Genomic DNA, 142,633 nt, shown 5'->3' with positions numbered 1-142,633 from the left:
CCACACTGAGGGTGTGGACAGAGCCCCTGCCGTGATCTGGTGGAGCTGAACCTGCTGACCCCAACTAAAGGCAGAACAGGAGAAATCCCTGATTATTGCCACTGAAAAGGAAGCACAATTAAAATACTGAGAGCTACATTCTAGAACTGTGTCATTTTTTGTCAAGGAAAGAAGGTTGAGTAAATCTTCTGTCATTAGCATTTGATCCTATAAATATTTAAATGTCAGCCCTCCTGGGAGGAGAGCAGCGCTGCTTTCTGAAATGGGGTTATGCTAGGAAGATGATATTTAAATTTTTGCTAATGCTGTACTCTAATTTGATCTTTTTCTGCCTCGCTGATTAAATTGCCTTTCTGTAAGAAAAATAGAAATTCAGCCCACATCTCCCAAAGGTTTTTCTAACAGCATTTAAAGATAATACAAAAATAATCCAAACTAAATACCAGCAATTGAAGGCTGTGGAGTTTCTCAGTGGTGTCACACTGTTTTTCAGCTACAGATTTTTCTTTGAGTGTGTGGAAATGTGGGTTTTTTATAATCTCAACTCCTCATTTTGATGCTGAGTTTTTTTAATGAGCACAGAACCTTTCTCTTATTATCTGTTCAGATGGGGAGAACCAACACTGTTCGGGGAACGTCTGTCTTAGGAATGAGTTGTTACTTTCCAAACAATGTTTTAAGACTTCATTTTATAATAGAACTCTATTATAAAATAGAGTATAAAGCACTCAAGTATAAAGCCACACATTCTGAAAGAAAAATCTTATGAGGCACTGACGAAACCAAGTTTTTGAGGTTAAATGAATTATTGTAGCTAAATATATTCTTTACCTTTGGACGACAGGACTCAAAAGTCCAGAATGTGTTAACTGAAGAATTTTTCTACTTTTTCTCGTTCTAAAAGTTCAGAGGATCAAATAAAAAGTTCACTGAAATCCATTTCTGGGAATGTGGATTGGTATTTTGTTTGTTTAACTTCAGTTGTTCAGCAACTATTTGGCTTTTCAATTTTTTTTTCCTCTAGAAATGCTGGGATAGAGTTGTGCTGAAATAGCATCACAATGAAATAAAAGTTGCCTTTGACAACTCTCTCTTCACATGGTCCAAAGGCCTTTTCCTCCTTTCCTTTTGACCATATTTGTCCTGGAAGAACACAATCCCTTTTTGTTTTGCTGACTTGGGGGTTTTCTTGGATGTCGTGCCTGACCTTGTTTACTCAGAGAGAGGAAGAAACCCTCAGTAATTCCCTTTTGCTCATTTCTGATGGACAATGACTCTTGTGTGTCAGGAATTCCAGCTGAGGAGGACTGGCTGCATTACTGACCTTCATACCCTGCTGTAATTTTGTGAATTGCTGCCTTTACATTGCTGAGGCAACAGGACTTTCCTTATTCCATTGTTTGGGCTGGGGAATGGAGGACTCAAAGGCTTTTATGCCTCCTGCAGAAAAGTTTCTGAGCAGTTCCATTTTCTCAGGCACTTGGGATTTAATACAAGAAGCAAAAGTGAGTCTGAGCTGGTTTTAAAAGAAGAAATAGATATTTGAAGTGAAGTGGGGAATGAACTCGTGGTTGTGGAGGTCAGACATGAGTATGGGAGAGGGCAGGAATTTATTTACAGTCAATGTTAAAGATGTCAGGAATATTTTTCATTAAAAAAAGAAAAAAAGGGAGTCAAAGGGATAAATATATAAATGGAACTCGTAAAATAAAGAATCCAGATTCAGAGTGGTAGTGATTGAGCCACCTTCAGTGGCAGAACCCGAGAGCTGGAGAAAAGCTGCTGCAGACACCAAGAAGTAAAAGGAAAAACGTAAAAAGTAAAAGGAAAAATGTAAAAAGTAAAAGGATAAATGTAAAAAGTAAGGCTTGAACTAAGATTGAAAAGATGGAGGACAAAAACCCCAAAATACGAGAATAGGAAGTGTGACAACTACACAATGAAGACTGAAAAATGTGACTTGAAGATGTGAACTTAATTTACTTTACTTGTAGAATTAGACCCAAACTCTTGCTACCATAGGTACAATGAATATTTATTACTAAGGAGGTAATCCCAAGTGCTTGGGAGTTGTAGAGGAAGAGTCCCAAAAACCATCCATAGAACATTTTTGGAAATGTTTATTCCCATTCAAGTTGGGGAAATCCTAGTTCTGGTTTGTGACGTGCTGATGCAGCTGCTGATTTGCAAGGGCACTGATCATGGAGCTTTAGAGAGCAAATTTAGTCTGAATTAATCAGAATTCCAAGGCACCATCCTGCTGCTGCTTCTGCCATCAGCTGTCCCACCATTTCATGAAGGTGCTGGTTTCTGTGCTCTTAATTTATGGGTTGGGATGCAGAAGCAAAGGGTGGATGAAACATTTCCAAAATGTTTGCTGAGTTTTCCATGCCTCAAGTTTCGATCCTTATTTCAAGGTGAGTTTTCCAGTTTGGTTGTTTCTCCTGTGAATGCTGAGCCAAGAAAAGAGCCTGAAATGACTCCAGGCAGCGGGAGCTGAAGGGCTCCATTCAGACCTCCCACTTGCTGTGCCCCACTCCAGAGTGAGGGCTCCATGGTGCTTTTATACCCTTAAAATTAAAATGCTCCTCAAGAAACACCCATCTGTCTCCAGCACTGCCCTCCCTGGGGGCAGTGTCATATTTAGCAAGGAGCCTAGTGTTTATTTCTGATGGGATTCAGCTCCTTTCACTCCTTCACTTGTTTTCTTGACTGCTTTTCGAGCACTCCACTTAATTAGGAGGATTAATACTTCTCAGTGACAGAGCCTTCCTTCCCTGTGAATGGAGTGCAATTAAAACTACCCTGTCAGGAGGAAGGGTGGTCTTTATTGCTCAGCCCGCGAGAGGAGGTGTTTGAAACACGAGGTATTGTGTGACAAGTAACTTAGTCCCTTTGTTCCCCATCTACGAATTCTGGATAATTATTCCCCTTTCCACCCCTTCCTTTGTGTGCCTTGTCTGCTCAGACTTTGAGTTGCTGGGAATGGAGTCACTTCCAACGTGTTTAAAAGTTCCTGAGAGGAATCTGTCACTTCCAACGTGTTTAAAAGCTCTTGAGAAGGATCTGTCACTTCAGCTTGCTGCTGATCAGCGGGAAATATTGAAAGCCACTCGCTCCATGTTTTCTGTCCTTTTTATTTTTCCTTTTGTTCCTCTTCCCTTCTCCATATTTCAGGGAACACGTCGTTCTTCCCACAGACACCTGTTGTGCCTGGCAGATATCAGACACTTGCAGCGTGCCATAAGCCACTTCTTCCTTAGCTTCCCTTCACTCATCAATTTGTCACCTCTTCTTTTTTTAAAGTGTTTTCATCCCAGGACAACTGCCTTTTCCACCATGATTGATATCCTCCCATTTCAGGACAACTTTTCCCTTCATGATACTTTTTGCACATTTTAATTACAGCAGGGATTTTTGAGGTGAAACTGGCTTTTGTCTGACTTGGTTTGTTTGTTTGCTTTTTGGGGTTTTTTGATTTTGTTTTGGGGTGGTTCTTTTCCTTTTCTTTTCTTTTCTTTTCTTTTCTTTTCTTTTCTTTTCTTTTCTTTTCCTTTCCTTTCCTTTCCTTTCCTTTCCTTTCCTTTCCTTTCCTTTCCTTTCCTTTCCTTTCCTTTCCTTTCCTTTCCTTTCCTTTCCTTTCCTTTCCTTTCCTTTCCTTTCCTTTCCTTTCCTTTCCTTTCCTTTCCTTTCCTTTTCTTTTCTTTTCTTTTCTTTTCTTCACTTTCATTTGCAGCTTTATTTTGGATGTTTACTGAAAAAGATCCAGTCTGGGATGCTGAAACAGGTTTATTTGTTTGGGTTAGGGTTTTGTTGTGTCGCTACCTTTACCAAAATACTCATGATCAGATTAGGAATATTTGATTTTATATCACAAGAGCGGGCAGGAGTCCTTAGTGTCTTGCACTCCAGGTTTGGCCTGACTATTCAGCTTTCTGCTGGTAAAAGACATTAAATTGAGCAAGAAGGACTTGAAATACCAAAAAATCTGTGAAGCCATTGTACAGCAAACGTTCTCCAGTGCTGCAGTTATTTCACACAATGTTCACTCTCGGGGACTACACTGGAATTCCATGTGGTTAAAGCAAAGGGAGTCTCCAGCAGGATGTGAAATTCCGTGGAAAAGCTGCAGAGGTCCTTTTTCCATTACGGTGACCTGAGGGGAATGGATTATCCAGGACCTCTAATTACCTTTCCTGCAGCTTCAGAAAGACGTGTAACCCTGCTCTGTGGCAAAAGGCTTTCTCCTTTTCCCTCCTCAATGGGTCATTGTGTTGCTCCCCTCCAGCTCCTTGTCATTCCAGGGAGGTGCTGTCAGAAGGTGACAAGTGACACTGTGAGGGTGCCAGTGCTCTGTCCCTTGGGAAAGGTGATGTTTGGGAGCAAACACGGGCCAGGCTCTGTCTGTCACTGCAAGATGAGCTAATCCCTCCCCGTGCCACCGTGTGAAGCCCTGGCTGTGCCACCACAGCCCCTGTCCTCCTCCTGCCACTCAAAGTCAGGGGACAGGAGCTCAAGGGTTGCTGTGGCACCTGTCCTCCCCTCCTCTGGGCTGATCTGCTCTGGTTCTTTCAACGCTCTGGGACATTCCTGGAGCCACCTCTGTTCCTCTCTGTGCTCCCACATCTAATGAGATTCAGCCCCAGGACAAGCTGGGGCAAGGGAATGTTCCTCGTTAAACCCGTGGCGGCTGGGAGGGAGCTGAAATCAGAGCTGCTCTTCACGTCCTCCTGCTCTGCTCTCCAGAGATCTGAAGCCACAGTTGCTTGGAGATTTTTAAAATCAAAACAGACACCCAAACTTGACTTGTCCTGATTATTTATGGGTTTTTTCCCCATTTCTTCAGAGCAAAGTTCCTGCCTTCTGATCTCAAACCTGTTGCTCAGCCAGTGCTGCAGGGTGTATATTCATTTATTGTGATACAGGACAACAGGCTTGGGTGTTCTCAGCTTTATTTTACCTGACTTCACATGAAACCAAGTAAAGATATAAATGGTGCAATTAAAATTAGGAATTATCTTAAATCCCCAATGAGGTGGCTGGGAGAATTTCCCTTGACTTCCTGTGGTTTTATTTTTACCTTTTCAATAAAGAAATAAAACAATAAATTGATTGTTCAATGTGCACCCATAACAAATTTATTCTTGGTACAGGATGGGTGGGCAACAACGAGCAGCTGTTTATAAAACCTCCTGATAAAGGCAAAAAGTGGCTTCAGAGAGCTCTCCTCCTGTGCACCATCAGCACAAGTGCTGCTGTGAGGTTTATTACCCATCAAAAACTGGGATTGATTACTTTCTGTGGGTTTTTTTGTGTATCCATTATTGCTGCACCTCTCAGAGTGATTTCTTCCCTAAGCAGGAACAAGACCATGGTCCAAGGTGCTGTGGATGGCAGGTGTGGCATTTTTCTGGTGACAGATTGTGTCATTACTGGCATTGCTCGGATATTTTTCCACCTAAGCTTTTTTTATTCGTCACATGATTCAAAAGCCCTGAAAAAAAAACTCTAGGAAGACCAACGTGTTTTTAAATAGAACTTAAAATTTAAAATTTTCATTAGAAGTTTTCAGCTTTCTAATTGAAATCTCAGCTTTTCTCAGGAAAACAGAAACTTTATTTTAGGAAAAACTGTGAACATTTGGCACTCTGAGCTTGGAGTAATTGTTGCATTTCTCAAAATGTTCCTGCTAAAAAGTCAAAGTACAATTGCTCATTCTTATTTCTTGTTTTACTAATGAGGAATAAGTATGGAATAATTACTTATTTTGTGTGTCCACAAATTCTACACCCAAACCTCTCAAAGTATCTCATAATTTCTGGATAATTTTATGATCTGCTGCTAAGATTCCTCTCAGAGGAAAACCCATGATAAAATCACTTTCCAGCTCCACACGCTGCCAATCTGCTAAATTTGTCTTTGCTGGTACTGAACAACTTTTTGGTGGCAGAGATTTCCCAAACTAGGTCAGGAAAACAAAGCAGGGATGTGAATGGGGAGGGAGGGAATCACAAAGAGGAGCAGTATGGATTTAGCCCTAGTACACAGATAAGGTCAGTTAATTGCAGATCGCTTCACAGACCCAGATTAAAGCGCAGACTGATGAAGAATTGCATTGCCACTGATGGTTAAAAAAAAAATAAATAAACCTAAAATACAGCTCTGTCCTGGACATTAACACCAGTTTATTGAGGGGAGTAGTCTCACACTGGATTTCCCAATGCTGAGTGCTCTCAAGGATTTCCTTGATGAAATTAAGATGTTCTATGAATAAACTTTGGTAGAACAAAATTAGGCGTGAGGGCTGTGGGGTTTCTGATGGGATGGTGCCGTGCTGGAGCAGAGACATCACAGAATGTTTCCTGCTGGAAGAATTTCAGAAATCTGTTTTAGCTCCCAGTAGGAGAAAAATGGCCCAGGAGGAAATGGAGTCCATGTGGATTTTCTACTGAAATTTATTTTTACAAAATGAGAGAATTGGCTCTGGCAATGTTCTTTCTGTATTTCACAGCAAACTTGGAATTAAAAAGTGTTTTCAGGCCAGAGCTTGCAGAATTTTTTTTTTTTTTTTTTTTTTTTTTTTTTTTTTTTTTTTTTTTTTTTTTTTTGTGAACTATGGGACAAAATGTAGAAAGGATTTATCCCCGGTAGAGCTGTCCTTGTGCCCATTGCAGCTCTCAGAGGTGAGCACCACCCACACTTTGCATGGGATATGCCTAAGGACCTCTGGATGTGTTTGTGTCCCTCCAAAGAATCCCAGAATGAACTAGGCTGGAAAAGACCTTTGAGATAATCAAGTGTCTTGGTTTGGAAAGACAGGTGTCTGCCAGGGAAAGCTGGAGCTTCCCTTGGAATGGAGAATGTAAACCCCTTCCCTCTGAATAAATATAATTTTGAAATTAAGGGACTTTCAGGCAAATACATGGGATTAAAAATAACAGTTCTTTACCAGGAATATTAAAAGTAAAAATGTAGTAGTACAAAAAAGCAAACAAACAAATAAAAGAAGAAAAAACAAAACCGATGGTCAGAACACAACCTGACACCCTGTTGGTCAGGGTGTTGGTGTCAGTCCAATCAAGTCCTCCTGCAGTGCCAGATGTGGTTCTGTTGGAGCAGAGATGATCCTGTAGAAGGGTCCAGTGGTGGTGAGATGGGTCCAGTCTCCCTCTGGGAATCCAGTGCACACAGGCTGTGCTGGTGTTCTGAATGCCAGCTTTGATCCAGATAGGAATGCTGGGCTCCTCCCCCTGGGTGGAGCCTCTCCCCATGGGATGATGGGATTGTATCAGCCCTGCAGTGAGCCTCGATGGCCCATGGACAGCAGATATCTCCTGGAGGGAGGATGGGTCCTGGAAGGGATAAAGAACACGGCCCCAGCTGGTTTGAACAGCTGCCCATTAACAGAAGGCACCACCCCCTCTAGCCTGGAGTTACGAGGAATGGGTCATTGAAGAGAAAAAACACCCCCCACCTCCCCACCTGGTTTCAGCAGATGGCAATAGAATACACACTTTTGGAAACATCTTGCACTGCAACCCAGGACATCAAGTCAAACCTACCACCCAACGCCTCCTCATCAACCAAACCATGGCACTGAGTGCCATGTCCAGGCTTTCTCACAGACTTTTTCCACACACTGCTGGGAAGCTGGGACTTGGAGAGTGGAGGGAGCTTGGACTACTTGGTGGACATGCAAGGCAAGGTGGAAAGAGTCAAAACCCCCAGATGGCCTGACTTTGGGTCTGGGCAAAGGTGCAGCTGATCCCTGCTTGTGGATTCCAAACATTCCACAACATTCCCACTCCAGAGCTGCCATGTTGGCCCACTCTCATGTCATGTTCGACACTGTTGGATCCCTTTGTGATCCACTCATGGGTAAGTCTTGGGATTTATGTCCAAAATGGGCTGAAGGACTGGTTTTAGAGCAGTTTGACAGATCCTGATCTCCACTGGCGAGATGGAAGCTAAGAAAAATGCTTTTTCTGCAGCACAAGGCTGAGGCCAGCTTGGAGATCTCATTTCAAAGCAAGGGAAACAGCTTTTGCTGCTCCCAGAGTACAAATGTTGTCTTTCCAACTGCCACATGTTCGAGCTGACATCAGTCCCTGTAAATAAAATACTGAGCTGTCCAGTGAAGTGGAAGGTTCCTGCTGCTCAGTTCTGCAGTGCTTCAGGAAATCAGGAGGTCAAGGCTGTGCTTGAGTCCAGCAGATCCATGAGGGTGCCCTGGGGTTGTTCCAGGTCAGCAAACTGCATCATTGCAAGGTCAGCAGACCCATCATTTTCAGCTGTAAGGGTGGAGGAAGCTGAAAGAATGAGAGAACACCAGAAGGGAGCTGGGAGAGGGATGTGGAGAAAGAAACTGGGTTGGAAGTAGAAGGAAAAAACAAGACACTTTAATCAGGAACAGGATGGATTAAATATAAGAATTGTCTGAGCAAGTATTTTCCTCTTTATTCTTTGCCTGAATTTAGAGACCTATTTGAATCAAATTATGTTTTCATTATTTTCCATTTCTGTCTGGAATGAAACCATGCTTTGAAAAATTTTATTTTACTGCAAGTACTTGCAGTGGTTTGGTCCAAGGAAAGCAAAACAAAGTCATAAGGATGGTGTTCCTGCCTTTTTTTTTTTTTTTTCCCCAGAAGTTGGGACGTTTAGACAGGTGTAGGCTTCTGGCTCAGTCTCCTCTTTCCTGAAAAGATTCAAACCTGTACTCTGGCATTCCAAGCTCTGATGATGAAGCTGTAACATTTAAGCAGAAGGACACAGTTTCCTTCTGCTGGAACAGGGAAGATTCCCAGGTGGAAGACTGCTGAGCAGGTGAATGCAGGAGCATTTCACGTTGGATGCAGTGACCACTTCAAACAGCAGCCTGGGCACACAAGGCTGTGGGACCCCCAAATATTTGCATGTTTGCTTTCCCTTGAACAGTCTGTGGGTAAATATAAAAGGGGAACAAACATTAGGAAGTCCAGGAGGGAATTTGTGTTTCCCTCTCAGCCGGTACCATTTGGTGAAGTTCACTAAATCTTGGGCTCCTCAGACTGAAGTTTTCTGTGCTCCCTAGGAGCAGTTTGCTGTTTTTTTTTTTTCTCTCAGAAAGGAAAGAATAATTTAAGGCAGGTGGAGTCCAAACAGGAGAAAGTCAAAGAAGGAATTTCTGTAAGAATTTGGGGCTTGGCATGACAGGATCTGTCTCCAGCTTTAGCAGGTGTGTCCTCACTCAGACCATGAAATTTTGCTGTTGGCACCTGATGGTGCAAATTGACTGGTGAGAAGCCACAGCACCAGACCAGCTCCTCCAGGAATTTTGGTGTATCCTTAGGTCCAACAACTCCCAGGTTTGATGGTGATTTATTGCTGATGGGTGTGGAAACCGTCCTTCTATTTCCAAATTTTCTTCTTTGTGCTGTTCTGAATGCCTTTCTTTAAGATAATGGTTTGGGAGAAGGCAGCAGAGAGCACAGGTGCCTTAAAAAGAGCAAGAAATTGAGTTCATCTGTTACCAAAATGTCTCACAGAACTTACCAAGGATGAAAATAATGGGATGTAAAGAGCTGAAAAGTCTAAGCACAGCAAGGTGTGAGTGTGGTTGCCTGAACAAACTGCCAGCAGTGTGCAGCAGGATTATCCATTTTATCAACCTCTCCTTACAGGTGAGCACCTCTAATAGAGACCTCAGGCTCCTGTTACCCTCCAATTTCACTGAAATAAGATCTGAGATTTTTAAAAAAAACCAAACAAAAACAACAACAACAACAAAAAGAATTGAGCCAGTGTAGAAGTACAGCTGTATTTTGGGAAATTGGGCTCTCAGGTTCTGGGGAAGATAAAGCATTTTCTTTGAAGAGCTTGGGAGAGTGGTTACCTGCACTCAGCCTCTCTGGGGACAGAGGTGACAGCAGGGAAGAAAATAAATGACATTTTAACTTCCTGCCTGGCACAGGCTGAGCCTGTCAGCCCCAGAAGATGGAGGGGTTCTGGGGCAGGGGGTTATCCAGGCCCATTCACAGCTGGAATGTAAATAGTCTGAGCCCCTAAAAGAAAATGTTATCTTGCCTTGAGTTTAAATCTCCCAATTCAACTTCCCCTCCAACCTCTGCTGTTTCTGCAGCCCGTGGGGAAATCTGTTTTGCTGTGATTCCCTTCTGTCTCTCAGCCCTCCGAAATGTTTCCCCCGTCTTTCCCTGCCCTTTGCATCCCTCCCAGCCCCGGGAAGAATTGGAGACCATTAAAGGCAGGACTACAAAGGGCCCAGTGTGCGGGGCCCTCCGGCAATGTGCAATTACAAAGCCCAGCGCTGCAGGAATTGCTGCATCTGCTCCTCAGAGCCAAGGTCAGCGTCTGCCTGGGGATCTCTCCTTCCCTGGAGCCTTTCTTCCCTTTCTGCCACTGTTACCCGACACCTTTTCCTCCACCTCCCCTGCCACACACCAGAAAATTATTCTGTGTGTAGTCCCCATTCATTCACCTTCCTCCAGAGAATCTATATTTCCCCACGGAGGCTCTGGAAAACTGCAGCAGGGTTTTTCTGTCTTTAAACACTTTCTCTTCCCTTTCTAAATTCCTTCCTCTCCTCTTAGAGCCCATTGAAAAGATATATATATCTATATATATAGATAGATATATATATTCCAGCTGTTTAAATTAAGTCTATGGCATAGTTTAGTTCTGACTTAATCCAGAATTTATTAAATCACTCACTGGACCCTTTGTTTTGTTTTGTTTTGGTTTTTTTTTTGAAAACTGGTTCTGCATTGAAAACAGACAAAGAAAATAAAAGGGGCAGGGGAGGGGTTCTGAAGGGCTTCCAAGAGAAAAATTCTCTTCCTTGTGGCTGTAGGTCTCGGCTTGGATGCTCAGTGGTCCTTGCACAGGTTTTGCAGCATCCCAAGTTCAGTGAAAGACTCAGGATTGTGTCTGGGAATGCCACAGGAAGATTTGTGATGGGCAGGGAAGGAGGCAAGAGAGGGGTGGGCAGCAGTTAAAATAAGACAATTAGACTTTTCCTTCACTTCTCCAACAAATGTTGGTCTTGGCTTTCAAACTCTCATTTCATCTGCCCAGCGTACCATTCATCCCTTCACTTTGAATCCTTTGGTTTAATTGTGTTAGCTGTTTCTTTTTTCAAAAGCCATTGTGTAGGGTCAGATACATCCAGTGAAAACTGAATAATGCATAATTTGATTGTTCTTCAAACAATGAACAGGAATTGTGTTTGTTTTGACAGCAAGAAGGAAAGGTCTTCAATGGGCCACCAATTCATAAAGAAAAACACTTATGCACATAGAAATGAGATTATTTAATCTCCATTCAAGGCTTTTGGAACTGAATTGGAATATTCTGTACCCAAACCATGCTTGCTGTGTGTCCTTTAGCCCATCATGAGGGAATGGCTGAAGGAATGAGAGGATTTGGGGGTGTCTGGCTTTTCCTCATCCCCTGTGATTAAACTCCAGGTGCCAAAAAGCAGCTGTGACCTTTAACTTGCTCTTTATAAAGTTCAAGTTCAATTCTTCTGATGTTTGCTCTTCCCCAGCTGCAGTAAGGCTCAGTTTGGTGTGTTGAAACAATTCAGCCTTTTAGCTTTGTAGAGCAAGGGAAGTGTGGTTGTAGGGACAAAATTGAAAGAGTTGGGTTGTTGAGGCAGTAAAAGGCCTGGGTTAGTCTGTGCTATGCAAAACCAGCTCAATAATAATCTTCCAAAGATATTTCACTTGCCCTGTCTGGATATTTAGAGCTTCGCTTGGGAATTTATGTCCTGAGAGAGGACCAGCCTGGACCAGTCAGATGGAAATTACAGAAAACTGCAATGGAGAGGGGAAGAAAGTGTTCTCTGCATGTTTCAGACTGAACACCCTGCTGTGTCCTTATTTAGAAAGGACCTATAAAGCTGTGTGTGCATTTTAGCCAGCCCAGCATAGAGGGGAATCCCCTTTCTTTACAGAGGCAGCCAAATATTTTGGTGACAGTTCAACCACATATCAAGAAACAACTTTTTTCATCAGAACATTTTCCAATGTGATTGTATTGTGTTTATGTGTTGGATCTCCAGGCTGGAAACAAAATCCAAATGAGACTGGGGTTTAATCAGTCCTAAAAGACATGAGTGAAACCACGAGCTTGGGGCCAGCAGAGACACCCAGGTGGCAGCTGGTGACTTCCTCCAAATCAGGGGGGTTCATGAAAGTGAGGGCTGACGCAGCACCTTCCTAAAGAATGTTGGGACCATGATTTGTCATTATAAATGGCTTTGAACTCCTCTTTACAGTCCTGGTGAATAAAGTTGTGTAAAAGGGGTCACTCCTGATGTGCTGCCTCGTGGGTGACCACTGCTCACACCCAAATTCAGGAGTGCTCAGCTCCCCTCTGCTGCTGCCTCTTCCTCAGCTGCAGCTGTGGCAGCCTCCACACAGATCCTGTCCTGGATCCCAGAATCGCAGAAAGGTTTGGGCTGGGAGGGACCTTAAATCCCATCTCATCCCACCCCTGCCATGGGCAGGGACACCTTCCACTGTCCCAGGCTGCTCCAAATCCTGTCCAGCCTGGCCTTGGACACTGCCAGGGATCCAGGGGCAGCCACAGCTTCTCTGGGCACCCTGTGCCAGGGCCTGCCCACCCTCCCAGGGAACAATTCCCTCCCAATATCCCATCCAGCCCTGCCCTCTGGTAGTTAGAAGCCATTCCATATAAACAAATCTCTCATCCATGTGTGACTCCTGTCATTTGAGGGACCCCATGGAAGCCCCAGCTGCAGGTGGTTGGTGGGGACATGGAAGTGTCTGGTGACATTTATGATCTTGCAGAGGTTAATGGGGTGATTTTTCTAGAAGCTGCCAAAAGGGATATGTTTTCACTCTCTGCTACTGCCTTTGGGAATAAATTCCACCCTACTGACTCTTTGAGCCTGGCTTTAAGCTTTGTCTAAACACAGATTTGTGCCCTCTTGTTTAATCCTTAAACAACTTCTGCCGAACTCCCTTGAGGCTGTGTCTGATGTGCAGTAATTTACTGATGCTGAGCATGACCATGGATGGTTACAGTGCAGCTCTGTGGAAGATTTTTCTTCTGTGCATTCTTTGGCTTAATTCACAGGGCATGTCTTGGGGAAGATTTTAATTTCCACTGAATTGGAGGCGTTCTCTCAATGCCTTTCACTGTGCTGAAAATCCTCAAGCTTTAATATCATGTTTAGCTTCTGCTTTTAACACTAAACAATATTTTGGTTTGGGAGAACTTGTTGACCTCTGAGGGGAAAATGTGCAATTGTTGAACTCAGCCACATTTGCTGAATATGCTCAAATGATATGTGGGATTATGAAGCCCTTAAAGAGAAAAATGGCAGGGGTGTCTAGAAGGGCTATTTCCTTTCTCCCCCCTGGTGAAAGAGAGAAATCGATCTGTCTGAAGAGAAGCAGAGTCTGTCCCTATGGCTTTATGGCTGGTTTTAAGTGTCTGCTTAAACCACCTGAGTATGAATTGGCCTCTGTCTAGGAGCTGAGCAGCCCTGCTGAGGTGGCAACAAGCCTGGGGCTTGGAGGGGCATGGAAAAGGCTCTGCAGGAATATCAGCCTGGCACAGGCTCAGGTCTAGCCAGCCTTGAACTTAGAATTATAGAATTATTAAATTGTTTGGGTTGGAAGGGACCTTAAAGATCATTCCCTGCCATGGGCAGGGGCATTTCCCACTGGGCCAGGGTGCTCCGAGCCCCATCCAACATCCAGGGCAGGAATGGGCAGGAGTCATGGCTGCTTGCAGAGAGTTGAATGAGGCTGCAGAGGATACAGGTAAAGGGGGTGAGCGCTGGTCCCGTGTGTGGAAGAAAATCCCAGAGGGTCTCTGGGGTCTCTGCTGAGCCCCAGCACTGAGAGATGCCCCAGACACAGCCACAGAGCTCCAAGCAATCCTTTGACTGCAGCCTGCTGGGATTGAAAGAGGAAGGAGAGTGGATCCCAGGTTTCAGCAATCCATTAGTGAGGAAGTGTCACATAATTCAGGCTTAGGGGTTTTAGCTCGAATTTTAACTGCCTGTGTTGTCAGCTCTGGGGTTGCTCTCTGGAGGAGTGATTTAGATGGGGTTTTTCAGGCAGCTGCTTGTGAGGAGCTGATTCCCCTGCAAAGGTGAAAATATGAACCTGGCAAATCCCAAACATCAGACTCTGCTGTAGAAAACTCAGGTACCACTGATTTCGCACTGTTTGCCCTCTGGTCATCTACTGGTCATCCCCTGTAAGTCAATGTTCCTGGCTCCCACACTGCAAGCTCAGGCAGGAATGCCACTGGCTAACAGCTGCCTCATGTTTGGCTGATAAATTCATTAAAACAGAATCCCAAATGGGATTCAGAGCTTGTAAATGATGGGTTCACATTTTTGATTCACATGTAAGGAGTGGGGGCGGAAGAAGAGCTGTTGTTTTCCTTCTGCTCTTCTCGTCTGCTTTTAACCTCAAAAACCACTTGGCATGGAAAAACAATTCCCCGGAGACTCTGAAAATAGCAAATCTGAATAAGCAGAATATTTTGTAAGTGAGATAGCACACCCACGATCTCAGCAACGGCGCTCAGAGAGCAGGAACATCAGCAGTCACCTCCGAGGAACGGAGGCATTAATCTGGGAGCAGAACACAAAGAGGAAACTCGAGCAGACACCTAAACGTGACTCATTACCGCCATTTGTCTCAATTAGCACGCTGAGACAATGGCCTGATTATCTCGGTAGCACTGGGTCATGTTATACCCACCAGCCAATGTCAAGGAGGAATTAGCCCCTCATCACCGAGTAGGACATAATGCCCTCCTTACACAGCAGCTGAGTCATCGGCCAAGAGAGACCAAATAAATCCTGGGGAGGAGAAGTGGTGAATTGATTAGAGCAGAGGAACAAGGGCCGGGGGATCCCAGCCCAACCTCCGGCTGTGGGATGACTCACTGGAGCCCCGGGAATTAACGTCTGACATCCAACATCCGACCTCTGCGTGCCTCTGCTTCCCAAAAGGAGAGAAATTCCATCTGCCCACAGCCAGGGCTGCCTTTGCCTCCCCTGAACAGTGTCTCAGTCATCTCTGGGGACGTGGCTCCCGGTGCCTGGAGGATTCTGAATTTCTGACTTCCAGCTGCAAACTCTACAGATGACTTTGGTGTCTGCCCTAAAGAGCAATGAAAGGAGAAGGAATGAGTCTCAAAGGACATGAACATGGGAGAGGGGAGCACCAGGGAGGCACTGAGAGCTGACCATTTGGGGTTTTCTCTTTGTTTCATCCTGATTGATACAAGGGACGCTAAATGTGTCCTGGATGAGAACAAACGTTTCTCTTAATGAGCCACTGATGTTGCACTACGATAATTAATGTTGTTGACTTGTGATCTTTATAAGAAACTTTTTTTCATTTCCAGTTCCTGTTCTGTCTCCTAGAAACTGTAAAGGCAGGGATTTATGAGCTTTACTAGTTTTCTGTTTAGCAGAAATCGATTTGTTTTTTCCTTGATGGAGGCGATTCTCAAGCTGAGAAATGAGATGCTGCTCCTCTGGCTCTCTTGCATAGATAGGAAAAAAACGGGAGAACGTATTTCAGCTGAGGCCATCAGTGCTTTGGAGAGGGATTTTATTGATGGAACAGATTTGCAGGGACAGCACGGTGGCAGAAAGTCTTTGTTTTAGTACTTAATGAAGTACTTAATATTTGCAGCGTTGCTTCTCTAGTGGAGACCTTTAAAGAGCTTGGTTTATTCTCTCTCTGTATCTGTTCTCGGGCTGCTTTGGACTTCAAGAGCTGGCAAAACCTTGTAGTCTGACTTCTGTTATATGATGGAGCGTTTTGGATTACAAGTTGGTTACTGGTGTTGGCACTGAAGTGATTTATTATCACCAAGGCTTAGGTGGCTTGCTGGGTGTGTGCTGCAGCTACAGGGCTTGAGGGGAGTTGGGATGTTGTAGGGAGGAGCAGCTCTCCTGTAGCCCAAAGGATGCTGAACATGAATGGAAATACTAAAAAGTGAAAGCAGAATCCCACTTTGCACTCCACTGCTTGTTCCCACACACTTCACTGCTTGCTCCCACTCAGCCTTTCTCATATGTAAATTACATAAGAACAGACTGAAGAGTAAAGATTTGCTGTTGGCCTTTCTGCCAATTCTGGCCTCACCTTGAACCATTTTAATTCTCTCTTCCGGGGAGCAATGATGACTCTGCCTCTCAAAACTGCTCAGAGACAAAAGATGGTTTGAAACTGAAAGAGGACAGGTTTAGATCAGATGTTAAGAAATTCTTGACTCAGGAGGAGGTGAGGCCCTGGCACAGGGTGCCCAGAGAAGCTGTGGCTGCCCCTGGATCCCTGGCAGTGTCCAAGGCCAGGCTGGACCTTGGGACTTGGAGCAGCCTGGGACAGTGGAAGGTGTCCCTGCCCATAGGTGGGGTGGAATGGGATGAGCTTTGAAGTTCCTTGCAACCTTTACCATTCTGTGATTCTAAATACATATGACAAAATACATAACATTTACATGTGTGAATGAATGAATGAACATGTAGTGACACATCTGTGATCTACCAGGCTCAGTCTGGTTTTCAGACTCTTCCCCTCTCGCCCACGTTGTTTTTTTGTAGGAAACGACTGAGCTGGTTACAGACTGTGATGCTGCCATGGATAGGGAGCTGCATTTTGCTCACAGTACTTTCTTCACCACTCCCCTGCCCAAAAGTGCTGCAGGTAAGGAGGGGAAGCAGAGCAGTGAGTGCTGGCAAGGACATCCTGCACAGGGTGAAGCTGCACTGAAGCTGCTCTGTCCTGCAGGTTCCAGGTGTGCTCAGCCTCCTCTGGGCTCCCTCGGGTTAATCCCTGCTGCTTTTCCTGCTGGGATGGGGGAATTTCATCCCTTACTGTACAAACCTTAGGCAGCTTTTGGGATGAAATGGAGATGTTAGCAGGTAATCCAAAGGAAGGGGGCACAAAATGCTCCGATTTCCTCGGTATTTCCCTCGAATGAAGGAGCCCTTTATTCCAGCCTATTTTTAAAGGAAATAAGGAAGTTCCAGTGTGCTTGCATTTTCCAGGGGGATGTCTCTGTGTGGTCACTGCATGAATGGGAGACCTTGCCTGTACAAACAGGTAATGACCATCCCAGCTCAGGCATAATTCTGAGTTTAGCTTTTGATAGTAATGTGACCAAAAAGTATGAGGTAGGTACTGTATGGATGAAAGGTAATGATTTCCTGTGAGACAGTAATGTCTTTAACAGAAAAACATCTCAGGAGGGAGCAGGATCACTGCAGATACTTGATAGCTTTTGCAGGGATTTGTGTTATTAATGCAAACACCACAGAGTCTTCCTTGGAAAAATAATTTAATTGTTGAAATTGTGTGTCGTGTAGAAAATAATTACGGGTGTGACAATGCTGAGCACTTCCAGAAATTTGGGTAATTTTCTCTTGAAGGGGAGGGAAATGTTTAACTTCCAGATGTGACAAAAGGTGGGAAAGCCTAAACACATTTGCAGGGAATGGAATTGTAGCACAAAGCCAGGGCATGGCATGGCAGAGCTGAAGGGCAGATGGTTCTGGCTTCTTTTTTTTTGCGCAGGTCGGGATTAATACACAGGAGTCAGAGTTCGTGTTCAGGCTCAGATGTTTATTATTTCTTGTCTATTTACAGACTCACCAGCTGTGAGCTCTGACTGGCAAGTTAGAGAAATGAGGTAAAATGGAGCACTCCTAACTCTTTCCAAGGTTATTTAAGTGATAATTGCCCAATAACGAGGTAACACCTATATTATTTATACTTTTGACCCAATAATGACCCCCCAAGGCCCGCAATGCAGGCCTTTTTCACCCAATTACAGAACACCACCCAAACCCATGAAGAAGAAGGAAGAAGAAGGTGAAGAAGAAGGACCCAGACAATGCCCAAAGTCCTCCATCTTGCCCCATATATTACAATATACTAAAATCCCAAAATCCCAGTTTCTGGAATTCCAACACCCTAGTTCGAACTGGTTCATTTAGATTGGAAAAGAGCTCTGAAGTCATTGAGTGCAGCCATCAACCCATTCCTGCCAAATGCAAGTGAATCAGAGAATCACAGGATGATTTGGGCCAAAAGGGACCTCAAAAGTCCATCCAGTGCCACCCCTGCCATGGGCAGGGACACCTCCCACTGTCCCAGGCTGCTCCAAGCCCCAGTGTCCAGCCTGGCCTTGGGCACTGCCAGGGATCCAGGGGCAGCCACAGCTGCTCTGGGCACCCTGTGCCAGGGCCTGCCCAGCCTCATGATGGGAGGGATGGAAGTGGCACCTGAGTTTGGGGCCATTGCTCTGGAGAGCAGGGGATGGTGAAACTCTGCTCTCCCTGCCTGGATTTGTCAGATTCCCCTGGATTGCTCTGACTAAAGCACAGTGGGCAGGAGCAGGAAGATGAGGAGCTGCTGCCTCTGGCCTTTTCACCAAACACAGCTGCGGACAACCCAAAAACCAGATAACTAAAAGGCTTCACAATCTGTCCGAAGGAGGTAGAAGACGTTGTAAAGGTCTTACATAAATCACCCTCTGAGTTTCCAAGGAAAAAACTGTCTCATGCTTAGCGTCACTTAGATCACTTAGATTTCTGGGTTTAGCAGGACAACTGAGGTTTCCTGCCTGCCTGTTCCAAGGATGAGTTTAGAGCAGTTTAGAGCTGTGTTCCTCAAAAGCTGCCCCAGCTTGCCTGGGTTGGTTCCTGCTTTCTAATTTTAAAAAGTCAGCTAAAGAGGAGACAGTGCTGAGACCACCCAAGTTCATGTCCTCTCTACTCCACCAGTTCATCCCCACCCAAACCCAAAGCTCCAGCTGGTTCTCCTGAAATCAGGCACCACGTCCACCATTACCCACCTCAGAGTCCCAGATCCCCTCATTAATTCTGGTGGGAAAAGAGCTGAGAAACAGCAGCAGAAACACTTCAGGGTGAATGAGTTCCCCCCCCTTCCCCAAAAGTCTTCAAGGAGTAGCTGCTGTGGCCTTTTGGAGAAGGTTGGGGAAGCCTTTAGAGCATCAGTGAGTCCCCGGTGTTCTCTCTGTGAGCACAAACAAGACTGTGCTTTGGATTGTCACTTCAGGCTGTCTCTAACAGAAATGGCAGAAACCCAGCAGCATTAGTGATGAGCAAGATTTGGGGAGAGATAATGCTCGACCATCTGCCAGGGTATTTTTCAACTTAGTATGCCGAAACAGTGGATTTTTGAGAAAAGTCCTCCATTAAAATCCACTTTAGGCTGGGCTTAGCAGTTCTTGCTGTGGCAATGAGCACATTCTAAAATCTGAATCTTCTCCAGTAATACCTCTGCCTCAGGTGTTTGCTGACAGAGTGGCCTGAGGGGTGAGGATGGATCTGTTTATATTTCCAGTGAGGTTTTTTTTCACAGCAGATGACAATGCACTGAAGCATTCATTTATTTTACTGTGGTGCAAACAACTCCAGTCAGAACTTGTTTATTTACAAACCAAAATGTTTAGAGGGAAAACATTCCTGGGGAGACACTCGAAATCCAGGCAGTGACAAATAGCCGTAGTTTTCAGCTTCCTCTTTCAATGGAAAATCAGAGAATGAAACAGCTCTGATCAGGTGGTGTGTCTGAGCCTGTAGCTGCTTGTAGGCATTGGGATCAACTTTAATCTTGGATACAAATGGGACTCTTGTTTCCTTCCCTGCAAACGAAGAAAAATGATCAGTGTAACACAGCAATTAAGAGCACAGAATTCCCAGGGGAAGATGCCGTACAAATGGCTTCTTGATATCTTTTTTGTTTTGGTAATGAGCTGTTTCCCAGAGACTTTAATAAATTTATCATGTGACAAATGAGATTTGGTTCTTTTCAAGACAGTAAAATAAAGTAAACCTGAATTCATAATAAAGCAGCCTGATAGTCTTCAGATGGGAAGCTAGCAGCAATTACATTTTGGGCTCCTGAACCCAGATTTGTCCAAGTGCAGAGGTTTGCTGGGCAGTTGTGACCTGCACTGGTGGTGTGAGAGCTGCCCTTGCTGCAGGCACCCTCTGAAGACCTTCAGAGGAAAGAGAGCTCCATTCCAGCAGCTGCTTTTTGAGCTTTGAAAAAGGTAATTTAAAGCCAAACAAACCATCCAACATACACAACACCAAGCCACCTCCAAACAAAAAAACAATGAAAACCCAGACCCAAAGGGAAATCAAAAGAAAAACTTCTACTAATCTTCAGATGTGGAAATAGCCACAGTTGTTCTTTGGCCTCCTGCAATGGGATTTTCCAACTGTTTTTTGGGTTTTTTTGCCTGATGGTTTCTTCCTGTTGGCAGCAACATCTTCAAAAATTCCCCTTCAAATTCACCCAGTGCTGCTGGTGTTAGCAGGAAGTGTCAGTGCTCAGTTTCCCAGAGTCAAGCTGCAAGCACTGCTGGGATTCTCTAATAAACATGAAGCTCGGTTTGGTGCAGGGAGTCATTTTACCAACAGAAGAAGCTGAGGGAATGATTGGGAGCTTTTTAAAACCTTGGTAGATTTCCAAAGCTGTTCTTGGAAATGGGGGAATTTTGATTAAATATATCTGGAAGAGTTCTTTGTCCCTAAGCAGAACCAGTGGTGGAAGTCAAGGGAAGGGAAGTGGCCCGGGATGGATGAAGTCACATTCAACCCATCCTCTTGGAGAGAGGAACTGTGGAAACTCAGTCCCATTTAGGAGGGTGACCAGGTCAGGTTCAGCTGCTTATCTAAAAGTGGTGCAGCTCTGATAAGAAAGATTTGCTGCCTTGCTGTTTAAAAGGCTCTCCTGACATGGGACAGTTGGAGCAGTGACTTGACCCCACTTTAGCACAATTCTTGGGAGTGCAATGGCCACCAATTTCTTACTGATGTCTCGGGCTTATATTTCATTGTCTAAACAGGATGAAAATTGTTTGATTCCATTGTCTGAATGAAAATAGTTTGACTTCATCCTGATGTGACACGAAAAAATATCCCTTTGCAGTTTTACCTTTTCTCCAATAAAAATCATTAATTAATTTTAATTTTTTTAATGTCAGCTTTTGTAATGGAATATTCTGATGAAGCTACAAGTTTCAGAACGTGCTACAGAGCACAGGTGAGGGTGTGAGATGTGGTGAATGTGGTGATGAATGCAGGTCAGCCCCCAGCCTGTACTGGTGAGTGGGGTTGTTCCTGCCAGGTGCAGGACCCTGCATTCGCTCTTGTTCAAGTTCAGACAGGTTTTTTTTCTGTCCCTCTCAGCCTGCTGAGGTCCCTCTGAAGGGCTGCTCAGCTCTGGGGATTGTGTCATCACTGAAATTTGTGTCAGCACTGAGCTGCTGAGGAGGCACTGACCTCTCATCCAAGCCATTGATAAATTAATTAAACAATACTGGGCTCAGTATGGAACCCTGAGGGATTCAACCAAGCTTCAAACCTCACCCTGTGCCACAACCCTCTGGGATCTGCTGTTCAGCCACTCCTCACTATCCAAAATAACAGCTCTGACATTCACTGCACTGATGCAGTGTCATCCTCAGAGAATCACAGAATATCCTGAAGAGACCCACCAGGATCACCCAGCGCAGCCCCTGTCCCTGCCCAGACCCCCCACCAACCCCACCCTGGGCATCCCTGGCAGCGCTGTCCAAAGGCTCCTGGAGCTCTGGCAGCCTCGGGGCCGTGCCCATTCCCTGGGGAGCCTGGGCAGTGCCCAGCACCCTCTGGGGGAAGAACCTTTCCCTGCTCTGCAGCCTGAGCCTGCCCTGGCCCAGCTCCAGCCCTTCCCTGGCTCCTGTCCCTGTCCCAGAGCAGAGATGGGAGCTGCCCCTCGGGAGGAAGCTGAAGACCAGGGTGAGACGTTCCCCTGATTCAGCCACTGCAACACCAGACCTCGTGTTTCACTTTCATGTGCCAGGATTGCCTCACGTTGCTGGTTTGAGCACGGATGGCAGACGTGAATTTCCCTCCTCCCAACATCCCCGTTGCACTCCCGGAGAAGTTTCCATGTCCGTGGGATCCGTGCCCTGTACAGATGCAGCCCTGACTCGGTTTAGCCCCGATGCTCTCATGTGTTAAACATCCTGGTCCTGGCCTGGCTTTCGCACTGAGTCGGGCTCTGAGAAATTTGCAGTGACGTTCGTTGCCCCTGCAAATCATCCCTGTCTGCCTCACATGGAAAAATGGGCCAGAGCTCTGCTCGGCACTGGAAGGGAGCAGAGCATTTTGGAGAATTAGTGCTTGGCTAATTTGGTTCAGAGATTTGTAAGTTCTAAGGTATTTGGCAGAATGTTTTCTGAGTGTCGCAACAGCCCGGTTGGTTTTAACACCGTTTTTATGAAATAGGAAAAATTTTCAAGTATCTTACAGAAAGGACGTCAAAAGAAATTGAGGTTTTCTGCTCAAAATTTTGCTTCCAGACTACCCCAGTGAACAAGGAAAAAACAGGCTGTAAGCAGAAGGAAATTCAGAAGGAGCAGAACTCTTCCAGAAAACAAAAATAATCAGGTCTGATGCATGGTTTGGGGAAAAAGAGGATCTTTTTAAATGTGTGGATCCAGTTAATATTATGATGGACTGTGCATCCCTTGATGGAAAGCTGCACACACCAGACCAACAGTGGGAATGAGGGTGAATGATTAGGGCAGGACTTTTTCTTTTTAACAACCAAGAATATTCCGTTTGGGAGAAAAAGATACGTTGCATAGGCACACCAGAGCTTCCCTGCATTTTCTCTCCTCTGTGAAATCAAAACTGGGAGAAGGATTGGGAGCGACATGGGACAATACAAGGAAGATGGATCTGTTGTAAAAATACAAGGACAAAAATCTTGTTTCAGAAAAGCTTTAGGATTTTCCACCTCATAGCAAAACACTGCATTGGTTACAGTCACACTAAATGTCATTGCTCCGTGTGCTCTTGAATGGGATCAGCACTGAAGGAAGATGAGTTCTGCTTTCCTGATCTCTAATGGGGCCACTCTAATGGGCTCAACCAACAGCAGACAAACCTCAGGCTCCTGAAATGACAAAAAGTCATAGTAGGGGCAGCCTTCGAGTAATCCTCACCAAAGTGACTTTGACAACCGGCCTTTTAATGGAAAACCTCCCTGGAAGTAATTTTTTCTGTTTCAATGAGAAGAGAAATCAGGCTGAATGTGCACACTGCTGTACCCCTTGAGCTCAGGGTTTAATTTAGGAGTGATAAAGATCACTTTGTCTCTCTGTTTCCTGAAATCCACGTTTTCCTGCATGTCTTTGCTCCATTCCCTCCAGCAGTTTGTTCTGCCTAATTATGCCGAGTGTCAGAGCAGGAGCAGGTGGTGAGTGCTGCACAGGGCTGTGCTATCCATTTCCCTAACCAGGAGCTGCTCCTGGTGTCATTAAGATTTCCACAAGGCTTGTTTTGCAACGTGCTTGTTCTTTCAGAGCTAACATTTTCTCCCCAAAATGCTGATTTTTCTTTCTGTCAGCCTTTCAGTTCAAGTGTAATAGCAGCTTACAGGAAACTCAACCCAGTCTTCACAGCCCTTCCAGGGGTTTTGCTGAGGCCTTCTGCACAATTTGCAGATTTTCATCTTTAATTTATAAATGACTGGGTTTGGTGCACTCACCTGCTGAAGGCAGGTGGATGTTTACACCTCGTTATAAACCTTCATGGTATATCTTGAAGTCATGGAATTCCAGGCTGGTTTGGGTTGGAAAGGACCTTAAAAATCATCTCATCCCACTCCTGCCGTGGGAAGGGACATCTTCCACCATCCCAGGCTGCTCCAAGCCCTGTCCAGCCTGGCCTTGGATAGTGCCAGGGATCCAGGGGCAGCCACAGCTTCTCTGGGCACCCTGTGCCAGGGCCTGCCCACCCTCTGAGTAAAGAATTTCTTCTTGACATCTGATCTAAACCACCCATCTTTCAGATGAAAACCATTTTGCATCTTTGAGCAGTTTTGCAGTCCTGCTGCAGCTCAGCCTTGCAGCTGTTCTCAGGCAGCAGCACCCAGGGAGAAAACCCTGCAGCAGGTTCTGGATAAGTCACTTTTGCTGCCTGAAGCACAAGGCTGCTTTCTCTGGGAAACAAGGATTGGTGGCTGACCCCAGGGAATGTGCCTGATGTAGCTGTCACTCCTTTCTTCTCTGACTGGGCAAGCAAACCTAAATCTGCGCAGATTTCTGGGGTCTGAGGAGGTGTGGGTATGAGTTAACCCAGCAGACAATGAGCAACATACAGACATTCACTCCCTCCCCCGTGGTGGGATGGGGGAGAGAACTGGGGAAAAGAGTAAAAAACGTATGGGGTGACTTAAAGAGGGAAGGAAGGGAAGGGAAGGGAAGGGAAGGGAAGGGAAGGGAAGGGAAGGGAAGGGAAGGGAAGGGAAGGGAAGGGAAGGGAAGGGAAGGGAAGGGAAGGGAAGGGAAGGGAAGGGAAGGGAAGGGAAGGGAAGGGAAGGGAAGGGAAGGGAAGGGAAGGGAAGGGAAGGGAAGGGAAGGGAAGGGAAGGGAAGGGAAGGGAAGGGAAGGGAAGGGAAATCAAGCAATAAAAGAATACACAAAACAAGTGATGCACTGCAATTGCTCTCCTGACAGATGCCCAGTGAGTCCCCAGGGAGCAGGCTGGCACTCCCAGCAGTTCCCCCAGCTCTAGATGCTGGGCATGACAGATGGCATGAAGCATCCCTGGGGTCAGTTGGGGTCAGCTGGGGTCACTGGCCTGGTCGTGTCCCCTCCTGACCCTGCACTGGCAGCATGGGAAGCTGTGAAGTGCTTGACTTGGTGTGAGCACTGCTGAGTAACAACTGAACCATCAGTGAGTTATCAGCATCACTCCCATCCTAAGCCCAAAACAGATCTCCGTACCAGCTTCTAGGAAGAAAATGAATCCTGTCCAGCAAAAAGCAGGAGAGTTTTGTGGTTGGTGCAGAACTCATATGAGTAACACAACGACTACGGAAAGAATCACCTCTTTGGTGTCCTAAATTCAAACCAAATCTTGCCTCTTTGTTTTGCTGGAATACATATTGTTTGTATTTTGTTTGTATGTTCTTGGCACACTTATGATATGCTGGGACCAAAAAATAAATCCCAACCTTCAGACAAAACAACTTTCCTCTAACTGAAAGAGGATCTCCTCTCCTTGGAAAGTGAGCCACTATTTAATTTTCTCCATTTGAAGTTTGACTGATGTGTAAAAGGAGGTTACACAACAAGCCATGTTCTTAATTTACAAATGAATCAACATCTTGTTAAGAAATAAACCTCATAAAAATCCAGCCAGCATATTGTTATCCACCAGATTTTCTTGTTGCTTTGCTGCTACTGAAGAAGTGCCCAGACTGGTAACTCCAGAAGGGTTCATTGCCCTTTTCTAGGAGGAGCAACATAAAAGTGGGACCTTCGTGACAAGAGAATTTTTCTGCTCCCCTTTTACCTGTTCAGTCTTGGATGGTGTCAAGTACACATCTTTCCCACTTAGATTCTCATCTGAAATAAGAATTGAAAATGGGTACACAATATTTCTTGGAATCCTAATATGGTTAAAATTAGGACAGATGATTCCTCTGCCTTCACAGTACTGTAATGGGGAAATCATGAGAGAGCTGATTTGGCACACCCAGGAGAACTTGATTTTACAATTCCAGGCAGGAGAGGAAGGTTTTCTGCAGGACCTTGTGTGCCCCTCTGTCCCTCTGAACACGGAAATCTACTGCAGTTATTCTTTATGCTCTCACTCAGCTGCCAGCCTGCCCTGATCTACCTCAAATCTCCGAACTTTAACTCCTAAAATCAAAAAATTTCTGCTCCTTTCTGCTCCTCCATGACCACACTAATGAAGCTGGCAGCTCTTTCACAGGTAAGTTCTGGTACTTTCCACACCAGAGGTTTTGCCTTCTCTTCTGTGTCTGATTCAACAGCTGAATTAGAAAGTGCTTTGACCTGCTGGAAAGACGGTTCAGGTGAAAAGTTTTCCATATTTTATTCAGTGTCTCTATGGCAAATTCTTCTGCCTGGCTTAAAGACTTGGACAGAGTCTGGTCTAGCGGCTCATCTGGGGTGAACTGCCCTCCCATTCCAAATGCTCCACTTGATATGAAATATGATAAAAGTATGGGAACAGCTTCCTGTCCTTGCTCCAATAAATATTTAGCCAGTGACACAAAGCAGAGCAAGTTCATGAGGAGAAGCTGAGAGGCTGCCAGCCCGTAATTAGTGGCTGCTGTGGGAGCTTGGGCTGCAGGGTTCCCATCCTTGCTCCAAATCCAACAACACCAGGTCTTGGTCCTGAGTCTCCTTCACCCTGAATGGCTTTGGCTGCTGGCCTTAGGTGGAAGAGGACAGCACAACTTATCTCCTTGGATCTGCAGGAGATGGGATTCACCTCCACTAATGGCCTCTGAGAAATAAACATCTCCTTTCAGTCCAGAAATTAAAGAAAAAAAAAAAAAAAAGAAAAATTAAAATTAGTTTCAGTCCAGAATTAAACACTGGATTTTCTTCAGGCTCCACCTCTCTCTTGTCATTTTTAATATCTCTGGTGCTTGCTACAGTTGGTGTCTTCCTGCAAAACCTTATGAGAGGCCTCCTTTGTTACGGTGATAATTAATGGAGTGTTTGCATTACTCAGTAATCCCAAATGGCTGGGCATAGGATCAAGAACCTGTCCTTATTTACTCAGCTCTTTGAGGGTTTTTATTCTAAATGTGCAGGTTCTCACCTCAGCTGCAGCTCGAGACATGAATAGATTAGGGGTAAATGAGGTGTTGACATAAATGGAATTGAAAAACTATAATTGAGACAGAAGTGGAATTTAAAGGAATATTTTTCAGCTTGTCCAGAAGTTTGCCTGCTTTTCTTGCTCTGAAATCAGGATATAAATCTCGTTGGGTTCGAAATTAAAAGAGCATCTCCTAATGTTGAAATCATTTTGCTTTGTGGCTCCTCTGTAAGGCAGGATGGAGGTTGAGGGTTTCCAGGTGAGAAAGAGCAGCAGGAAACCACACGGGGTTTCTGGCTGGGGAGAAATTGTTGAATACACATTTTTAGAGAAATACCCTTATTTATAACCCCTTCATTTCTGCACTGAGGTCTCTATTTGGGAGCAGAGAAACAAGTGAAGGTTAAGCAAAGTTGAATCCTACACTGTTAATTGTCCTTCTCAGCCAAAGTTTTCCACCTTTTCTAGGGTCGTCTATCAACATTTCAAGTTGTCATTGGGTTTAGGGTTGAGCTTTCTTTGCTCTTTAATATTTTGTTACCAATGGGGGTATCACTGAACTGACGACAAGGAACCAAGTGTGCTCAGGAGGAAAGATGTGACCAAGGCTAACATTAAAATCCCTTTTATTTCCATCCTTCTGAAAGAAGAGAGGGAAAGGTCTCTGTTGCTTTGATTTTTCAGCCTTCTGATGTTTTTATTTTTGGACTGGAGTTTTTTTTAGTAATTGTAAGAAAAACAAAGACTGATGTTTTGTAAATACATTCCTCTCCAGGGGGAAAAACAAATTGATAAACTTCTAAGTTGACCACTGGTGTCAGAGAGGTGTTACTCTTGTCCCCCAATCCCTAGTCAAAGTCCAAACCCTATTTAAACCCTGAATCCGAAAATGAAGCTCTCTTTTTTCTCGCTCTCAGCCTGACGGGTGAGCGTCCTTCTTTTCGTGTCCTCTAGGGTCTCCTTGTGTCTTCCAAAGTGAGAGATCCTGAGATGCCCTTGAGGGAACACCTCCATCCCATGCAGCATTCCTGGCCCAGGCAGGATCAACCAGGAGGGATGGGTGGTTTATGGAACCCCAGGAGATTGCAGCACCCCGAGCGCCGTGTGGCACCGCGCGGAAACATTGTCCAAACGCGGAGAGAAAGCTCCTCACGGGCCCAAAGTCACCTGGCCACGGCCTGCCTGGAGCCCAGCTGTGCTGGGGAGTGATTGCCCTGCCCTGCCAGCCCAGAACGCCGAGCTCCAGCTGCGTGTCTGGGACAGAGCTGGCCCGTGTTGCCCCAGCAGTGCCACACGGAGGAGGAGGAGGAGGAGGAGGAAGCACGGGGATCATTTCAGAGCAGGGCTCAGCCAAACCCTGCAGATGTGATTTGGCCTCTGGCCATGCAGCAGCTCGGGATGGCCTTAAAAAGCCGTGGAAGTTGTGCTAGGATGTGCTGCTGGAAGGGCAGCGGGACGGCTCCGGGTGCTGACTCACGGGCCGGAGCTGAGGGGGAAGGTGGATGTTGGGTGATTCATCCCGGAGTGTCCTCCGTGCTCTCCTGCAGGAATCCACACGTCCCCATTGCCGCAGGGACGGTGTTTCTGTGGAACAGGGAAACCTTGGCAGGAGGGAAATTCAGTTGGAATCTAGATCAGGCACGGGAGGTGCTGCTCGGTGCCTGAGCTGGGTTGTTGCACCCACAGGAAGAGAAAGAAAGGAAGGAAAACAATCCCGGTTTAATGTTTTAATCCTGTTTAACCAGCCAAAACTGGTTATGGATTTCTCCAGTAATTATTCTGATAAACAACAGCACTTGGGTTTGCCCCTCAGTGGAACAGACGCCAGAAGCATCCCCAGGTATTTCTCCAGCAGCACCAGGCCTTGACCCTACAGGGGTCATCAGAAGAGGGGGTGAGGACTGCATCAAAACTCATTAAATCATTAGAAAATCATCAGTATTTGTAGGCTTATCTCTGCTCTTGGAGCTCAAGGACACTTGAATAAAATTCTCATGGCTGGGAGTGAGAAATGAATGAAAAATTTTAATGAGGGAACTTGACGGGCATTTCCATTTGTACAGAATGGTTGTGCCTGGGGGGAAAGACCCAGAACTAAAAAACCAGCTTGTATTTTAAATAAAGCCTCTAAAAGTGTGTGCTGGGTGTTTAGGGCAGGGTTAAGGTTATGATTTAGGTATGCGGAGGGTGTGGGGGTCTCTGTGGGGACAGGCCAGGGCTGCCCCACGCCGGGCACAGCCTTTTCAGCCTCCTCAGAGCAAGGCACTGCTGGGCCTGGGCATTACATCAGGGGTGCCTCGGTGAAAAACGGGAGTTAAAAAGAGCCACAATGTCAGCCAGGCAATGAGGATGAGGAGAAAAGGGTGAGGAAGCAGCCCTGCAAACACCCAGGTTAGCAAAGGAGGAGGGGGAGCGGAGATTTTTCTGGAGGCTGGGGAGAGGAGCACAGCAGAGCAGGGACCCTGCGGGGACCCCAGGCTGCAGCAGGGAACGTTTGGTGTTTCCTGACAGGAATTGTGGCCCATGGAGGAGCCACACTGGAACAGGTGTAAAAGGTGAGGAGGGAAGATGTCAGGGAGGAGTTGTGGACTGACCATCACCCTCCATCCCCTGACTGCCTGCCCTGTGCAGGGCTGGGGGGAGCAGAGGAGCCAGGAGTGAAGCTGAGCTTATGAATACAGGGCTGGGGTAGGCAAAGATCTTTTAATTCCTCTCTCTCAACCTATTTTAATCAGCAATACATTATGGTTTGGGGTTTTTTTTGTTTTTTGGGTTTTTTTTTTTAAGATATCTGTTTTGTCAATGGCTGCAGTTGCTAAGAGATCTCCCTGCCTTTTATCTCAACCTACACATTTTCCATCTCCTGTGTTCTTCCCCTGCCCTGTTGAAGAGGGGGAGATTTTTTTCAGTCTCCTGCCATGTAACCAGAATCTCCTGAGGAAGAATTGATGCATCAGCATCTTCCTCAGAAGAGCCACCCCTGCCCATGGCCTTGGCAGCTGCTGCACCTCCCCGAGAGCCTGGGAGGTCTGTGGGAAGCCCAGCTGGAAGCCTGGGGAGCACCATTACAAACAGCAACTCTGGAGGAGAATATATTGTTACCTTGGGCTAATAGTTTTAAACCACATCATCTGGATCAGACACCTGCCCAGGTAATTGCCATGGCGACATCAAAACAAATAGTAACCTTGAAATGATCAGCCTGAGGAAAACGAAGAGCTGGGCTGCGGCTTTGGAGGGTGTTTAAGATTCTGCCTGTGTGGTTAAATATGAGCTTGTTCAGCACTGAAGTGACCAAAAGGCACAAAACTGTGCAGGGCTCTGTGCCTGAACCAGCACACGCCAAATCTCTGCAGACCTCATTAGTCTGGACAAAAGGAGCAGGGATATCAAGATGATCAGAGAGATGGAGAACCTCTCCTGTGGGAAAGGGCTGAGATAATTGGGAATGTTCAGTCTGGAGAAGAGACCAGGGGTGACCTAATTGTGGCCTTCCCGTGCCTTGAGGGAGCCAAAAGAGAGAGAGAGAAACTATTGACAGCAGCCTGGAGTGACAGGACACAGGGAATGGCTCCCAGCTGACAGAGGGCAGGGTTAGATGAGATGTTAGGAAGAAATTCTTCCCTGTGAGGGTGGGCAGGCCCTGGCACAGGGTGCCCAGAGAAGCTGTGGCTGCCCCTGGATCCCTGGCAGTGCCCAAGGCCAGGTTGGACACTGGGGCTTGGAGCAGCCTGGGATAGTGGAAGATGTCCCTGCCCATGGCAGGGGGTAGGACTGGATGGGCTTTAAAGTTCTTTCCAACCCTTCCAACCTGTGATTCCATGAAAAGTCCACACCTGCAGAAGCTCTGCCTGACCTGAACACAGGCAGAACAAACTCCTGTCACTGTGACAACACATGCACACTCAGACAGGAGCTGTAGTTCACGTGCTGTCCATGATCAGCAGCCCCTGAGCCTCCCTGGTATCCTCCCTGCTCAGTGGATGCTCAGCTCTCACACTGGGCAGGGAACAACTCCCTAACCGTGTGTATACATACTTTCCCCCCAAACTCATGCAGGCAGCTGGCTGAGCTGCTTGCAAGGAGCGTTTGGCTTGGAGAGGAAAACAGTAAACAGGATTAAATGGGTATTAAAATGAGTCTGGAGGAAGGAAAAGGGCACGGGCGCCCATATATCTCACTCTGGGGTATCTGCATCAACAAAGCCAGGAAAGCAGCTGCTGGGATTGTTCTGGAGAGCTCTGGAGTGATGATGTTTCTGCAGGAAAATGTGCAGTTAGATCCTGCTGGGAGAGGATCAGCAGCTGCCGGGAGCTCAGGCTCCACATGCAAACCAGCTGAGCTCTGTCTGTCCGCATGGAGGGGGGAATACCAGGCTCCTGGACTGCTCTCACTGCTGCAAGGATCCAGAAGAATTAACGAGTTCACAGTTCAGGAATGCTCCCAAGAAACCACAACAAGGGAATCTGAGTGCCTGCAGACATGGAAAATCTGTGAAGCACAGACCCAAGCTCCCTGTGGAGAAGCAAAGAAGAAAAGGGAGGTGATGATGACCCAAAGAAGGAAAACCTCTGGGATCTCTGACACAGCTCCCTTGAGGGCTCCTAAAGCAGCTGCTCAGGTTGCTTCATCTGGGACCTCCTGGTGGCATCAGTGCCAAGTTGGGCCAGGTCCTGCTCCTCTAGCCCTCCTGTTGGTATCCATGAGCTGTGCTGGGTGTGGATGCAGCACTGGAATGGCTCTGGCGGCTCCCAGGTGACTGCTGGCCTTCAAACACACATGGCAAGGACAACTGTCACAGACCTGTGACTTGTGAAAGAAAAACAACCCCAAACCCAACCAAAAGTGGAGAGAAAAGAGGAAAACCCTGCTTTTAGAACTATTGGATGCCAGTTTAACCTGGTTTTAATGGTGTCTCTCCTCCATCTGTCTGACAAAGCAGAGGGGGGTTATTTTGCATGGGAGAAGATAAGAGCCATAAAAAGTAATTAGAAGGATGTTTCTGATTATACAGATGCCAAAAAAATCCTGCTCTGAGCGTTGATTATAATATTTCACTTATTTTATTCCAAAATGATGCCCCAAACTGGTACAGTTAATACAGGTGCAGTTCTATACAGAAAAAAGCCTTCTGTGAATGTGTTTAAATGAGAGAAGAAAAATAAAACAGGGATTTTTTATACATAATAAGGACGGTGTAATTTTCCCAATATGTAACAGATAAAAGATCAAACAACAAAAAGCAGCAGCATAAACCAGTTGCAGATATGATTTTTCATACCAGCCTCACATAGCTTGGATTATTTTTTTCCAGTCAGACATTCCTAATGGAAAATTACAGTGTAGCATCAAACAGCTCAGGGTAAATGAATGTGAGGAGTAAAGCTGAAGTGACAAACACGTGTTTGTAAAGCATGGTAACGATCAGCAGTTGTAAAAATTGTGGAAATACTACTTCTAATGCTTTTTGGCCTAGTGCTGTAAGTTCCTCTGAAGGACAGAATCTTTCAGCTGGTCATGGGGAAAAATTCTCACTTGGCACCAAATACTGCTTTGGGTTATAAAATAGTAAACTCTGAGTTATAAAATAGTAAACTCTGAGTAATAAAATAGCAAACTCTCCTTTCATGGAGAGTTGTATTTCCACCACGGGTTTCAAGCTTGGACAATCTTCTTTGCCCAGCATTCCCACCTGCTCCGTGATCTTCCCAGGGCAGTTCTGGACCTGCAGAGCTTCCCTGGGTCTGATAACCCCGCTGATTTCCTGCCTGCAAATCGTGCAGGCGGATGTTGCTCCTGCTCTCCAGGTCCTGCTGTGTGGCTGAGCACTTTCACAGCCTTGGGTGTCTCCACACCAGTGCCCTCAAAGCCTGATTCTTTCAGGGAAATGCATTCTGCACATTCCTGATTGTCTGACTCACAGCCCTAGTGCCAGCACTCCTCATTTCTATTTATTCACCACGGGAAGCCTAAAGTACAAATACATTGGATGAGAGCCTGGCTCCAGTGGAGTCAAGGACAGAATTCCCATTGATGTCTGTGGGCAGAGAACTTCACTTCTCTGCTTTTGGTTGTTCTTTACCATTGCTGGCTCAAGGCTACAGGGCCATTTGAAAAAGCTCTGTTGCCCAGAGTGATGCTGAGTTCCAGTGGCACTTCCAAACACAGCCCATGTGCACAAGAAGCATCTGTTTGCATCCTGAAGGCTTTGTAGCTTCTGAACTGAGGCAGATTCGAAGGAGGGCACAGAAAAGGTTTCCTCCACACAGTCAGACTCTGGGTCTGTTTGAAGCTGTCCCTTGGGCCAGGCGAGAGCAGGGGATAAAGGGACTTGTGGCTGCTCCAGGTGTTGTTCAGCTTTGGGAAACACACAGAGTTGGGTAACAAGGATAAGATGGAGCTTTTGCCCACCTGTCTCACCATGATTTTGATGGTTCCCACAGAGCTAAAACAGCCCCTTGGTGGTGTAACCTGTCCAGCACAGAATCGCAGAGTGGTTCGGGTTGGAAAGGACCTGAAAGATCCTCTAATAGCCAGCCCCCACCATGAAAAGGATCCATATCAGCAGAATTAATGTGACTCTAATTTATGCTGCAGCACCTATTTTACTTCTTCTCTAAAGACGTGAAAAGAATTATTTTGGATTTTACACCAGTTGGGGAGAGAGGCTTGGCCGTAGCCTTATTACCACATTGCAAGGGCTTACTGTGTGCTCCATCAAATACAAATTCTGATAAAGAACCTCTAAAAAAAAGAAAAAAAAGCAAAACCACAAAAGCAATCCTAAAAAACAACTAAACCCAGAGCATACCACACTCTTTGGAGCATAAAATTTCCAGAAAAAAAAACAGCAAAATACCTCCAAGTATTGGAGTTGAGGAAAGTCCGTTGGTTAAAAAAAATAATACTGACAGCTCCCCAGCGCTCAATTAATCATTTGCTTTTAACAACAGCGACTCAGAGGCAGTCACAAAAGTGGAGCAGGAAAGCAGGAGAAATGAAATGGGCCTTTGTCTTGGGGCTGAACTTGGTGCCCTTGCCAGGACACAAACAGTTCATCTGGGGAGAGAAACCCACTGGCCCACTTGGCATCCTGCAGCTCCTGGCACGGGCTGAACAGGGCAGTAGGTGGTCTGGCACAGCCCTCCTGGACGTGCTTTCTCACCAGCTCCTTTGCCCTGCAGGCAGCAGAAACAGCCCCACAGAAAGGGCTTTTCCATAGGATTCCTAAATTGGGCCGTGGCACTTGGTGAAATATGAATTCTGTAAGGCTTGTCCTAGTTAGTACAGCTGTTAGAGTTGTTTCATGCAATTCCATATAATTTCTTTGGAAACCTGTTTTGTTTTGTCTATTCAACCATTTTAGCAGAGAAATTACAAGTAAACCACAGATTTGTGTATTCAGAAATCATTAAAATTATCAGGTGAGATAACATGGTTGAAACTTTCAGATGAAGTGATGAAGAATCCCAGTACTTCTCTCTGGAACTAAAATACAGTAAGACACTAAGGCAAAGGTTGTGACATTTTTCACTTTCTTACTCCAAATCTACAGAGCAGTTGATTGTGCTGGTAGTTACAAGTGTCTTTTAATGCTCTATTGTTTGTATACTATTATTATTATTATTATTATTATTATTATTATTATTATTATTATTATTATCTTCATCATTACAGGAGTATGTTAATCTTTATATAAAGGATGCCTGACTTGCACTAAACTCTTGGAAGAACATTCAGGTTTTAATTGGGGAGTTAAATGGAAAAAGGAAGGAAGAAGAAGAAAATTGAGGGCATATTGGCTCAATTTGACAAGGTTTTCTGTCAGTTTAGTGTTCTCTCTTAGAGCTCCTGTGTTCAGGGGTTGTGGCGGGGATGCCAGGCTGTGATTTCTGAGGCTGAAACAGGGACACCTTATTTATTTTATAGCCTCAGCAGAGTTACTGTTTAGCACAACTGACTCAGTAAAAAAGAGACCCAGGGTGGAAGATTGCCTTCCACTGGTGTTTATTCTGGTGTGCTTGTGTTCATTTTCCTCCAGCAGCCTAAAGTGGTGCCTTTTCCATGAAATACAGAGGGTTTATATGTGCTGATGGCCTCAGAAATGGGCAACTCCTTATACAGGTGCAGTCCTATCTAGTTTGATAGAATTGTCCCAGTTTTTTATTTTAAAATTTTGAATTTACTTCAGTTTAATATAAAGCACATAAGTTATGTCCACCCTTCCTCTCTCAACTCAACAACTGTTTGGTTCTCTTCTTACAGGGATGGTTCCCATCAGTGCCAGAGTTGAGAAAAGCCCTTCCCAGCACATGAGCTACATGAACTCTCCTGTGATATGAAGAAACAGGATTTTAGATATCAAATGAGTTTTGGTGGGGAAAAGTGTCAGTAACAACAGAGTAAAACGGGCTTTCAAAGCTCTTTGAGATGCCCAAATTCAGTCAACATCCCACTTCAATACACCTGGACCTTAGTTTTCCTTTGTCTTGTACAATTAGTGAAGGCAAGTTGCCTCCTTCCATGAGGAATGTTGGGAGTTTACTCTCTTGGGAGCTGTCAGTGCAGGAAAGGGATTCCTAAAATATATATGAACAACAGCTTTCCATTCAGTCTGTTCTGTCTTCCAAATCAAGAAGTTGAATGTGCTGCACAGCAAGATGGAAAAAATTAATTAGATTTCTTTTATTATTATTTTTTTTATTCTTTTTTAGTAGGAGTCAGTGCAGAAAGTCAGCTTTTATCTCACTGTCAAGCACAGTTGTCTCCATGAAATCTGAAGGCCTTGTCTTTAAACCATTGACGATTTCAGGAGTTCCTGAAAAAATGCAAAGTCAAGTCAGCAGAGTGTTTGTGGGAGATGTTCCCATTCCTTTCCAGCTAAGTGTGCCCAATTTGCTGATATGGATTGGCCTCCTGAATCACCCAGAGCGTACATCCACTCCCCATCACTGCCTCCTTTTCCCTGGGAATTTCTGCCTGCCTGTTTTTTTTACGAGTCCATAACACACTTTATTCCCTAAGAATCTGTTCCTCGGGAGGGGAAAAAAAGAAAAATCACTCTTTTCCAAACAATTGTCAAGAGCTCCTAAGCCTTCTGGAGCATCACACAAAAGCAGCTTAATCCCTCTCTCTGCAAATGTCACTTTGCCTTGATCCCTCCGAGCAGGAATTTGTTGAGTTGTTGCAGCAGCCATGCCCTGTGTCCCCGCCTCGTGCCACAAACCACACGCAGGGACCTGTCGGGGGTAACAAAAACACACCCAGGATGGAATGGCTTAAATTGTGTCTGAGGGATGCAGGGCCATAATTCCAGGGCACTGGAATTGGTTTGTCTCTGTTTGCTTCTGCTGGAGCCTTTGAGACTGAATTAGGTCATGGATCTGTAGGGGGGGTGGAATTTGCTGTGTAGAGCAGAAAAAAAATATTCGAGTTGAGTGTAGCTGGGGCTTGATGCCTTCATAAGGATTTACTGGAAGTGGTTTTGTAGTGTGACCTTGTCCAGAGAGGCAGAGCTGGCCCAGGGAAAAGGAGTTTGTGGCTGTCTGGCTGCTGGAGCAGAGAGGGAGACAGAGGAGTCCAGGACTGGTCAGTCAGGGTGAAACTGCTGCTGTTCAAGTTCATTTTCCTTTTATTTCCAGTGAGGTCTCTTGGGGACATTCTGCTGAGTGCCTCCATGAGTTTCAGCTTCCAAACTGTGCTGAGGGAAGCCCGGTGGTGGCTGAGCAGGCAGGAGGAGGCAAACACAGACCTGGCCAGGTGAGCTCTGAGCTGGCACTGACATCCCAGGGTGTACAGGGCAAAATTTGTCAGCTTGGGGTTAGTGCCAGACTGTCCCAGTGGCGATTTGCTGGGTTGCAACCTTTGGTTGGCCTTTGGAGGCAAATTGTTACAATCAGGGAATGGTTTGGGTTGGAAGGGATTAAATCCCATCTCATTCCACCCTTACCATGGGCAGGGACACCTCCCACTATCCCAAGGGAATCTAAATCCTGTCCAGCCTGGCCTTGGACACTGCCAGGGATCCAGGGGCAGCTTCTCTGGGCACCCTGTGCCAGGGCCTCATCACCATCACAGGGAATTCTGTCCAATCTTCCCTCTGGCAGTGGGAAGCCATTCCCCTTTTGCTGTCCACCCAGGCCCTTGGAAATTGTCTCTCAAGCACCTCTGTTGAGAGGAAAGGCTGGGAGAGTTGGGACTGTTCAGCCTGGAGAAGAGAAGCTTTGGGGTGACCAAACTGTGACCTTCCAGAACCTTAAGGAGCCTGCAGGAAAGATGGAGAGAGACTAAAGGACAAAACAGGACTAAAAACTTCCCCAAGCCCTCAAGTGAATTTGTTGCAGATCTATTCCCCTAGAGTGAGAACTCCACTGAATGTATGATCCCTCTGCTGCAGCTCTTTTATTTAAGAAATTGCTTTTCACAAGGGAATTCTCTGCACTTGTCAGTGACTGGGTGACACCAGCTGTGTGACAGCGACAGCACACAGCCTCTGCAGGGGACACGTGGCACTGGATGGAGAAGGAGGTGCTGGAGCTGGGCGGGAGAGTGGGTTTGTACATGGAGTTCTGGCTCATTAGTTGCCACTCAGTGAGTTTATTTTGGTGGTTTGACTTCTCCACTTACAGATACACAAAAGGTGCAAGAGGAGCCTTCATCTCCGTGTCCTGATGGAAGTGTTCTTCATTCCTGGGAGAGGAAGTGGTAAAGGAAGCACGTATTTATGTGGGAAGAGATTCAGTTCTTCTAAGACAGCTTTGAGAAAATTGTCAGAGGGGATTTTTCTGTCCATCCTGCCCACTGAGGATTTGTAGAGAGCTTGACTCTTCTGTGTAGATTCCTGCAAAGAATTAATAATGTTACTGATGGCCAGATACACCTGCTAGATGCAACAGCCCACCAGCACTGTGAGAGAAAAAACAATTTGTTTTTAGACAGGATTAAAGGAAACCATTTTTTTCTTTTTCTTATAATGTAACAGCCAATTTACACTTTAGAGAGACCTTTGGAGAGAAGGAATTCCGCATCTGGAGGAAGATGTGGTGTGTGCATTCAGGTTTGCTGTTGTACAAACAAGCTGTGGAGGGTTCTAGCTGATTTTTGCAGCTGAATCATTGAGCCAAGTTGTCTGAACTGGGTGAGGGAAGGCTGACCAAGAATGGTCCACAATGTTCTTACAAGATTTTCTCAAGGGCTTTGCAATTAGAGATTATTGTGTCATCACAGCGAAAGGGCAGCCTGGAGGTCAGCTCTGGTATGGGAAACCCCAGGCAGGTCTTTTTAAATAGCAAGGGCAACTCAAAATGATGAAATAATGAGGGAAGAGCAGCTTGTTACTCAGCATGGCTTCCCCAAAATCTGCTGTGCTGTGTCAGCACAGAGATGTGGCCCTGAATCCCAAAACGTGTGCAGTGTATTTAGACTGCAGGATGTTGCATCCTTGAAAAGTTTAAATGCAAGCAGAGTTGTCTCCTACAGATAAATAGTCTATAAATACAGGACTATTCAAATTGATTACTCACAGAAGTACAGATTAATATTTGCCCTACGTCTGATCAATTCCCAGCAGGGCTCTGAGACGTGGGAAGGGCAGTTCTGCCCTGGAGAGTTTGGAGGTTGCAGTTTCTGTGGCTGAGACAGCAGCAGATGTTTCTGTGTGGATCCCCACGCGGTTTGGGAGCATGGCGTGGCCACTTCATTTGTCTGTGTCCTGTGAGACATTAGAGCAGTGATTCCCCCCCTCCCCACGGGGCCAGGATGTGCCACCAGCCAGCAGAGCAGGACGAGCAGCATCTGGCACGAAGGGCCACGCGGGATGTTTCCAGAAGAGCAGCACAGGACACTTTAAAGCAAACAAAAGGTTGAAACAATCAGGCTCCAGGCAGCTCGAAGAAGAAGAAGGACTGAGGCTGAGGCTGTGGAATCCCAGCCAGCACATGCTCCAAGCTGGTGACGTTTCCCAGCAGCAATGTAAAACAAGAACTCTTTCACACTTCAGTCCCCCCAGCTCTGGGCTGTTGTGCCGGGCTAAGTGTGACTCGACTTTGATGTGCTCCAGGCAAAGCCCCATATTTGTCCATGTTTACATATTTTGACAGGAAAGGAACAGCTCTGCTTAATATCCCCTGGGCTTCCTCAGAGCAGATTTAAACACTGCAGGGCAAATAACAAGCCCTGCAGGTCCTGCAGGAGCCGAACTCCCACGGGCGGGGGTGGGGTGGGGAGGGAGCAGGAATCGCCCAGGGATTTGGGACCTGTGGTCTCCGCTGCATGCAGATGTTGGAGAAACTCTCATTCCCTCCAAACAGGGAGAGGAAAGGGATGGAGAAGCTCTGCTAGGAGAGCTGCCTCCTCCTCACCACTCCTCAGAATGCCTCGGGGATACTCCTCACAGGAGCTGGACACTGAGGAGTTACTCCGACACACCCATGGCAGGGATAGTCTGGAATTCTGTGTGCACTCAGCAGTGTCCTGCCTTTAAACCCATATGTGAATGTGTCACTAAATCCCAGCATTGTGGGAAATGGGGGTTTATGGAGGTGATTCTTTCTTTTTGACACCGAACTTCCTTCTGATTTGATCTCTTGTGCATGAGAACTGGGATGGAGCACATTTATTGAACAATCTTGGTCCAATTTTGTCCTCAATTCCACTGGTTTTACTTGTTCCTACAGGCCCTGCTTTAATCTGTTGTGTTATGGGCAGAGGACCTGAAAAGTTGGAAGAAATAAAGGACAGATAGCAGTGGATGAGGAAACTCAGGCACAAAGAATATGAAATTATTTTTCTGTGTCTTGTGGGTTATCAGGGCATTTATTGCAAGACTGCCTTTCCGCATCCTTCTGAACCTTGATCATATTTAATATATTCTGCTTTATTGATCTGTTTTGCCTTTTGATTTAACAAGGAAAAGCAACAAAGAAAGCACAAGTAAACCTGACATGGATAAAATCTGTACACTGAAGATGTAGCATGCCATCCTCTGAAGGACCTTTCATCTAAATCCTGGGAAGCTGGATTACCACTACAGGGAATGACAAAGAAATACTTTTATCTGAAAGTCAAGGCGAGGGGGAAATACACATGAAAATGTGTGACCCCTTTCAGGGCAAAGCTTTTTCTTGGAAAAGCAGCAGATTTGGTTCAGGGAATTCCAGCACTACTCTTCTCTTCATCTTTTTGAGAACTCACTCTTTTCTTGATTTCTCTCCTTTTTTTTTCCCCTCTCTGAATATTGTGAAACAGAACATTGTGTCACACTTTCAACCAGAATCCAACAAGCTGAAACTTTATTTACATTCAGGATCAATGAGAATGAATGCAGCAAGCCAAAACCTTCATTAAATGGCAATTTCTGTGTCCAGTGGGCAGAAACACAAAGAAGCAGCAACTGGAGGAGCTGCTGAAATTCCATTACTCTATTTATATTTAATAGCTGTATTAAAAATAAAAATCCAGTCTTATCAGTAATTAGAAATAAATGACAAAACTGAGAAGGGTAGAGCCTCATTGTCTCTGAATAGCTATTGTGAGAAAGAACCTGGCTGCTGCTCCTGCAGTAGAGACAGCAGTGAGACCTCAGGTCTGTTTAATGTTCTGTGAGGAAGATGAAATGAGAGTGAACTCAGAGCCTTCCTCTTCCTTTTCCAAAGTTCCCTTCCATTTGTAAATAATATGGGGGGAAAAAACCTAAAGCCCTAGGCCAAAAAGTTAATCCAGAGTTAATCCACAGCTTGAACTGTGCCCTTGGAGAGAGCTCAGGTGTGACACTCAGACGGGGTGACAGGCTGGGTGAGAACCCCCTGAATTCAGGAGGGGCTTTTTAACTAAACCAGGAGAAAACCTCAGCAACTGCACCACACACAGCAGGTCCTGGAGCTCTCATAGGACACCAAGGAAACAAGAGTTGTGGTGAGGTCCTAAACGTAAAATGTACACAAACCCTGATCTGCAGCTGAGGAAAATTGGCTGAACTCTCTTTGAGCACAGTTGAAGTGCGTTGCTTTATGTTTGATGGAGATCTCTGCATTTTGGCAGGGCAACAGTTTAGGCTCCCTGACACACTTAAGTGTGGATGGGTGGATGGAACAAAGTATGATTTCATTCAACCAGTTGTAAATATTTATGAACACAGCCATCATTGGTAGGGAATGCGCTGTTACTTGGCATTAATAATAATGGAAAGGGCAAACATGGCTGAGGCTTGTGAGGCGCATCTGGGGCCAGTGAAATTTGCACACTTCCCCGGATTTCTGATACCCTTGTAAAGCTCTAGACAGATGAACAGCACTGCAGTGATATAGGTGCTCATTTCAGGCCAAGGATTATTCCTGTGTTGCTATGAGAGTACTGAAGAAACAGAAGGAGTGTTTGGGTTTGTTGAGGGCAGGAGTTTGATTCCAGTGATGGGTTTGTTCCCTGCTGGCTCTAATAATCCAAAAGCTTTGTTCAGTCTTGTACCAGTGGCCCCAGTGAGCCGATGTGACACCAGTGCAGCAGATTTTGTGATGTGGTTGTAGCTGGATGTGTGTCTGCAAGCTCAGGCTCTGACAGACATCAGGAGTTGATGCCTTGGGAAGGCTGACCTGGAACAGAGACTTGACAGAGCTGGAGAATAAAGTAGAGATTTATTGAAAGGCCTTTAGGATACACCTTGGGCAGGACAGGGCCTGGCCAGGACTACACCCAGGGTGGACCCAAAATGGTCACAAAATGGCTGATGGGTCGTGAGGTCTCAAACTTTTATAAATTTTGGTCCATTTGCATCTTGGGGTTTAATTGTCCAATCCCAGCTCCAGGTTGTGAGGTCCCATCCTTATTATTCCTCTCTTCAACCACCCTTGTTTGTGCTTTTGGGCCTGAAAGTTGTCCTTGGTGTGCAGCAGGAAAAGGATTTGTTTTGTGTCCCTGCTGTGTGCAGAGCTGAGTGACACTGACTGTGAGCTCAGAACTGCACGCCTGGGCAGCACAGAGTCTGAAAATATGAAAGCTCAAACTTAAGGCATCAGAGTCATTAGGAAAAAGTAACTTTTCCCTTAAAATGTGGGAAAGGGTTGTTAGGTTGGTTCTTCTCCTTTTTGAAAAGCTGATTTCTTTTTCCCAGATATGTCCATTCCAAAGAAAGTTTCCTTCTGGTTCTGCCTTGCCCAGAAGCCACACATTCCACACAAGCCTTGAGAAGCGCTGAAGGGTTTGGTTTGGCTGAGGATCCTCCTGGGTGCTGGGAGCTCTGGCTGTGCCTGGCTCTGTCACAGACACCCTGTGCAGCCTTTTCTGTGTCACAGGGTGGGCACCAGACAGAGGATTCTGAAAACACAAGGAATAGATTTATGCACAATTCGTTGTTTCTCAGGTACAACTTTCAAACTTAGCCCTGATTTATTTGCAGGAAGGATTTTATGCTGTTTGCTACACGAGAAGAACAAGATTTGTATCCCAGGTCACTTATTCTTTCCCCTTTATGAAACTATCTCTACAAATATGTCCATCTTTTACTGCACGACTCCAACACTTTGATATCTTTCTGCAGGAAAAAAGCTGCCACAATAACCTGAAGCAGAAAAAGCCCAAACCAAACCAAACCAAACATCTTCCCCGCCTGGCACCTTTGGGGCCAGGTTTGTGGGCACAGCTCCATTTGCCAGGCTCTCCTGAAGTTCCAGATGTGTCAGTCTCCTGCCACCCCTGCAGCTCCAGATGTGCTCAGCTGTCCCCTGCCTGCCAGAACTGATTCTTGCAATGGGAGCCCGGGAAGGATGTCACCCCTCATCACCCTGTCACCTTTTCCACAGCCATCCTTCAGCTCCCAGCCTGTCCTGCAGCACCTTCCTGAGCAGCAGCTGATTCCTGGATGTCTGGCCTGGCTGGATGAAGGGCTTGGCCAGAGCCTGGCCTGTGGGAGTTGGTGGTAAACATTCTCACGAAGGGCCCGCTGTCTGTCACAATAATTTGCTAATCTGTTTATAGCTGGGATTCCTACAAAATGAAATCAGTCCCCCATATAAGCCTCTGATCCAAGTGTCTCCGAGAACTAGACTTGATGCCTTTGATGAGATCACTGTGCTTGCTGCTGCTTGACCCTGTGACATTGAGCAATATCCTGCCAGGATTTGTCCTACCTTGGAGCTCACAAGGTGTAAGAATGATTAAATCCTACATCCTGTTTCCTTACTGCAAGGCAGCTCTGGATGAAGATGGCACAAGGTTGTCTGTCAGACACTGGTTTGCAGTAAATGCTGCTCAGACAGAGCAAATGGCAGCAAAGTGATATTTGTCAATAGAGCTGAAATTTGAGAGAGTTGGAGTTATGGAAAGGGAACCATTGGGAGAGGAAGAGATTGACAGCAGCCCTGGGAGAGGGACCTGGGGCTGCTGGGGGTGAGAGCTGGACCTGCCCCAGCCCTGAACCCCCTGCCCTGGGCTGAGCCCCAGCCTGGGCAGCAGGGGAGGGGGATTGTGCCCCCGTGCCCCTGTGCCCAGCTCAGACCCCACCTGCAGAGCTGCCCCAGCCCTGGGCCAGCACAGGAGGGACCTGGAGCTGCTGGAGAGATCCAGAGGAGGCCCCAGGGGGATCAGAGGGATGGAGCAGCTCTGCTGGGAGGAAAGGCTGGGAGAGCTGGGAGTGTTCACCTGGAGAGGAGAAGCTTTGGGGTGAGCTCAGTGTGGCCTTGCAGGGCCTGAAGGGCCTGACAGGAAAGATGGAGAGAGAAGATTGACAGTGCTCTGGAATGCCAGGACAAGGGGGAATGGCTTCCCACTGCCAGAGAATAAGTTTAGATTAAATATATGGAAGAAATTCTCCCCTGTGAAGGTGCTGAAGCCCTGGCACAGGGTGCCCAGAGAAGTGGTGGTTCCCCCTGGATCCCTGGCAGCGTCCAAGGCCAGATTGGATGGGGCTTGGATCAGCCTGGGACAGTGGAAGGCGACCCTGCCATGTCTGGGATGGGACTGGATGATCTTAAGGGTCTCTTCCAACCCAAACCATCCTGTTATTTTGTGAATCACTACCCACTTAAACAATGGAGTGATTTCTGTCACAAAATTACAAAGACTCTCTAGGTAGAGTCCCTGTGGATGTCATTTGTGCCATAACTTTGGGGATCTTCAACTGCTGTAAAAGGAACCCACACTGAACTCACTCAGAGCCCATCTGTTCTGTCTGTCCTCCCTTTGGCCAGCAGAACAGAGAGCTGATAAACAAAAACCATCAAAGGGCAGGGTTTCCAAGTGAGCTTCAAAATGGGTGGTTTGTCTAGTAAAAACCATTAAAATGAGATTTTAGCACTGGACAGTCACAGTTTCCAGCAGACCCTCAAAGGCATCTCCAGTTGTAGCCAAACCCCAGCACCACCTCCTTGTCACAGACTTTGTCTGTGTCACTGCTGGGACAGCAGCAGAGGATGTTTTATCTGCGTTTGGCTGTGCAACTGCATCCCACAGATGTGTTGGGGTGTGTGAACAGGACCTTTTTCAGCAGAGATCACACAGGGCAAAGATCCCTGTTATTCTAGGGCAGGGCTCACCTGGGAGATTCTATAAAGGATCTGGTGCTACAGGTCTCAAAAGAACACACTGTCAATTTAGAGGGTTTCCATGTTGCTGCAAATTTTTCCACAGCAAAAATTCTTAGAAAATTTCTGCTACTCTGTTACTTATATTCTTCTCTTAGCTGATAAAAAGAGGGAGTTTTACAATCTGTTCAGAGCCTTAAAAAAGAATCCATATTTATTAGCAGTCCCCAGTTCAGCGGTTACATTCCTTTCTTTGGTGCTTAAAGTGTGTTTGGGAGTGCTCAATAACACGAGGGAAATCACCCCAGCCAGGCAGGAATGCTCATGGGAAGTGAAAATCTCTGGAAGTCAGACAGGACTGTGCCCAGCACAGAGCTGTCCTGCCTGCTCTGACAGAGCTCAAGGTGCAGCCTGAGCCCCTGGCAAAAGGAGAAAGCACAAACCAAAAGTCACTCCTAAAAATATTTCACTTGCTGGGAGTCTCTGGTATTTGGCAATTACCTTAAGATTTTATTTTCTCTTTTTATTTGGAAGAGCCAGACGCTTCTAAGGAGCCTTTGGGGATGTCTGTACTGCAGGTCAGTGCTGGGAGAGAAGCTGAACCTTGGCTCAAGTGCAGACAAATAAATTCCCCAGTTCTGTGGTGCCCAAAGAGGGCTTCAAACAGTCCTGGGATTCTGAAACACACCTGTGATGTGAGGCAAATGTTAGCAAATAGTCTTCATAGACATTTGATTTTCTGTGCTTTCACACCCATTCACATCCAGACTAAAACCAGTTGGCACCAGCTGCACTCACAATTTTTCATTTGCGTTTTTCCTGGACATCAAACCATGTTACATCTTTTAAAGGGAGCAGAGAGGCTGCAGCTGATTGCAAGAGCTCTGTGTGATCATGGTAGTCTGTGAACACCTTTGCAAGCTGTTCCTAACCTTTTCCCTGGCTCCCAAATTCAGGTGGAACGAGAAGACAAATAGCTGGGGGGACGGAAGGTACCAAGGAGCTGCTCCTCTACCTCTCATTTCCACTGCAGGCAGGAGGAATCAGAGGGGTTGGACGGCACAAAGAGTGTAAAATGAACGAGGAAGGATTTTCTCTCACCGGGTTTTGGCAGCAGTCTGGTGACAGCTGCACATCCTGGACAGGCTTGTCCAGGCCATGAGAGGGATTATTGCTGGGAGAGCTGTTGGTCCTGAGGGTGACAGAGATGTTGAGTTGATTTCTAACACCTCCTTCCCTCCTTGATCTTGCTGGTTTGAATGCAAGCCTTTGCTCCATGAAAACATTATTTCTGTGGATAATGATGCCAGGATCTGGTGAGGGACACTTGAGTCCTATGATACGATATCCTGAGCCCAGTGGTTCCTAACATGGTGGTGTGCACTTGCAGGACCTTGGAGGTGTCACCTCATATCCTTTGCCCGCCCTGTCTTCGGGATAGAAATCTTTGGTTTTCCCCAGCAAGAACTGACTTCAGGATGGGTCTGTGATCAGGAGCTTTCATCCCCGGAAAAATAAGTCATCATTGTGTTTATGCAATCCTCAAAACCTCCGGTGCAATTTGCATTTAGCAAGGACAAGAAACCCTTCAAATTACGCTCAGCCAGTCTCCAAGGAGAGCTGGGGGTCCTGCTGTGCCCAGCCTGCCTTCCAAGCCAAGCTGACAGGGGGCATTTGCAGAAAGCTTTGTAGAACGGGCCAGATTGTTGACATTTCTCCAAACAGACCTATTAACCTGTGCAGGAATTTGAGAACCCCACGCCCCAAGCCCTGAGGGTCCCCGAGCCACGTTCCCAATGATGGCATTATTCCTATTCCTGAGGTGAAAAAAAACACCCCAGCAACGAATTCTGTCTGGCCTTGTGTTTCCCCCTCCTGTGCAGGAGGCTGCACCTCTGCGTTTCTGATGTCAGATCTGACCACATTCAGAAAGTTTCTGTCTCCAGGTGGGATTCAGTCTATTGACACAGTTGGCTTTTTACAGCGCCGTGAAACATTAACCACTTCCTCTCCTCCTCCCAAACTCTTGACCTGTCATTTAGGGGCAAAACTCATTTACACCAATCAAAGCCTGAGTAATGGCATGTTTTCTCAGCCAGGCTATTTTTGATTTACACCCCCTTAAAGAGCAGAATTTGCTCCTGAGTGCTCTCCTTCCTCTCAGCCTCTTCCTGCCCAGTTAAAACATTGGAGTTATTGTAGCTCCCACATTAAATCCCAGCAACCTGGAGGTCAGGCAGTCCTAGACCGTTGTGGTAAATATATCAGCTCACCCTGAAATAGATCTGCCTTTCATCAGATTCTTCTTTAATGAGGTAAGAGATTTAATTTCACAGTTAAAAAGCAAAATTAAATAAGGGACATGTGATACATGAGCAACTCCATTAGACCCCGCAAGGAAATGGGAATTGCCAGACCAGGTCTAGACAGCAGCACAGGCAGCGTCTCTGAAATGGTTAATTATGGAACAAATAGCTCACTCTGAGTGCTGCCTTGAAAGAAATCCCTCAGTCCAGGGCCTGGAGAGAAAATTCCCTTTGTACTAAGTGCATCCCATTCATTCTCACCTTGGCAAAGTGCACTTCAACAAAACCAAGGTGAAAGGGCTGGAACCAGAAAGGGAAAGTTTTGTTGGATTTTTCTGGGTGGTTTTTTTTTGCTGTTGTGCTGTCTTTTTTTTTTTTTTTTATACACAGTACAGACAGTATAAATTCCCTGGATTGCTTTCAGAGGAGGAATCCTGAAAGGCTCCTGTTGTTCCTCTCAGTATTGCTCTCACACTGACTGCATCCCTTGCAGTCAGCTTCTGGACAGGACATGAGTTAAGCTGGAAAACCCAGAACGTTCTGTATGTTCCCTGCTCTCTTTACTGGGCTGTTTGCTTTTGTCTGTCAGTCGATGTAAAGAATGTAAAATCATTTTTTCCTCTTTTACTGCGGGTTATTTTATTCATCTGTACCACAGCGCTGGAACAGGCACAGGTGCCAAGAGTAACTTCCAAGATTATATTTTAACAACTTCCTCAAGTGTCCATTAGCCTGCAGATGCAAATTGCTTCACCAAGGCACTGCTTGTTACTCTCTCTGTACTTATTAAATCTCATTTCTGGATCTGAGACCCCCTGAATCCAAGTTTCTGCTGTCTGAGCCAGCTGCTGAAAGGAGTAAATTCTATTACTCTGTCCTTCCTCAATTGTAATGTCTTTAAACAAACACAGCTCACAACTGAGAGTCCTAGGGAATAACAAAAAGCATATTTTTCCCAATTCTTTGTCTGGCTGCCTCCTGAGGAGCTTCTTACCTGGATGTTTTTCAGTGTTGTAGGACTGTGACACGTCCACTGAGCAGGACATGTGCTTGCTTATACCTGCTCTCACTCTTGACTCATTAAAAACCTTTATTAAACCTGCTAATTGGGAGTGTTGGAGTGAGTAATGCTGCACTCACACTGCTGGCTGTGTGCTAGAGGCACAGGGAGTGCTGCAAGGGTTAACCTGCCCCTGGCCGCCCCGCCCGGAGGTCGGAGGTGGGGAGCAGGGATGGGATGGCATGGGATGGGGAACAGGCAGGGAATAAAGATCCCTTCAGGCTCCAGGGGGATCCTCTCTGTGCTGCCTCACCTGAGGGCAGAGCAGGGGCTGAGCAGGTCCTGTGGGCACTCGGAGGGGCTGAGCATCCTCTGCTCCAGAGGGAAATGTGGTCATTGTGGCTGCTCCCAAGGGTCTGGGATGCTCCAGCTCACTTCCTTAAAATCTCCAGATCCCAGAGGTGGGCTCCTAAAGAGGATGGTGCCTTTCCTTGGAAAAGGAACCCCCCAACCCCATTTGGCAGCTCCTTGAGCACACAGTATCTTTGTAATTGCCAAATGTTTTCCTCCTGGCTTGCCTTGGGATGGGCAGGCAGGGGAACACCTGTGGAAAATTTGGAACAGGGATTTGTCTGCAGGTAACTGGGCCAGGCAGGAGCTCTTCTGCACAGCCCACACATCCCCAACATCCCAGCCAGCCCAGCCGGGGTCGGGATGAAATTTTCACACCTGTTTCTCCAAATTCAATCATAATTAAAAAAAAATAAAAAAATCCATGCGAGCTCAAAGAAGGCAACATTCCAGTAACATTTTACTGAGTGAAATTTCCCGTAAGATGGGCCTCTGGCTGTAGTGTGGAAAATGTGTCCTCACTCTCTTCCCCCCAGCCCTGGGCAGACCTACAGAGACTCTGCTGGGCTTTTGTCCCTGCCAGGGCTGCCCTGGGGCTCGGGGACGGCTGGTCCCTGGAGTCACTGGTGCCACCAGTGTCCCCAGCAGCACTGGGAGTGGGGACTCTGTGTTTCTAAACCCTGGGTCACTGCGTTACACAGCAAATTGGGAACAGACTCCGCTCGTGTAGAGAGAAGAGGGGAGGAAAAAATGAAAATAAAATAAAAACCAGAAGTCATAACACTGTCAGAGAAATGTGTGTGAAGTCCCCAAGTGCTCCTGAACCTTGGCCAAAAGCCAGTTTGAAATCCCAGACTCCTGATGTGCCGAATTCCAAGTTTCCCACCCCACTGCTCTTTCTTTTTGTAGTTTATTTAGCAACACGTAGTGAGATACAAACTTTGCTGTTGCCATGCCGAGGCTGTGGAAAACTACAGTAGGAGGCCATGGGCCGAATTTGGCTATAATTGACTGGAATTCATGACATGGGAGTATCTTTTGTTGGCTTTACAGAATGGAATCACTTCCTAACAGTCATGAGCAATCTTGGACAGGATCATTTTGGGATAGTAAAGCCCTGGCTGCAACACCAGAGCTTCCAAAGCTCCTTGCACAACGGGCTCTGTAAAAAGCTTTTAGGAGAGAAATAAAATATTTGGAATTTGATACCTGTGGAGGTTCTGACTTCTCTCTGTTCTCCAGACATCAGCTTTAGCCTGATGGGAGGCACTGTCTTTGCCAGAATAAATGCAGTTTAAAACAACAGCAGTACTAAAAACCCTCATATGCAGATATTTGTCCTAAAAATTACTTTAGATGAAAAAACTTAGCTGCAGTCTCACAAATCAGGGCTGTTCTGGAGAGGAAAAATTAAATTAGAGATCTTATTTACAGCAGCAGGAACTGGTTTTGGGGTTTTTTTGTTTTCTTTTGGTTTGTTTTTTTTTGGTTGGTTGGTTTGGGGTTTTTTTCTGTTATATCCACATTTTAGGTGCATGCTTACCATTTGTTTAGGACAAAAAAACCTCCTTGATTTTACCCCTTTACAACAAGACTTTTCTGCTCTGTCTTGGTCATTTTGGAAGCAAAAGTATTGTTAAATTATTGACAGTGATGTGCAACATCAGCAGGGAAATTAAAAAAAGGAAATGCCAGTTCTTTCGTGACAAGAGCCGGTGCATTCAGTTAACTTCAATGCTGTAAATGAAGTTTAGGAGGAGTATTTGTACAATACTATCACACCACTGGCACTCAAACAAATGGGGATAAAAGGATTGTATTCAGAGTAAAAGCAGCTTACATGATGTCTATTGTTGCACTGTCATAAAACCAACCTTGTTTTAACGTGCAGTGATTTGGATTGTTCTCTCCTGAAGGTTTGCTTTATTTGCTGGCTCTGAAACAAAGATTAACTGAATTCTGGGCTGAGAAAGGTGGTTATGAGCAAGAGAGAAAGTTTAAACTTAATTTGCTCTTGTGTTGTTGATGTTGAGAGAGCCCTAAATTTGTGAGGAGGTCACAGGATGCTGCTGGGGTTTGGAGAATGCAGGGAAGGCAGCTGGTATAAGGAGAAGTCAGTCAAGTGCTTTACTCTGGTGTATATTTTTCTTTTCCTGTGCTATTTGATGGGCTCTGCTCTCAGTTTAAGCTGGATGTGAAGAACAAAGGGATTGTTCTGGGCTCAGTTACAAACTTACATGTTTTTGCTCAATTCATGACAAATTCATGACAAATTCTCTGTCTCGTTTTTCTTTTATTCCTTCCCCCTCAAAGTTCTTGCTAGGCCTGAATTTCCAAAGGCCCGGGAGTGACGTCAGCAGTGAGCTCACACATCTGAAGAAGTCTGGGATTACATCTGTGTTTAATAAAATCTGAGTTAGCTATAGAGAATGTAAGTAAGCTAAATCCCATCTGCTTTGAGGTTTCCCTTTGGTCCCTGAAGAAGCCAAGAGCAGGATATGAGCAGAGGTGTCCGGGCTCCTTCCGGAAATGCTGAGGGAAAAGGCAAGGGAAAAAGGGCTCCCTCTGCTCCTCTGCTCTGCTTTGGTGAAGGGAGCTCAGCAGAGAGGGGAGAGCAGAGCCAGCTCCAGCTCCCCTCACTGCCAGGGGAACGGGCTCAGAGCTCTGGGAGCACACAGCACCTCCTCTCCCCTTGCTGATTCCACAGAAATCCCAGATAAACGGCCAGCAGTGGGATCTGGGCTGTGCTCCCCTCTCTTCACCCCTGGAGATGAGCAGCTGCTCAGTCCCCTCATTTCTGAGGGCTCCTGTCAGGGAGGGGGATAATCATGAGCTGGCTCTTGCCAGTACTGGCCAATTTGGATGTGACATTCCAGATGGGCAGGGGGAAATTCAGATAAAAAACAGAGAAGAGAGAGGGGAAACTACTTTGAGCTTTCCACTCAAAATCGAGATTAAGCTGGGAAATCCAGTGGAAATTCCCACGAGTCTGCTTTTCCTTGACCGTGTTTTTTTGTTGTATTATCAGGCAGTCAGGAAATAATCAGGAAAATTTCGCCATAAAAACCTTCTTGCTAGTAATTGAGGAAACCCAAATTCTGTTTTAATTACATGCATCTATTGTTCCAACCAGCCCCCTGCCCCTGCTCCCAGGATATTGCTCTTGAACATGAGGTTCTGCATCCAAAGTTTAGCTCTTCCTTGGGAAAGTACAGGTCAGTTCCAGGTTTCACAGGGAGCCCTTGTGCCAGTGCTGTGCTCACTCAGCTCTCCTGGCCCCTCCTCTCTGCCATTCCTGGGACCCCTTCACCTCCTGCTGCCTGCAGAGCTTGAGAATTGCAGAGCAAATGCTCAGTTCTGCATCAGCCACATTCCTGAGCTCCCCTGATGACTTTATCTGCTGGATGGTGGGCTGAAATATCCTTTTTTTTTTTCTGATCTGTGACCATGATTTAATACTTTAAAACAATTTTTGATTTTGCTTTGAAGACCAGAGACTTCGATGTCTAAGGCCAACACAAACAGGTTTTTAGTTATTTGGGGATTTTTCTTGTCTTCTCAACCACACCTAGAGATGTTCAGCACAGACAGCTTCCTACTGGGGGAGATTGGTTACTCAAAGGACAGACAGAGAGGTCCCTTCTGCTCTCCTTGAAGGGATCCCAGCTGGGTTTGGAGGGAGCAGGCTGGATGGAGCCCTGCTCTGGTGGAAGGCATGGAGCTGGAATGAAATGAGCTTTAATGTCCCTCCAAACCCCCCCCCACTCTGGGATTCTGTGGATTTCCATCACGTTTTCTATCGAATGGATGCTCAGGTGTGCTCATGCCTGTATAATTATCCACTCTTTGGTCTTCAGTAGCAGCAGGAATCCTCTTCCCTGTGGGCCACATGCTGGTTTTCATCATATTGGAACAAGTTTCTTCTGGAATGGATAAGAGCTACGGATTTTTTTGCCTTGCTGTTTTCCTTACTTAAGCTTCAGTAGGGAAACTGTGCCTGCAAGATATTTAGGGATATATTTAACATGATTAGCTGCAATTTTGACACCAACAATCTTAAAAACATGATTGCAGTAAAGTGCACGTAAGTATTTCGGGATGTGGAGAAGCACATGAGCATTTTTATGAACCCAAGCACTTAGAGGGTACAAATAGCTGTGGCACAGGATAAAACCTTTTCAGCAGCTGAGTTGTTTTCCCTGTGCCATTTCTGGATTAAACACTCAGGAGTGATGCTAACGAGCTGATAAAGCTTTACACCAACCCACAGAGTGAGTTTCACTTGTTCCCTCCGTCCTCAGGGATTTGATGTTCTCTTCCTTGTCAGTTCTCATACCTTGGTGCGTAGCCAAAGCCATATTCTGCCTCATAAACTTCTAATAAATCTACTGCAAATCTGATAAACGCCAAAGAAGTCACTGTGTCTCACCGAGTCTGACACCAGCGGTTTGCATGGAAAATATTTATGTACCGGCGTAGTCGTCACTGTCTATTTATTCTTTTTATTTTGATTTTTCTCGAGGGAGTTCTGCACAGAGATTATCTTTGTAAATGTTTGTGCTATCACTAGCAACACTTTTTTTTTTTTCTTTTTTTTTTTTCTTTTTTTTTTTTTTTTTTTTGGTCTGGTGATTATCAGTGTGCTGATGCCTCTTTTGATGGCATCAAATGACTTTTTATGGATCAGGAAAAGAGAGGATCAAGGTCAGATGGCAGCCAGGTCCCACTCTCAGGTGTCCTTTGGGATCAGAGAGCTGGAAATAATTTTATTCAACACCAGTATTTGCTCAGTTCCTGCTTGCTTGTCATTAAGCCTGTGGCCTTCCCAGGTTGGCAGACACAGGCAGGACATTCTCAGCTCTTTGGAGAGGCTGAGGGACGCCTGTCACAACCCTAGGTGGATCTGCTCTCCAACAGCTGCTTCCTATTTCTTCATTTTCCCTTTCGAAATACCCTGACACAAACAATAAATACAAATAGCAGAGGAAATTTCCTTCTCCTTTTTGGAGATCATCCCTTAAAAACTCAAAAATTGTCATTTTTTTTTTCTTTGTGGTTTTAGTTCAGTGTTTGGTGTGATATTTAATATATCAGTGAACGCTATGGGGCTTTGCCTTTACAGGTTTTTTTTTTAATTCTGCAGTAGTTTTAAACTTGCATCTTCAGTCTCTGCATTTCAGTGAGCTCAGACTTCCCCAGGGTTAAGAATCAGCTTCTGCATTCTCTGATCCCAAACCTGTGGCCACCCTCTAACATGGGTGGAAATTGTCAGGATCAATCCCTCCCCAAATTAATGTTGATTTCAGCATGTTAGCCTGACCACTACTCACAGTGTTTGGGAAAGCTTTATCAATGTATAATTATATAAATTATAACTGTATAAATTTATAAATGAGGGTTTTCTCTGGAAAAGTGGCCAAAAGTCTGCAGTGTTTTTAGAAGCCCTTCTGAGCCATCACATTAGGGAAGGGGGATTAGTGTAGAAATAACGTGAATTATTGTAAATAGGTATTTAAAGCAATAATTGAGATGTTTTCTGGGGAAGTGTTTTGTTTAATAGCGTTGAGTGGTTGTAAGAAAATGCTCCCATAAAAATCAGTTTGTTTGCAAATAATTGTCAAAGAAGAAGCAGCAAATGGTTTTCTGCAAATTCCTGGGAAATCAACAGCAAAGTAGCAGATAGGGTGATAATCCAAGAGCCAGAGTTTTAGCAGGATTGCTGGAATATTGCTCAACATGAACCACAATTAACTGAGCTGTATTTGGCTACAGTTGTAAAGGAATGAAGGCAATGCAGGTGGAAAGGCAAAAGTATCTTGATCTTGGTTCTGTGCCAGGGAAACCTTGTGAATATCGTCTGGAAAGACAGAAAATTTAGGGAAAGGATACTCAGTGAAAAAGCATCAAAGAAATTGACCTAAAATCATCGATCTTAAGAATGGAGCACGGAAAGGATCTTAAAGTCTCCTTAAGGATCAGCCTTGTGATATCAGTCTGTCATTAAATCTTGAGTTTTCCTCTTCCTCTCACAGTTCAAGGAGTTGTTTTCAGCAGATGATTTCCTTGGCACTCAGCTGGGGTTGCTCTCAGGCTTGGCTGTGCCCTGTCCTGCCCTGTGCTCCCATTCCCAAAGCTGCCAGAGCTCCAGGAGCCTTTGGACAGGGATGCCCGGGATGGGGGGTGAGATTGTTGGGGTGTCTGTGCAGGGACAGGGGCTGGACTGGATAATCTTTGTGGGTCCCTTCCCACTCAGGATATTCTGTGATTGTCTGGTTCCTTTCTAACACGAGTTTTCTCTGATAAATACATTTCCTTCCAGCCACAAGCACTGAATGCTCCTACAATCATTCAGATCTTATCATTTATGTTTCAGATGTTGTATTCCAGTGGCTCACTGCATTCCCATAGGTGTGCTCCTGAAATCGGCTGCACTCTGCATGTGGCAAAAGATTCTCAAGCTCCACTAAGGGTGCTGTTCATTCACATTCACGGCAGGTTTCACTCTCAAAAATGCTGCTACAAAGCAGGTTATTCCTAGGGCTGAGTGAACCAGCACAAATATAAAATTGGAACTAAATCTAATCACCTGTGTTGTAACAATTTTGTCCCAAGGTAATAATGAGGAGGGTGTTTTCCATTTCACTAATATTTCCCCAACAATTACTTGGTCTCTTTTAGGCTTTCATAAATATCTATCTGTTCCTAGATTTGTTTATAATTTATGACTTTCCACAGATGTCTGAATTTCGTGCCTAAAACTGACTTGCAAGCACATAAAACCACAGCAACAAACTCCAGCATATTCAGCACACTGTTCATTTAATTTCTCCCTGTTCCTTTCATTAAAAAAAAAAAAAAAAATCAATTTCTCTCCACATTCATCTGATGAAAGAGGGCACCGCAGGGCACAGAATCCAGTGCTGGTCCTGCTCGTTAGAGATCACAACCTGGAGCTAACTTTCTGATTAAAATACATTTCCCCTGTTCTTTCATGTTATCATTTGTTTCTGACTCAGTCGATGGTTCAGTGCTTGCCACAGACTGTGATTAAGGATGAGTGAGCGCAAAAAAGATAAAACAAGAACAAGCCTGAACTCTTACCTGGAACTTATCTCCTGTGGCATTTTTTTTTTTTAAGTCAGGTAAGTGGGTGGTGAATTATTGAAGAAAAAATTAGTTCAACTTATTAGCTGCTGGTGGAAAAAATGGCATTAGCAAATGCTCCCAAAATAAATCCCACAAGTTGCTTCCCACAGTTTGGTTTTATCTTGTGTTGACTCGTGTGTATGGACAGGGAAATTAAGTGTTTTGTAAATGTTTGTGAAAGAACTACTGAAATAAGAGACAGGGGATGGTTCATTGGATGGAGAACTGTCGTTTCCCGAGCCCCATTCTGATTTTATTGGAAAAACTGTGTTACATCTCCCATGCAGGTTTTGGTCTTGAGTGCACACTTCATTGAATTATAAATAATTTTTAAATCACAGAGTATTCTGAGCTGGAGGGGACATGCAAGGATTGAGTCCAACTCGTAAGTGAAGGCTCAAACATCCCCAGGATTATTTCACACCCTGAATTGGGGCAGAGCTGGTCCAGGCTGGCTGCAGGACCAGCTGGGAAGATTCTGAGAATTACACACAAAAATTGGAGACCTGCTCACCACGGAATTCAACAACCCCACTGCCTCTGAGGCTGGTGGAGATGCCCAGAACAAGATGTTCTTCTAAGAAATCAGAGCTCAAGGAGGGTCCAATGCCTGTAACAGGAATTAAATAACATTTCTGACCCTCTTTCCAGCAAAGCTCATTTCTTCTCTGAGAGCATGACTGTTGTGAAACACAGCATTTCACAAAATTAATGCAGAAATTGGAAATGGGTGTTCATATTTGGAAAAGACTAAAATTTGCTCCATGTGCTGGGGAGAAGAGCTTGGGGGGAGCTCAGTGATCTCATCAGACACAGGAGAAGGCACACGGGGAGTCAGTGGTACACGGGAAAGCCACAGCAAGGAAAATTTAAAGTAGTTCAGGGGAAAAAAGATCTCTGCATTTTATAGTCTTCTAAAATAGTCAGAATTCCAGGGTCAGGGATTCCCCCATCCTTTTCTAAATGTGTAGGATTGGTAGTGCTGTGGAGGAGCAAAAAGGAAAAAAATTGTGAACCACACAATCATGGAATATCCTGACCTGAAGGGACCCACCAGGATGACCCAGCCCAGCCCCTGTCCCTGCACAGACCCCCCAGCAATCCCAGCCTGGGCATCCCTGGCAGCGCTGTCCAAAGGCTCCTGGAGCTCTGGCAGCCTCGGGGCCGTGCCCATTCCCTGGGGAGCCTGGGCAGTGCCCAGCACCCTCTGGGGGAAGAACCTTTCCCTGCTCTGCAGCCTGAGCCTGCCCTGGCCCAGCTCCAGCCCTTCCCTCATAAAGGGATGTGCCCGTGGGGCCAGTGAAAGGCCAGTGGGAGGAGATGTGTTCAGAGAGGAACATGACCCGAAATTCCCAGGTAATCCGTTTTTATCCTTATGAGCATCTTTGCTCCTGAGGAGGATCCCAGCAGCAGAGGTTTGTGTTGTCATGGCCCTCAGAGATGTTTGGGTCAGCCTTGCTTTCTAAACCATCCAATAAAAGATTGATTTCTTCTTTTATCCTGGAAGACCGACCTGAAAGTTGGAGATTAATTTTCTTCTTTCCTCCTCTTCCACCACCTCCCCAAAAACAAGAATCCAAAGGAAACAGAAACCCAGAGCACAGCGGGCTGGGGTACCGGCAGGGGAGAGCCAGGATTTTGGGGTCAGGAGGAGGGAAATCGGTGCTAATGAGAACCCTTTACCTGTGATCTTCTCTTTTTTGCCACAAGCCTCGGGTTCAAGGGCACCCAGAGCCAACCAAGAGCCCTGGGAAGGTCCCAGCTGAGCGCCCTGTGTGTCACCGATAGCTGCGGCTGGGGAAGCAGAGAAGCCCTGAGCCTCGCAGGAGTGCTCGGGTTATCAGTACACACAGACAGCCACCTAATCGCTTTTTATCTGATCTGAGAAGAAAGGGAATCCCTCCTGTGTTGTCCTCTTCGGGCTTTTATCTCTCCTATTTTAGTTTGGTTTTTGTTTGGTTGGGTTTTTTGGGGTTTTTTTGGGTTTGGTTTTTTTTTGTTGTTGTTGTTGATTTTTTCCTTTTTACAAAGACTCAGGCTACCACTCTGCTCACTTTCTCACTGTTCTCCCTGCGGCTCTTCAGAGCAGGAGGGCAAAAGGATGCAAAAGAGATCACAGGCTTGAACAGATGGGAGTATTCCAGGTCCTCTGTTTGCGTAAATCTGAATTTTGCAGTTGATTCCAGTGGAGTGGGGTCTATTGCACTGACATTAAACTCATTAATTTCTGTAGGAGTCCCAAGAATTTAAACCCTGCTTATGATTCCCCTGATTTCACGTAAGCTTGCTACTATTTCACAACGTTAAAAAAACGGGGGTGAGGGGATTAAAACTCCTGATAATGCACTCCGCTGATGCTGTAGGGAAAATATTCTGCTTTCTGAGTCATTTGCCCTGAGCTGACTTTCTTTTTGAATGGTTCAGGGGGTTTCCTTCTTTAGCCATAAATCGCATGCAAATTCTTTGTGTGTGTGTGTGTGTGTGTGTGTCTGTGGATGACAGCGTGAGTGTGCCAGCGTGTGTGTGCGCCTCTCAGAAGACACGCCAGAGAGAGAGAGAGAGGCTGTTCCTTTAAAGCAAAACCGAAAAAAAAAATTGCCTTCAGGCGTCCTATTACAGTGGAACGAGCCAAGGATCAGGATTTGCAGCTCAGCTATATAAACCCGGCAGGATCTGGCTGCCGTGGCCAGTTTGCCTTGCTGTCAAAGCTCGCTGCCTTGCGCTCGCACACGGCTCCGGACAACGAAAACTCCGCCGAGTTTTGACAGGACGGCAACAAAGTCAGGAGCGCCAGGGCTGGCTTTGAACACCCTATTTATTTCATGGAGGCTGCTCACAGCGGGATCTAAGCTCTGTCTGAGTGTCTGAGGTAAGTCTGCTTCCTCCCTGAATTAAAAAAGTCGGGAGCTGCTCTAGCACACAAGTTTGCAATGACCCCGTGCTCCAGCATCCCTCGTGGCTGTGGCCACCAGGTGAACGGGCAGGGATCCTGTCAGGGAATAATTCTGGATTGGAGCATGCCTGCCTCGCAGCCTGTCTGCACTGCCTGGTGGAATCATGTCAGAACTGTCTCTTTGACATCCATCCCACTCGATGAATGAATGGAGCAGCAGCTGGCTGGGTGCTGGACATCCACACGAGTACAGGCAGATTGACAGGCAGGGTAGGCAGGTAGATTTGGGATTTCCTCTTGGCTACTGGAGTGCTGTTAATGTTTTCCCCAACCTCACCTCGCGAACCAGACTAAATCCACTGGCAGGTTTTAACCCTCCCAAGCAACTCTTCTTGTGCTCCTGTCTGTGACCTGGTGGGAGCCCGGCCCTTCCCACTGGTCATTTGCTGTCCCCACACTTTTGCCTTTGTCACCTTCTTCCCCACCCCCACTGGGCTCCAGTTTCTTCGAAAAGTCTGGTAATATTAGCCTGCAGTGGGGAGCAAAGCACAAAGGGAGATTCAACTGGTATTTTATTACCAGTGCTTGGCTGGGTGGGTTCCGGGAGCGGGAGGGTGAAATTCTCCATCCTCATGGAAAAACAGAGGCGCTGACTCCGTGTCTCAGCTCCTTGCTCCCTGGTGCACTGAGATTTTCTGCATGACTGTGTCTGCACTTACCAGCGAGGCTCAAATTGGCTTAAAAAGGAGAAGCTGGCTGGGAGAAGGTGAACATGCTTAGATTCATTTAGGAGCTCAACCTACTCACTCAAGACTTCGTGTTACATCACCTTTGCAGAGTTTTCCCTTCCTGATTTTCTGTCTGGCTACTGGGACAGAGAGTTTTTGGCACTTAATCTAAACTTCTGAAAAGTCTGTCTCATACTATGGAAAGGAATGTTCAGACTGAAATAATGGGGATGTGTTGTGTTGCACAGTGGAGATCTAAAATTAAAAAAGCACAATAAAATATTTATAGAAGTTTTTATTCATGAAAAAAACAGAAATCAATGAGGTGGATGCGATTCTATAGTCTGAGTAAAAGCCTCTGCTGTCCAGCTGTTTGGTTTGGTTTTCTCTCCTGGTTTATTTTTTTAAGACCACATTAAATATTGAAAATTCTTTTTACACACTTCCTGATTAATGTCACATGTGGGGGTTGTTTTATTGTGCTAGGTTTGTGCATTTGCCTTTTAAAGCTGTGAAATCATGGAACGGTTTAGGTTGGATGGGACCTTGGAGATCATCCAGCTCCAGCCATGCCCAGGGGCATCTTCCACTAGACCAGGTCACACAGTTTAGGGGTGCTGGAGTCCAAAAATGAGGTGGACAATGGGGATGAGGGACCATCCTTTGAATCCTAGGGAAACCTGCAGAAATGTGATGTCTTTTGGGCTGTTTCTTACTGGTACAGGGAATGCAGGGGCAAATTGAATATGAAGAAATTTGACCAGTTCAAAATGTTTAGCCAAGAGAAGATAACTGGTCTGCCTGCAGCTCAGAAAAATTCCCCTGGCAGGGAATTTGGGAAGCAGCTGGAGGAGCTGTCAGGGTGCTCCCAGTGCAGGAGCTGCCCCATGCTCAGGGCAGGACGTGCACCTGAACTGAGCAGAGCAGTGGGACAGGAGTGATGAGCGCTGTGCCTCCCATCACTGACCCAGGCACAGCCACTCTCCCAAATACCAAACTGACATTCACTTCCCATATTTTTTGCTCATTAATTTTATCCTGTGGCTCCTTTCAGCCCAGAGAAATTTCTTTGCAAGTCCCAGCCCTTAATCCTCTCACTACAGTTACTTTATCAGTGTTCCCAGAGCTGTGGAAGAGCCAAAGGATCTCCTGCAAAGCCCCCAGCCCTCAGATGGGAATGTCAGGTCTCATCTGGAGAGAAAGCAAAAATTCTGCTCAAGAAATCCCTGACACGGTGGTCATGGGCACATGGAAAAGACAAACAACCAGACTCCAATCTCCTCTTGAAATAGTGATGCTTGATGAAGTTAGAACTTACTGGGAAGATCCCTAAACACAGCCTAAAATGTGCTCCACAAATTCTGAGTAACTCTTTGCTGGAGACTCTTTGAAACCCATCATATTTTATCATCTCAGCTCTTTAAAACTCACTCATTTCTCATCAGTATTCACTCAAACTTAACTATCATGTTGCTATAACATCATTTCTGAAGGTGTTTGACATTCAGCTTGTTTTTCATATTAGAGCTTTTTATAAAATATCTAAAAAAAGCCGAAGACTATTCATGGGTGAAGATGTTCTGACTTGCTTTAAAGAGACTGTCAAAGTTTGTTCTTGAGCATTGTCTCACTTTTTGATAAGAAAATGAGATTAAATGGCAGGGTCTCTGCTTTTTGGGACTTTCTCATCCTTTTCAAGAGTGAGGCAGAACTAAAAAGCAGAATTGTCTGTGATGCTGCTTTGCAGCCAGAGCTTTAACCCTTCCATCCCTCCTGGCAAAACCATTTGGAAAACCAGCTTGGCCAGTTCTGTGCTGTCCTCCTGGTACAACACCACGGTGCCTCTGCCCACCCAGCCTTGTAGGATGTGTCCAGAGGTTGAAGTGGTGCTGATGGCATTTAATTGTCCTGGGTTGAACAGTGGGTGTCTGGTGGAAACGGATGTAAAGGAGAAAGTGTTTCCATACAGTCCTGTGTCCCTTAGAGAACCCTGGGATCCTGAAGGAATATTACCTTTGGAAGTAAGATTAATGCAGGGGGTGGTGTCCGCCTCATTATCAGCTACACATTTACCTGTCCAACCTCTGTGCCACAGGAAATCCAGAGTGGTTAAATAATTACTCTCATTTGAAGCCTGTGACTTGATAAATTCCTCCTTGGCCTCGTGCCATCAGTCTGCTAAGCTGAAGGGCCACTGACAGTTTTAAGGTCCAGTGGCTCATAAAACTCCAGGCTTAGGAGTGGATGATTTACATCCCTGGAAAGTTCAAAATCTCAGCTTTTGAATAATAAAAATAATTTGTTTTGAACTGTGTCAGTTTGAGATACAGGGCTTTGAAACCGGGCTCTGATTCACCATTGTGTGCTTTTTCAGACTTAATTACTGGTGTGAGTTTAGCACACTCTGCTCAAAGACTGAGCCCTGATCTATCCCTGTGGTTATAAACTGCCGAAGTTTGAAACTATTGTAAAATGTAATAGCTGCTCTTAGTGGTTTTAAGGAAGCTGTTGATGTCATGTTGCAGAAAAAATCATTGTTGCTGAAGTGGAAACTAAGGAAGACAGCAATCAAAGTGAAAGGAGTTAATATTTTGTCATCTAGCAGGCGCAGAATTCTTCAAAACTGCAAGCAATTATAGGATTAGTAACTAATGAGTTCTGGACAGGAAACACCATAACCTGAGGTCAAGAGCTCAGAATAAGGGACATGTACGGATTGCTTATGAGTTTTTAAGATGCAATTCAGTTCATTAAACTGCTTGATATTGAAGAGGACTTGTTGTCCATGGCTTTGGTTGGTAGATGTTGTAATTATTGCTCCAGCATTTTATGGCCTCACTGTTTTAGGAGTGAGAGGTTTAATAAACGATGTTCTCTGTCACAAAAACTGCAATTCCTGTTATTAACTATTCCCAAAAAGTTATTTTTTATAGTGAAGAGAAAAAGGAAATAGGAAGGCAATTCTTTGAGGAAGGGGACTGCTGGGAAGCAGAGAAATGAACAACCCTGAGGGACAACCTTGAGCCGTCGCAGCTTCCACCGAGCTCAGGGATTCTGCAAGTGCGAAACCTCCCCTCCCTCAGTGCTCCCTGTCCACTCCTGTGTCTGACCCTCTGGCCAGCCAGAGCTGGAGGTAAAAGCCTTCCACATGTGGGAAAAGTTAGAGGTTGGGCTTTGTTCCAGCCACTGAAATCCAGTGCATGATGTAACCCCACGGTGTGGAACGGGCAGACTGGGAGGAGCAGCCAGTGGGATCCTGCCTGACAAGAGGTGGCTCTGGAGCCTGCAGGAAGTGTCTGGGCATTGAAAGAAGGAGGAGATGGGGATCCTTCTGCTAAAAGGGCAAAGTTTGAATAATTTAGTGTCACTTTTTAGCATTGAATGAATGATAGATGTGCCTTTACAACTAGAATTGTCCTTAATGTAAGATTTTCCTGGATTTCTAAACTCATCATTTTTCTCTCCTATATGCTGCCTGTCCTGTTGCTGACCAAAAAACCATCAAGAAACCTCCACCTATAGCTTCAGAGAGTGCATTCAGATGTAAAATTTGAATAACACTTATTAATACAAATTATACCTCCCAACACACCCCTCCTGAACCGATGTGAGCTTTCGCCGCCCAGGCTGGCGAGCCAACGGGAAATAACTCCCCATTTATGTTCCTGCTTGGCTTATGCATGAGCCAATCACCCAAGACAAATCCATCCTGAGCTGATCCCATCGCAAGAAATTTCCCCAAGCTCCCATCCTTAATTGTCTGCAGTTTCAATTAAACTGAGGTGGGATGGTGCCAAGTTTTCAGCACTTCCAAGGGGAGAGCCCCGGTGCCCGAATAGGCAGCGGCATTTTGTATTCTTTGGGGAGCGGAGGGCGACGTTGCCAAGTTTGCATTCAGTCATCCATCACATATTAGCCCACTGGAGGTCCATTCTTCCCCAGCAATGGGGGAGCTCTGCTTCCTACTTTGAAAGATTACTCACACAGAAAGCCCTTTCCCCAAACCCAGCCCCGCACAGCCCAGAGAAAGGGAGCTTTTCTTCGGTCCATGCAGGCGCTGGCTTTCCAAACTCCCCACAAAAATGATATTGTCTCATGCTCAAGAAAACATATTCTCCTCAGCAAGTGAGGAGAAAGCGCAGGGTGGTAGGACAGAAACCTTAAATGCAGATTTTTTCCAAAAAGTGCTTGCCTGAATCCTGGGCTCCACAAAGGTCTATTGTGGTGGCTGCCTCTTCCCATGGCAGGCTGGAGCACTGGCTGTGTGTGGAGAGATATTGGCCAGGAACCTCCCAGGAGGCTGAAACTGAGAGCCTGGGGAAATTCCATCATAATGATTTGGGCTTTAACTGTGCCCAACATGCAGTAGAACTGGCTAAGCTCATAAGCCTAGAATTGCAAATGCTAATTTTGTTATGGAATTAGGATATTTACCAGAATATTAATCTAAACAGTCTTGAGTCTTCTTTAAATTTGTCTTCTTTTCCACCGTTCTGGCAGCACAAAGCTAAAAGGGAACATAAATTTCTTCTTCTGCTTATACATGAAAATTAAACTGTGAGATCCTTTCCCTGTGTGCCCACCAGAACTGGCTAAAGAGTTATTTCCACCATTAATGAAAGGCTGGAAAAGGGCTAAAAAAAGCTTTCTTTCCAAGACATAAGTTCACTTTCCACTGCCAAGGAATCAAAAGACCTGGCAAGAGGCAGATTTTGTCGGTCAGTTTGGGGTTTATGTCAGGAACAGGATGCAGGCCAGAAGGTGAGAGAGGCTGAGGATCTAAGGACTCTGGGGACTGTGGTTTTGTGCCTCTTTGCCGTGATGAAAAGCCTTTATTTGGACAGGAAAGGGTCGCTCTCAGTGTGTGCTGAGCACTTCAGCACCAACCCTCGGTGCTTATCTCCCTCCTCAGGATTTCATCTTGTCAGGGGCCGTTTGTTGGCCTCTCAAAAGGAGCCCAGTGGCCACTTTGCACTGGTTCTTTGTCTCTCCTGGTTCCTTTGGAAGGCCAGCCTCTTTTGGATATGCTGAGTCCTCCTAAATAGCCTCTCTGTGCTGCAGAACAAAGGTCTATGCCAAGAAAGATATAAAGGTAGCTTGTGATCTGCAGGCAGCCCATTCCTCTTGGCCAGAGCCAGTGTAATGCATATTTTCCCTTTGCTTGTGGCTTGTACTTCCCTCCTGCACTGCTTGTACCACAGTAATTCAGGGCTGACTCCTGATGAATGCTGCACACTGTGGGCCACAAGGCACGGCAGAACGGGATACATATGAAGGGAGAGTTCTCAGATCATTTTTCTTATTGAAGGATTTTGGCCATGTAAACAGTTTCCAGGAAAAAAAAAAACAAAAAACAAACCAACAAACCGCTGGCATTTCCCATGACTCCTTATGAATGTCCTATCTATTTTTGCAGTTTGTTGGCCAAGTGGAGTGTTTGCAGGAGGATGTACCACCTACAAGCCAGGGAATTTATATTTCCACTGCCAAGTGTTAATTATGATGTCGACTTAGCCACTTCACAGGTTAGCAAGTCAATCACAGGGAGCCAGCGCTCCAAGTGCTGCAGCTCCAGGCTTGATGGAAAGCCTGCAGCACCCAGACAGTGCCATTCTCAAACACATCAGCATTAGTTGTGGCTTTATTTGTCATTCTCTGGCTGTTACTTCACGTATTTTTTTATTTGTCTTAGCAAGAACACATTGGGATTTGCCAGGGTTGCTGTCCGAAACAAGGAAATCCAGTTTATTACCACCAGCCATGTGGCAGCGACGCCTTTTTGGTTGTTCTGATCCCTGACCCTGTACAGTTCCAGGGATGGGGAATCCACAGCCTCTCTGTGTTATATATGCCCTATATATCCTGTAATGCTGTGTCCTAATATCCTAGTCATAAACTGAAAGAAGGGGTGGGGGGCTTAATTTAACTAAAAATTAAATTAATTTAACTACAAATTAAATTAATTTAACTGGAAACTGAGTCTGTGGTGTCCAGCTCCACCTGGGAGAGAGCTTTTCCTGCTGACAGGAGCAATATTGAATCCCCTTTGGCATGGGGTGTTGGATGTCCATATAACACACATTGCCTTAATGATATCTTTTTGCACAGGACGCCTTGGGCTGCTCCAGTTTGGTCTGTGCTCATATAGGTCAGGAGTGCTCATGGAGCAGCACAGGGGACAAACCCAGGCTGCCAGAGGGAAAATTAGAACCCACGGAGCATTTTCCATGCCCAGAGTGGCCCTGCATTGTCCCCTGTCCCCTCCAGCCTGCCCTGCTGAGGGGATGGGTTTCTCCTGGGCAGACTTGAGGGGCTGCCAGCCAAATTCTCATGTGACACAATGGCATTGATTTCACTGGGGATCTGGCGCTGGATAATTGAGCTCCACGTCCCTCCTTTCACCATCCCACGGCTCAAATTGCTGCCAACCAAAGCTCCAGCACAGGGAGGGCTCAAGTCACTGTGGGTTAAGAGAACGAGGTCAGGCGGTGATGGTGGAGGTCTCCCAAGCCTCCCGTGGATGTGGCAGTGCCCAATTTGCTGACATTTGAGTGCAGATTTTTGCCTGAGTTCAGTCACTAATCACTGCTCAGGGCTGTGCTCGTGGCTGTAATTTCCATTACATTACATAAGTGCCTCTGTTTTACATCAGAGCACTGCAAAACATCCCCAGACCGGACTTTTCAGGAGCAGCCCCCTCTCTTTTTCCAAACGCCTTGCACTCAATTTGTCTCATATCTTGTGCCTCTCATTTGTGTTTCACTCTGCCTTGCCAAGCCATGGCTGATTTCATTCCATCTTCTCCTCATGATGTGTTTTGCTCTGCTCTGAGTTTGCTACCCTTTCCCTGGGCTGCCAAAGATGCAAATTCTTGATGCTACCACACGTGACAGAACTAGGCCAGGCAGATCTGAAGCCCGGGGGCGATTACTGGAAGTCAGATTTCAAGGAACTCCTTCTGCGGTCTTGTGAGTTAGAAAAATGTGCGCATTCCTGTGTGTTTGAGGTGCTAGTACCAAGGACAGAGGAGCTCCAGCAGGGAGGAAAAGCTGCCCAGGGAAACTCATAATTGGTTTAAAAGCAAGGAACTGCCTGGTGAAGGGTTACCCATCTGTTTCCTCAGCTTCTTTTAAAACCATGCCCAAAGCCTGCTAATGACAGGAGGCAAGGAATGATAATTCTGGTCCCCAGGAAAAGTGCAGGCTTTTATGGCTGAGTCCTGAGTCATTTTTAGTGCTTGAATAAGTATATGGTTAAATCAAAGTAAAATTATAAAGCACATGCAAATATTCATAATGAATTCTGAAAGTATCCTGCTGCCCGCTGACCAATATCATCTGCAGCAATCCCTACAATTAAATACCTTCCCTTATTTCAGACCAATATAAATGTAAATTGTTCGTGCTCTTGGTTACAGCAAAGCTGTTAAAAGGGAAGAATTCCACCTCTCTTGCCTCTGTACATGACATTCCTCCAGCTAAAATGATTTTAAATATGGAAAAGTGTGGGGCTGGGTGTGTGGAGCAGAATTTTGGCTCATCTCTTGCTCCTGACCTCCAGGAGAAATTTGAAAAACAGCTTCCTCAGAGGTGCTGTACAAAGCAGTGCTGTCTCAGTGCCTGTTCACTGTGTATTTGTTTAATGTGTCAGTAGTTTATGGTTCTTATAAATGACCCTTATTTCTACTGCACAGATTTCACCAATATTTTTTGGTAAATGCACTAATTTGGCACCTGTTTTTTTAATAGCAGATCAGCTATTCCTTCGCCTATTGTTATTATATTTCTCAAGAGTACTGATGGCTTATTTCCTACCTCTCATTATCGGTGAAAAAGATGATGTTTGATACCTAAATCCCGAATTTGTGAGACAAATGACACTGGCCAAGTTCCCATCTCCAGAACTGGCTGCTGTTTTGTTCTCAGCAACTCCTGCTTGGCACGAAAGGAGTGGGAAGAAATTTCAGAACTTCTTGAATTTCTGCTCTTCCCATCTCATCCTGAAACCACCTAGAACTTTGTGGAATGGGCTCTGGAAAATTTATGGGTGGTTTTGGAAGCACCAGCGTGGAGAAGGGGCTGGAAATGAAGCCGGGCTCTGTGTGTGGAAGGAACACGAGTTGCTGTGTGATTCATGCGAGCGAGCACACGAACCTCACGGTCTGAAACTGCATCAGCAAAGCCCTCAAAGTATTTCAAAGCGAAGCCTCCAGCGTCTACCCAGAAAATAATGAGCTCCTGACAAAGTGTAACTTGGCAGAGAAACTTTCCAAAGACAAGTTTAGAAAACCGTAGATCTTTTCCAGCTCCGCGTCTTTGCTGCGAGCGGGGAAAAGCCAAGAGCCCGAGCAAATGCTTTTGCTATTAGCAAAGGCTTTATTAAAAGGTGCAGGACGTACTTCAGAGGCAGGAGTGCTTTCTGCTGGGGGATTATGCACAGGAGCTGCTTTTGCTGTGAAAGGGGGGGTTTGTATATTGGAAAAGGCGTTAATTGAGGCTTCTGTGTCTGTGGCAGCCCTGCCGTGGCCCACGTTCAATGCCCCGAGTTCTGCTGGTGTCTCCAGAGAGCGATGGGTAAAAGTCACTCCTGTGCTGGAGATGCAGACGGGGCTCAGGCAGAAACCAGGCAAAAGGAGGGTGTGACCCACCCACTCTGCTTTCCACGAGTCCCCTGGGTGTGACCCATTTCTACAGCTCTGCCTCTGTGTTTAGAGCAGAGGCAGTTTTACTGAATCCGTTGTTGTCTTTGCTGTTCCCATCTCTGGTGTGCCCTGCTGTTTCTCATCCACACTTTTTTGTCTAGGCTGTATCTGCCGTGGACTTTCTCTTCCCCCTCTGACAGCTACAGCAAGAACAGAGGTTGCTTTGCAGATGTGAGAAAAAAGTATTTAGCGGATGGCTTTTTCTCCCTCCTTTCCCGAGTTTGTAGCAAATTGCTCCACTTGGCTGATTGCTGTGCCCCCTGCCAGGAGCCTGAATGCAGCTCCAGAGCACCCCACTGACCTGCTTGCTTTGTTTCTCTTTGCTCAGCTCCCATTTCCAGAAATTGATGCTCAAGTGTCGGAGCCGTTAACAAAAATCCAAGCTCCAAGGGCAGACTGAATACCCCGTAAACTTGTGCCTCACCCCAGTCCCTGTGAGTTAGACCAGCTGGGTTTGGTGTGAGCCCGCCCATGGTTACCTCTTGTAACGCTGTTTCTCTTTTTTCTTTTTTTTTTTTTTTTTGTTTATATGCAACACATTTGAATGATCTGCTCTGTAAAATAACCAGGCTGTTTCTTGCGGCTGGTGTAAAATTCCTCCTGTGGTGGGAGCCGGATGAAGGATTCTCCTGCACCTCCCATCTACAGGGGTGAATCACTTGGGTTGTGTAAGAGCAGCAAACTTTGGCACACCGAGCTGCAGGAGGACCGTGCACATGTGTGGGAATGATCCCTCTGATCCCATAAAATGTCCAGAGATTAAAGGACCTTCAACTGATGTAAGAGAATGAGCTGGACCCGTGCATTTTGGGTCAGTTGCAGATTTTTCTCAAATTCTCTTGTGTTGCTCTCTGTGGGTTTTGGTAACCTTGTAATTTATTTCCATGGATTCATCTTCTCCTTCTGGTAATTGGCCTGGCACATCTTCTTGATATCAGAGTAAGGCTGCAGTTTTCTATTGTTACCCCAGAATTTCAGGCAGTCCTGTGGCTCTGTGCATTTGTGCTGCACATCTGGTGAGATTTTCCTCTTCAGAGCAAAAGATTTCAGAGAATCAGAGAATGACAAAATGGTTTGGTAGGAAATGAGACGTTAAAACTCATCCTATGGGGGCAGGAACACGTCCCACTGTCCCAGGGTGCTCCAGGCCCCAATGTCCAGCCTGGCCTTGGACGCTGCCAGGGATCCAGGGGCAGCCACAGCTTCTCTGGGCACCCTGTGCCAGGGCCTGCCCACCCTCCCAGGAAACAATTCCTGCCCAATATCCCATCCAGCCCTGCCCTCTGGCAGATTAAACACACTACCCCTGTCCTGTCACTCCAGACCTTGTAAAAAGTCTCTCTCCATCTTTCTCGTTGGCTCCTGGAAAGCTGCAATTACCCAAAACCTTCTCCTCTCCAGGTGAACACTCCCAGCTCTCCCAGCCTTTCCTCCCAGCAGAGCTGCTCCATCCCTCTGATCCCCCTGGGGCCTCCTCTGGATCTCTCCAGCAGCTCCAGGTCCTTGCTGTGCTGGGCCCAGGGCTGGGGCAGCTCTGGATTTCCCTTTCTCTCCTGCATTGCAGGGATAACACTCCAGCCCTTCGCTTTTTAATGACGCGTTTTCTGACAAATTTACAGCACTCGTCAGGGAGATGTTTAATTATGAAAATGAGGATTTGACAGTGCCTTTCCTGTGAGGTTCTTGGAATATTTAATTCACAGGGACACACATTGCCCCTCTGGGGTTTCACCAGGGGTTAAACAGAGGCACGGCAGATGACTTGTGAAATAATTTCGGAGCAGGATGCCTGAGTTTCAGCCCTCAGTCCTAACCATGGGGCCACAAGGTTTTGGGGACTTCCTGGAATCCCTGCAGAGAGCACAAGGTTTTGTGTTTTCTGTTTAGCTCCATTTCTCTTTGTATGGAAAAGGAGACTTGGGGATGGCAGACCCTCAGCCAGGAAGGTTTTATCTCAAACTTTATTGTTGAGCTGTAGTTTTTGCAGGCCTGGGGAATCCATTCATTGGGAGACCTGTTCATTCCCACTCTGCAATGACATCTCACTTCTGTACTCACCATTCCACTGAACTCTAATTCCAAGGTGAACATATTCCTTTGGCTGCCCTATTGGTCCACCTCAATCTTTATTCCAACTTAGATTTCCCCATCATTCAGCAGACTCCCTGGAAGGCCAATCTAGCAATTTGTATTCCCAGATTCCATAAAAGAGGATTTGTCCTCTCCAGAAAGTTCCATCCTCACAGCACCACAAACCAGGGCTCTGTGGTAAAGCACAGGGGAGCTCTGTGCCCCCTTTCCTGTCCATCACCTTCCTCAGGTCCCTGCAGGACAAATCCAGAAGGAATGTGCTCCTTTCCTTACGCTGCATGAGAACCAGGATCAAAATCACACCCACGCTGTTGGAAATGTTAGCTGAAATATATTCTAAAAGATGAGATTACTCCAAATGAGCATTTGTTTGGTTTTTCCAGCTCAGTATTCAGAGTTTCACCTCCTCACATCCTAAAGGGAATAAACCTAATTTGTAAGAAAAACCCTATGCTTCTTATAGATGCAGCTTTTTCATTTCCTGGGCTTTGCACCTCTAAGAAAGAGCAACATAAACCACGAGTGAGACATTACTTCAGCCAACCTACTCCAGGCTGCATTATTCCCTTGAACTCAGTCAGCAGCATCCTTTTTGCATGGTCTTATCCTTTTTTTTTTGCCTCAAATAAAAACAGGATTTTTAAAAGCATAATACACAGACATATTTTTAGCTGCTGAGAATCCCTGCAGCGACATGGGTCAAACCCACCAGCTGGTCTGACATGTTTTATAGGAAAAGGGGAAGGGGAGTTGTCTAAGACACCAGAGCAGCACCATCAAATCCCAAACCTGAGAAATCTCAGTGTCTGTCTCCTGTGCTCTCTTCTCTTTCCCCACTCTCCCAAGCTGTTTGTTTTACATCTCGAGCCAAGCTGAGTCCCAGCCAAACATCCTGGGGGGGCAGGAGGGTTGTTATTGATCCAGAGCTACAATCCTTTGGTGGATAACAAGCAGAATTTGTCTTGGGAAAAGGAGAATCCCTGTCCTTGGAGATGGTAACAAGCTGAAGTTAATTGGGCAGAGCAGCCAGCGATAAGGAGCCCTCAGGCTCCTGGACCAGCATTTTTGAAGCATTTTGTTGCCTGAAAATTCAGTTTGGTATTTGAAAATGCACTGACATATTTTACTCCCCGATGGGCACAGCTCTGAGCTTTTTGAGGTGGGAGTGAGCATGAGATTCATTCTCTTTTTTCTGTCCTGGGGTGCAGGAGAGCATGAGCGCTGTGGGTTCATTTTCATAAATTTTCTCTTAGTAATTGAAGGTCAGGCTGCTCCAGCTTTTATTAGATAAAGGAGCAGGAATCCTTTGAAGAAACAATTGAGGTGGTTATTCTTTCAAGCAGGCCATTTGGTTCAAAGCAAGCCATTACTGGTTTCAAAGATTAACAAAAAAGATTTGTCAGGGAATTTTTTTCTCAAGAATAGGAACTCCTGAAATGCTGCTGACTCCCTCTTAGTTTTCTTCTCGCTGAGTCTTCAGAACCAAATGAAAAATGGCACCTTTCAGTGTGTTTTGAAAAACTTTCAAGCAGTTGTACCTGTTACTTTATCATCACTTGGCTCCAGTTCTTTTATGCAGACAACTTTTACACTATTTTTTTTTTTGACATCCAAAGGAGAAGACAATGGAGGAAAATACTGAATGAAATTATACAAAATGAGAGGAACAAAGAGAAATATTTTCTTCTAATATAGGGAATGACTCATGCCACCCAATAACTGACTTGAAATACTGAAATCATTCTAGTAACTACAGTAGAGATCATTTATAAATATCCTCGGGTGCTTACATAGAGATCAGTGCGAATCAGGCAAGTCTTTCTTCAAGTCAAATAAAAACTGGAGTCCAATTTTAGCTTACCTCCTCCACAACGGAGCAAAAGCCCAGTTCTGGTGAAGGGTTTCACTGCTGAGGGTGGCTGCTTGGTCACTGGCAGGAGAGGTGTGGGATTCTTTGTGCTGCATTGTGACCTCCCGGGTGACACCTGCCACATGGACAGGTGTCACTGGTGTCTGCCACAGGGCTGCCTCTGTAGAAGTCTTGAAAATAGGTGAAGATCTTTGTTCTGTCATCTCAGTACAAGGAATCAGTTTCTTGTCCCCCTTTCCCATCTTATTCCTCTCCCCTTTGCCTGTTGGGCAAAATGAAAAAATAACCCACAAAAAAAAAAAAAATACCCCACCCCAAACTCAATTTACTTATTCACTTCTCAATTCTGCCTAAGCCTGTTTTTTAAAGACCCTTCTTTTGTGAGGTTAATCAGATGCTTGATAAGAGAAAAAGCGTTGCTAACTAGCGGGCTACAAAGCAGCCCCTTCAGGGAACACATGACCTCATCCCCAGGATTACTGCAGCCCAGGAATTCAGCCTCCAGCACACCCAAAATAAACCTTTGCAGGGAAGTGCTTTATCCACCTCCCCTTGGCCGGGCATACCCTTTGCCAATGTCCTTCTCAGTGGCTGGGACGGAACCCGTATGGAAATTCCGATTTTCCTGCTCCCCAGCAGCCTGCCCTGCTGGCTGGAGCTGCCTTTGGGCCGCTGCCCTGCTGAGCAGCCAGCCCTGGCACAGGGAGTCATGGAGCAGGGCTGGTTTTCACTCCCAGCTCCCTTTGTATGCTGGGGTTTTGTTGGATGCTCGGAGTCTTGGCAGGCGGGAGCGGCTCTGGGGTTGCACACAGAGCTCCCCAAATTCACCCTTTGCCAGAAGGTGGCACAAATCCCTCCCTGATGGATGGGAAGTGACACCACAGTGTTGTCTTGGTTCTCTGAAGGCCTTTAGCACCTAATGTTGGACAGCACCGATGTCCCAAGGATGTCACCCCTGCTCGGGAAGCTGTAGGGTTTCCAGCCAGGTGCTTTGGGATCTTAGTCTGGGTGCCAGGACTCAGCTCCTGCTGCCCCTGGGATGAAGAGGAGGATGTGGTGAGCATCTTCCCACCTGGCACACTTTTGCTGGACCAGGTCTCCAAGGAAATTCAGGAAGGACCGCTGCAGTTCTCAAAGTAAAATGACCTAAAAGGCAATAATATCCTGTCACATCCCAAGCTGGAGGCCTCGCTTCAGCCCCATTATCCCCAGTCAGGAGCTCGTAACCATGCTGGAAGGCACCACATCTGTGGCTCACACTGAGATGTATCATTTATTTGTTTCTAATTATGCACATTTAGCAGCAAATTACATGAAAGATTAAACACCACATTACGAGTGTGGTCTGATTAATTCTGCACCACGCTTCTCACTCACTCAGCAATTACCTTCTGTCGTTTTTAACACGGATAATTTTATTAAATCTGGTGGTACCCAAAATGAGTTCAGAGCTGTGGATTCCTGTTTTTAGTGTGGTCTCTCCCCGAGGCTGGCTGCCTATATATAATTATTACATAATGCCACGTTGGATGCTTCTCATTTAAACAACAGCTTAAATAGCTGCAAGGCTCTGACACGAGCCAAGGCAAGCTGGGACATCACAGGGTTCAGCAGATGCCACTTCCTTGGGCTCTGCTCCTGCAAATGTGAATTTTTCATTGTGCTTGGCATACCTGTTGGAGACAGATGTTGCAAAGCCTCGAGGTTTGAGTTTATTCTACAAATAATTGGCCTAAAGAGTAAGTTCTGCCCTAAACACCACAGTGGTGGTGGTCAGAGCAGCTCTGCTCCGGCCAGGTACCATTTCCAAAGGTCTCTTTTGCCTTTTTCACCACCGATCTTGTCCCCACCTGTGACCTACATAGAGGGTGACTGTGATTAAACATAATTAAGAGCTGTGGCCACTTGGCTCCTCTTATTTAACACTCTTGGGGCTTCCTCTAATCCAGGGTGATGTATTAAAAGAATTAAGACATTCTAGCATGAAGAGCACAGAGTTTATGCAGAAAAACTGAGAGCAGAGGAAGCCTTTTTGCAGGGGTAAACTGAAGAATCTTTCTAGAGAAGTTGGAAATGTAGAATTAGGAAGTTTAGTTATTCGTATTTTGTTTAGACTTATTAGAAATCAGGGTGAGAACTGGCTGGGCTGAAATGGCAGAACTGAGGGATGATCTCAGCTCTCCCAGGTCCCAGCTCAATGCCATTCCCACATTCCTGGCTCTGCCCTGCTCCTTTGCTCCTGATGGAATAGCAATAGCAATGGTATGTTCAGGCAGGATTTCTTTGCTTTTCTCATCAGCAGCCAGGTAATTCCTAAGGACCATAAATCAGCAGAGTCTGTAGGACCCAGAGACTGGAAGGCACCTCTTGGTTGCTGAGTTCCACATCCTGTTATTGCAGGCACCTCATCACATAATCCTTTTTTCACTTGTTTAATTATTGCATGTTTTCAGCAGTCTTTTTCTCCCAGCTCTATCTCTGCCAGCTGATTTAATTTTTCATTTAATTCATGAGATTTGCTCCATATATTCAACATTTCATTGATCAAAGGTGTCACTGATACTGCAATAAGACCACCTCTGTTCCCTGAATTTTTACTCTGCTTTTTACTCTGAAAAAGAGCCAAACTCATTGTTATGTTTGGAAAGTTCTGTTCTCTCTCTGAGATCCTGAACAAGGATAGACCTGGAGAGATTTTCCATGGCTAAGAGGACAAAACTTCTGAAACAGAAGTAGTTTATAGTGGGATAATCATGCTAATTTACCTCAAAATAGTCACTGTACAACAGAAGGTTTAGTCTCTCATGGGTCTCCTTCTATGCTTATCATTCAGAATTTACCAGAGCTCTTTCACATTTTTATGGATGTTGGCTTCAGTGGGTTATTTCTACTTCCCCTTTGTGGCACTGTCACGCTGATGGGCTTTGAAATATGAGCCTTTGCTAAATTCCAAATTGTACACAAAGCAATTAATTAAAATTCCTTCCAAAACAGCCCTGGCAAAGCCCTGTCAGTGCTGCTTTCTAGCCAAGGTAGAAAGGGTGGAGGCTAAAATGCCTCCAAGACGTTTTATTTCAAGGTGTTGTACAGTAGGATCTGTGAACCAGAGACCCCAAAACAGGAACATCATCTAAGAGCTGTAGTCAAAGGTGGAAACTGCACTGGAGTGAAGAGTTCAGGCTTAGCTGAGTGGTATTTATTTAATGCAGGACTTCAGGGGCTGCACGAGGCAAAAAGTACCCATTAATTGTTTTAATTGCAGTTCTGTGAAAGGGTCTGAGGTATAAATGTGATCACAGGACCTCTCATAGGATTTAAGATATTCTTAAATTCCTGTTGTTTTTACAGCTAATTCCAGTGGTGTGGGCAGGGCCCTTGGAATGGATGATGGAGGCACTCTGGGCTGGAAAACTCTAATCTGGGACAGCTGAGGAATCAGTCCTGAGTTAACTGTGCAGAGCAGTTCCCATCTCTGCACTCAGAGTGTTCCTGGCTGTGTCTGCCCTCGGCCCCACAGAGTCTCTGAAATGTGCAGTGCCAGCACCAGATGGGACACAGGTGGCTCCCGGGGGCACCCAGAGCCCTGAGCTCACCCACATCAAACACAAACTGCTGCTTTGCCCTGAAATGAGGAGGATTTAAGTCACGAAGGCAGGCACATCCAGAGGAAAATGTGCTTTTATGTGCTTTAAGGGCTATAAATGCCTTCTGGGAGGTGTTTGAACCACTGTGGTGGGACTCAGCAGAGCTGCATCAGCTTCCCCGGGCTTGCAGTGGGTAAAATACCTCAGCAAAAAGGCTCCTGGGGAGCTTGGGAGTGCCAGTGTCAGCCTGTCCATGTCCCAGTTTTCCATATTTAAAGTGGAGCAGTGTGCTTTGTTTATCCATTATAATTACAAAAGCTTTGGGAGAAGAGGCTCTTTGCCTTCCTCCAGCACATATGGATGCCAGGAGGCTCCTCCTGTGGGGCTGTGGACACCACTGAGTCCCTCCTGTGACAGAAAAAGGGGATTTGTGTCACTTGTATCCCTACACTTCAACTCCTCCAGTTAAACAACTGTTAAAACTTCCTTCCCAGTTGTTTCCTCTCTGCCCCTTTCTCTGTGGAGTTTTTCCAGAGGATGCTTTCTTGCCTTTTCCCTATTTTTCCCTCTCAGTGCACTCCCAGACAGCCAGATCATTTTGGTTAATGCTTATCTCCCTTTGTAATTGGGTGGCAAAGGCTTTTTATTCAGTGCTTTCACATTTTGCTGTTTATTAAAGGGAGGTCACTGAGCCTGGATCCATAGTTTTGTGGGGGCTTTCCAGATGTGGGATTTCTTATCTAGAAAACTGCAGAGGATTTGCAGGATGTTTATTCTTTATGACCTGGCCATGGAGGTAGAAGTGAAGTTGTTTGAGTATAAATTAAAAGTCCTCAACCCAGAACGTGGATGGATTTCTGCTTATCACTCTGCACTTTATCTGTTAGAACCACTGAAAAAAAGGCAGGCAGCTTCCTTCTTTCCCTTTTGAAAGTCATGACCCTCTTTTCACCTCTTCGTGCAGCCGATTTAAGACTTTGAAGAAAAATGCTGAATTATGAAAATTTCCCTTTGGAGTTTCACACCCTCAGGGCCTCCTTATATCTGCGGGGTCTAACTGGGGCTGAAACAATTGCCACACCTCTCTGCACACAGCAGATTTTCTGAATTACTCTAAATTCGGCTGCTTTAAAATTCCTCTTCTTAGGATGGATACAGTGTAAATAAAGAAGAGGAGGGAGGAAAAAAAAACAGGCCACGCTTTGGCTTTGATCATTTCTGCTGAACAGATTCAGGGCTGATGGCTTAGGACTGTTACGAATTTCTGCTCTCCACTGTGGTTTAATGTAGTTTGACCTACACTGACTATCCCTGCTGATTCCTTTGCCCTGTTGGAATTGGGAATGGAAAGAAAATGATTTTCTGCAGTTCTGAACATGTGGAAACAGCAGTGAAAGGTGATGAAGCCAGAGCTGTTCATGTTTTGGCCCAACACATCAAAACTTCCCCAGTCCCCCCTGTCCCTTGCTTTGAGAGCATTTCAATTGACTTCAGACTTTATTCACTCCTGCTGGAGAGGATTCCCGGAGCCTGGGGAATCACATCCTCTTGGCAAAACCACCCCAGCACCCTGGCTTCCAGAGGGTACATGTTTGGAGGCCTTGCCTTGGGAAAATGCCCTCTCAATTGATCTCAATTTACGGGTCCTGTGGAACAGCACTGCTTGTATTCCTTGCAGAAAATGCCCCAATTCCCCTGTCTGCAGAGAGGGAATGGTCCAGCTCAGATGGAATCCCTGCTGTGGCTCTTTGTGGCAGGAGATAAGGAGAGGGGGCAGTGATAACGTGGTGTCAGTGCCTCCACAGGAGCTCTGCTGGGCCTTGGTGGAAACTCTGGAAACATGAAGGTCCTCCAGTTGACAGATCACAGAAAACTCTTTCAAGGTTAGCAATTGACAAACCTCAAAATGCTCCTTGTTGTGTTCCCGGGAGATGGTTTTGGCTTTTCTCCAGCCAAGTCTTCCTCCCTGTCAGAATCCAGCCCGCTGGTATTTTACCCAGATTTTAACAAGATGTGCTTGAATCCAGTATGGTGCTGACAATATTTGATCCCCTCCTGCTGAAATGTTGGAAATATCTGCTGAGACAGGAATTGTTCCCTTTTTTTTCTTTTTTTTTTCCCCTGCCATTTTTATGTCTAATTTCCAAGTCATGACATGTAGAGGGTGTCTGAGCAAATCTAATCAGCCTTCTGCCTTCGTTAGGAGGGACAGCTGAGATCGTTTTCAACACCTCCATTCCTTCCTTGCTGCAATCTGTTTTGATTAAAATTGCACAGGGCTCTCATCTGCATATTTATCATTCCACTTACCCACAAATCATCTCACAACTCTGCCACTCCTGAACGTTCAGGAGAGACTGGAGTGCTACCCCAGGACTTTAAAGTATGCAGACATTAATTTAGTTTCTCACACCTGCTGCTTTTCAGCAAATATGGCTTTGGGGAAGGGAAATATTGGTGCAATAGCTTTGCTTAGTATTCCCCAGGAGTCAGGATTCCTGGGGGTTTTTTCGAGATTGATTGAAAATTTCCTATTAAGAAACAAATTTCTAATTAAATGGAAAGGTCCTGAAAAAGTTCTGATGCTAGGAGGGAGCGAGGGGAAGGGGAGATGTCTAAACAAAGAAATAACCCTTTTTAATAACATTTGTTCAGCTTTTGACAGTCAGAGTGTGATGTGCTTTCAGATCTTCAGATGAAAGGGCTGCAGTGGAAATGAAAATTATTCCTTCCCTTTGTGCTATTGACAGTCCATCTTACCTCCACCACATATTATTAAGTGTTTCACCAGGCAGTGATCAGGTTTTTAAGGAGTGTTTTCCAGAAATATCCTTTTTCTGCTCTTTGGTTAAAACCTAACTTTTAAAGTTAATGTTCATATAAGAAAATCCTTTTCTTACCTGAATGTCTGGTTGCCCCAGCTGGTACTGCAGAGATGCTATGATTTCCTTCCAAATTAATAATCTCTATGTTTTAATCAGATATTTAATATGTGTGAGAGGCCAAAACACCTTTTCTTCTTATTTATATTGAGATTGTTCCTCAGGGAGCAGGAGAGCAGGAGATAACTCTTGCCCAAGGAGGGTGGGAAGGTGCCAGTGACCAGATGGGGAGAACACGAGCCCCAGATTTATTGTCCTGCATGACAAGCAGAACATTTTGCAGCTCATCCACATTATCGTGCCCAGGATTTTTGCAGTCAGGGTGGAAGGAAGACCTGAGGGCACAGCTCATTAGGATGAGAGGTGTTCCCTGTTACACAAAATATTTGTGAAAATAGACACACTCTGGGTCATACAAACCTCTCAAAGTCCCTGAGAGATGTCAGACATTACCCAGTTCCTCTTAAAGACCACAAGGCCAAACTCATGCTGGGAAGGGTCATTTTTTGCCAACCTTTGCTGTGAGACTTTCAGGTGCCCCTAAATACTCCAGCAGCTGATGTCTGCAGGGAAAATATCAAGAGGAGTTCTCCAAGAGGCAGGTTTAAAATACAATCTACACAAGCTGTTCTGAAGGGATAACAAGGGAAAATGAAGGGACAGCAGAGCCTGGCAGTGGCTGTGGCTTCATCTCTCTCCTGCTCCCGGGTGGTCGATTGTGGTCAGAGCTGTTGTTTGGATACGTTTGAGGAGCTGGGGTTGCAGAGAAGGATGTCCTCTTTGTTCTCCCAGCCAAGACCATGGCTGATGTATAAGCAGCTGGAGGAAGGTGTCTTGTTTTGTGGATGTCACATCCAGGAGTGGAGCTCAGCTAACCATGCTGGGCCCTTGGCAGATGGGATGGAAACACCTGATGAGGGTGAATTAGCTCAGACATCACACGAGGTGTCAAAGCACGGGGGTCACAGAGCAGGCACGGAATGCTGCTCCTAGATCACCACGATTTCTCCAGAAACCTCAAAAGGATGTCAGCCAAGACATGTTCATTCTTCCAGTACCATCTATGAGCTGAGAGGTTTGGCTGCCTCTAATGCAGCAAGTGTCCACTCAGAGTGCTGGTGTTCGTGTGGCTTTCATCGGTAGTGAAGGAGACAGTGACAGGGGCTCTTGCCAGAGCAGGTTTTTCATTTTCCAGGCATATTAAAGAAATCGCAGTTTGTACCATGATTAAGTGATTTGTCAACTCACACTGGTCAGCAGAAAAAAGTGCAATTTCCTTGGTTTGGGCAAGGTCCATATTCCTGTAGGTTGGGGTTTACAGAAGCCATAAGGAAATGGATGCTCAACTTTCACTAAAATTCAGTGAGAATGAGATGCAGAGCTGCCTCCAGTTTGTTCCATTTTCCATTGGTGATCCATCTGTCAAGCAGTCTGTCCCTTTAATGACTACTTGAGGGTTAGGCACCAGTTTTAGCTGTATGACCTCGTCCTGGGGCAAAAAGGTGCATAGCAGCACATGGAATTGCATGGGAAGCACTTTGCAAAGCCCAGGTGGGAGTACTCAAGACTAAAATCCCATTTCAAATACAATCCTGAACAGATTTCATGAACTGGCAACACAGTTTAGGGATTGAAATGAGACCTGGGCCATGTCTGTCTCTGTTATTCTTAATTAACAAGCTTGTGATCTTTTCTGGTGCAGGCAGGGCTTGCAGAAATATTTGAGCAAATGGGGTAAGTGTTAGAAATGCCTTAAAGCTGAATGGTTTTCCGTAACAAGGAAAAAGCTTTCCCTGCTGCTTGTTTACTTCTGATTTATTCCCCGGTAAAAAGGGGTGAAGGTTGCCCTTTGTGAGCTCAACATTTCCTACAAAACCCACTAAACTCCAGTGAAGTGTCTGATGTGTTATTGTCATTCCCTCACAAAAGCAGCTGGGATAGCATGGGAAAAACAATCCCTCCACCACTTTGGGGGAATCAGAAGGGTGGGAGAGGCTGATCTCTTGTCTGACAAATAAATTAGCATCAAAACTATGATGTTTAGAGAATATATTGCTGTTTCCCCCATTACTGGTATTTCATAGCTTGCAACCACTGAAAGCACAGTCACTGATCTAACCATTAAACCAAGCTCATCTGGGAGTGGGAAGGAAAACAAATGCTGAGATGACATTTATTAGGTGTGCTTGTTCAGGGAGTCCATTACTGCTTTGGCTCCTCACTCTACGTGCTGAGGGGCTGATCCTGCATGGAAGTCAGTGGATGTCTTTCCACTCCCCTGGCTCACTCCATTGAAAAGGAACTCACAGAGACTGAGAAGGAAATGTTGGAGCTAATTGAAAAGAATGAGTTTCAGGAGGAGCTGTAGAGCCCAGCCAGGTGCTTGTAACTGTACATGAGTTATTGTGTTATAGCTGAGGAAAGATCAGTGGGAAATGCTGCCTGATGGAAAGGGATATTGGCTGCTAAAAAGGCACTTTTACACATATAGTTTTATTGCTGTCTCTGTTGTTGGAGTCTCTGCTTCTCCTGTGTCTCACTACTTTTATACTAAAATATCCCTGTGATACAAGCACTGACACCAGAACCTTCCACCTGCAGAGAGCTCCATTTATCTCCATGCTCTTGATAAATCAACATATAGTAGAACTTACTATGGAGCTACAAGCCCTGGAGTTCCGATTCCACAGCAATCTTGGAGTCATTTAAAACATACAGAAAAGGATGGAATCAGCTTGGTGGTGTTGATGCAGCTCTTGAAATGTCTCGAGTTTCTTATTTGGTCCAACCTTGAGCAGCCTTCAAGCAAGGAAGGGGTGAAGGAAATACAGAATTTAACACTGGTTAAATCATAACAGAACACATATTTATTTTATCTACCTTTGTTTTCAGCTGAGCTGAGACTCAGCAGGCATCTTTACCCCAGTCTTCTGCTTGAAGGAGTTAAACTTTCTACAACCTGCTGTAATTGCTCTATCCTGGAAATAACAGCAGCTTTCTTCACGTCTGGTGCCATTTCCTTCAGAATCACACTGAGATCCTGGAAAACCACTGTTATTATACATCAGAGCAAGCTCAGCAGCTTGGGTGAAGTATGATGGTCCTGTTCTCTGAGGATGCAGCACACGAGCAGGGTCACACCTTTGTTGGGTGCTGCAGCAGCTCTTAATCCCTTACACTGTTCCTTCCTCTTTTAGGGAACAAACGCATCAGGAAAGAAAAGCATCTCCAGTTTGGTTTGGCCTGGCTCTCCAATTTCTGCTACAGATTACAAAGGCCAAGCAGACCTAAGACTCTCTCAGCCTCGAAAGGGAACCAGGCACCACAATGGGACTCCCCAGCCGGGTCTTGGCCTGTGCCATCCTCGCTTTGCTGTCCCAGCACGCCGCTGGGGGACTCATCAAGAGAATTATCCGGCAGAAGAGGGAGACTGGGCTGAACGTGACCTTGCCAGAGGACAACCAGCCTGTGGTTTTCAACCATGTCTACAACATAAAGCTGCCCGTTGGCTCCCTCTGCTCTGTGGACCTGGACTCGGCCAGCGGCGAGGCCGACCTGAAGGCGGAAATTGAGCCTGTCAAGAATTACGAGGAGCACACGGTGAATGAGGGCAACCAGATTGTCTTCACTCACAGGATTAACATTCCCCGCCGGGCTTGTGGCTGTGCAGCTGCCCCAGACATTAAGGATCTGCTGAGCAGACTAGAGGAGCTGGAGGGGCTGGTCTCCTCCCTGCGGGAGCAGTGTGCCAGTGGGGCTGGATGCTGTCCTAATTCCCAGGCAGTAGAAGGTAAGGCAGGCTGGGGAACTGCTCTTCAGGGAAATTCTTGTGCTGGCTGTAGATGTTGTTTAGGGTGATACTCCAATCTGCTTCAAGAATGAGCACAAGTCAACCTGTTAAATTTGAAATGTAATCAAAACTGGGCACGTGTTTGGCCAGCGTGCAAAGTACATTCATTCATAGTTCCGCGGCTTTATCAATCTATGGGTCAGGAGTCGGCCTGGGACCCTTTGTAGCTGTGGCACTGAGCATGGACAGCACTTGGGCATGGTGATAATCCGTGTCTGAGTTAAGTTTGAAACTCACTCAGTCCGAGCTCTTGGCTCCGCTTTTTGTCCCCTTGAGAAAGCTGCCAGTGTAACCATTTTCACTTCCAAGTTTTCTTTAGTACAGACCAATAAAAATACAGCAGGACATAAGGCAATAGACAAGCAGAAATAGTTAGAGAAGAGGGAAAAATGTGTGTGTCTGGTTAATTTTTAAATAGAGGGAAGGGTTTGGTCATACAAGAGAAGAAACACAAGTCTTCTTCAGAGCAATGTGTCCCTCTGAGCTCAGAGCAGCCTCCCGACATGCTGATACAGCAATGACACAATGTGCTGCCTGACTTTGTGTTCCGGGGTGAATGGATGAATGAATGAATGATGTTCCGTGGTGCATGCCCTAATGGAGCAGTCAGGAAAGCTGCTCAGTCAGTGGAAGAGGATTTTGAGAAGGCAGGAGGAATCCAGCATGCTCAATTACCAAGTCGCTGGCAGAGGCTCTTCCCTGGCATTAGAGCAAATTAAAGCTTTCCTGGTAAAGTAAATCTAGCTGGAGAAAGAAAGAGAATTTTTTATTTAAAAATTTAAAAACTAGTGTTCTGTAGGGAACTAGGAAAATCAGAGCCCTTTTGGGTCATATGTGCCACACTGGCCTGAGGCATCCTAGTGCCATGGGAGTAATTGGCACGGCCGCTGCCTCTAATGAGCCCAGCTAGGCTAGGCTGCTGCACCAACCACGATAGGGGTGATAGGGGCTGACCCCGGGCCCTCTGTGGCTCAGGTAGGAGTGCAGAGCTGCAGGAATGATCTATTCCATGTGGAAGGGCAGGAACAAGAGCCCCAAAGAAAGGGGAACATGGGATTTTAACTGGGGGAAGTACAAGGGGTGGGCACCGAACGCAAACCAATCTGGGGAAACCATAGGAGGACTCAGGTCAGGAACAGACAGATAAGCAATCCAATCATGGGGAAAGGCAGGAGGGTACGTGCTTACACAGCCAATGGCTTATCGAATGCAAGAGAATTTTCTAGAGGAGGGGATGGGTTCAGGGAGGATTGACAACTGGGTAGGTGTGGCTTAAGAAGGGTCCAGAACAAGGGGCTTGGACATAAATAAGACTGACAGGGGAGCAGAGCTCAAAGTTGGAGGGTACCAAGGGGAGGGAGGAGGAGACTTGGGAGGTACCAAATAAATAAAGAGGTACTGAACAGTAAAGGAACTTCAACTGATTAATTAACACGCTACCACAAGTAATGAGTTTTTGGGATCGTTGGCACAGGCCGCCTGGACACCACGCCCTACTGCAGCGGGCACGGCAACTACAGCATCGAGATCTGCGGCTGCGTCTGTGAGCCTGGCTGGAAGGGCCCCAACTGCAGCCAGGCTTCGTGTCCCTCCGACTGCAACGACCAGGGCAAATGTGTGGACGGGCTGTGCGTGTGCTTCGAGGGTTACACAGGCCCAGACTGCGGCCAGGAGCTCTGCGCCCAGGGTTGCGGCGCCCACGGGAGCTGCGTGGGCGGGCGGTGCCTGTGCCATGAGGGCTTTGTGGGCGACGACTGCAGCGTGCCCCTGTGCCCCCACAACTGCCACGGCCACGGGCGCTGCGTGGACAGCGAGTGCGTGTGCGACGAGGGCTACACCGGCGAGGACTGCAGCGAGCTCATCTGCCCCAACGACTGCTACGACCGCGGGCGCTGCGTGAACGGCACCTGCTTCTGTGAGGAAGGCTTCACCGGCGAGGACTGCGGGGAGTTCACCTGCCCCAACGACTGCCATGGCCAGGGCCGCTGCGAGAACGGACTGTGCGTGTGCTATGAAGGCTTTGTGGGTGATGACTGCAGCCAGAGGAGGTGCCCCAGCGACTGCCACAACCGCGGGCGCTGCGTGGGCGGGCGCTGCGTGTGCCACGAGGGGTACCTGGGTGAGGACTGCGGGGAGCTGCGGTGTCCCAATGACTGCCACAACCGCGGGCGCTGCGAGAACGGGCAGTGCGTGTGCCACGAGGGCTTCATCGGGGAGGACTGCGGGGAGCTGCGCTGCCCCAACGACTGCCACCACCGTGGGCGCTGCGAGAACGGGCTGTGCGTGTGCCATGAGGGCTTCACCGGGGAGGACTGTGGCCAGCTGAGGTGTCCCAACGACTGCCACAACCGCGGGCTGTGCGTCAACGGGCAGTGCGTGTGCGATGAGGGGTACACGGGTGAGGACTGCGGGGAGCTGCGGTGTCCCGACGACTGCCACAACCGCGGGCGCTGCGTGGAGGGGCGCTGCGAGTGTGACAACGGCTTCACGGGCGAGGACTGCGGCGAGCTGGCCTGTCCCAATGACTGCCACGGGCGTGGGCGCTGCGTGGACGGGCGCTGCGTGTGCCACGAGGGCTTTGTGGGTGAGGACTGCCGCGAGCGCTCCTGCCCCAACAACTGCAACAACGTGGGGCGCTGCGTGGACGGGCACTGTGTCTGCGAGGATGGCTACATTGGGGACGACTGCTCTGATGGTAGGTGGAGAGTCCCTTTGAGCTGCTTCCCCTTGGGCCATCCAACACTCCCTGAAGCTTTTCCAGAGAACTAGGCCCTGTTGCTGCTTTACCAAAGTAGCAGGATCAGAGGTGCAATGACACCAGTGAGCTCTTGGCATCCTGAAATATCAGGGCAGAGTAGTGCAGCAGTTTCTGGTGACTTTTGGTGGTCACCAAGACAACAGGCTGCTGATCGTGTTGTAGTGCTTTTTTCACCTCCATTTCTGCTCCCACCACAATGTCGCTGGTGCTGTAGCCAGCGCTGGCTGGGATTTGTCACCAATACCCTTTGGTTTCTCAGAGCACCTCCTGATGCTAGAAAAAAAAAGCTGAAAGAAGCTGTTCTAGCTAAGGAGAAAAGGGAAATGTTCCAGAGTCCTCCTACTACACATGTGTGTGTATATATATCTCTACATATCTATATGGATGTGTGTATATTGGATCTCACAGAAGCTTAAGAGGAAAATCATGGGATCAGCTGGAGTGGAAACTTAGCTATAAAGTCACATGCTTGGTTTCCCAGGACCACTGACTCTATGGAAATTGATAGAAAAATTTTGGCAGCCTGATAATGACAGGCAATACACCATAAATGAGGTAGTTTTCTTTAGTAGATCCCAGGGGAGAAATTGTGAAACTAAATTTTGGTAGAGTAATCAAAGAGTACTTTGGGGTTGGGAACACTGTAAAAGACAATGAATACCCATTAAAAGAAATTCCCGTCTTTCATCTCCTCCTTCTGGAAGGTGCCTAAGCCCCACTTCACGATTTTGCACAGGCAGATCTACTGCAAGTATTTACTGAAATAATAATGTTTTATTTTACTTCGGAAAATCAGTGCAAATCCCAGGACTTCTAGCTCTACAATCACAGGCAGTTGAATTAAATATCTGAATCCCTTGGGACCCAGCTATAGCAGTCTTGTGCTGCAGCCATGAGAGAAGCAGCTGGAACGCAGTCAGCCAGAGGTTGTGTGCAAGTGTGAGAGCAGAAATTGGCCCATGGCTTCTGGAAATGTCTGTAGTCTCCATCAGCTGAGCATTCCTTTCCTCAGCAGCTAATTTGTGGACATGCCTTCCCTATTCCCTGCGTGCGAGATGAGCCTTAGCAACCGCTCCTGGGAAAATGTGAAACTGGGCAAATCATTATTTCCTCAGCCTTGAGAACTTCTTATAACTTGGGTTTGGCTTTTTTTTTTTTTTTTCCCACCCCATTCCCAGTGTCTCCTCCAACTGAACTGACTGTGACCAACGTGACGGATAAAACTGTCAATCTGGAGTGGAAACATGAGAACCTCGTCAACCAGTACCTGGTCACCTATGTCCCCACCAGCAGTGGGGGCTTGGACATGAATTTTACTGTGCCAGGAAACGCCACAGCCGCCACCATCCATGAGCTGGAGCCGGGCGTGGAGTACTTCATCCGTGTCTTTGCAATCCTCAAAAACAAGAAGAGTATTCCAGTCAGCGCCAGGGTGGCCACATGTGAGTTCAATATTCCCGGTGTTCATCCTTTTGTCTGCTCCGTTTGCATCCCTTTTTTGGGGTGTTGCTTATTTTGTATTTTCTATTTTCACTTCGCATGTGTTGACTTGCACCCCTTTTCTGGGGGAGGTATTTATTCTGCATTTTCTGTTTTCAGTTCAGACAAATTGATTTACATTTCTTTTTTGGGATATTATTTCTTTTGTATTTTATACTTTCAATTCAAATGTTGGCCTGGAAAAAAGAGACTTCTGCACTTCCATTTTCTACTTTTTTCCAGCACCAGGGATTGTGTTAAAAGCACAGTTCACAAGCTCTTCTGCTCTCAATGTCTCCCAGTATGGGGTCTTTGTGAATTAAGAACCTTGGCTTCTTTATTAAAATGCACATTTCTTTCTTATAATGTGCATTTCTTTCTTATAGTGTTAATTTAAAAAAATCTGGTAATTCTTCCCGAGACAAAAGTAAAAATGTAGCAGCATGTAAAAGAGCAATATAAAATCACCTGAATTCAAACCATTTTGGCTAAAATGGAGGTTATATTTGGTTTGCATCTTTGCTGTGTTTTACTACATCTTACCTTTTATCTACCTGTCTGTCCTTCTGTTGCTCATCTTCCTTTTCGTTTTGTGCACATCACTGTCATATCTAAACATCCCAATATCAAAAGATGCTTTTTGACTTCTGCCACTGAGCTCATTTCTGCAGAGCTGGGGCAGGATTCAGCTCTCCTGACTTCCACAGTCAACACCAGGTCTCTTCCAAGAGGGCACAAAAAAGAGACTTCGAGGGTAAAATTTATTTTATTCTAAGGTGACATCTAAACCAGCTCAGGAAAGTCTCTCCAAAGCCACAATAACTGGGTCTGAGGAGAGTTTAACCACCTCAGCTGCAGATCTCCACCTGGCAGATACTTCTAGAGGTGGAAAGATGTCCCACCCCAGTGCCCTATTTATGAGAATTTGCAGCTCATGTGAGAATATCCCTTTCTTCTGCCACAGATCTGCCTGCTCCAGAAGGTCTGAGATTCAAATCTGTCCGGGAAACATCCGTCCAGGTGGAGTGGGACCCCGTGAACTTCTCTTTCGATGGCTGGGAGCTGGTCTTCCATAATATGGTGAGGAAGCAGTTCCACGTATAGAGTGAAAAATTCTGGATTTTTATGTGTGTACTCACTGATTGTCCCATGTGTTCCAGAAAAAGGATGACAATGGTGACATAACCAGCAGCTTGAAAAGGCCAGAGACATCCTACATGCAGCCAGGTTTGGCACCTGGGCAACAGTACAATGTGTCCATCCATATAGTGAAGAACAACACCAGAGGACCAGGACTGTCCAAAGTCATCACCACAAGTAAGCACAACCTGTGTTTGTTCTGGTTTTAGTTGGCCACCATCAAAACATCTGCTGTTTAGGGGTTTTTTTAAACAAGAGAAAGTCAAGTTCTATGCTGGGAGTTAATAGAGGGGGGAAAGGAAATAGTGGAGTTGCTGATGAGTACATGAGGAGAAAGTAATTCTTCTCCACATTACCTGTTTGAAGCAGAAAGGAAATTTATGTCCAGCTAGAAGGTAGCAGGCAGTATGCTCTTTTATTCCTTTTTCACGACATACATCAGCAGGAACTGGAATTTCTCACTAGAATTTGTTTCACCCTGGTGATATTTGCATGGAGGGTGTGTGAAGGTGGGGAAGCTCACAGGGTTCCTGCTCGTCTTTCTTCTGGCAGCTTTTGATTTGAAGGAGTTTTGATGGATTTGCTTCTGATGGATTGATTTCATTTGGAGTCTAAAACTACAGGAACCAAAGGAAGGGCGTAAATGTGGATACTAATTTTAACTCTGTTCTGAATCACCAATTAAAGGCATAAGAGAATATGGGTGTTTTTCATGGCAAGATTTCTTTTAAGAGCCCCTTTTCCCCTCTTTTTTGCCTGGTAACAGAGCTTGATGCCCCCAGCCAGGTGGAGGCCAAGGATGTCACCGACACCACGGCTCTCATCACATGGTCCAAACCCTTGGCTGAAGTTGAAAGCGTGGAGCTCATTTATGGCCCCAAGGACACTCCAGGGGACAGGACCAGCATTGGCCTCTCTGAAGATGAGAACCAATATTCCATTGGCAACCTGAGGCCGCACACAGAGTACGAGGTGACGCTTGTCTCCCGCCGAGGGGACATGGAAAGCGACCCTGTGAAGGAAGTCTTTGTCACAGGTGAGGGGCTGGGAAGGTGCCACAGGGACCTCCCGTCCTCCTGTGCTGTTTGTGTCTTGTTGCTGGAGTTGGCAGTTACTGGTCAACACAAAATCAGCCCAGTTTTAGAGGTACACGAAAGTAGAGAATAGTTTCCTGTGCCTTTTTTGCCTTGTTGGCTTGCCAAAATATTTAGACAGCCCCCCCCCCACACAAGAATCCTAAATGTATTTTAAAATTGGGAATTAGGTTATTTTGTCTCTTACCCTAAATCCCTACTCAAAAAGCAAATTCCTCTGGATCATTTGTCTGTCTGATGAACTAAGTATCTTCCATGGTTCCTATTCCATCTTATTTCTCTTTGCCTAATTAGTTTAGAAGCAGAGAACTGGGGTTTTTTTCTTCTTCAGTTCTGCAAATATTTCCTGCCGTTCTTTTATAAATTTACTGTGCCCCTCAGTGATTCTGGGAACATTTCTGGGAAGTGTGGGTCCTTTAGCAGGTTATCAAGGCTTGGTGCATTAAGAGAGCTGTGAAGGCCTTTATGCCTTTTCATCCTAAAATACAGTTGTTATTTCGGAGCAGGATCTGAGGCTGTTGTAGGTGTGAAAAATGAAAGCTCATTGAATTTCTCTATAATACTCACTTTTTTTTGAGCCTTAGAGTTCTTTCCAGCCATGAATGCAAGATGTTACTGAACAAAAATTCTAGAGATGACCAGTTCTTTTTCTTTTTTCCTTTTGAAAGCTGAGGTATTTCTACAGGAAAGCAGTATCTTCATCCAAATCTGGTTTTTTTACAAACCTCATTTTGTAATAAAAGCTAATTATTACAAGTAAAAATGTTATTTTTGTCTCAGGACACAGAAGTTAAATTTCTTGAACTGAAGCTGGTGAACTCTGCTTTTCATGCTAGAAGAACTCTGATTTTTATAGTTAAGACATAACAGGATCATGTGAGAGGAAACTTTACAGGTCATTTCACCTTCTGAAAAGCGCTGTCACAAGAGACTGCTGTCAGGAGAGAAATATTCCTAATTATTTATTTATTGCTTGGTTGACTCCAGACCTGGATGCTCCCAGGAACCTGAAGCGGGTGTCCCAGACTGACAACAGCATCACCCTGGAGTGGAAGAACAGCCACGCCAATGTCGATAATTACAGAATCAAGTTTGCTCCCATCTCTGGTGGGGACCACGTGGAGATCACAGTGCCCAAGGGCAGCCAGGCCACAACCAGAGCTACCCTCACAGGTAGGGGATGGAGAGATTGTCACTAATGTCACATTGTTTTTGTCACCCCAGGGCACAGGACATGGAGAAACAATGTCCTTGTGACCACCGTACATTAGAGGGGCAAACAAATCTTGAGCGATCTCAAGCACATTTCTTTTTGGGACAAGAGGTTTCAAATTTGAAATTAGATTTTAGGAAGGAATTGTTCCCTGTGAGGGTGGGCAGGCCCTGGCACAGGGTGCCCAGAGAAGCTGTGGCTGCCCCTGGATCCCTGGCAGTGCCCAAGGCCAGGCTGGACAGGATTTGGATCACCCTGGGATAGTGGGAGGTGTCCCTGCCCATGGCAGGGGTGGAATGGGATGACCTTTAATGTCCCTTCCAACTCAAACTATTCCATGATTGTATGATTTTGAGTAGACCTAATTGAAGTAAAAGCCATATGAAATGGATTTACACACCTGCAGGTGGATAAGCAGCCAGCAGAAGGTATGTAACCATTTCACTTCCATGTGCATCCCTGAATTCAACAAGTCAGTTCCCCTAATTCTGAGCAGCTTTGTGGAAGTTGCTTCACATCCTGAGCTCAAAGGGCATTTTCATGTTCTGAGGGGGGATTCACTGGTGCCAGTCTGCAGCTTGTCAGCTGGAGGGTCAACAGAAACCTCAATTCTCTGCATAGAGGAAAGAAGATCTCTTACTTTGCATCCCTTCAGCCTTCCTTATTCCAAAAAACACCTGCAGGCATATTCCATGGACAAGAACTCATATTTCTTCTCCTCATCTCATAGGTTTGAGGCCTGGAACTGAATATGGCATTGGAGTGACAGCAGTGAGGAACGACAGGGAAAGTGCTCCTGCTACCATCAATGCTGGCACTGGTGAGTGTCCTGACCCCATTTCAGCTCTGCAGGTGGCAGCAACTCAGCTGGAGCCACTCTTTCATTTCTAAGAGATGCTGGAAGACAGATTTTAGAAAGTTCTTGGTTTCATTTTGCTACGTTTCACCTCAAGGAAATGAAAAAAAATCCCACAAAGGTCATGATCTCTGAATCTGACTTCTTTTTCCTGTTCCTCTTGATGTTCTGGGAGTTTCATCTCCAGGTGAGCTCCTTAATGATAATCATGCTTACACTGATCACTCTGGCCATCCTCTGTCTGTGAGGGTTTCTGGCAGGAATGGCAGTGGCCAAAACATTGATATGGCCAAAATGTTGATGTGACCAAGAGTGGTTGCAGTACTCCTGTCTGACCTTCCAACCCAGGACTTTTCACACGATTCCCCCTTTACCCAGGCAGATTACCTGAAGGCTTCACTTCTGCCTCTCGAGTGTAAGTGGGGGAAATTTGTTCTGGTTTTTCTGTTAAGGGGAACATCACCATCCTCTACCCATTTCAAAAGGTCCCAAAGGTGGGCCCACCCTGAGCTGCTTCTGGATCACCAGTGGAAATGTTCTATCATTATAATTCAGGACAGCTCATGCAATGACACGTAGAACTCCGATTTCTTCAGAAGGCTTACGTCAAAGTTTATTGAAAGATTCTTTTTATACAGTGTTTGGGTACAATGAATAAGATTGGTCCTTTAGGGCACCACCTTTTTGTAAACATCTCTACCAGTAAACAAGTTGGAAAAACACCAGGTGTCAGGAGGAGGATCTACAGGGCTTGTTTTGGGTTCCTCCTTATAATTTCCCAGGCTAGACTGAGAGAGTGTAGCCCTGGTTCCGCGCCTGAGATCTTTTGGTTTTCTGAAATTCTTTTCTCAGGGAATTTTCTGTAAACAGGAGAGATGTTTTTGTAACTGTACCTATGTTTTCATTCCTTTTCCTAGGAGGGACTTCTTCTTGATGTTCCTCTGGTCTGACCAATGTGATTGAAGAGGTTTGCCTTTGTTTCACCAATTAAATTGGTCTGTGTAAAATAGTATAAAAGGGAGACACATCCCAAAAATAAAGGAGTCATTTTCAGCCTTCTGAAGCTCGGAGTCTGTGTCATGGTGTAAAACAGCATCAAGCATCAAGAGAGTTCTGTCCTTGGCTTTCCCACAGGCTTCAAGGCACTGCCTGGAGCCTACGAATCCATCTTCTGACCACTGTCAGTTCCCACAGTGTTCCTCTAGAGATGTCTGAAAAACCATCTCAGGGCAGCTTCGAGACACCTCAACTTTGCTTTTGTCTCACCCTGTAGATCTTGACAACCCCAAGGAGCTGGAGGTGAGCGAGCCCACGGAGACCACGCTGTCCCTGCGCTGGAGGAGGCCGGTGGCCAAGTTCGACCGCTACCGCCTGGTGTACACGGGGCCCGGGGGCAAGAGGAGCGAGGTGGAGATCCCTGTGGACAGCACCTCCTTCCTGCTGCGGGGGCTGGACCCAGGCACCGAGTACACCATCAGCCTGCAGGCAGAGAAGGGCAGGCACAAGAGCAAACCCACCACTGTGAAGGGTTCCACGGGTGAGTGACAGCTTTTGGTGGTCGCTGGGCGAGGACCAGCCCAGGCTTGACCTGATTTTCTAATCCATATCTGGGGACAGCTCTGCCAGCAGGAGAGAGGGAAGGATATCTCTGTATTTCCCCCCCTGCTGTGTTCACCACCATGTTCCCAATGATTTCCTGCTCATTCTTTGAGAGGCCTCACAAAGAACTCATCCACCAGTCCTCCATGCATGTAGAACTCATTCTTTGTTTTAGGCCAGGCCGGGTATTTTTGTACATCATGAGCTTCTAACATGTTTTGCTTTCTACAGACAAAAAAACTAAGAGGAAGAGTAACCAGAAGGTGTTTAATATTGTTTGTTCCTGCCTAATTGATTCTCTTCACAGCAGGCCATCATCTCTCAGCATGGCCAGTGGGGCTCTGATGTTGCCCTGTTTCAGTTTTCTCATCCAGAAGTGGGAAAGGCTCCTGCTCCAATCTGGTTCCAGCCACCATCTCCACTGGGTACTGTGACTTACATTTGTCTGTTTCTGCCATCTCCATTTGTGCAAACCACTCCCTCTGACCATTACCAATGACTCATTGAACAAGGTTTTATCCTCTATGAAACATTTTGAGCCAAAGTTTGTTGCATAGAGAATTATATATCAGTATAGAACACAAGTAAGTCCTGAATCTTTAGGTTTCTCAGCCTAAATCCTGTGAGGCAAAACCTTAACTGCTCTAAGCAAGCAGAGATGGTGAAATCAGAGTCAGCTGGGCTACAGTTACTGTCCTTAGCAGATGCCAAGGTGTTTATCCTTTTCTCCCAAAAGACCATCTGTGAGGTGAGCACATGCCAGACATTGTGGATTTTACAAATTAATAACTACACAGCTTAAATGATCAAAGCTGGCAGTGTCCACACCTGCACAACCTCTGAATGCTTTATAGAGACAGCAATCCATCAGAGAGTTACATGGTCGAGAAACCAGCAGCCCTGAATGAGTTGTTTGATGCCCGAGTCAGGCCAGTGTCCAGTGCAGGGAAAAATTGAGAAGCCCTGAGGCACATATAGAAAAAAGGAAGCTGTTGGTTTGTGTGGCAGGAGTGAGCAGGCTTCAATGTTCCAACTTTCTCTTGGAAAACTTCTCCTCTCAACTGGAAGACTGAGAGATTTCAAGGAAGTCTGCAGAGATGGTGGAGAGGCAGAAACAATGTGCTGTGGAATCTCACAGCCTGGTCTTTGCAGCACTGGCTCCCAAAGCTTCACAAGGTGACTTTTTTTTCCCGATTTGCCTTTTAATTTTTTTTTTTTCTTTAGAACTACCCTCATCTGGCCGCTGTATTTGTTTTATGTCTTTGCTCAGAGCACCAGTAAACAAAGAGGGCTCTGCAGTGGGCTCCTGGGAGCAGCAGTTGACATAACCTGGCTCTGTGACCTTTCTCCTGCGTAGGAATGGACAAATCCAAACACAGAGCACAGGCAGCAGAAATTCTCTGGAAGCCTGGGCAGTACAAGACAAGTGGTCTCTCTCCAGTTTGCTTTTCCATCTATGCTCAAGACACTCCTCTTCATCCATGTTCCAGCACTTGGGAGGTCCCAAGTGCTCAGGCTAAAGCCAAACAATCTTGTTTTGCCCTCTCTAGTGGAGGCAAGCTGAAACATTCAGAGCTCATGAACCTCTAGCAAAGGACAAATCACAAAATCTTCCACAGTACAGGATGGAAGCTGCTGTTGCTTCTGTCTCTTCACAGGGAGGAAGTGCAGCTCAAGTAACAAAGTATTTTATAGCTGAGCTCCCTGATCCTGCACTCAAGGGATGGCAAATATTACACAGTGTAGTTTGCTAAATTTGGCTGAAAAGGCAAGACTGAATATTTCATATTTCCATTTGCTTGTTTGTCTCTTGTAGCTCCATGTAGTGTAATCCTAATGCAAGCATTGAGTCCTGACCCAGAGGAGCTCCCTGAAATGAGTATTTTTCCTCCAGAGGCTTCAGGAATACAGGAGAATTCCAAGAGGGACCTTGTGGTCCTGAAGGGAACAGACCACACCCAGCTTTAGGGTCTTGTGGTGTGTGAATACTGGAGCCTCCAGCAGTTTTGGGCTGGAGTACATGGAAGAGTCACAGCAGAGCCCTGCCTGCCCAGAGAACCCCTGGGAGCTGGGACTGACAGCCTCCAAACCAACACTTCCTATAAAATCAAGGTGTGTGGATTGGCTGGAGAGCAGCACTCTTCTCCTCTGGGAGCTGAGGCTACAACAGGAAACTACTTTCTGTTATTAGTGGAGGTATCACAAGGGTCCCACCCAGCATTGCATGAAGGTTTGACTCAGAAATTAAAGAAAATGAGACATTTTACTCCTTGGAGGGGCCTTGCCTTGAGCATGTCCCCTCAGATCAGCAGCTCATCTGCAGGGTGAGCACGTAGCCCAGCTCTGGGCAGCCCAGCACTCAGACTGCAGCTTTGTTCTCTCCTGCTCTGCTCCTGGAAGCCTGCCTGCAGAGCACAATGTGGGGCCTGGAGCAGGATGGATGGCAATACATCAGCCATGAGAGGCCTGGGGAGATAAACAAGTGAGCATTAGAGAAACCAAGAGCCAAGCTCAAATTCCTCTGCTGAAGGACCCAGATTGGGCAGCAACTGTTGATGAATCGTGGATGTGATACTGTCTTGCCTCTGGAAGTGAGTTTGTACAGCAGAGCATGGCTTGCAGGAGTAACTTTTCCATTCTGCTGAATGTTTTTCCGAAGATTTATGCTGTTTACCAAAGGCCCTTGTCCGTGTTGTGCGTCAGCCCCTCTTCCTCTCCTGGCTTCTCCGAGGCTCAGATTGCGCCACCATTTTTATACAAACTCAAAGAAACATTAGCAAGAATGATTAGGTGAGGCAGTTCCATGGGAAAGTGCAGTGCTGACCACTGGGAAACTAAATTTGCCAGGGAAGGTTGTCCATTTGTTCAGCTGAATCCTCTTTGAAACCTGGCTCCTGAGCTCAGGATGAGGATTTTTAGTGGTAGCTGCTCCAGTATTCCTGGCTTGTGATGTGCTGCAGTGGTTTCTTCATGAAATTCAGAGGTGCACGGGCACTGCAAGTTCAGTTCAACCAGCTGGTTAGGAGAGAGGAAAGTGGTTTAGCCAAAGGGGACTATGAAGAAAACCTTGCTGGGTCATCATGTCTCACATGAGAGATTAGGAAAGATTGGCTGAGAGCCCCCCTTGGGGAATAACATAAATTCCCAGATTCAGAAGCGAGAAGTAACACAGGATACTGCTTGCTCTATCCCAGGAAGTTGGGGAAATGTCCTGGCAGCACACGAGCATCCTTTTTAGTAAAATCACCAGAGAAACATTCCAGTGGAATTCCTCAAAAGGCCAACAACACACCACAGACATATGCAGCCAGGCTCAGCCTGGAGATTTTACCAAGAGATATTGAGCTATTTCCTAAGCTGACAGTAAGAAGTATTCCAGCCTGGGAAGGAGTGTATGCTTGTTATCCATCCAGTTTCCCTTTCACACAGCTTTCATCTCTGTTCATTCATCTCACCACTGAATCATTCTCTGGCTGTCACCCACACACCTAAAGCTCCCAGAGCTCTCTGTTTTTCCTGCCCATCTATTTCCCTTGTTAAATCGGGAGTTGGAACTCCACTGCTCTTGTTATTCTACATTTTGTTTTTCCAGATTTTCCATTATGTGTTACAGCATTCTGCCTGCTAAACCAAGAACGCTGATACTGTCTGTGGTATCAGAGTATTTCCCATGTATTCATATCATTCTCATTTTTCTATCTCCTGTTTGTTTGTACGCAAATCCACATATTCCACTGATACAGATGAATATAAGGTGGGATATATCTGTGTTAATATCTATGGTAGAGGGCAACCAGCCCTTCTCACCCACAAATTCATTTGTGGAGTCATTAAGTCCAAGGTAATAATCAGAATTACATTCCCTATGTTCCATGGGCCAACCTGTACATGGCAACCTCCATGTAGCTGCCAAAGTTGGCTCAATAAAATAAATCCACTTGTGAATCCAGCAAATTTCTGGATTCAAATCTCACACAGGTGGTTGGTCCCTCAGGTTTTTTATAACATGCTTAAGCTGCTGCTGCATTTTCCATCCAGATTGGCGTAACCAAATCCTTGTGTGGCTGTGCTAGAACTGGCACAGAAATGCGGGGTGGTCAGGGAAAATGAGGGACAATGAGGGAAAATGAGGGAAGACGGGAGGCCAGTTTTGACTGATCTTACACAGGGTTCTCTCACACACCCTCAGTACATCAGGAGTGTAAGGACGCCCTAATTTTATTTTGCCTCTTGTATTTTTGAACGTTTTATCTTCAGTTTCCAGTCCAGGGTTCATGGCAGGGTTTTGTCCTCAGTTTCCAGTTCAGGGCTCAGTTTCTCAGGGGACCATCCAGGCACGGAGCTGGCCCTGTGGGATGCACTGCTGCTGTCTCCTCCCCACTGGGCTGCCCACTCTTGTCCTCAGCAGGAACCCTCCCAGTAAAGCCCAACCACCTCTGGGCCTGTTAACTGGACAGCTTTTAGACTAAACAAGTGCCAGTACTCCTGATGCCATCATTTCTCACCTGTTCCCAAAGTCCTGCTTGGCACCTGCTGATGCACGAGCAGCTGGGAGTTTCAAGAGGGTTCCAAACCTTCCTGCTTTGTTCCAGTAGCTCAGCAGCCCTGGAGCAGTCAGGTAACAGTGCTGGCAGTGGTTTACTGGGGAAGAGGGGATGATGGCAGTGGTGACCACTGTAGCTGTGCTGGTGTGATGGAAAACATGGTCATCTGCAGGCTGCAGCATAGGCAGGGCTTGTTCAGGTCATGGCTGGGCTGGTTTAAGGGCTAAAGCTAAATCAAGAATATCAGTGACATATGTAAATATAAATACATATATATTATATAAATGTAAATCACTCTTTGCCTTACAGGCTTCTCTCCCTCCTGGAGGTGAGCAGAAAACAATGTTTTCACACCTGTATTTGACCTGAGATCATATTTACAAGATAACATTTCTGCATCTCTTTGAAAACATTTCTAATTGGATTTTGCTCCTCTGAAAATGTATTTCTTTGTGATGGATGTGTGAATTTGGGGGTATGTAATGAATCCTGAATACATACTTGTGCTGAGTTGATGGATGGTGCTCCATGACTTGCTCTCTCTTAATTGAATGCAAGTGGAGCATGAAAGCAAGGAAGTCACTGAGGTGTGAAATGGTGTGGGTTCCCACTAATGAGAAGATAATTCTGCATGTCAGAGAAATCCCCTGCCTGGGGCCTTGCGGCTGGGATCAGAAACACGTTCCCTGTGATCTCCACAGCTCTCAGATTTCCAGAATCCGATGCTCTGCAGGATATATGCGCAGATCATTCGGCATGTTGAAAGGCAGGGTTTTCCCCTTTCAATTTCTTGAGATCTCCTATAAGAAATATTTGTTAAGTTCTTTCTATCCAGCTTTTAGGCAAGAATGTGTGTCCCCTCCACTTTTTTCTGCATGTATCACAGTGGAGAACTCCTCCAAGTCTGTTTTTGGTAGGATATGAGGAGCCTTAGCATGTTTCTGATGTGATTTCTCAGCCTGGGTTTGGACGTGTTTGTGATTTTTGGCATTAATTCCCCTCACGGTTCGTATTAGGAGCATTCACTGATGGGTGTAGGAAAGACAAAGGGCATGTTTGGATGCTTAGGGCTCCAATGTGATGTAAATGAGCAAAGTTCTTTGGAGGCAATCAAAGAGAAGTGATTTTCATCAGCTGAGGATGTGCCAGCTCCCTGCTGGAGGCATTCCAGCTCCTCTCTGTTTGCTGGTGGCTGCTCTGGATCTGCTGCTGGGGCGGCTCTGTGAGAACCGGGGTGTGTGTGCTGATGCTCCCTGTGCTCGAGGCCTGGATTCAGCCTCCAGCACCAGGAGAACTCCTCAGTTTACTTTGTTTCCAGAGTTCCCAAGCACAGCACACTGAGCGTGTTGGAGCAGCTGTTAACTGTTGTTTTGGGGTTATTCTCAGGAAATTTTAACTCGCAGTTTACCTCTGGTTAGCACTTCTGGCCACCACACCTGGAGAATCAATCAGTGCAACACTGTTTGATCCTCTCAGCTCTTTAACATCCCCCAGCCCTGGGCCTCCTGCTCTGCTCTTAGTGTCCCCTCACCTGCCCAGCTCAGAAGTCACTGGGCTCTTTGTGACCTTAACATGACCCACTTAAAATTTCCAGTGGTTTCACCCTGTCCCGGGCAGCACAGGATGAGGTATTTGATCAGTTCCTTATCACTCTGAAAAGCCTGTCCATTTTAAACAGAATGCAGGAAATATTTTTGCTGGGAAATCTTTGAGAAAAGAAATTCCCAGTCTCCCAGCTGGCACACAGTTCCCGATTAACCTCTTTGGAAGTACTCAAAGCCAGTTCTCTGGGTCCCTGGAAGCTCTTGCTGCTACAGGTATTTCCCGTGGATTCACAGCCATCTGTTCCCTTTCTGGTTCAAAACAGAGAACTTCATTCCCATATGGCTTTGGTCTGGATTTTAGGCTTTGTGAGTGATGCTTTTCCTCTTGGTTGGTTTATTCTTCCTTTTGCATGGGATGAAACTCTTACAGCTGTGGAATGAGAGCCTTGAGTGGTGCAGGAAAATGCCCCATGCAGTTTTGAAGGTGATGCAGCATCAAATCTCTTTTCAAATCGTGCAAATTTTCAAATGCAAAGAGAGGTGCTGATGCATCTGCTGCTGATTAGGAATGTGGGAACAGAGAGATGCTGCAGGTGCTTGTCTGGATTGTGCTTAACACAGGAGGGGTTTGCAGCGCTGGCACGGAGGTGGTGATGTCAGAAAAAAAAAAAAAAAAAAGATTGTGACACACTGGGGGTTCAGCTTTCCAAAAACTCCCACCTCTTACCCTTATTCCATGAATTTCATGAGGTGACAGGGCTGAGTTCAATAATGACCAAAGGATCATTAGCAAGAGTGATCAGTGTGAGCTCAGATCTGGAGACTAAGGACTGTACTTGTCCATCCCTCAAAACTGAGTTTCCAACACGAACTAAACTATTTATGTAGAGATACAAAGATTATTTCACAGAGTCAGAATGGTCTCACCTCTCCATGGTGTGTTCTCTCTGCTTTGTTTTGTTTTTTTCGTAAATAAGAAACATCATCCCTTGATCTTTACCATGACACTGTGATGGCTTTGCCATCTGTGTTGGATGCTGGGTGGCTGAGGATTTTGGAGGTCCCCAACAATACTGTCTGGTGCATGATTCCACAGGAGAATCCCTTGGTCCCTGGAGAGCATGAGAGTGTTGTTTGCTTTTCTGTCTCAGACGTGCATGAAAAACAAATGGCAGGAAAAGGGGCTCTGCATCTTGGAGGAGAATGAAACTGAGCATTTTCAGAGGAATTGGAATTCCTTTTATCCTCTGATGGTTCCTGAATTACTTGCTATAACCAAGCTTCTATTTAAAAGATTTACCATTACTGTAACTTTAGTTTCACTTTCATTTTAAGGAAATGCATTTGTTTTATTTATTTTTGTTGCCCCCAACAGATTGTGATCTCTGATACAACCAGTTCCCTTTCTGTCCTGCTTTCTCTGTTCCAGATAACAATCTTATTTTGACAGAATTCATATTTTACCTCAATGAATTTCCTTTCTGTTCCTGATAAGGGAAGACAGCTCTGGATTAATGCATTTCTTTTATTGTTGTTGAACATCGTCATCATGTCATAAACAATCTCTTTCCTTCTAACAGGATGGGAAAAGCTCAGCAGAACTTGTGTTCCTGAATAGTAGCAACTTACTGATTTGTTAATGAATTTTCCTGAAGATATTATGATCTATGAGTGCTCAATCTCACAAAATCCAGCCCCAGCTGCCTGCCCAAGGCTTTGAGCAGTCATGCAATAATCACTCTTGTTTTGCAGGGAGAAACTTTCTATGAGGGATGCTGCTGAGCCTAAATTTCATTTATTTCAGGGCCCCCTTAGCTTCTGTATTACAATATGCATGAAGCTGAAGTTTACAGTTGACAAATCAGATCCATTTCCCTCCATGCAGCCTCTCTTACAAATTCTCAGTCATGCAGAATGGGATTATTCAGAGACACTCTGGTCTTACAGTAACACTTATGTGGCAGCAATTCAAGTAAATCAGAAGGGTGCTAGAAAATCATCAGAGGCCACAGGTCAGTGAGAGAGCCGACAGGAGTTTCCAGGCAGAAAAATCAGGCAGTGCTCTCTCGTTTTCCCATCTGGCCATTGATGTTAAGGAATCAGTTGTATCTCCATTGTAACAAAGAACTTTCCATTCTTACCCAGCACATGACCTCAACTTTCAGATTTAACAGCATCAGAGTTACCTCTGATGGCTCCCACCTTCCCCTGTGGGGTTTGCCAGAATGTTAATTTCTGTGAATGAACAGTCTGATTTTAGATTAATATCAGGAACCCTGAAAGTCCTGTCTCCACCCACAGGAAGGTTTTGTGGGTAGAATAATGTCCTAAAAAAAGACAATTCCATTCAAGACATGGCGGCATTTTCCTTTTCTTTATTGTTTTGTGTTAAAAACAGTTTGGAAGCATAAGCAGCATCCTTCAAATGGATACAATTAAAAGCATAAATATGTGAATCCTGACTACTCCAAACCCTTTGCTACCCTTACAACACAGTTACTTCAGAATGGTAAATACTGAGTAAAGCTGTTGTAGTAATACCTACTTATCTCATAGGGAGTTGTAATTAATGTTGACAAAACACTCACAGCTGTAAGATTCGCTATGAGCTGCTTTCTGTGAGCAGCCTCTAAATATTTATTAATGATTACAGTCCTTCTCTCACAGTTCTGTTTTGCCATGTCTCCAAAGAGGCTTTACTGAAGTTATCTGAGGCAGCTGATAATGCAAATATGTGGAGGGGAGGAATCTCTGTGGCCCTGATTAGATGTGAAATTCATTAACACAGATCCTCGTTAAATAATCCAACATCAGCAGCACTCTGCAACCCAAGTAACAGACTGACTCTCTGTCCTTACGCAGAGGAGGAACCTGAGCTGGGAGAGCTGTCAGTATCCAAGGCTGGCTGGGATGGTTTCCAGCTCACCTGGACAGCATCAGACGGGGCCTATGAGAACTTTGTCATTCAGGTGCAGGAGTCTGGCAGCCCCGAAGAGACCCGGAACGTCACAGTGCCGGGGACACTGAGCTCTGTCAATGTCACCGGCCTCAAGGCCAGCACTCCTTACACCATCACCCTTCAGGGGGTCACTCGGGGCCACAGGACCAGTCCCCTTTCTCTTGAGACCACCACAGGTACCTGTCCTGCAGCCCCACGTTGTTCCTGACAGGGATGTGGGCAGCTCTTGGGAGTGCTGGGCGAATCCTGCTCGCTGCCTCAGCCTGAGCTCGGGAAAGCTTGGCTGAACATCCCTGCCATGGAAATGCCTCGTGGTCAGGCTTTCCAGAGCTTCAGTGCCCTGGTGCAGCCCTTCCCTCCCTGCTTTACCCCAGCCCCTGCCTCAGAACAGCTTTTGTTTTTGTTCCCTTTCCTCTCTTACCTGGCTGACACTAACAGCAAAACCCAGCTGGATGTTGTACCTGCTTGGGAAAGGCCAGGTTGCCTGGGAAAATTATCAAAATCTTTCCTCTATTAGCCCAGATGGTCAAAGCCTGAGAGTGTGGTCAGTTTTCATCCTTCAGAAGCTGCCTCTGAAATTCTGTAGTAGCTTCTGTGTGAACTCAGACTCAGCATGGTAAAGTTGTGTGTACCTGAGTCAGGGCAAGAACAAATACCTTCTGTATGTTCTGATATAGGAAAGGACACAAATTAATTCCTAATAAGTCAAATAAAATATATTCAGCCATCTAAGATCATGAACCAGTCTGATTGGTCTGAAAAAGATACAAGGCAAAAGATCTAATTAAGCAGAACTTCCTTGGCATAAAACTGGCCTGAAGGGAGGCAGGTGAGCTCTGTGCTATCAGGAGCTTGCATGGAACTCATCAAGGGCCCCAAAATCATTTTCTGGCTGATCATGTGAAAGGTCAGTTTGAAATAAGAGCTTATCTCAGGCTTTGACCATGAGAGACAAATGTGTATTTACATGTCTGCTGTGCGGCTCTCTGATCCTCCAGGTGTTATGACAACTGTAATGAACAGTGTGAATTAATTGGCACTAAAGAGGCACCAATGGCCTTTCCTCCAGATAATTCCTTGTAGACAATTTCTGCTGCCTCTGGGCTCCCCTACAGCCCTTTGCAACCTCCTGCCCCTGTGAGAGAGCCAGAGCTGCCTCATGCCAGCTTCCCCCCAAGCACATATTGCCCCGCACAGAAAGGGGTGAGAGTACCTGTGAGAACTAATCAGAATTAAAACATGAAGGGCAGCAGAGCTGGCTCCGTTCTGTAGTGCTTTAAGCAGCCTGGCTTGGGCAGGAATGTGTCTGTGCTGTGTCCCTGTGGGAGTGCTGAGCTTTGAGAGTCCTCTCCAGGAGCTGGGAGCAGATGCCCGTGGAGAGCAGAGCAATGTGCTGGACAAAGAGACAGAGCAGGAAACACATCATGGGTGTCCTGCCTAAATATGCAATGTGCATATTTAAAACAGCAGAAAATGCCCTGCTGAGGTTTTCCCTTCCCTTTCTGGGTCAAGCTCAGCACCCAGCTTTTCAAAATCTTCCCTTCTGGTGGCTTCCAATTGTTAGAAATATTTGAACCTTCCTGTAGCACTAAGGGGATGTCTGCAGAGAGGAAGAAACCCCAAGGCATCTCTCCCTGTTTTGCATTTTGGCTCCAGCTCCAAAATTACAAGCCAGCTTTCATAGACTTAAGCTGGAAGGGAAAGTAGAAGAGTAAACAAAACACAAGATTTTCCTTTGGATAAACGACAGCTCTGGTTTTAGCTTCTCCTAAAACTGAAAGCGGTATTTTCCAAATGCCCCAGGGGCATTCAGCAAAAGTCCTTTTGCATCTGCTTTCATGCTCAGGCCTCAAAGACATGGCTGCTCCTGCAGAGAAAGGGAACTAGCCATAGTTTTAGTCGTTGTTTTAATTTTTTGTTCCTTATCTAACATTTTGCGGCTCTTTCATTTGATTTCCTCCCCTTAGTAGGTGTCTGCTTGTAGCAAGCTTTTACTCACACCCTCTTCCCCAGCTGGGAGTGCTGCCAGCATGGCAGAGAGGAGCCTTTGAGAGCAGGAGGAGTCAGGGGGGGCCCTTCTGACGGGTGTTGTTTCCCTCCCCAGGAGAGCAGCCCGGCGTTGCTGAGCTAATGGTTTCCGACATTACCCCCGAAAGCTTCAACCTCTCCTGGACAGCCTCCAACGGGGACTTCGACGTCTTTACCATTGAAATTATTGATTCTAACAGGTTGCTGGAGCCCATGGAGTTCAACCTCTCAGGCAATTCAAGGACTGCTCATATCTCAGGGCTTTCTCCCAGCACTGATTTCATTGTCTACCTCTCCGGGATCTCTCACGGGTTCCGCACACAGGCAATCAGTGCTGCAGCCACCACAGGTACACAAAGCCTACCTCAGTGCTAACTCTGCTTTTCTGAAGTCTTCCTTACAGGTTGTGCCCCCTCCCCTGCCCTCAGCCCACCCATTTCCCAACCCTCTGCCTCTACGCCTTCCGAGGAGGAGCAGCTGGGGACACTGGGAGCTGTGCATGTTGAGCCACCCTCCCATCCAGCAAAGTCAGGCAGTCACACCGTGCTGGGATTTCATCCACACAATGAGTCTAAACATTAAGGCGGGGGCAGCCTCTGAGGCAGATGAGAAGCAAAGAGAATATCCCAAGAACCAAGTGGGGGACGATTCCTTTCGTTCACCTTTCAACCTGTGTGAAAGAGTAAACAAAACACAACACTTTGGATAAAGCGACAGCTTTGGTTTTAGCTTCTCCTAAAACTGGAAGCCGTCTTTTCCAAATGCCCCAGAGGCATTCAAAAAAGTCCTTTTGCATCTGCTTTCATGCTCAGACCTCAAAGACATGGCTGCTCCTGCAGGGAAAGGAACTAGCCAAGAACCCAGTAGGAAACGATTCCTTGTGTTCACCTTTCAGCCTGTGTGTGCATCTGTCCCACAGCACAGAGCAGACACATTCTCTCAGAGAAGCTGATTTCCAGACACAGATTTACCCTGATTCTCCCAAAAGATGTCAGGCACGTTTCAGTCTGTGCCAGCACAATTCTGCAAGGCACATTCACTCCTTGAATTCAGCTTCAATTATTCAGGTTATATTGGGTGAGAGACGGAAAAGTCCATCCGAGTCGATGTCAGAGGATGGACTAGGCAGGCACTGAGTTGTTGGCACATTGCACATTTCAAGGTTTTGCTGCTGACAGTTTCCCCAGAAAAGACAGGGAAGTCAAATGTTCAGGATGAGAGCGGGAAGTGAGGACTGGACTACAAAAACAGAACATTTCATTGCAGGCAGATAATGGCTCACGTTGTGATCATTTAACACCTCCAGCACGTTTTGCCCCTCTAGGAAAAGTTGCCATAGTGATATGTCATAGGAATGGAGTAACGTGGTCAGTGAAAATAAGGTATCAAATCTCAGCTATCAGATGATATAATATCAGTTTCCAGCAGCAGCAGACTGTGAATGTGCTCATTTGGTGATGGGTGGCAGGGTCAGGGTGATGGCAGGGGTATGGGGAACACAGGGAAACACAAGGCTGGGTGACCCTTGTGACCTGCGGTCGTGCAAATTCTAACGTCTCTATTAATTTATTTTATTGCTTTGGCTTTTAATAACTGTGATACGTTTCCATTTGTTTTTCTTCCTGTAGTAGAGGAACTTCTCCTTAGCAAACTCAGTGTATCAAACGCTACCTCAGCCAGCCTGTCACTCACCTGGGAGGCACAGGACAAGGCCTTTGACCATTTTATTCTGGAAGTCAGGAACTCTGACTTCCCCTTGGACTCTCTGGTGCTCACAGTGCCGGGGGACTCCCGGCACTCTGTAGTGACCAACCTCAAAGCTGCCACTAATTACACAGTCCAGCTCCATGGGGTAGTTGATGGGCAAGGTGGGCAGACCTTGACAGCCATGGCAACCACAGGTACTTCACTGTTTCACCTTCCAGGTTTGCTTTTTGTTCTCCTTTCTCTCGCTGTCCACCGAACTGCTCTAAAACGTGGCTCCAACTCATCGTCGTTCCCTTGGGGAATTATAGGGAAATCACCATGAGGGGAGGCTGAAATGCACTGAGAGGGCTTGGAAAGAGATCTGCAGCAGTGGAAAAGGTTGAAAAAGTGCCCTCAGCATTAAGAGAACCAGTAGTAAACCGTGATGGTTTCCTTATATATACACACCTCTCTGCAAGTTCAGTGTATATATAATCATTGCCTTGCTCCAGATGGTTGATGTGTTTCACTCAGCATCTTTGCACTTGATCTTGAATGAAGTTGTTCATCCCACCCCCACTTGCTTTGCTGGGGGTGGGAGAGAGGCCCCTCATGTCATTCTCAGCCTGGAGAGGCACCTGCATGTCAGTTTTGTCCTCTTTAAAGTGTCTCCCGAGGCACTTGCATCTCTGGTGGGCGTTTCGTGCCGCATGTGAAATGACCAGCCCAAACTGCATGGAGTGGTCTGGCCACCTTCTGCTGGTTTTGATCTTTTCTCTGCCCAGGATTTTTATGTTCTCAGCACAGAGCAGGGCTCAAAAAACAAATTCCCCTTTTTCTTGGTGGTCAGCCCACCACTCTGTCCCTTGCCTTGCTCCCTTTGAGTCTCCAGGGCCTGTCTTGTTTCCCTGGGTGTCAGAGCTTTTCCCGTGGTGGTGATGGTGATTCCAGGATGGCAGGAGATCACCAAGAGTTGCCTGAGGATGTGACTCCAGCTCATTTTGCATGCAGCATCCCTGGAAGTCAGGCTGTCATGATGGGAATGTGCCTGACCACGGATGCAGGTGGCATGGGAAGGAATGTGGCCATGCCAGGATGAGGCTGGAAGGGCTCCCTTGGCCCTCTCTGAGCTGCATGTGGGGCTGAGGGCTCAGTTTTCCTGGGTTTTCCATCCAAGCCTGTTTGCTTTGTGGATATTTTCTCATCTCCTTGCCTGTCTTCATGAGCATCATGGTGGCAACTTCCATGCTGGCCATGAAGGCATCCATGGTCACTGGTTGATCGCATGACATCCGTGACATCTGTGACATCTGTGACATCTGTGCCCTTAATCTGGGCCACTTCCATTCGCCTTTTCCCAGACAATTCCAGAGAAGGAGGTGGATTATTATTTAAAAATCTTTTTAAATAATGAAGGACAGGACTAAAAGTTGGAACATCTTGCAGCAGTTCTTGTTTTAGCAAAGAAAAAGGTCTCACCTTTTCTCCACCCTCTGTCGGTGGGATGCCTCTCTCTGACTTTCGTCCCAGCATGGATCACTTTGCCATCGTTATTTTTCTGTGTCTCACTGGCTGCATTTCCCAAGGTGTTCTTGGTTCCTACTCAATTGGCAACATAAAAAATAGAAAATCAGCCCAGAGAGCGAACACAGGATTCTCTGACCCTCAAACTCAGGGGTCGTGTTTGTTCTCTCTCTGGGCTTTAATGAAACTTTAATGACTTTTGTGCTAAGTGTAAGAGGTTTAAAAGAGAATGGGTAAGGAGCTCTCCCTCCCCTGAAGGACAAGTTTCTCTCCTGGCAGGGCAGAGATGTGAATTTGGATTTCCTCCAGCAGAAAAGGAAAGTCTTTGCTTCTTCAGGAGGTGTCCTGACCACTGGGCAGTCAGGAAGGAGAGCAAGAGCAGTGTTGTGGGGTTTATTGTTTATTAGACATTCTCTGATTGTGCCTAATCAGAGGATGAGGAACACCTTATCTGTGGAGTCCAGGGAGGTTTTGGCCTGAGATTAGTGCTGAGATAATCCCTGTTAGGCCTGAAATCCCTCATAAACCTCGGGGTCCAAAAATAGCAGCATCTACAACTCCAGGCAACAGAAACACCAAACAGAACCTGGAGTGTGATTTCAAGGATTCCTGCCTGAATCCTACTTTCTCTATTTTGGAATTGCTGGGGGTCTGTATTCCCATTCAATTCCCAGTATGGAATTCCTGCAATTAATTGTTGGTGGTGCTTCTGTAAACCAGGCCCACATTTCATTAGGCAAGTTGAGTTTATTTAAGAAAATTTAATGAGAAAAAATATAAATAATTAATTAAAATATAACAAAATCTATAAATAAAGAAAAGTCAGCACTAATTTCAGTGACTTCTTCCCAAAACCTGAAAAAATAGCTCTTGCAGCGCTGCTTTAAAAAAATTATTTTATTCTATTCTATTTTACTTTATTTTATTTTATTTTACGTTATTTTACCTTATTTTATTCTATTTTACTGTATTTTATTCTAATTTATTTTATTTTATTTTACTTTAATTTTATTTTGTTTTAATTATTTTGTTTTATTTTAATTTATTTTTTTATTTTATTTTATTTTCATTTATTCAGCCACAGCAAAACAAGGACAAAACATTATTTTATTAAAACTTTATTTATATTAAACATTTTATTTTATTTTATTTTATTTTATTTTATTTTATTTTATTTTATTTTATTTTATTTTATTTTATTTTATTTTATTCAACCACAGCAAAACAAGGTTAAAACATCATTTCTGAGCACCCACAACCCCCCCTCTGCTGATTCCCTCACCCCCCTCCCCCCCGGATTAAAGCTGCCTGTTCACCCGTGTTCCTCTCTCCCCCAGAGGCTGAGCCACAGCTGGGCACGCTCACCCTCACAAACGTTACCCCCGACAGCTTCAACCTGTCCTGGAGCAGCCTAGGCGGGGCCTTTGGCACGTTTGTTCTCCAAATCCGGGATTCCCTGGCGGCGCAGGAGCCCCGGGAGCTGGCGGTGCCGGGGGACACCCGCAGCGCCCACATCTCGGGGCTCACGGCTCACACCGCCTATGACATTCACCTCCGGGGCATCAGCCAGGCAGGTGTCCCCACTGAGCCCCTCACTGCTTTTGTCACCACAGGTACCTGCTCCCAGCTTTGGGCTCCCTTTTTGCCTCAGGGAAATGTGTGTGTCCCCCCCCCCCCAACAGCACACGGAGTATCTGGCCAGCAGCAATGGGTTTGTTTAAAAACCCGGTGCAAGGAGGGGTCAGAACAGGAATGTTGACCTTCAAAAAAATTCCCTAGGAGCAGGATTAGTTTAAAAGGAGTTAAAAGGCCAGGCCAGATGTGGCTCTGAGCAAGGCGGGATAGTGGAAGGTGTCCCTGCCCATGGTAGGGTTAGAACTGGATGAGTTTAAGGTGCCTTCCAACCCAAATTATTCTGTGATTCCATAATTCTGTCATTAAGACCCCTCTGGAGCCTTTCTCCCACGTCTAATGATCTTTTATACCTCCTGAAGTTTGAGGAGTTTCAGTCACCATGAACTGCTGATGTTCAGCAGTTCACCAGAGAGGGCTGGCCCATGGAACACCTCCTGTCCCAGGATGTTCCCTTCCAGAGACATACTCAAAATATGAATCTTGAACAGTGCTTGATTAGAAGTAAATAAGATGCAAAAGTATCTCTAAAATGAGTACTCAAATGTGTAAATATTAACACATAAGGACTTCCAAATGATAACTCTACCGGGGGGAATTTTTATGCCTAGTTCCAACAAAATCCATTTCAGCATTTGTGAAGTGTCAAAAAGCAAACCCCAAGCTCTTTTCAGGAGAAGGTTCTGCCTTTAACTACCTGGTGTTTTCTGAAGTGAGTGGAATTTTGAGTGGTTGGAAGATTGGCTGAATCAGCTCCTGAGCCCACAGAGCAAGGCTGGACAAATACTGTGGGGAAACACAGGCAAAGCCTGGGATCCAGGATCAAGGGCAGGGCTTAGCAGAGCCATTGATCCTCCTATTTGACTTGTCAGATTTTGAGTGAGCAAAATACACTGAGAATCTTGTGGAACTTTGGCCTTTTTTCTTGCTGAGACTTAGCAGACAAATTTTGAAGCGTTTTCCCCATCTTTTCGCTTTGACAAATGTCACGCTGATGTGAAAAAAAGACCCCTCAGTGGAATTTCTTTAAGTTGTCAACAGAGCATAGCAGCAGCTGATTTGCACTGACTGTGACCCTGAGTGATTAATGTTCCTGTTCTGGCACGTCTGACCCCTCCAGCACTGGAAACTAAAGCTGGAGATATTCATGTGAAATAGGTGAAGAAGTAAAATATGGGAGTTGTGAGTGCCCAGACTGAGGCTTGTCCCTAAAGCACTGACGGTGGAGAGAAGTAAAAATAACTGAAAGCTTTATGTGTAGCATTTCTACAGCAGTTTTGGTGATAATTTTCTTACAGTGCAAGGGTAGCAGCAGAAATGTGCCTACACAGGGAGCTTGGGAGGGGTTTCAATGGAGCTTGTGAGAGGAGGTGCTGAGATATCCTTGAGGAAGATTCAAAGTTGAGCTCCATTGAAAATCCTCACCTCGTGGTCCTGGCTATTGGATCCACACTAGGGGGAAAAATGTGATTTTTGTTTGGTGGAATATGTGGCTCTTTCTAATTTGCAATGTTTTTCACTTCTTTCTTTTTTGTGTGTATGTGTGTGTGTGTTTTTGCACCTTCCCTTCTTTTAGAGGCCATGCCCCCACTGGAAAACCTAACAGTGTCTGATATGAACCCCTATGGGTTCACAGTGTCCTGGATGGCATCGGAGAATGCCTTTGACAACTTTCTAGTAGTCGTGGTGGACTCTGGCAAGCTGCTGGACCCACAGGAGTTCCTCCTTTCGGGAGCCCAGAGAGAGCTGAAGCTTAAAGGCCTAATTACTGGCATTGGCTATGAGGTTTTGCTTTATGGGTTGGCCAAGGGGCACCAAACAAAGCCCCTGAGCGCTCTGGCTGTTACAGGTATTTCAATGTGAGCAAATTGTTCCCTTCCACCCTCTTCTTTCTCTCTTTCCCTCTCACACGGAAGATGTTTCGTGCAAACCTTGCCTTTTGCATCCTCCTCTGCATCGTGGCTCCATGCAACTCCTCGTGACTGATGGGTTCACCAGTGGAATTCTGTTCCCTTTAACTTGATGTTTCCCTCTGAGGGATCCTGTGGAGGAGCATGTGGGGGGCTGAGGGGTGAAAGTTCTTTATGGTCTTGCAGGTACCTCTAACAAAGTCTTGAAAGAAGAATGGCTGCATGCAGAGCTCGTCTTGTTAACAGCTGGGCACATCAGCATTCTCCAACAGCAGCATTCTCCCACGTTCCAGCCGTCAGGACCTTCAGGAGGAGCCATGGACTTCTTCCCATGGCCTCCTCTCTTTCCCTCTCCGTGTGGGCTCCACCCACAGTGGGATCATTGCCACCCCAAAGCTGGCACCTCTCTCCTCAAACCAGCTCATGCTTCCAGCCCCATCAGAGCTGCTGTTTTCCAGCAGCACTTGAGCTTCCTTGGGAAACCATTGCAGGCTGATTCTCCAGCCCCAGCACCATCAGTTCTCATCTGCACATTCCTGTCTGGGCAGCAGTGAAGCTAGGGGGAATCTGGTGGGAGGTTTGGGGGGAAATAAATAAGAATGGCTGTGTGTGGAAGGAAGGATTGCATTGGAGGGGCTGTAGGACATAACCACTCCAGCAGCATTTCTCTAGGTAACGGTGCCTGACCATAATGAGTTAGAGGTGTTTTGCAGGTAATTAATAACTTGCAACCCTTGAGATCCTTCTGAATGGGTTCATTAACTGAAGGCAGCAGCTCTTGCAGTTAGGTGGAAGTGCTGTTCAAGAGAGGAATTTTCATGATTCCTCTTTGCTGTTCAAGAGCACAGTAAAGGATTCACGGGAGCAGAAGCATCACAGATGCTAGAAGTGCATGAAATAAGGGGTTTGCATAGAGAAAAAGAATTTTCACTGGCTCTTATGTTGTCCTAGGAGAGGGAGGCCTGACAGTGTTCCAGACATTCAGTTCTGTAACAAGAGCTTGTTTTTACTGGCCATAAAGGTGTCACACAGGTAGGGAGGGAGAAATGCCCAGGAAACTCACCTTTAGCATGTGTTACTCTGCATGTGGGGGACAAACCTGTGTGTCCATGCAGGGGTTTGCTGTTCAAGAGTGAAAGTTGGAATGGGCCTGCACACACTCACATTTATCCCGTTCTGTATAACACTAATATTTATTATTTTTTTTCTTAATAGCTGGCAGATTGTTCCCCTTGCTTTGAACTGTGGTCGGATTCTTGCAGCGTGCTATATCCAGACCTCGGGCAGGTCTCTGATCAACTGATTAACAAATCATTTCTTTTCCCCACTGCTATCTTCTCCTTTTTTAGAAGCAGAACCCGAGGTCGACAACCTCCTGGTTTCAGACGCGACTCCAGATGGATTCCGTCTCTCCTGGACTGCAGATGACGGGGTTTTCAACAGCTTTGTTCTAAAAGTCAGGGACACCAAAAGGAAATCTGACCCTCTGGAGCTGATAGTGCCAGGCCATGAGCGCACCCAGGATATAACAGGGCTGAAGGAGGGCACTGAATATGAGATTGAGCTCTATGGAGTTGGCAGTGGACAACGTTCCCAGCCCGTAAACGCAGTAGCATCCACAGGTATTGTCTTTGCGGTGGGAAAAGTGCGACATTCCCTGCTCCTTTCAGCAGCTCCTTTTCACAGCCAGCTCGTGCTGTTCCAGAGGTGTCCTGAACTGTCCCCCCTGCATGTCTCTTGTCCAAACCACTGGTTCAGTGTGGTGTGGTTGTTTGTGATCAGTCTCAGCTTCCCAAGTTTCATCACTGTCTTTTTAATGTGGTTTAATTGAATTACTTTAATGATCAGGAATTAGGCAGCAGAGTGTGGCAATTAAAACACTGTCTTTGAGGGCCAAGAAATATTGTCTGTGCATCAACTTTTTTCAGTGATTTTCTGTGACTAATTACATCTCAGTTCTGCACAACAATTTTCCTCCCTAGGAAAGAGTTATGACAAAATGAATTTACCAGGGCCATTGAGAAGTTTATTTATGGCTTGGCCAGCAAAGGCCTAAGCACCATTAACTTAGATGGATCTGACCAGGAGAAACATGTGCTTGGGAATTCAAATTGACTTGAGTATCTTTGCAAAATCAAAGCTTTGATTCAGGTTCATAATTGAAGCGATTCATTTTGGCACTTTTGGATGAAGTGTTTCAATCTTTTTTTCCACACCAAAACCATGGTTTCATTCTGAAACACATTCAAACCTAAAGCATATGATGCAATGTCTCATGAGCCAAATTTGGTCTTTAAAAAATGTTGAGCTTGCTGATGTGAAAATGTGGTAATTTGAAATCAAATTGATTAGGGGAGGATAGGAAAAGGATGGGTACAGGAAAGTACCTCCCCTGGTGAGGGGAGATCTCACCAAGGGCTGCAGCTCCTCCCGAGGGGCAGCTCCCATCTCTGCTCTGGGACAGGGCCAGGAGCCAGGGAAGGGCTGGAGCTGGGCCAGGGCAGGCTCAGGCTGCAGAGCAGGGAAAGGTTCTTCCCCCAGAGGGTGCTGGGCACTGCCCAGGCTCCCCAGGGAATGGGCACGGCCCCGAGGCTGCCAGAGCTCCAGGAGCCTTTGGACAGCGCTGCCAGGGATGCCCAGGCTGGGATTGGTGGGGGGTCTGGGCAGGGATGGACAGACAGAACTGGATAATCCCTGTGGGTCCCTTCCAGCTCAGGATATGATTCTAAATTCCATGAGTGAGGAAACCAACAGCAATGCCTAAAGGAGGCATTTGCCAGCCAGCACCCAGGAAAAGGGCAGCAACAACTCAGCGCTGAACAGCTTCCCCTGAAGCAGCCTCAGAGCCCTCATCCTCCACCCTGCTGCCTGTGCGCTCAGCTGCAAGCACAGAAAGGTCCCAGCTGCACTGCTGCCATCACACCCCTGCAATAAACAGCCAGGCCAACCCCAGAGAGTGCCATGCAGCAGAACTTGCATCAGCAGCCCCCCTTGGCCAGGCTCCTGCACATTGACTCGTAATGGAGAGGGACGTTCCGAGTCCTCTGCACGGGTTAGCAGCGTGTCCCCATCCTCTCTGACTCCCAGGGTATTTATGGGGAGCCACTGAGAGTTATCATTTTCCTCATGGTTAAGTCTCTGTGCAGCCTCGCAGGGAGATTTAGCACATGTCACCTACTGGAGCTATTATCAAGAGATCTTTGTCAGCTGTAAATAGCCCATGAATAATGGACAATGGAGCCACAAAACCCCAGCGAAATAATTTGGGCTGCAGGTTACACCGCATTGGGTGGGTGGCTGCCAAGGCAGCCGACTAATTTCTTTTTTAGGAGTGGATTATTGCACAAACATATGGATATTTATAGCATTTCAAGTGTGGTTGCAAGGAAATATTTCTATCCCTGAAGAAGGAATTTATCCACTGCTGCTCTCAGAGTTGGTGGCTTTTGGAAATTTATCTGTAAAATCTCACTTAAGGTGCAATTTAACCTCCACTGGGAGATCACAACACATCTATGGACCAATTAATATCCTTGTGGGAAGTGTGAGCCTCATGCTGCTCCTTTCCTCTTCTTCCAGTGGTGTTTTGCCACACTGTGACAGCATTTTTCTTTTCCTAAGATGATCACAAAATACTTCCCATGCTCTTGATCTGTGATAAATGCAACCTGCTGCTGCCTGTTGACTGGGAGAAGAAAGCCAGGGAAGAAACTCCTCCAGTCTGATAGGAATGAAAGAACAATTAGCCAAAAAAAAAAAAATTCCCTAAAAAAACAGTTGCTCTCAGGTACCATGGGTGATTTAGCAGCCTCTCAGGAGAGCTCCCTGTCTCTCATATACCTCTTTGGGGAAGATACTGGAGGATAAAGATGATTTACCTGTGCCTGCCCAACAGATGACCTGGGGTTCTCTGTGAGTGCCAGGTCAGGAGCACGCTGGCTGCTTTCTATGCCTGCTTAATTCTGGCTTTCAGGTAGCCCAAGAAGATGATTTCACTCACTTCTTTTTCATTTCCCTGTGCTCAAAGGTGCAAATCTCTCCCATCTCTGGGACTCATTCCGGGACAGATGCTCTGATGGTCCATTATGTTTATAATTGCCAGATTCTCTCCCAGGAAAGCTGCAGTTGGGGGACTTGGAAATGTGGAAAACTCACATCAAAGCTCTTCTTACTGCTCTTTGTCATGCAGCTCACCTGGTGCAGAAAACAAGCCTGAGGCCCATGGAAATGTGCACAGCAGATGGATTGGGGATTTTATTTTCTGGGAAAGGCTGAAATTCTCCATGTGTATGAAAACCAAGTGCTGGTCCATCTCTTTGGTCTCCAAAATCACCACTAACCTTTTTCTTCAGCCACTCAGGCCACCTATAACGTAAAGCAAAACCAATGTGATTCTTATTTCTCTCTCTTTCCCACATTTTCTTTGTTCTCTCCGATTTCCTTCAGCCTGTACTCAAATCAGCAGCACCTTTTTGTGCCCCGTAGCTTTTCCAACCCCACCTTGCCTTCTTTCTTATCTGTAATTCTTTTCTTCCCTTGGCTCATCCACGTGAGCAAACCCCACCAACACAACACTTCTGGTGAGCTCCAGAGACAGAATTTACATTTCTCTTGGGAGCTCAGTTGTTTTTCTTTCCTTGCCTTTCAGTTGATTTAGTGCCCTGCTGCTTTGGGGACACATGGAACAAACAAACTCTGACTCCTTTCCCGCAGACACGTTCTTTCCAAGCTATTTCAAGCCCAGTCCCTATTTTTTTTTCTTCCTCTTGCCCCCCTTCCCCTGCCCTGAGCCTGTCTCCACTCCTCTTCATGTAGCTGATGTTTGGGATCTCTCCTCTCTGTATTAATGGCCTGCTCTGTGTGTGCTGTTGATTTTTTAACACCTCAGGGTTGTTTCGGTTGCAGCCAAAAAAGCTGGAAACTTTGGAAGTGGGGTGCTCAATGTAAACCTGGAAGTGGCAGCTCACTTTACCACGTCCTTCCAAAGCCTTTTCCATGCTTGTTCTGCAAGATCTTAATCAAGCCTCCAATTGGAATTGGAGTTTCAGAGACATGTTGAGTTTAAGTTTGGGTTATTTTTGGAAAAATCTGGGCTTTGTTTGCCCATGGTTGAATTTACATGGGCAAGTGCAGTGCTCAGGTTTTGACAGGGAAAGGCTGAGTTTTATGACAAAGAGCTGCACTGGAGCCACGGGTGCCTTTCCTCATGATAGATGTACTTGGATGGTCTCTGGGTGGATGTGCTTGAAAGAAAAATCGTGGGCTCAGAGAGAGATTCCAGGAGGAAAATCTTATTGCTTCTGGTTTGAAGCCAACAGAAGTTCCAGGAGTGAGTCCTTGAGAAGAGCCTTGATGGACTCGCACACCTGAGTCTACTTGGAGCATCCTGCATTGCGAACTTTATGCTCAGGAGGAGAGATCTGTCCATGGCTGTCACTGCTGTGTGTCACAGAGGGCTCTGGGACTCGGTGGCAGGTCTAAGAATCCTCCAAGAGTAACTGGAGTAGAAAAAATCTTAAATACAGCATCCCATGGGGAGCAGGAGGTCATTTCTGTGCATGTTCCTCCCTGCTTTTCTACAGCACTGAATACTCTGGTATTTCTATATGCAGATACACGCTGGGTATTTTTAACCTGTGCAATACTGGAATGGTCCTGAAAAAAAAGGAAAATTTGGACCAAATACGTCGTTGCTGTGATAAAACCCTTCAAGTTTTGTACCCCCTGCATTAATGTTGTTCGTTGCTGTAGGACATGAAAGAAAGATGAAAGACTCTAAATATTGTAGAAGGAAAAGAGCATAAAAAGTTTTATTGTCTAAATTCTTACTACCTTTCATAAGGTGTTTCCATAAAGACTTACCATGGTTGGTGAATAGGAATGACACCTCTCTGATCCCACTGGTTTAAACCAGAGAAACAGCAAAACACCACCTGGAGAAAGATTGTTTGAGAAAGGACAGTTGTATGCCAAGATTGTTTTGAGAAGAAGCTTTCTTGAGAATTTTTTCCTTGGGAAAAAGTTAGCAGCTGCTAGCAGGCTAAAATCTCTCAGACCCAGAAATATCAGGCCCACAGTTGTTAATTATGTATAATGTTGTTAATGTGAGCAGAACATTGACAGCACCAGCTCGTGGTTTAGGATGATAAAGCAAATCAGTTTTCCAGCACCAAGGACTCACAAACAAACGATTTACCTTTTCCTCCCATGTGGTGTGTTCTCTGCTCTCCCCTGACAGTGGTTGGCTCTCCCAAGGGAATTTCCTTCTCTGACATCACGGAAAATGCTGCCACAGTCAGCTGGATCCCCCCTCGCTCCCGCGTGGAAAACTTCCGCATCTCCTACGTCCCCGTCACGGGAGGTGAGCAGGGACAGGGGCTGGCAGGGACAGCAGGAGGGGTTGGCTGGGCTGCCATCCCTCCTTTCAGGGCATCTCCCAGGTGATCTTGCACACACCATCTCTTGTTTTATTCAGGAATGAGGGTGCGTAGCCAACTGTGTCCACATCCCATGGGCAGGGCCTCTAAGGCAGCCCAGAGGTGGACGCTGGAGTGGTTGTACTCCTAGTAAGTCTCTGTCTGAACCTCCTCAGCAAGGATTAGTTTCCAAACTGTCATTATTTTGTAGGCATTTCATGAGCTGGGCACACTGGAAAAGATGGCCTTTGGAAATAATAATCCTAATCCATAGTTATAAACATTTTTAAAGGCAGTGATTTACTCAGTGCTCCCCAACATTGTCTCGTTCTGGTTTAGTGTTCAACTTCAAAAACTTCCTCTACTTCAGCAGATTTTTGACCTAATTTAGGGACATCTCTGAAGGGAAACAGCTAAGGAACAAACACTAAAGACATCAGCACCAAAAAAAGTCCTGCTGTTGACTGACACAAGGAGAGATTTAGGTCTTTAGACAATGTAGCCTGGAAGCACATGTGCAGCTGTAAATACAGTGGTCCCACAGAAGAAAAGGAATCCAGTCATGAAGTTAGGGACTTGTCTAAGTGCTTTCCTGGAATAAACCCAGAATATGGAGCAAATATGGGTGCTATGTCCTCAGCTACACACAGAGCACTTTTAAAATAACATGTACAATATCTTTATTCTAAATGAGGGGGGTAAAGGAGAATCTTCCAGCCCTCACCACAAACAAGGCAGATCTAAACTGCAAGTCCTGTCCCCAGGGTGTTTGAACTCCCATGTAGAGACTGCTGGGGTTTCTGCTTACACCTTGTCTGGGAAATTGTAGTTTTCTGAACAGAAGTCACAGGATGGTTTGCACAGGAAGAGATCTTAAAGCTGATCTCATTCCAACTCCCTGTCACAGACAGGAACAACTACCACTAAAAATGTTAGTTTTTCTTACTGAATACAAACCAATGATTTAGATTTAGGTGTTACAGCAACCATATTTGACACCAGTGGTTGTAACTAACTGGGGAAAATTCACCTCCTGCTGTAGAAGCACATCCATGGTGGCCATAATGTCTTTAACTTGAAAAACACCCTGCAGGCATTTCCTGGAGTATTGTGGCACTCATCCCTTGGCATTTGGCCTCATCCTAGGTACTCCAAATGTTATCACAGTGGAAGGGAGCAAGACAAGGACCAAGCTGGTGAAGTTGGTCCCAGGTGTGGACTACAATGTCAGCATCATCTCTGTGAAAGGCTTTGAAGAAAGCGAGCCCGTCTCTGGCACCCTGAAAACAGGTAATGATGTAAAAGCAGGAAATAGAAGCTTGTTAAATGAATCATCTGGGCTGCAGGAGAGACTCAGGGATTGGAGCTGCAGGCTCACCAAGATCCCATTTTTCTGCCCACACAAACTGTAGGAAGCTCTTTTTCCCACTCCTTCTGTCTTTGCCTTTTACGTGAGGATGGAACTTGTAAATTTGGTCAGGCTCCCATTTGCTAAATGCTAAATGAACCTGTGAGACAGAGACAATTCACGTATTTACAGTTCTAATTCATCAGAAAAATCCCAGAAGTTTGTTTGGTTCTTTTTTTAATTAAAGCTGTTTTTGGGATGAGAGAGCAAAGGGCCAGCTCAGCTGAGGAGTTCAGACCAGTTTCTGGTGTGGACTTCACATGGTTCCAGACTGTTCTAAGCAATGAGAACATCCTCTCTCCTGATTTTTTCTTCAATGTCCTCTCAATATTTTTCTCAGTATTCCGTCTCCAGATTTTTTCTTTAAATATCCCTGCAGGAAAGGAGGGTCCACTCTGCTCCTGCTGACCCTTCCCTGTATTCTTTTTGGAGGCTAGCAAACATTCAGTGACCTGAGGCAAAGAACAAGATGATGAGTATTGGATAATGACAGGAGATTTATAACCCATTCCAGCTATTCTGGAGACAAAGATCCATCTTAATTCAGGGAGAGCATAAACCTGTGTGAAAAACAGAGTGCTGTGAGGAGGCAAGGCAGGACGTGTGGGGATTTTGGATGCCTGGCTGGCTGTGGGATTGGTTGGTTCCCAACAAGCTGCTGGAAGGTCACAATGGCCATTAGCTGCTGTCACTTTGGTTATTTTTCCCAGCTCTGTCTCCCGAATTTGCTCTTAAAAAACAACCCGGATTTGTGGGTGTTGAGAGAAATATATCAGCTTTGACAGAGCTGTTGAGATCAATGGTATCAAGAGTGATCTAAAAACATGGTCAGTCCTGTTTGTTCCCAGACTTTCATCCCTTCCAGCCCTGACCTCCCTCTCCAGCGGAGGTTTTTGGGGTCTGTTCACAGGCGCTGACGTCTTTCCTGCAGAACTCCACTGCTCCACAGGGAGTCATAAAAGCTGCACTGAGTTTTGGGCATTTTCTCTCATGAATTTCCAGCAGAGCATTGCACCAAGTGTTTGTCAAATTCCTTCAATCTGTTTTTCTTGCAGCTCTGGACAGCCCGTCAGGCCTGGTAGTGGTGAACATCACAGACTCCGAGGCTCTGGCAACTTGGCAGCCAGCAATTGCTGCTGTGGATAACTACGTGGTGTCCTACTCCTCTGAGACAGGTGAGAGGAGTTGGGGGTGGGCTGAGGAGCTGAAGGGTTAAAGCTCTCAGGAGGTGCCCATTGTAACTCCAGGAAAATCACAGAATATCCAGAGCTGGAGGGACCCACAGGGCCACCCAGTCCAAGCACAGACCCCCCAGCAATCCCAGCCTGGGCATCCCTGGCAGCGCTGCCCAAAGGCTCCTGGAGCTCTGGCAGCCTCGGGGCTGTTATTTGCAGGAGGGGCTTTGCTGGGAGCGTGTAAAAATGGATAATTTTAATTCGGCGCTGTCGAGCCAGCCGCGAACAGAGATAAGGGAAGCAAAGGCGGTGTTATAATCCCTGCGAACACTAGAGAGAGCTCACACTTTGAGAGAAACGGCTCTGCTGTAACCCAGACTCAGCAGAGATGTCAGCACAGGCACGGGCTCCTCGCTTTTATCATTCTGCACTTGCACCAACCAGAAATAAAATAAACCAGTGAGTGGGGCACGGAGTTGAGCACATCATGACGTGTCTGAACGATCTCAACGTCTCTTTTCTTCTGTGCTTTGTCCTCAGAGCCTGAAGTGACGCAGATGGTGTCGGGGAACACGGTGGAGTACGACCTGCAGGGGCTGCAGCCCGCCACGGAGTACACGCTGAGCATCCACGCCCAGAAGGACGCGCAGAGGAGCGAGACCCTCTCCACACACTTCACCACAGGTGCCACTGTCACCCCACAGCTGCCTGCCCTTCCCCTCCCACCTGCCCCGTGTTCCCCTGGTGCCTTTTTCACTGGAACCCCCAATTTCCATAGTGTTTGCATCAACCTTCCTGTGCTGGGAGCAGGAAAAGGGTTTTCTATCACCAGTTCTGCAGATCCTGGCCGTGATTTTGGCGTGTCTTCATTGAAGACTGAAAGCTGGGTAGTTGTAAAAGTAGAAGTCTTTTATTGCATGGTAAAATCAGCCTCATGAAGGCAAAGTTATTACAGTCTCTGTGCAGGAAGCTTTCTAACAGAGTCCCTAAGTCCCTGGCAGAAGCATTTTATCAGTAGTAACAACAGCAGCAGTGACAGCACCCGTAATCCGTGTTCCGTGAGCGTGCTGATCCTCAAAGCAGTGCGTTTTTATTCTATTTCTAACCAATCAGGTAAAAACACCACGTTTCTACAGTCTTGCAGGACCTGTCCTAAGCTCAGATTGATGTGTGACAATATTTGTAATTTCTTACACAAATTCTACGCATATAACTCCATCTGTTCCATCTAGGAATGCTTAGCAAGGCTACATCGATTTTGTTATGTCTAGAGCTTAACTAACTTTGCTACTGAACTTTAAACTAGGTCTTAGGTCCTTTTCTTACTAACTAGTTCAGTCTCTTTGTTTAAAGCACTTAAAATTTTCTCTACTTATTTAAAACTAAACTTGCAGTTCTACCTCGTGTATGTGTGGATTTATGTATCTCAGTTTCTCTGAAGGTTTTAATTCAGCCCCCCCCATCTCTGGACACCCCCGGGCCGGTGTGGATGGGGCCCAGGGGGATTTGTGTCCCCACAGATCCTCACACAGAGCTGGAGCAGGAGCTCTCCTTTGGGGGCTGGCGTTGGCTCCTGAAGGTGCTCAGTTGGTTTCAGACTCGTGGCTTTCCATGAGCATCAGTGAAATCAGGGATGTTTCTCGTTTTCCTGCTTTGGCTTGTCCCAGGGTGTTAATTAGGGGCTGAGCCACACCAATCCAGTCCTAGAATCACACAGGGGAAGGGAAGCTGGAGCTTGGAGCCAGACCAAGCAGGAAAAGTTTTCCAGTTCTAATAAGTTTTCCTATTCTGAAAAAGCATCATTGAAACCAAAGTTTTGTTTCCTGGGAATATGTAAATACCAATCTGTCTCCTTGTGAGGAATAATGAAGTGCACGGGTTTGTCTCAAAAGACATTTCAGTGCAAAAAAAAATAAAATAAAGTGCCTGGAACAAGCCGGTATTTTAACTCAGATAAAGTTAACACTTTTATTTTAAACTACCAATGGGAAAATTAATTCTTAGCCACAAAATTCAGGTTGAAGTGTTTTTTCACTTCAAATCTCTCTGGAGAGAAGGTTTGTTTACCTGGCTCGTTTTAATATACAGCCCACAAGGTAACCAGTGGAATTAACTTTGTGTGGATGTGGTTGTAATTGCTGTGGTGCCTCCTGCAGGGCTGGATGCTCCGAGGGATTTGAGTGCCACTGAGGTGCAGTCAGAGGCAGCTGTGATAAGCTGGAGGCCTCCCCGTGCTCCAGTCACTGAATATCTCCTGATCTATGAATCCACTGATGGCAGAGTCAAGGTAAATAAACCTGAGGGGCTGCTGGGCCTCAAATCTGGGAACTGGGGATGCTCTGAAGTGTCCAGCAATGCAACATAATCATGTGCCTTAATTTAACACTTAATCTGAAAATACTCACTGCCTCTTTCAGTGCTGGACTGAACACAAATGCATTTGAAACCTGCTAAAAGACTTTCTTACATTATACCCTGAAACAGAAGCTCCACTGCATCCTGAATTTTGCCTTTTATGCCTCCACAGCACAGATAAAAGCACAAACATCTCCCTTCATTCCAATCAGAGAGCACGGAGTAAACTCACACCCCCAAATTGGGATGTGATTCCCACTTCTAAACTCAGGGGAATCCCTGTGCAAAGGGGTGTCTAAGGAAGGATGAACTGCCTGTGGAGGTGCCTCTTCTTCTTCTAGTATTTTATTTTGTTCCTACATAATTCGATTACACTAAATGCTTAAATAGGAATCAGGGGAATCCCAGCCAAAAGAAATATTTTGGATGCCCAGCCTGGCACATCAGAAAAAGTTCTGACTTTTCAGGAAGGCAAATTCCCCAAGCACACTGAAAATCAGTCTTTTAATGGCACAGCAAAACAGCCTTTTGAAGCCTGGAGTGTAACATTTCCTCGTCCTGAAGGAAGAATTTCCCAGTTTTTTATGAATTTCATAATCTGCATCTTCAGGGCATGTACACATTAATGCTGCCTTGCTTTTAAACCTTCAGTTTGTACATTATGATGGCAAACACTCATTTCCAGGCAGGCTTTATCGAACTTTAAAAGATTAGCTTGGTAAAAATCTTAGAGGAGTAGCTTTATATTAATTAATCTAGATGGTTAAAGATACCATCAGTAATTATGACAAAAAAAAAATAATGTGACAGACTGAAATATGCGACCATTCTCGTCACTGTGATTTATTTCTCTGAGATTTCCCTGTATTATTTTTTTTTTCTCCATAGGAACTCGTCCTAAACCCTGAGCCAACGTCCTACAGCCTGACAGAGCTGAGCCCCTCCACGCAGTACACGGTGAAACTGCAGGCCCTGAGTGGGGCCCTGAGGAGCAAAACCATCCAGACCATTTTCACCACCAGTAAGGGCATTAAAACACAGCTCAAATAACCCAAATTACTGCTCAGGGAACAGAGCTGAGCTCTGCTGTGAAGGCACACAGACCCCACACAAGGTTTTAATCCATTTGTAGGGTTGGTGCAAAGTCCCCGTTCCCCCAGATCTGTTCTCCCTTGGCAGGATGAAATTCCAATATCCATCCACATCACCCTCACGGTCCTTTCTGTGGTGAAACATCCTGCCTTCTCCCTGTGAAATATCAGCAGGAATTCTTTAAAATCCAGCTGACACCTTGATATCCCCCCCGTATTGATCCGGGAAAACAAATCAGAGTTTGTTGCTGGAGCGAAGCAAACCACAAAGGCACATGCAGATCAGTGCTGGGAGCTGAGGAAATGCATTTCTGGGCAGGTTTTTCTCCTCTCTCTGAGATGGGCTGTCTCAAAGCCCCTCTGCATGTCAGCTGCAGTCCAACAGCACAGCTCTGCAAGGATAAATCGGCTTCTCTGGAGGTCACTTCACAGCTGACCTTAAAAAAAGAAATTTTTCAGTATTAGCTGTGACACTTTGCCTGTCATTTGTCTCACTTTTCCCAGTTTTCAGCCTTTCAGGCCCAGCAGGACCTTCAGTCATTCCCACTCCCCCTCCTGCTGCTGGCACCAGCTCCAGCCCAAGGGCTGCCAGAAGTCACCCAGCCCCAAGGCTGCCCTGTAACTCCTTGTGTAGGGCAGGATGAGCTCCACCAACACAGCCTCAAATAGGAGAGGAAATAAATCTGGGTGTATTTAGGTGATCTTTGGCAAATTGACCATGAGCAGAGACTGAGCAAGTGACTTCAGCCACGTGAACAGTGTCAGACTCATTCAGGCAGAGGCTCAAGCCTGACCTGAAATCTAAAAATACATTTGTGTCTATTTAGTGACAGGGAAGGACTGAAGGAGCCCCGTGTAGAGTCACTTTTCTCCAAATCCCAAAGCTGATGGAAACTTGCATGGCCTTAAGTCACACCAGGGGAGGTTGAGATTTGATATCAGGAAAAATTTCTCCACAGAAAGAGTTGTAAAGAAGTGGAATGTGCAGTGTTGGAGTCACCATCCCTGGAAGCGTTCAAAAAACCTGTGGGGGTAGCACCTGGGGACACGGTGGTGAACATGATGGTGGGACTGTGTTAATGGTTGGACTTGATGATCTTAAAGGTCTTTTCCAACCCTAGCAATGCCATGATTCTGTGAAATTTACTGGAGCTGAAGCACAGGCAGGGATGTGTAACACTGGCAAGGACCAGCAGCCACTCTGCAAGAAGCTACGGGTAAAAACTCTCCTGTGGACACACCTGGAGCAACACTTGATTGGCTGGAAAAGTTAATGAACTGAGGGAATAAAAAGAAAAAAAGAAAAGCTTTTTTGAGGGGAGTTATAAGTTGACCTGACTGCAATAATTTTATTGGTTTGTTCTCAGAAAGGAAAGCTTAACAACATTTTCCTGTAGCTTCAAATGTTGCTGTTTGCTTTGGTTTTTAGAAGCGTAGCTTTGTAACACATTTAATATTGTCCTTGCTAGCAAAACACGCCCAATTAATTTATTTTTGATTGAAGTCCTGTCTCTGTATCCCCCCCTCCCTTTTCCATCACATAATCAGAGATCAATAGATTTGGTTTTCCCCCAAAATTACTGTAACACAGCTCCTGAATTTCAGTCTTTAGCTGGAGGATGCACTCCCATCCTAGCAGGGAGTAGTTATCTCACACTCCCAGCACTTCCAGAAGTGTAGACAGTTGTGAAAAAAAAACGCATTCCAAAGAAGAATTCACCTCATCAGCTGTATCCTGTGGATGTAATTATAAACCTGTTCTGGGATCTGATTTCCTAAGGAATGCTTTCTCTTCCCTGTGTGTGTAGCTGGGCTCCTCTATCCCTACCCCAAGGACTGCTCCCAGGCCCTGCTGAATGGAGAAGCCACCTCTGGGCTCTACACAATTTACCTGAATGGGGACAAGGCTCAGCCTCTGCAAGTGTTCTGTGACATGGGCGAGGACGGGGGTGGATGGATCGTGAGTATGGGGACAGGGGCGGCACATCCCAGCCCTGCTCATCCCTGTTCATCCCTGCTCATCCCACCCCAGCACATCCTACCCCATCCCTGCTCATCCCAGCCCTGCACATCCATCCCATCCCTGCTCATCCCAGCCCTGCTCATCCCAGGCATCCTCAGACTGTTTTAATCACAGTGGGGCTGTCTTGTCTATAAATCTGGGCAGTTTTATCCTTGGTAGGACACTCCAATGCTCTTTCTGTAGATGGAGGAGAGAGAGGTGTCTCCAAGGGACGGGTCACACCCCTGATTTCAGCCCTGATCCCTCTCCACTGGTGTAAGGGCTGCTGAAATGACCATATTGGAGAACACAATTCCTAAATAATCAGCAAGGAGAGGGGAGGGTGAGCTGACTCTGTCCGACTGAGAGAGGGAAGCTAAAGCACAGCCCAGGGGAAGTGTTTGTTCAGCAGCCATGGGGTGCAGTGGCTTTCAAAGCCACAGTGCAAGGGACACATCCCACCCAGACAACAAAGGAGTGGCAGTAAAATGTCACCTCTCCACACTGACGCCCCCAAATTTGAACACAGAAAGGCAGGAGGAGCTGAAGGAATGCTTGACTGGGACATGAGGGGATGGAGAAACCCTTGACTGAGAAATGCAGAAGTGCAGGATGAGTTTAAAAAGACAGAGAGCAGGAACTGAGAGGCCCCATCATGCAGAGGAGCCTGGGAACCCAACAGAGAAATTGGAAACTTAAAAAATCCATGGAACATCCGACAGCCTGGGTGCAGCTCAGCCCTTGCAGTGAGACTCTGCTGGGAGAGGAAAGGGCAGGGCAGGAGCACCGCTGAGCTCTGTGCTTGTAAAAGCTCTTTCCCTCTGGTCAGGGCAGTCTGTCTATAACATTTCTTCCTTTCAGGTGTTCCTGAGGCGTCAGAATGGAAAGCAAGATTTCTACAAGAACTGGAATACTTATGTGGCAGGGTTTGGAGATCCTAAGGATGAATTCTGGATAGGTAAGTGCTGAGATTTTGTCTTTTGGAAAAAAAAAGAAAAAGAAACACAAACAGCCCAAAAGCCCAGGAGCAACTTGGAGCCTCCATTTAATAGGCAGGAGTATTTGTAAAGGGGAACAGGAGGAGAGGAGTTAGGGACACCCTCTGTGAGGGAGTCTGAAAGGGCCAGGCCCAGCCTCCCTCCAGCTGCAGTTCAAGGATGCCATGCTGGGGTCACCAAATGAACCCCCCCGATGCTCACTGGGGCTCTGGAAGAACTCAGAGGTGACCTGGGAATCAGGTTCTGCTTCCTGTCCTCCTGGGACAGCCCCAGCAGGAAAGGTTTATGATCCAGAGAGGAAAAGCAGGGTGAATAGAAGTCATAAATACACATTTTGGTAAAACAGAAGTAAAACCTCCACATTTTCAAAGGTTGTGCAGCATTTTTCTGGCTGTAAATGAAAGATGATAATGATGATGATGATGATGATGATGATGATGATCACAACCACAGTACAACTTTGGTTGTTTTGCCCAACCTGTTTCTATGATTTGAAGGGAAGCTCTCTCCCAGTCAGGCTGGGATTATTTATTTGTTTTTGTGCTGACATCACCCTGGAGCTGATCCAGTTCAGTGTGGTCACGAGTGCTGGTGTCCTGCTCTATCTGACCAGTCCAGCCTGGCCCCAGTTATGGAATAATGGCATGGCAGAGAAAAAAAACATGGAGAGGCTGATGCCTTAAGGAACCTGGAAATAAAACAAGTTTTTGAGGTAATATTAGTATAGGAGGTAATGTAAAGTGTGGTCTTTATTGGAGGCCTCCAGGGGCAAATATGGAAAATGTCCACAAAATCTCCCCCATGGGGTGAACACAGTTTTATAACTTTAGCAAATTAGCATAATTGACAACAATCACCAATTAGGAGCACAAGTGGTGATGCAATTCCCCTCCAGTTCAAGCCCTTTCTAAATTCTCTCCCCTCCGATGGAACTGAACTTTGTTAATGAAAACGTGTCACAAAGAGCTGGGTTTTGGCCTTGAGAGCCAAGATGGGATAGGGCCTTTGGGATGTGTTTTGTCTTTCTGCCTAGGGAAAAGCACTGGGAAAACTAGCCATGGATACAACAATAGGCTCCAAATATATGTGTTAAAAATACACATAATCATGTGCCCTAATTTGAACACTTAATCTGAAAATACTCACTGCCTCTTTCAGTGCTGGACTGAACACAAATGCTTTTAAAAACTGTTAAAAGTATTTTCTTACATTATACTCTGAAACAGAAGCTCCACTGCATCCTGAATTTTGCCTTTTATGCCTCCACAGCACAGATAAAAGCACAAACATCTCCCTTCATTACAAACAGGTAACATGGAGTAAACTTACACCCCTAAATTGGGATGTGATTCCCACTTCTAAACTCAGGGGAATCCCTGTGCAAAGGGGTGTCTAAGGAAGGATGAACTGCCTGTGGAGGTGCCTCTTCTTCTTCTAGTATTTTATTTTGTTCCTACATAATTCGATTACACTAAATGCTTAAATAGGAATCAGGGGAATCTCAGCCAAAAGAAATATTTTGGATGCCCAGCCTGGCATGTAATGGAGAGGATTCTGACTTTCAGGAAGGCAAATTCCCCAAGCGCACTGAAAATCAGTCTTTTAATGTCTCAACAAAACAGCCCTTTGAAGCCATTTCCTTGTCCTAAAGGAAGAGTTTCCCAGTTTTTTATCAGTTTCACAATCTGTATGTTCAGGGCACGTACACATTTATGCTGCCTTGCTTTAAAACCTCTAGATTCTCTGGTACGTAAGAGAACTTAGAAAAAAAAAAGGCAAAAAAATCATTCGACGTCAAGACAAACATTCCTTCCCACCCACACAGGTCTGGAGAACCTGCACAAGATCACTTCCCAGGGGCAGTATGAGCTGCGGGTGGACCTGCGGGACAAGGGGGACGTGGCCTACGCCGTGTACGATCGCTTCAGCGTGGGCGACGCCAAGAGCCGGTACCGGCTGCGCGTGGACGGCTACAGCGGCACGGCAGGTGAGACAGCAAACACTGACTGCTCCTCCTCCTCCTCCTGGTCACCCCTGTCCTCCCCGCTGGCTCCAGGCAACTGTGTGAAAACTGTAGATCAGCTGTGGGTTTCTTATCTGCTTTTCTTCCTGTTAGAGCCAGGATTAACACACAGGAGTTGTGGTGTTCGGAATCGGTGTGTATTAATTCTTATCTATAGCTCAGTCTCATGAGTGGTGAGCTCTAATAAGGTAGAAAATGGAGCACCTCTAACTCTTTCCGAGGACTTTTAAGCTTTAATTATCCAATACTGAGATGACACCTATATCATTTATACTTTTGACCCAATAATGACCACCCAAGGTCTGCAATGTGGACCTTTTTCACCCAAAGAGAAAAAACCACCCAAACGCAAGAAGAAGGTGAAGAAGGACTTAGGCAACGCCCCAAATCCTCCATCTTGTCCCATATATATTACTATATACTAAAACCTTAAATTCTAAATTTTTCACCCTGTGATATCACACAATATATTCAAACCACACACGCACAACCCCAGTGCCATCAGTCAATTTCGGAAGCCTGTTCCAAGGCCTCAAGTCAAATGTGGAGCTTGCTTGAGGGTCAGTGCCTTTTAGCACAGAAAGCCTGAAATTTTCAGCCTCCAGGGTTCCAACAATCAGCGGATACCTCCGCTGTGTGAGGTGTTTGAAAATCAAACATATCAATGTATTTTATGTTTCTGTTTTATATCCTCCAGGCGTTTTGGTGCCATATTTTATGGCCTGCTTATGGCAGGATTGAAACCAGTGTATTAAACCACAATATATCTCATTTGGCCAATCTTGGCTGTCATTTATACAGCCAATAATAACCTGGCACAGCTTCTTTTCTTGTCAGTAGAATTTGCAGCAAAGCCCTGCTGCAGTGTGATTTATAATTTTGCTGAACAAATCATCTGCCTCTTGCAGTCATACTGGGGCAAACCCCTGCAGCCCTTGGTGAGTCCCCTTCAGGGCTTCAAAGGATTAAGAGACAAATCCAGTTTAACAATATGTCTAAAAAGGAGATAATTTCACACTGCTGGGTGCATAAACCAGAGCAGAAGTGTGGGTGTGGGCTCTGCCCTGGGACCAGCACAGGAGCTTTTACCCAGACTACAGAGATACAAAGGAAATACAGCAGCAGAATTAATGTCTGTTTAATTTAGATGGGATATTGGGCAGGAATTGTTCCCTGAGAGGGTGGGCAGGCCCTGGAACAGGGTGCCCAGCAAAGCTGTGGCTGCCCCTGGATCCCTGGAAGTGTCCAAGGCCAGGCTGGATGGGGCTTGGAGCAGCCTGGGACAGTGGGAGGTGTCCCTGCCCACGGCAGAGCCTTGGAATGAGATGATATTTAAGGTCCCTTCCAGCCCAAACCATTCCATGATTCTGTGATTTAAGGCAAATTCTCTGGTGCAGAGTAGTAGTAGCTGCTACCATGAGTAGGATTCAGTCAGTGTGGAGATTCTTTTGGTCTTGATTCCTTCCTTGTGAACATCTCTTTTGTCTTGGCTTGCCCACAGTGTAAAATCCAGCTTTTAGCAAAAAGTGCAGAAATTGAGCTGCACTAAAAAAAAACCACTTCATATATTGGGGATTAGAGACCACCTGAAAACATATTTTTGACCTGCTTGGAATAACGAAAATTGTGCATTTCCTTCTGTATTAAAACAGGTCAATTTTTAAAAATTTAGATGCAGACAAGGCGTGGCACAGTCCAAATGTTTTCTGCAGAAGGGGCACACCCATGAAATCTAAACCAGGCCACCCACTGACCTTGGTCTTCCTTTTGTCCTCCCATCCAGGTGACTCCATGACCTACCACAATGGAAGGTCCTTCTCCACCTTTGACAAGGACCACGACTCTGCCATCACCAACTGTGCTCTGTCATACAAAGGAGCTTTCTGGTACAAGAACTGTCACCGAGTCAACCTGATGGGCAGATACGGTGACAACAGCCACAGTCAGGTGGGTTTGGGTCTGAGGGCTTCTCTAAGGCATGAGAGGAAGGGGAATTGCAGTTATGGGTTTTTCTGATGGTTCAGCCAGCCAAAAAATCACAGCATCCACGTCTCCCACACTCCAGAAACACAGGGAAATGTGTGAGCAGTCGCTCACAAAACAAGAATTCAACATCAGCTGGTGAGATCTTGTTGGCTTTGTCTGATTTTTCAAGGGAATATCCCAAGAAGCAGGGAATAATTGTAGTTCTCAATATGTGAAACAAAAATGTTCTTCCTGCCACAAAAGCCAGAGACAGATCTGAGGGACTGAGATTTAATAAGATCAAGCTCAAGGTGCTGCTCCTGGGTCAGGACAAGCCCCAGGATCAATCCAGGCTGGGCTGAGCAGAGGGAGCAGCCCTGGGAGAGGGACCTGGGGCTGCTGGGGGTGAGAGCTGGACCTGCCCCAGCCCTGAACCCCCTGCCCTGGGCTGAGCCCCAGCCTGGGCAGCAGGGGAGGGGGATTGTGCCCCCGTGCCCCTGTGCTCAGCTCAGACCCCACCTGCAGAGCTGCCCCAGCCCTGGGCCAGCACAGGAGGGACCTGGAGCTGCTGGAGAGATCCAGAGGAGGCCCCAGGGGGATCAGAGGGATGGAGCAGCTCTGCTGGGAGGAAAGGCTGGGAGAGCTGGGAGTGTTCACCTGGAGAGGAGAAGCTTTGGGGTGAGCTCAGTGTGGCCTTGCAGGGCCTGAACGGGCCAACAGGAAAGATGGAGAGAGAAGATTGACAAGGGCCTGGAGTGCCAGGACAAGGGGATTGGCTTCCCACTTCCGGAGAATAGGTTTAGATGAGATACTGGGAGGAAATTCTTCCCTTTGAGGGTGTTGAGGCCCTGGCACAGGGTGCCCAGAGCAGCTGTGGCTGCCCCTGGATCCCTGGCAGTGTCCAAGACCAGGCTGGAGCACCCTGGGACAGTGGGAGGTGTCTCTGCCCGCACCAGGAGTGGAACAAGATGATCTTTAAAGACTCTTTCAGCCCAATCCATTGTGTGTTTCCATGATTCTGTGACCTCGTGTGGGTGGGTTTGTACAGGTTGACCATTCCACAGCCCCTGTGCTTCCCAAAGCTCCTTTGCCCAAATCAGAAACCTCCCTGTCACAATAGGACATGAAATAAAGGTGCTTGACTCCAGTCAGAAGGCAGTAGAAATCAGAAGGTTTATTTGCAATTCATTCAGCCCTTTTATAACACGCTGCACTAAATGTCACGTTATTGGTCCATAGGGCTGACACCTCTCCCACTGGCTGAGTAACAGAAACAGCAAACAACACCTGTTGTTATGGGAAAGGAATAGCGGTTACACAAGGTTGTTTCGGGAAATAGAAAACTGTTGAAAAGTTTCCCTTGGGAAGAGCTCAGGCTCAGAAAATACCGGGTCCACACCTGCCCAGCCTGAACCAGGGGCAGCAGATGGAAGTGTGACTGACCCCCCATCTCTCCCCTTTGCCTTCACAGGGCGTCAACTGGTTCCACTGGAAGGGCCACGAGTATTCCATCGAGTTTGCCGAGATGAAGCTGAGACCCTCCAGCTTCCGGAACCTGGAGGGGCGGCGGAAGCGAGCGTAGGGCCCCGGGGGGGCTGCGGGCAGGGCTGGGGAGGGCAGGGATGGAGAGGGGGGTGTGGGGAGACCCTCTGGCATCGCTGGCCTGGCGGTGTGAGGAGCCGGGACTGGTACCACAGCATCGGTGACCCGTGGCCTGACACAGGCTTTGCGGCATTCCAAACAAACAAACAAAAAGCCTTAAAGCATCCCAGAGTTTCCAGCAGAGCAGCTCCAGCTGCCCACCAGGAACGTCCTCCACACCAAAGACAACGATCTCAAGGGTTCTGTGTTGTTTTATTAAGTTTTTTTATTTTTAATTTTTTGCCAGAAAGTGTCTGGGATAAAGTTCTTCCGACGTCTGAGGATCTCTTGGGTGGCCCAGGGGAGGGGAGGGAGAACAGCTTTGTACATTGGTAGTTTGTTTTAGAACCAGCCATATTTTACACACAGAAATGTGTAAGATTAATTATCATTATTATCATTATTATTATTATTGTTAGTTATAAGTGAAAATAATCGGTGGTTTGAATGCCTTTCTTTATATATATATATCAAGTACTCCAGAGAAGGAGAGAACAGGAAGAGAAAGCAGTATGTTTTAAACTTAAGCATAAGATTAATATTATTAATATAAAGACAAAGTAATGATAATAATAATAATGATAATAATAATAAGCTACATTTTGTCATTTTTAAGAGAACCATGCTTTTGGAAACACAGCAGGACAGTGTCTGATTGTAAATTTTTTTTTATAAATAAAAGCACAATTACTTTTAAATAAATTTCTACCTTTTTTTTTTTTTTTCTCATCCATGTGGTGTTTGTGCATGTCCAGGATATATTTACTTAGATGGAGAAATAAAGACAGGCTGAGAATAATTAGGCTGCTGAGCCCCTACTGAAAACTGTTCCTTTTGTCAGTGACTGGTTGTAATTATTCTGGTGGGTTTGTTGCAGTGAAATGCCCATGAGGATTTGGGTTCTTTCAGAACGTAATTCCTTTTTTTTTTTTCTTGCCCAAAAGCTTCTCCCATGTTTTTCTAAGTGTTACTGACCAATGCTTGCTCCATCTAGGTGGGAAAAACTAACAAAGCAAAACAAAGAGAACCCAGAGTTGTTGTTCAGTACCATGGGCAGCTTTGAACACTTGTGTAAATAAAGGGCTCTCTTTTTTTTTTTAATATGAATGAAAATCCATGTAGTTCCTCTGTATCACACTCTGCAGTTCAAGACAATAAACGATCTCTTGTTTTAATCCAGTCTCTCTGCCCTACTTCAAGGTTGCATTTTGCAAATGTTTTGCAAATATTTTATAAATGTTTCTTGCCTCCCTCCTGGCTGAAGTTACACTTCTGAACTTTGTTTGTGTTGCACGGGGACTATAAACCTCCTTCGGCCCTCCAGAGCACTGCCAGCACTATATTAAATTAATTCTCCATAATTAATCACCCTTCCTTGGTGTTTCTCACGGTAAATGATAGGCAGCAAAAAGGAGAACAAAGCCAGTAATGAAGAAATATGCTCTGCTCTCCAGATGCTTTCCAAGCTATTAGGGATGGCACTGGATCCGTGTTTCTGGGCTCTTGCAGTCTGTTTGCAGACAGTCAGGGGGAGAAGTGACATTTAGGGAATGATTTCCTCATTTCTAGCAGCATCCCAGAGCTGCCTGGCTCTGCCTCTGGTGTCATTTACCTTGGCAGCTCCAAAGAGCTACTGGAGACAGGCTCAGGTTTGTGCCTGGCCCCAGACAAGACCCAAACACCCCGCACAAAAGGATGATGGTATTTCCTGTAATTACTCACTGACAGATGCCCTGCTTGATATTCCCCGTGATCCCCGCTGTGAGAGAGAAGCTGGCAAATCCTAGGAGTCAGACCTGCCAAAACACCCTTCAGAGCTGACACAAGCTTGATTTGGGACCAGCAGCTCCACCACGGGCTCCTGGAAGGGAAATTCACTGGCTTTCCCCCCTTTCCTGTTTGTAACTAGTGAGAAGAGTTTAAAAACATGCTCAGATTTGAAATCCGTTCGTGAGCTTGCCAAACCTCAGCGGTGCTGTTCGTCCTTAACGTGATGAAGCAGTTTGGGAGCCTCAAGGGGGCAGGAGAGGAAGGGCTTCAAAAAATATTTCCTCAGCGAGATTTAAGGTCCTAAAAGCACTGAGGGGGATATCTGGGGGCATGAGAGGGGTTTATGGGGTTGGGACTATATCCATAAGGTGTTTTTGAGACAAGTGGATGGAAAAGTCCTTTTCCAGTGTCACTGTCCTAACTTTTACTGCAGCCTGAGCAAGACTTCAGGCTTGGATTTCTTAGTTCAGTTTGGGTGAGGTGATAGCTTCAAGCCAGGTGGGTAGAAGTCAGCTGAATGCATAATCTGGGGGAGTGAGGCTGAAGCTGACGGCAGCTTTCAAGTTATTAAATCCCCCAGTTGGTGAGACTTGGACTGCTGTGGTTGTTTCTGACTCCAGGCATGAGTGTGCAGCGATTGGAGCACTCCGGGGTAATGTGGGAGATGACAGATACCTTAAATTCTTCCCTCTGCCAAAGCAATACCTTGGTGTCAGCTCAGCTGGAGCACCCACATCTGCTGCATCAGCTCTGGGTGCAGCTCCCTCACCTCCTCTCCTGATGCAATTCCAGCCAAGGGAACTGATCTCACCCATGGCTGGGATAAATGTCATCCAGAAAGCCAGGGGATCTCACCTAACCTGCAGTAGTGAATGAATAGTCCAGCGATTTGTGACAGAAAACACAAATTTTCCATCTTTCCTGCCCAAGGATGTCCCTTCAATCAAAATTACAAGTTTGTCTTGGTTTGCTTTAAGAGCAGTTGAGCATAACTGAGGGGCAGAGAGCATGAAGAACAAGAAATTGAGTACACAGTGATCCAGTGGCTGCCCCTGCTACTCTGCCCCATGCAGAGAGCATGAAGAACAAGAAATTGAGTACACAGTGATCCAGTGGCTGCCCCTGCTACTCATTTGGTGTCAGTCTTCACTACCTGAATCCAAAACTACAGCCTTGAAAAACCTTCTTGCAGCTGCCATGTTAATCCTGGGGCTCTTAAAGGGGCAGTGCCTTTTTTTTCTTCTTTTTTCCTCTTGTTTTTCTTCCTTCTTCTTCTCCTTCTTCTCATCTCTCTTTGTGCTTGACCCACTGAACATTCTCTCCCAGAGAAATGGTTAGAAAGGAAAGCAGAATAGAAATGTGTAGGTGTCATCAACAAGCAGCAGCTTGATCCCAGCAAATGGCAAGGAGGTGGCATCAGTCTCACAAGTACCTTCCACTTCTTATTTCTGACTTGCAGGGGTGAGGACAGGATGACCCAGGGCCCTGGAACAGAGCTGGGGTTGCCGAGATGGTGCTTGGTTGTTTCCTGCTCATTCTCTGCACTCCACCAGGAGCTCAAGGCAGAGTGGAATTCTTCAAGAGTGTCAGAAACACAGGGAATTAACAAAATGATAATGTTGATTTAATGGGAAGTGGCACAAAATAATGTAAAATGAAAATAAAGGAGAAGACATGAAGCCCCCAGCAGCTTTGGAGCCCCTGTTCAGCATTGCCTTAGCATTTTCTTTGAAAAAACGTTGGCTCCAGCCTTTGTTCCTCCACCTTTTCCTTGGTGATTTCCCCAGCAGGTACAGAAATCTCAGCCTGCAGAGCTCCAGCAGCTCTGTGTGTGTACAACATATGTTGGCCCTGATAAACAAGGTGTGGTTTGTCAGCAGGAGACTGCAGGCAAAGCTCAGCCAGGGCTGCACAGGTGATCTTTATTCTTGGAGGGCCCTGGAAAAACACACATCCTAATCAGGCCTTCAATCTGAAGGTGAAGGAGTTGGTGTAGGTGAGAGGGAAATACAATTCTCAGCAAAAAAAAAAAAAAAAAAAAAAAGAAAAAGAAAAAAAAAAAAAGAAGAAGAAAGAAGAAGAAAAAAAAGCAAAACCTAGAATAAAAGATGATGTAAGAACCGCTCCGGCTTTCTGGGTCACCCTCGCCTGCTCACAAGCTCCTCCTGGCTCCATCCCAAAAGGTTTAGGAGTAGAAACACAACCTGATGATTGTACAGTGAGGTTTTCACTTGACTTGCAGCCTTGGGGAGGAATTTCCACAGGGCTGAGAATGAGTCTCCATCCGGGCTTGCATCACTCGTGTTCCTGCTGCGGAATGAATCAGGCCTGTAGCATTTTGCAGTGGAAACGAGATCCCGAGTGGAGGCCGGAGCAGGAAAATTTTAACCACACGCAGGCATTTCAACAGCTCTGTAAGCTAAAGGAAGGTTTGCTGCAGGGGGTACGAGTTATTGGATGGGGAAAGTCATTGCAAAATAAAGAGGCTGGTGCTGCGCTCAGCAGGGCCATCTCTGCATCCCTTCCACTCCTACATTCAGGCCCACTCAGCTGAAAAATCCACTTCAGCTTTAGTCACTCATGAGGTGTGGGGAGCTCGTGAGATGGTATCTGCAGGATTGCTGACTTGTGCCCTTTCAGCTCACACTGAGGATAAGGGGTTTTTTAGAGCAAAAGTCCCCTTTCAAGACCTCTGAAATTTCGGAAGTCTGGGCTGAGCTTTTCCAAGGGGTTGCAATGGAGGGGTCCCAGGCTTCCCTCTTTTGTGCTGCTGTTTGGCTTTCCCAGCTCGGCTTCACGGCAGCCTGTGGGGAAGGGACGGGTTTGGATGGGCAGCTAAAAATGTGCCTGTCCCTCCCTAAGTGCCCTCTCTGTTGCTTCTGGGGCCATCCCGGCAGCCTCACATTCCCTGGGTGCACAGAGGGGCCTCCACAGCCACTGTGGGCAGAGTGACTGTGGGTTTTGGCGCACAAGGTGCAGCATCACTAATAAATAAATAAATATATACCTGCTGTTATTCACAAATCACCAGCTGCTGCTGTTACTCACAAACTCAGGAATCCCTTTTTCTGGGATGACTACAGGGGGAAAAGCCAATCCTCATGTACCAGCCTGCCTGACCTGGCAAAAAAAAAAAAAAAAAAACTCCACAAAGGTGTCGAGTTCTCGAGTTCCAAGGCAGCACCTGCCTGAAACCATCACTGCAGGGATGGCTCAAAGGGCCTGGTGATGACTCTGCTCCTTCACCTCTCCGTCAGGTACTTTCCTCAGAGGAAATCATTCAGCTTCCTGTGTTTTTACTGTAAATTCTGTGCAGCAAAGAGGAAAGAGAGAAAGAGACCAACACAGATGGAGAGATTGGGCTGGGGGGGGGAAAACCAACACACAGTGGTTTCAGTGCAGATAATCCCTCTCACTCCCACTTTTGTGGCTCCCTCTGCCAGAGGCATCCCCCTGTTCTAGAACAGTAGAGAGGGTTAAAAGCAATATCTAACCTGAAAATTGGTCCACTGCTTAAACTGAAACTACTTTCAGGACTCAAAGTGCTCATTTCCTCCCCGCCCTTCCTCTGCCTCTTTACTTTTACTTTACTTCATGCTTTGTCCTTCTATTTCTGTGATTCTGTGAAAGTGAGAGGAGAAATAATGTGAAAAAGGCTGGGTTTTGTCCAAGTGAAAGAAAAAATGCCTGGCTGTGTCACTAGAGAGCACAAGCATTCATATTTAGTCTGAGAGATAATTTCCACTTTGTCACCACACCAATTGCAAAAGTCACAGCCTTAGGAAGAGCTGGGACTTTTTTATTAACAGGCTTTTGATGCAAATAGAATGCTGCTTGCAAAGAAGGTACTCAGCAAAAAAAAAAACAAAACAAAACAAAACAAAAAAAACCACCACATCAGGTCTTCCCTAGGAAACGGTTTTAAAGAACAATTTTGAATGTTTCAACTCGGTTGTGACCAACCAAAGAAGTGTAAATTGCTGAGAAAAATTGGAAACAAAAATTTTAAAAATATCATATTCTGAGTTGCCTTATATCCTGAACCATTTGACTTTTCCTTAGAAAATAAATAGTAAAAATTGGATTGGACCCTTGAGATTATAATTTTTATTTGTTTTCAGTGTAATCTATGTGCATTTTCTGCTTAATGGTAACCAGACTACCTGGAAATAACCCCCACACACACCACAGCACGAGCACAGCAGTCAAATGAACTGCAATTTTTTTTTCCTGATAAAAAGTACATGGAGGTGGCAGCTCTGTGTTTTGGCAGGCTCACATCAGGCCTGAGGAATCTCCTCTGAAGCCCTTTGTGTGAATATATCCCAACCCTGGCTGTACCTGGATTCTGCTTTTGGCTTTCCACAAGGCTTTCCAAGCACTCACAGCTCCAGCCACTGCTCTAAACTCTTCTCACTGAAATGGGGAAAAGCCTCTTGACCACCAAAATCTCAGTGTCCCTGAGCAGTTCTGAGCCCAAACCCTCTCCCCCATGCCAGACCCATCTCAGCTCACTCGGCCTTGGAGGGAAAAGTAGCTCTTGGATGTGCTGATGCCTTTTTGGACTTACCAAAAAACAGAGGCCAGACAAAGTTAAGGGAATAAAAAGCAGGTATATTTATTGAAGGGCCTTCAGATACACTTCAGGCAGATGAAGCTCCCCAGGGACTACACCCAAAATGCATGAAGAGTCACCGGTTTTCACACTTTTGGTGTGAAAAACCAGAAGTGTTAGGTATTTTGTACTTTTGCATAATGGGGGTTGATCTTCCAATTACAGCTCCAGGTAATGAAGTCATTTACCCCAAGTTTGCTGCCCCCAACTCACTTTCGTTTCCATCTCTCAGGCCTGGGGCAGTGAGGTGTCCTTGATCCCCAGGCCTGGAGGGGAATTGTTGTGTCTGCCCAAAATGGGGAAGCAGCAGCTCACACTGTGTGGGGGGTTTGGAGTTCTACACTAAAGAACTGCAGCATTACAAATACATGAAATATATAAAAGCTAAAATCCTGACGCACCTGCAATACTGAGCAGGAGGGTCTGTCCTTGTTCCCAGGGAACAGGATTGCTGTGAGTGCATCAGCAGAGCCGCCACAGGGGTGTCTGTGTGTGCCAGGGCCCCTCAGCTGTGTGTCCCCTCCTGCCACCAGACCCAGGGCAGGACCCTGCAGGAAACTGCCCTGGTGGAACCTGGGTGAAACTGCCCTGGTGAAATCTGTCAGGCCATTGAAGGGACGGGGTCTCCATGGTTTGCATCCTGAGGCCGATTTTACTGAACACACTGCTGGTTTATAGAGCTTTCAAGCATAAGCTAAAACAGTAACAACCACATCTATGTTTCTTAGTAACAGTTTAAGCTAGTTCAGCTTAACTATCTTAGATATCACACATCGCTGGGCTAGTACAGACTTGTTCAGGCCTGCACTATCTTGCATACAAACATTCACCCTGATCTTGTCTTCCTTCAGGGTCCTGCCTCAACTTGCCAAGGCTTGTAGCTCTCTAGCACAGTTACTTCTGTCGTGAGTTCAGCAGTACTTTGAGTCCTCCTTCCCAGCTGTATTCCCAGAGACATCCCCTGTGCTGGAGGATGGAAGGAGTCACCTGGGGTGACACAGCCCCCGTGGTTCCTGCACCATCCCGTGCTGCAGAACAATCCCTTGGGGTTGTTTTCTTCCTGCTTTCCTTGGGAGAGCTGCTGTGGCTTGGGAGAGGCCCTGGTGATGCCTTAGCATTTTTATACTGTTCATATATTTGTAACCCTGCGATTCTTTAGTGTGTAACTCTAAAGGATATACAGATATACACAAAACCTATCCAAATCTGTTTGCCCACAAACATCCACATGTCGATATAAAACTAAATATGAATATAAACAAGAACTATAAAAACATAATGATTTCCAGGCTGGGAGCATCCCGGGGACTCAGGCCCCACAGCACTGCCAGCTCAGCAGAAATGTCAGCTTAGAAAGCAAGAGGAAACCACCGAGGTTTCAGGTGGCAACAGGTGCTGATCTGAGCTGACAGCACTGCCTGAGGCTGCTGTGGCCCTCAGCCCCACACCGAGGCACTCAGGGATCACCAGCACTCCCAAATGTTGTGGTGGATCCCCTCTTCCACTCCATTCTAGTGAGTGAATAAAGCATAATGTTCTTTCTTGTTAAGGTGTGATTCTGAGTAGGAGTTCTCTGATTCCTGTAGAATCACTGATGTCTGTGCTTCAAAGGACATGGGAGGAAAAGAAAGGGAGAGCCAGAGAGTGCCCGTGTCCTGGGAGGGATTCAGCCCAGATCAGAGCCTGTGCCGTGTGACTCAGACTCAAGCAGGTGGTGAGCAAAGTTAAAAGAAAGGAGCAGTAATCGCGTACTCCCAGCTTTAGTACTCCTATCTGGAAAGTTCTCAGTCTCCCACAGAAAATTTTCATCAATCTGTGACCTCAGTGCTTCCTTCCTTGCTACAGTTTGGCACTACTCAACAAATTTCCCACTTCAAGAAAGCGTTGATTTGGGAGGCTTTGTGACACCCAGGCTGCTGGAAAAGTCTATTTTCTTCCTCTGAGCTGCACACTGACTAATCACCACCTGATCAGGGTACCTCTGTGGGTACCCAGGGAATGTTGCAGTGCAGCAAAACTGGGGACACACTGCACTTCTGGGACAGGAAAAGAGCAACTTCCACCTGCAGTAAAAACGAGGATTTTCCCTCAGCTCCATCTCAAAGGCACCAAAAGCAGAGGCAGCCGCCAGGGCTGGGCTGTCTGCAGTTGGAACAGAACAGGAAATCAAATTGTGGGCAAATTGTCTGATCAGCAGGGGCTCACACGAGAGAGGATAATCGTGCGTACACCTTGCTAGGCCATAAATCTGCAGAAGAAATAGCAGCAAGCATGCAGTGGCTGGCACAGGGCTTTTATTCCAACTGCAAACTGACAACACACGGGGAGACTTCAATGTTTCTGTAACAAAAAAAGCTCTGAGCTTTGCGTCTGTCACTGGCCAAAGAAACTTCAGCTGCTTGGCTTTTCATTTCAAGGCTGCATGAGCAGCTACAAAGCCAGAACCTTTGCCAGGGCTTTGCTGCCTCCCAGACTGCCCAGGGACTGCAGGTACAGCAGATTTCTGAGGGCTGTTCTGCACCTGGAATTTCTGCACAAAGATCACCCTGTTAAATGGCCATGAAGAGACTTGAAAACCCTCACTGAGAGCCTTGTTTTGTGTTAGTTGATAGAACCACAGAACCACAGAATCCCAGGGTGGGTCAGGTTGGAGGGGACCACAGTGGGGTCACATGGTGCCACCTCCCTGCTCCAGCAGGGCCATCCCAGAGCACAGGATTGATGGTTCTGGAATATTCCCAGTGAGGGAGACTCCACAGCCTGCCTGGGCTCTGCTCAGGGCTGGGCACTGCTCAGGAATTGCTGGACTCAGCCCCTGCCCGTGGCTCTGGTGCCATTGCTGGGCTTGGAGCAGAGCCTGGGCCTGCTCTGCCCTCCCTGCACACAGGGACAGACATGGGGACAGACATGGGGACACCCAGGGACAGACAGGGACACCCAGGGCTGAGGGCCCCTCAGACATCTCCTGAGGTAGGTGTGGATGCACACATAGACACGAGCTCAGGTTAAGAGTGGACTTGAAGTGAATATATGATAATGATGTTTTGTTTCGTCTCATAAATCATTTCTATCTCAAACAAGTGAGTTTTTAAAGATGGGGTTTAGATCTTTTATTGGTGACATGACTATGTGGATATGTGTGGGTATATATTTTTCTGTGTATATGTGTGTATATATATATGTATGAGAGACTACAAAAGCAAGTAGTGAGAGGACAAAGGGGAATGGCTTTAAGCTGGCAGAGGGGAAATTTAAGTCATATATTGGGAAGAAATCCTTCCCTGGGAGGGTGGGCAGGCCCTGGCACAGGGTGCCCAGAGCAGCTGTGGCTGCCCCTGGATCCCTGGCAGTGTCCAAGGCCAGGTTGGACATTGGGGCTTGGATCACTCCAGGACCATGGAAGGTGTCCCTGCCCATGGCAGGGGGTTGGATGAGATGATCCTCAATGTCCCTGCTGCCCCAGGCCATTGTGTGACTGTCAGGATGTCACAGAGAACTGTTCTGCATCTCCTGTAAACAGCCCAAGAAATGCCCCATCAGCGCAAACGTGAGCAGCACCAAGAGCAGCCATGTGCCGAGGACATGGTGTGGGGAGAAAACCTTTCACAGAAGGCTTTGGTGATGGTTGTGGTTATCTGCCCTGCAGAACTTCCTAGAAGCTCTTGCCATCGAGAAGATGAAGCTGCTCAGCAGGGCTGCTGTGGGAGCTCCTCACACCCTGCCTGGCACCGGGCCCAGATGTCCCTTTTCTAGGAAGAGCAACTCCCAAAAAGGATCTGAGTGCTCCGTCTTTCAGTGGCCAAGGCCATCTCTGCCCAGGGGTTTTTCCACTGACAAATCACCCCAGTGCCTGGGCTGCTGTGGCACTGCCACGTTTCTTGGAAAAACAACCTCTCCTTCTTCAAAGCCCAGTGACGTCAGGGGTCAAACCCGCCAGAAAAACCAATGGGCCAAGGTTGTTTGTGGGATCTGAATGGAGAAACATCCCGTGGTCATCCCCACTGACCCCAGCAGAATACAGCAGAGGAGCTGGCAGGTGTTGGCATCTGCAGTGGGCAGAGTGAGAAAATAATAAAGGAAGGCAGGCTGTCAAAGAGGATTTTTAGCACCCGGTACTCACGTTAATCCCCTGACCTACTTTCTGAAAGACCTATATAAGGAAGAATATTCTCCACTGAGCAAGCAGCTAATAAGCAGTGCCAGCACTTAAGAGTTGGGAGTGCATCAGTTCTGAGATTCAGTTATCTCTTCCTGGAAAAAATTAAAGCATAGAAAACAAACACTCTTAAAGTAGAAAAAAAAAAATCCACTCGCCCATATATTTCTGCCAAAAGCCTTGCACCTCAGCAGGGCTGTCGGGTGGCACCACGGTCCCAAAGGCTGTGTGCCCAATGGGCCTCACCAGAAAGAAAAATTCCTGCTCTCAGATTGCCACAGCTCATTTTACTGGAGTTGCTGCAAGCATCCTTTGAGCCACAGGCAGCCATGGTGCAGTCTGGGCAGCAAACTCTTCAAGTTCCCTTGTGGTCTTGGAGCAGATCCAGAGGAGGGCATGAAATTGGTGAGGAGACTGGAGCGCCTCCCCTGTGGGGACAGGCTGGGAGAGCTGGGAATGTTCATCCTGGAGGAGGTTGTGTGGACACCTCCCAGCACCTGGAAGCCAGAGAGGGACCCTTCACCAGGACCTGCAGTGATGGGACAAGGGAGAATGGGTTCAATCTGAAAGAGGGGAAATTTAAGTTAGATGTTTGGATGGAATTCCTCACTGTGAGGGAGGTGAGGCCCTGGCACAGGGTGCCCAGAGCAGCTGTGGCTCCCCCTGGATCCCTGGAAGTGTCCAAGGTCATGCTGTTCAGGGCTTGGAGCAGCCTGGGACAGTGGAAGGTGTCCCTGCCTGTGGTGGTGGATGGTCTTTACTGTCCCTTCCAATCCAAACCATTCTGGGATTTTATGATTCTGTTACTCTCCTATTCTCTTACTCTTCCCTTTTGTTATGATTTCAAACCACATACAGCTCAAAGCCTCCAGACCTATGGGGGAGGCCCAAGTCTCTCATTCGGCCCCTGTGACCACACCTGGAGTTTTGGGAGCCTTCATTCCCACCTGGCCAAGGTGAGATGTTTCAAGGGCTCTTTCTTCGGCCAGCCTCAGATATATACCTCCCTTTGACTTCCAGTTGGGCTGAAGGTAGCCACCACATTATTATGATGTTTATTGGATTTCAACCAGCAGGATACATAGAGCTGTTGTCAAAATCTGATCATTTTTGGCCAGTTTTCACATCTGGCTTGCTCTCACTTCACCGCTCACACTGCTTCTAGGCAGTGGAGAGCACTAAATTGCATTGGTGTTATTTATATCTTAATCATTTGAAGGCTACACCCTTAGTCCTTGCAAGAGTCACAAGATTATTTTTCACGTGTTCATCCTTTCAAGAGCTGTTACCCATGTTGCAGTGTAAGAGGCACTGTAGAGTTTCGGAGCTGCTCACCATCATTCAGGACAGAGAAATACCAGAAACCCTAGAGAAGTGCCTTCCCTGGTGAGAGCCCAGTCCCTTTCTGAGCACAGAAACATCAGCTCGAAGCAGCCTGGCCCTCAGGGTGAGGATGTCTGGGAGGC

At 46.3% G+C, this 142,633-nt stretch overlaps 1 protein-coding gene across 3 annotated transcripts; it reads left to right on the top strand.

The window, feature by feature from the left end:
- Positions 1-57,707: 57,707 nt before the first annotated feature.
- Positions 57,708-131,801, top strand: TNC (tenascin C). 3 transcript variants are annotated; one of them, XM_066201060.1, is made up of 27 exons: positions 57,708-57,856; positions 80,934-81,526; positions 83,061-84,281; positions 85,523-85,786; positions 86,788-86,903; positions 86,984-87,140; positions 87,730-87,999; positions 89,045-89,230; positions 90,001-90,090; positions 91,400-91,663; positions 100,676-100,948; positions 102,877-103,149; positions 104,429-104,701; positions 107,348-107,623; positions 109,219-109,491; positions 110,902-111,174; positions 115,791-115,913; positions 117,115-117,258; positions 118,432-118,551; positions 119,092-119,235; positions 120,708-120,838; positions 121,795-121,927; positions 123,806-123,957; positions 124,861-124,957; positions 126,823-126,984; positions 128,804-128,967; positions 130,457-131,801. In XM_066201060.1, the coding sequence occupies exons 2-27, from the start codon at positions 81,064-81,066 to the stop codon at positions 130,565-130,567; spliced, it is 6,153 nt and encodes a 2,050-aa protein (XP_066057157.1). In that variant the 5' UTR covers positions 57,708-57,856; positions 80,934-81,063; the 3' UTR covers positions 130,568-131,801. The 3 variants fall into 3 exon arrangements, with proteins under 3 accessions (XP_066057157.1, XP_066057154.1, XP_066057155.1); XM_066201057.1 differs by lacking the exons at positions 100,676-100,948; positions 102,877-103,149; positions 104,429-104,701; positions 107,348-107,623; positions 109,219-109,491; XM_066201058.1 differs by lacking the exons at positions 100,676-100,948; positions 102,877-103,149; positions 104,429-104,701; ... (1 more) ...; positions 109,219-109,491; positions 110,902-111,174.
- The last annotated feature ends 10,832 nt before the right edge of the window (positions 131,802-142,633 follow it).

This window comes from Chamaea fasciata, unplaced genomic scaffold (assembly GCF_029207755.1).
Source record: "Chamaea fasciata isolate MVZ Bird 193981 ecotype frontalis unplaced genomic scaffold, bChaFas1.0.hap1 SCAF_20, whole genome shotgun sequence".
Classification (NCBI taxonomy): Eukaryota; Metazoa; Chordata; class Aves; order Passeriformes; family Sylviidae; genus Chamaea; species Chamaea fasciata.
The sequence above is the reverse complement of the archived record's forward strand: the minus strand, read 5'-3'. Positions and strand labels throughout refer to the sequence as shown.

Coding starts and splice junctions, on each gene's coding strand:
- TNC (XM_066201060.1), top strand. CDS start 81,064: ATGGGACTCCCCAGCCGGGTCTTGGCCTGTGCCATCCTCGCTTTGCTG. Junction 88,000..89,044: donor GAAGGAAGTCTTTGTCACAG/GTGAGGGGCTGG, acceptor GGTTGACTCCAG/ACCTGGATGCTCCCAGGAAC. Junction 89,231..90,000: donor AACCAGAGCTACCCTCACAG/GTAGGGGATGGA, acceptor CTCATCTCATAG/GTTTGAGGCCTGGAACTGAA.